This window comes from Amblyraja radiata, chromosome 10 (genome assembly GCF_010909765.2).
Source record: "Amblyraja radiata isolate CabotCenter1 chromosome 10, sAmbRad1.1.pri, whole genome shotgun sequence".
Taxonomy (NCBI): Eukaryota; Metazoa; Chordata; class Chondrichthyes; order Rajiformes; family Rajidae; genus Amblyraja; species Amblyraja radiata.
This window is the reverse complement of record NC_045965.1, coordinates 21,597,152-21,741,330: the sequence shown is the minus strand read 5'-3', so window position 1 is coordinate 21,741,330 and position 144,179 is coordinate 21,597,152. Positions and strand designations below refer to the sequence as shown.

The 144,179-nt window shown below is 43.6% G+C and overlaps 3 protein-coding genes across 6 annotated transcripts; 2 read left to right on the top strand and 1 right to left on the bottom strand.

Annotated features, from left to right (window-relative positions):
* Positions 1 to 8,809: 8,809 nt before the first annotated feature.
* kiaa0040 (KIAA0040 ortholog) lies at positions 8,810 to 20,868 on the bottom strand. 2 transcript variants are annotated; one of them, XM_033028315.1, is made up of 2 exons: positions 20,146 to 20,868; positions 8,810 to 10,478 (listed from the first exon to the last, which is right to left on the bottom strand). In XM_033028315.1, exon 2 carries the CDS (start codon positions 10,139 to 10,141, stop codon positions 9,866 to 9,868), a length of 276 nt encoding a protein of 91 aa, XP_032884206.1. In that variant the 5' UTR covers positions 10,142 to 10,478; positions 20,146 to 20,868; the 3' UTR covers positions 8,810 to 9,865. The 2 variants fall into 2 exon arrangements, with proteins under 2 accessions (XP_032884206.1, XP_032884207.1); XM_033028316.1 differs by lacking the exon at positions 20,146 to 20,868 and adding an exon at positions 19,645 to 19,898.
* Positions 20,869 to 48,799: 27,931 nt separating this feature from the next.
* Positions 48,800 to 63,712, top strand: sec22b (SEC22 homolog B, vesicle trafficking protein). 3 transcript variants are annotated; one of them, XM_033028314.1, is made up of 6 exons: positions 48,800 to 48,955; positions 48,995 to 49,113; positions 55,572 to 55,681; positions 58,907 to 59,067; positions 61,063 to 61,209; positions 63,067 to 63,712. In XM_033028314.1, exons 2-6 carry the CDS (start codon positions 49,039 to 49,041, stop codon positions 63,219 to 63,221), a joined length of 648 nt encoding a protein of 215 aa, XP_032884205.1. In that variant the 5' UTR covers positions 48,800 to 48,955; positions 48,995 to 49,038; the 3' UTR covers positions 63,222 to 63,712. The 3 variants fall into 3 exon arrangements, with proteins under 3 accessions (XP_032884205.1, XP_032884202.1, XP_032884204.1); XM_033028313.1 differs by having other exon boundaries at positions 48,806 to 48,924; positions 48,962 to 49,113; XM_033028311.1 differs by having other exon boundaries at positions 48,800 to 49,113.
* Positions 63,713 to 84,860: 21,148 nt separating this feature from the next.
* Positions 84,861 to 139,561, top strand: cop1 (COP1 E3 ubiquitin ligase). Its single transcript, XM_033028310.1, has 20 exons — positions 84,861 to 85,082; positions 89,163 to 89,222; positions 98,509 to 98,606; positions 101,240 to 101,304; positions 101,997 to 102,116; positions 104,168 to 104,236; positions 105,475 to 105,534; positions 107,286 to 107,398; positions 109,370 to 109,427; positions 112,121 to 112,232; positions 115,603 to 115,738; positions 116,046 to 116,189; positions 117,691 to 117,799; positions 122,308 to 122,389; positions 127,451 to 127,567; positions 129,435 to 129,552; positions 132,348 to 132,472; positions 133,977 to 134,137; positions 137,190 to 137,234; positions 138,303 to 139,561. Exons 1-20 carry the CDS (start codon positions 84,889 to 84,891, stop codon positions 138,318 to 138,320), a joined length of 2,004 nt encoding a protein of 667 aa, XP_032884201.1. The 5' UTR covers positions 84,861 to 84,888; the 3' UTR covers positions 138,321 to 139,561.
* The last annotated feature ends 4,618 nt before the right edge of the window (positions 139,562 to 144,179 follow it).

Genomic DNA, 144,179 nt, shown 5'->3' with positions numbered 1-144,179 from the left:
GGAGCAGTTTAGTTTGGTTTAGTTTAGAAATACAGAGCGGAAAAAGGCCCTTCGGCCCGCTGTGTCCGTGCCGACCACGATCCCCGTACACCAGCACAATCCTATATACTAGGCACAACTGAAGCTAATTAACCTACAAACCTATACGTCTTCGGAGTGTGGAAGGAAACTGGAGTACCTGGAGAAAATTCACATGGTTACAGGGAGAACGTACAAACTCTGTACAGACAGCACCTGTAGTCAAGATTGAACCCGGGTCTCTGGCACTGTAAGGCAGCAACTCTACCCCTGTGCCACTGACCTGTAGGGTCAGTGGTTAGTGGGTGGTGGGGAGGGAAGGATAGACTCTCTGTGTAAAGCTGATGGTGTATTATATCATTTTATACTGTGAACCCTGTGTGTGAGCTGAAGACCACAGCTTTGAACCGAGGAGGTGTCTCCGAGGCGCCCTCTGGAGAGTAATGCTGGAACTGCCCCTGCTGCATCTCAAGGGCACAAAGCCCACGATCGTTGGGTTGAAGATGTTCTGGTTGGGCTGCTCCAAGGCCAATCTGGCCATCTGCGAGTCGTGGCGTCAGGTGGAAGAGGGCTCTGCCCGAGCCGGCTGCCTGCGCTTTTTCCGGTTATGTCCGTGCCCGGGTGGTTTTGGAAAGGGACTGCGTGCTGTCCACGGGCGCCCTGGGGGATGTCCAGGACCACTGGGCACCGCGGGGGGTGGAATGTATCCTTGACAAGGATCGTCTCACATAGTTGTTTAATAATGAGTATATTTGATATTTAAAATTATTTGTTTTACTTTGTACTATGGTGGTGGGTTGTTGGTATTGTTTCGTATTGAACATATTATTCTTGTAAATAATTGATTAAAATAAACAATTTTTTTTTTAAATGTCCACTAATACGCTGCAGAAACACCCCTATTTTCTTCTGTTAAATCCACCCAAAACTGTTCCCAGTTTTCCAGACAATTCTCCCTTTTACTAACACAACCTATGTCCGGAAGTCCTGTTCACCAACATAGATTCCTATGGAAATCCTAATGTAGTTTTCACATTATAATCCTTGGTTTCACATCCTACCCCTCCCCCCATACCTTGCCATATGTGGCACGGGGTCAAATGTACAATCGTAGCACCTTAGAATGCGGCACAAAGGTGCCTCGCAAAAGAGTTCATTGTTGTTGCTACACTCGAGTTAATTGAAGCCCCTGGGGGAAAAAGGGAGCAGCCAGCATTATTCCAGAGGTTAGATGTCAACAATAAGCTTGATCGGAACCACCCTGCCTGAGGGCATCTGTTGTCGGCCCTGTTTTGTCCTGGTCTTTTCTTGCTTCCAGGCTCTCCCTCCCCCCACAATCAGTCTGTTCCCAACCTGAAACATCACCTGTTCATTTTCTCCAGAGATGCAGCCTGACCCACTGATTTACTCCAGCATTTTGTGTCTAACTCCAGAGGTCAATCCTGGCTGTGGGTGCCTTTATTTGTATCTTCCAACATTTCACATATGGAAAAGATCTCATGGGTTCTAGAACAGTCCTATAAATTCTAGACCAGTCCTCGGCAAATCCCGAGGGTGGCCCCAACAGGTTCCAGATGCTAGGTTTTAGAATGGCTCCAATAGGTTCAAGATCAGCTCCTCGTGGATTTGGGAACAGTCCCCATAGACATCAGGGCAGGCCCCATCGGTTCTAGAACAGCTCACGACAGCACCTGATTCTACAACAGTCCCAACAAAATCTAGAGCAGTTCCGTGCTTTCTTGGTCATTCTTGTGGATTTCAACAGATTCATTGCCCAGGAAGCAGTCCTTATAGATCAGAGAACAGCTGCCACAGATTCTAGAAGAGACCTCATTAATTCCAGAACAACCCCCATGGATTCCACAACAGTTCTACTGGATTCTGAGACCATTCAAAGAGATTCTGGAACGACTCCCAGGAACTCCAGATCTGTTCCCATGGATTCCAGAACAGTTCCTATGGATCCGAGAACAGTTTCCATAGATACCAGGTTAGCTGCTGTAAATTCTAGAGCAGATTAGGAGGTAACAAATATAAGCCGTTGTTTAAGAAAGGAGGGAGATACAAGACATGGAACACCAGATGGGGGAGCAGGGAAATGCTGGAATTTATCACTCGGTGTCCATAATTTTTCAGACAGTTGCGAGTAAATAAGACAGCACCGCAGGTGAAAGTGCTGAAATAGGGGAAGGTAAAGGGCCTGTCCCACTTGGGCCTCATTTGCCCGTCACGCAGATGGCGCACGAAGATTTTGTACATCCTAAAATCCTGGGGCGCCGCGCGTGACTGCGCGCCACTGCCTACGTCACCACTCACTATGCACGCATAATGCGCACCAACACGTGCGTGGCACAACACGCGCGTCATGGGTCGTGACGCGTAAATGATGTCACATAAATGACGCCCAAATGGGACAGGCCCTTAAGTTACAACTGTGTTAGGCAGGAACTGGGCAAACTATATTGGGAGAAACTGTTTGAGCGTGTATCCACATCTGACATGTGGAAGTATTTTTCTGTTGAACAGAGTTCAGGACCAGCATGTTCCCACAATGATGAAAGATAAGGACAGCTAGGCTCAGGGAACTTGGGTGAAAAGAGATGTCGTATGTCGATTAAAAATAAAGTATATGAAAAGCAGAAGTCAGACGAGGATATTGAGGAATATATAGGAAGCAGGAAAGTGAATACATATAGGACGCTAAAGTGGGCAGGGAATGGCCTCGCCAAATAGGATTAAGGACAATGCCAAGCCATTTTAGTGATACAGTTGGAGCAAGAGTGTAAACAAAGATCCACTCAAGGAGCAAGGAGGGAATCAATGCCTGGAGCAGGAGGAAGTTGGTGAGGTTTTCATGAATACTGCATCAGTACTCACCTAGGAGAATGACATGGATAATGGGAGCTAAGGGAAGGGTATGTTGATATTCTAAAACCTGTCAGTTTTAAGAAGGAGGAAGTGCTGTGCCTCTGGAAAAACATTAAGATGGATATATCCCCAGGTGCTGATGGGGTCTGTGGGTAGCCAGCCATGAGATTGTTTGGGCTATAATCTTCCCCAAGTTCCCTCTACTTCATATGTTTCTCTGCGGTAAAACCATGAGAAATATCAATCGAGGGCCTTGCCCATCTCCTGTGGCTCCACACATAGATGACCACTTTGCTTTTTCAGGAGCCCTATTTTTGCTGCAGTTACCATTTTCCCTTTAATTCATCCTTCCTGCTTCCAGCCTGTCAGGTATTCTAAGAACTACTTACGCTTCATGAAATGCCCTCCGTTCCTTAAAACCATTGTAAATACAGGCTTAGACAACCCAACCTTTCCTCATCTTTCTCGCCATACCAGGAATTGGTCATGGGAACCGTCAGGACACTTCCTCTGGGATGGGATAAATTGGAAATGGTGGGATAGAAGAATGGATCCAAACATGGGTGAGCTCTTTATTGGACACTCCGTGCAGCCAGCAGTGGTGGCTCTGAATGTGCACTCAGTTACCTTTGAATTCCCCATCCTACTCCCACCTGCTCTCTGTCTTCAACCTCTGACTTTGCTTCAATGAAACTCAGTGTGGGTTTGAGGAAAAGAGCCTGATTGATCTGGTTACCAACAACCCTTGGCACCTAAAATTGAAGACGTAAAGTTTTATAGGTTAATTGGCTTGATATAAGTGTAAATTGTCCATAGTGTGTAGGATAGTGTTTGTGTATGGGGATCGCTGGTCGCTGTGGATTCTGTGGGCCGAAGGGCCTGTTTCCACGCTGTATCTCTAAACTTGATATTGAATGAACTATTTTTTTCTCTTTTCAAAGACGTGGTTGATCTTTCTCTTTTATATTATTTCTATGTTTGTTTTCGGTCTTCAAAGGCAGGTTTCTAAGTAATTATTACTCTGACTTTGGTCACCACCGTATCACGGACATTCCCACTGTTCTCTCTATCCTTGCCCCTCTCTGCAGCTTCTAATATACTCCTTTCTTTACTTTTCTGGTTCTGATATATGGCCATCGACTTGCAATATTAACTCTATTTCACCTCCCCATGAATGCCGACTGACCTGACGTGCTTCCAGCATTCTGTTTTTATTTCAGTGGAAGTATTTTGGGAATAAGTGAAGATTTCAAACCTCCTGAGAAGCCCATTGCTTCAGTCAGAATCAGTTGCTTCAATATTGCTGAGATGATCCTGGATTACCTGTGTAAATCCCTTTATGATTAAAGTCAGAATAAATGCATAATTAGACACCCACACAGGGTGAGGAGATCAACACACAGGGAACTGCAGATGTTGGAATCTCGAGTAAAGATACTGGAGTAAGTCAGCAGGTCAGGCAGCATTTATGGAGAGAATGGATGGGCGACATTTCAGGTCAGGATTTTTCACCCGACTCACTAAGAAGATGTAACTTGCTGAAACTACAAACTATGCACGTGAAGTAGTGCGACTGAATGCTATAGATGGGGAGGTGTGGTCAGAGGTTGTGACTGTTAAGATGATGTCGCAGAACATCAAAAAATAATCTAAAATGCAGAATAATATTACACAAGATTACAAGAATCGGTTGTATTGTGTAATCTGAGGGCAATATATTAATCAGCATTATTCATCAGACCTCGGGGCTGAGAAGAGCTTTGGTCATAAGGCCACACTGTAGGGAAGGCTGTGATGTCTTCACTGGCCCTATTAATTAGCATATAGGTCAAGTCAGATGGAAAGACGTACCTTCAGATTTGGCAGGGAACTAGAGCACCCGGAGAGGGAGACCCACATCGTCACAGTGAGAATGTGTAAACTCCACATGGACAGTGCCCAAGGTCAGAATTGAACACAGGTTTAAGGAAAATAATTTGCAGGTATTTGTTTGCGACTCTAGACTCACTACTGCGGTTGGCTCTGTACCCAGTCTCCTGGGTTCGGGGTAATTAATGGTTTAAAACATTTGCTGTCATCACAGCAGCTGTGACATCTAAAGAAAGAGTCAATGAAAAGAATCTACTGTTCTCCCATCACATCATATCTCAGTTTAAAACATTCTCTCAGTCAGGAACACATTCCCCTTCCTATTTCTCCACCCCCAGCCGTCTGCCATGTGCATGCAGTGAGATGCTGACAATGAATCACGCCACATACCATTACTCAACATGCTCAGCATCCTTTATGACTGTGTCACTGGCTTCATTGCTGAGAAGGTTGATGTTGTATTTCATAAGTATTGTGAAATATAGGGTGAGTGGTTTAATGTATTTATAAATGGATAAATCCTCAAGCCAGGATGAAGATGGATGCCGACCCGAAAAGTCACCCGTTCCTCTCTCCAGAGATGCTGCCTGACCCGCTGAGTTGTTCCAGCATTTTGTGGCTGGATGGGATGAAAGTTGTCCCAAGCTGTGAACAGAACCATGTAGGAAGTTCTGGAGAGTAGAAACAAGGAACTGCAGATGCTGGCGAATACACAAAAGGACACAAAGTGTTGGAGTAACTCAATAGGACAGGAGAACATGCATGGGTGACATTTCGGGTCGAGACCCTTCTCCAGATGTTGGGATTGTTGCTGAGTGGGAGGGAGGATTATGTGTTCAGAGAGGGTGAGATTGGAGTGCATGATGGGATGTAGAGAAGTCGTCAGTTGATCTCACGCTGGCAGTTGGAAATGAAAAGGGCCAGGGAGTGTAAAAGGCCGGCAAGGAGGGGGGTCCAAGATGAGGAGGAATATTGTAGATGGGAGAAGAGGGTCATCACTGGGAGGTCTCCTTCCCATAGTAAAATACACGGAGGTGGAGGCAACGGAAGAAGAGAAAAAGGGCCCCAAACTCATTGAGGTGTGGGCAGAGGTATAATGGTAAGGCCTCTGTGGAGGACTGACCATTCTGCATCTGAAAGAGGGAGGTCAGGGTGGATGGAGAAAATAAGAGAGCGCCGGTGGATGGGATCAGGAAGTTCTGGAGTCTTTGACTAGTCTTCCAATCCACCCTACAACAGAGCTGCTGGAGAACTGGCAACATTCTATCGATGTTTAGAGAGGGTGGAAGGTGTGAACTGTGCGGTTACAGGTCAGTGAACTTCACTGATGTACAAATGATCAGAATCCATTCCAAAGATCATCATCATTTTTCATTCAGAAAGGCCCAGATTAAGCAGAGACAGTCATCTTGGATTTGTTAAGTGAAGGTTGTGTCTGATTAAGTTGATTGAAGAGATAATGAAGGATGTCTTTAAACTGGAAAGGGTTCAAAAAAGATTTACCAGGTTATTACTGGGACCGGAGGTTTGATTGATGAGGAAAGACTGGGTAGGCTTTTGTCCCTGGTGCATCAAGAGGTGGAGGTGTGACTATTAAGTGGCTTACTAAAGCATAAGGGGCATAGATGAGGTGAATAGCCCCAGAATTGGGAAGTCTAAAACTAGAGGTTTAAGATAATAATAATAATAATAAATTTTATTTATGGGCGCCTTTCAAGAGTCTCAAGGACACCTTACAAAAATTTAGCAGGTAGAGGAAAAACATGTAAGGGGAATGAAATAAATAGTAGAGACATGACTAGTGCACAAAGTAAAGACAGAATTCAATACAAAACACAATATGAGGCAATTAATGCACAGATGAAAAGGGAGGGGGACATGGGGCTAAGGATAGGCAGAGGTGAAGAGATGAGTCTTGAGGCGGGACTGGAAGATGGTGAGGGACACGGAATTGCGGATCAGTTGGGGGAGGGAGTTCCAGAGCCTGGGAGCTGCCCTGGAGAAGGAGAAGATGAGAGGGAAGAAAAAGACCTGAGGCGCATGTTTATCACACAGAGGGGTTATGCATATGAAACGCGCTGCCAAAGGAAGTGGCAGCCAAGAGTACAATGATGACATTTTAAAGACTTTTGGACAGGTGTATGGATAGGCATGTTGGAGGGATATGAGCCAGGCACAGTCAAGTGGGTCTATCCCAGGTGTGCAGCTTGGCCAGAATGGAAGAGTTGGACGGCAGGGCCTACCTCTGTGCTGTATAGCTCCATAACTCAATAATGCCATGACTCTATAACGAAGGGGAGGCTAAACTGGATTCAGCCAGGACAAGACAAAAGAGATAATGATCGACTTCAGGAAGTGAAGCGGTACACATACCCCAGTTTGCATTGATGGTGCCGAAGTAGAGATGGTTAAAAACTTCAAATTCCTCGGAGTCAATATCACCAACAACTTCTCCTGGACCACCCATATTGAAGCAACGACCAAGAAAGCACACCAATGTCTCTACTTCCTCAGAAGGCTTAGGAAGTTTGGCATGATTCCTACAACTCTCACCAATGTCTACAGATCCAACATAGATAGCATTTAATCAGGATGCATTTGGTTTGGGAACAGCTCCATCCAAGACTGCAAGAAATTGCAGCAAATTGTAGATGCAGCCCAGACCATCGCACAAACCAACCTCCCTTCTATTGACTTCCATACCTCACGCTGCCTCGGCAAGGCCAGCAGCATAATCAAGGACAAGTCCCTGGCTCTCTGGCCACTCCCTCTGCTCCTCTCTCCCATAGGCAAAAGGTACAGTATAAAAGTGTTAAAATGCACACCACCAAATTCGGGGACAGTTTCTTCCCAGCTGTTATCAGGCAACTAAATCATCCTACCACAACCAGAGAGCAGTGCTGAACTACTATCTAGCTCTTTGATGACCCTCAAAATATTCTTGAACGGACTTTGCTGGCTTTACCTTGCACTAAATGTTATTTCCTTATCATGTATCTACACACTGTAAATGACTTGATTGTAATCATGTAATATCTTTTACTGACTGGTTAGCACGCAACAAAAGCTTTTCACTGTTCTTCGGTACACGTGACAATAAACTAAACACAACTGAACTAAACTAAACTGGATTTAATCTCAGCTAACTGACTGGAATGTTGTGTTGTGGATGAATTTGAGTTGTTACCAGTGGAGTTCCCATAACTCATCACTCAGTCCTTGCTTTTAATCAAAACCACAAATGATTTAGATCTACTGTAAATGTAAGGGCATGATAAAGAAGCTTGCAGATAGAGTCTTAGAGTCATACAGCATTGGAACAGGCCCTTTGGCCCAACTTGCCCACACCGACTAACATGTCCCATCTATACTTGCCTGCATTTGGGCCCATATCCCTCTAAACCTATTCTATCCATGTACTCACATAATGTGATATGACTGGCTAGCACACAAACATAGTTATTCACTGCATTGTGACAATAATAATCTAATACGGCAGCACAGTGGCGCAGCGATAGAGTTGCTACCTCACAGCACCAGGTTCAATCCTGACTACCGGTGCTGTCTGAACAGAGTTTGTACGTTCTCCCTGTGACCGTGTGGGGTTTCCCCAGGTGCTCTAATTTCCTCCCTCATTCCAAAGACATACAAAAGTTTGTAGGTTAATTGGCTTTGATAAAAATAGTAAATTGTCCCTAGTGTGTAGGATAGTCCTTGTGTACGGGGATCGCTGGTCGGCACGAACTTGGTGGGCTGAAGAATCTGTTTACATGCTAAACTGAACTAAAACTAAATACCAATATTGATATTCAGAATCCCAAACCACACAGATTAAATCCCGGCCATTGTCTGAAGAATGTCACTGCATTGTTGTAGATTTAGTCACTGTGTGGGTTAAATTGTGGCTGGTTGGTCAGGCAGTATTGACGTAACAGGCCCAAATAGTTTATGAAAAAACATTTTTGTACCAACTGCATTTCTGCTGTTGAGCTGCAGCTGAATGCATGGGGTTTTATCACTTTTGTTCCAAAATGTATACTTTTCACGCAATCAATATGGATCTAAAAAAAATAGAATAATTTTTATTTACACAAAAGTAACATTGCTCTTCACTGTGTAATGTGGGGATATTGGCACAGGGTGAATTGATCCTAAATCTCCCCTCCTCCGACCGAAAATGGATGACTAGTCCTTTAGTCCTGACCTTGACAAGAGGGTGAAAGACCTGCATGGTCTCACCACTCTGACCCATGGTGGGTGCAGCATCCGGCGTTCCCAAGTGCGGACGGCTGTTTCAATGTTAGCTGGGCAGAACAAACTATTTCCACCAGGCATTCGACTACAAGCTTCAAACATACAATTAATACATCCATTAAAATAAGGGGAAAAAAATGTTAAAAATTGGGGGAAACCTGAAAAGCAATGAGTGCAGATACAGGCCCAGTGCTGCCGGTCTGTCAACAACCTTGCCCCAATTGTCTCAAAGTCAATCAGTAAACACTTCGGGCATTAACCAGCCAGTGGGGTTTTGTGGGTAGTTGGCCTGGTGGTTCTCACAAGCTTTCAAAGGATCTAAGGCACATTTTCCCAAAAGAAAAGTGTGGTCCAGTTAAACCCACAACAGAGTTGTGGGAATGTTTGGACACCAGTCTCCACCATGGGCCTGGGAGAGTACAACCAACTCGTTGTGCTGCAGTCATCTTGTAACAGACGGGCGTGTACAATTGTAAACTCTGTGCAACAATATAAAATAAATCATCTTTCAGTAACTGCGGAGGTCACAGAATCTTGCTTTCAAGCGGTGTGGAGAGATGGGGTGTGGTGCAGAGCCCAGTAGGGTGTCTCACCTCCATCCCTGCCCCGTGAGGTGCCAATGTGAAGGTGCTGGTGAGAAGGGGCTGGAGGTCCTGATGGTCCTGGACTGGCCAACCTGGCACAGCCGCCTGGATTACTGGGAAGAGGTTCAGCAGCAGAGTGGAGGCGAACCCTCCACTGGGTGTCAGTCATCATGCTTGGGGAGGTCCGTGAGTATGTTGGGCTGCAGGGAAGGCATGGTCCTGCTGTCCGAAGCGGAAGGGGTGCGTGGAGGTGACCGGAGCCCGGGGCCGTGTCACACCGACAAGGAGAGGCTTTCCATCATGATGGGCTGCGGCTGGCTGGAAATCCAGAGGTCGTCGTGTTTCTTCCTGCGGGCTCTGTCGTGCTGTTGGCGGCGGCAACTGGAGCAGCAGCAGCCCTGGCAGCAGAGGCACACGGACAGGAGCAGCAGCAGCAGCGGCAGCGCCAGCAGCACCGCCAGGCAAACAGAGTTGTACAGCCCTTCAGAGTGCTTGCTGACCAGCAGCTCCCACATCGAATGCACAAACAACGACACTTGTTCCAGCATGGCGGCTCTCTGCCTGTCCTCAACTCAGCCCAAGTCCACACTCACACGAGAAACTGCTCACACTCACTCTCACCCCTGGTCACAAACTGGCACACTGCTCACACAGCACACAAACCGGGGCACTGCTCACACTCACTTACACACACGCAACACTCCAACTGGGACACTGCTCACACTCACATGCATCCGACCAAAGTGCATGCAGACAAAACCCTCACACTCTCACACATGCACACCTGCTATCAGCTGAAGCGAGTCCAGGCAAAAGCTGCTGGCCCAACAAGATCATCTGGAGCAAGATCGAATAGCTGATTCCACTTCAGGGCTCATGTGAATCCTGCAGAAAGAAAGTGACAAATCCGGATCAGACACCGAAAGCCAAGTGTCCACCAACCGATCCCCTTCCGCGCCAATACCCCGCTCCCCCCGTACCCCCTCCCCACTGTACCCCACCCCAGGAACCCCCTCCCCACTGTACCCCACCCCAGGAACCCCCTCCCCACTGTACCCCACCCTAGGAGCCCCCTCCCCACTGTCCCCAATCTCAGGAACCACAACTCACTACATCCCAAAGCCTTAGAATCCTTACCTCACTGTCCCCCTAACCCAGGCAACTCTCTACTCATCACGACCTAAGCCTGCGGATACCCTCTCACTATATCCCTAACCCCACATACCCACCGGCTTACGATGTGGAGAATACACACTGCAAGCAAGGCTCCAGGTTCACCTTTAAGCAGTCTTTGAGCCAAGGGCATAGCATAAGGTCAATGGAGAAAACTCATAGGAAGCCAACAAATGCTCAGTTCTGGGAGGCAGGGGACTGAGATATGTAAAATGGCAAAAGCGGTGGCACCACGGTAGAGTTGCTGCCTTACAGTGCTTGCAGCACCGGAGATTCAGGTTCGATCCTGACTACGGGTGTTGTCTGTACAGAGTTTGTTCATTCTCACGTGACCGTGTGGGTTTTCTCTGACATCTTCGGTTTCCTACCACACTCCAAAGACGTACAGATGTTTAGATAAATTGGCTTGGTATAAGTGTAAATTGTCCATAGTGTGTGTAGGATAGTGTTAATGTGTGGGGTTGGTGAGAACTCGATGGGCCAAACGGCCTGTTTCCGCATTGTATTTCCAAACTAAACTAAAAAACGAAGCTATATGAATGAAACACATAAATAACTGTTGTTTTATTATTAAATTGTAGGAAATTGGACATTCAAGGATAACATGAGTACTTTGAAACCCATGGGGATAATATAGGTTAAAATTAGAATGCAGCAAATTTATTTAATGATTTTTATGATTATTTTGTGCCAATCTGTGTTGTGGGGGAATGTATATGTCATTGCAAAATAATTAGTAATGCAAGAACAATTGCAATGGCTTTGGTTGGTATAAAGAAATCAAAATAGACAAGGTAAGGGTGGGGAGACAAGGACAAACAAATCTCCAGCTTGAGAAGGCTTCCACCTCAGAGTTTTAGAGGAGGTGAAAGAGGAATGAGTTACTGCTGTTGTCTCTGGAGTTGGAAGTTGTCCTTTTACAGTTGCTCTACATCCTATGCCCCAACCAATGAACGCAAATATGACCCATACGATTCCACACATATCAGAATTGACTTCCATCAGCTACTGCCCTAACCATTTTACACGATGATCTCTAAGAAGACCTTCCTCACTGTCATACTTCATACATTCATATATAAAATATATGGTAAGTAATGAGGAACTCAACACTGGAGATAAAAGGGTCTGCAGATGCTGGAATCTTGAGTAAAAAACAAACTGCCAGAGGAACTCAACAGCTTAGTCTGAAGATTGGGGATAGACACAAAAAGCCGGAATAACTCAGCGGTTCAGGAAGTATCTCTGGAGAGAGGGAATGGGTGACATTTTGGGTCAAGACCCTTCTTCAGACTGGGTTTAAACCAGCATCTGCTGTTCCTTCTTACGTATTTAGTCTGAAGATTGGTCCTGACCTGAAACGGTGTCTGTCCATTTCCCTCCACAGATGCTGCCTGAGCTGCTGAGTTCCTCCACCAGTTTGTTTCTTCACTTGGATCCCACTACTGATCCCTGTTGTACAGCACATTGTGGCACAGCTGGAAGAGCTGCTGCTCACAACGCCAGAGATCCAGGTTCGATCCTGACCTCGTGTTGCTGTCTGTGTGGACTTTGCATGTTCTCCCAGTGACCACATGGGTTTCCTCCGAGTGCTCCAGTTTCCACCCACATCTTACAGACGTGCAAGTAGATCAATTGGGCTCTGTAAATTGCCCCTGGTGTGTAAGGAGTGGATGATAAAGTAAGATAACATAGAACGAGTGTGAACGGTTGCTTGATGATGGTCAGTGTGGGCTCAGTGGGCCGAAGAGCCTGTTTCCATGCTGGACCTCTAAAATGTAACTAAACTAAACTAATCAGAGGCTTCCAATCCCAGAGCAACCCTCTACCCGATGCTATCTGTAAGCCAATTTTAAATCCCAAATTTATGGATTCATTCGTAAATCTGAACCAAAAAAATTATGCAGACATGAAGATTAAGTTGACTAAGGTGGACTTAAAAAAACTAAATTGAGTAATATACAATGATAAATATTTAAATAAGTAATTCATAATTCATAATGAATTCCCTTCTGGAATAAAAATTGGAAAAGTGGCACAAAAATGGTGAACAAGGGAAATTAAAGATTCGATGTAAATGAAAAACTGATAATGTTGCCAAATGCCTGAAGATAGAAAGAATTGAACAATTCTGTAAATTATTGTCAAGAGCTTAATTTAGAAATAGAAAAGAATGTGGAAGTCAACTTGCAAGAAACAGAAAGAGCAAGTTTTGAGTGGAATGTCAATGTGTATGTAAATTCTCTGGCAGCACATGCAGGATAAATTATATCCATTCATGATTTGTAGTAGAGGCATGAATATGTCTGCTTTCATAGTAACAGGTGCAAAACACATTTTAAAGATCATTAGGAGGAAGAGGGTAAAGGCCCTGTCCCACTTTCCCGAGTTACTCATGAACTCTCCCGAATTTTCCCCTTGATTCGAACTCGGGGAATGTCGGGGAATGTCGGTAGCGAGCTCGTAGGAGTCCGTAGATGTTTCGTAGCGGCTCGTAATGCCAGCTGTAGGAACTCGGGGCATCAGGTAAGTCGGGATGTTTTTTCCACATGTTGAAAAATGTCCACGAGTTAAAAAAGTTGCCCCGAGTACCTACGAACGGCTATTACCGTAATTCTCCGAGTTCGAATCAAGGGGAAAATTCGGGAGAGTTCGTGAGTAACTCGGGAAAGTGGGACAGGGGCTTAAGTGAGAATGCAGAATTTGAAGTCCGTTATATTAAAGAGAACTGGAAGAAGTTATGCAATTTAAACCTGACCACTCCCTGGAGCTGAGGGCCTGATTCTAGACATCTAAAAGTGGATGCATTGAATTTGATCCTTCAGAATTCACGGTATTTTAGAACCTTTCTCTGCACTTGCCAAACGTAACCCTGATATTCAAGAAATAAGGGAGAATGAATTCACAGTAATGGGCCAGTCAGCTTGATCTCAGGAGAGGCTGCACCAATGTCTAACACTACAGATATGGTAACTGAGAACTTACTGTAGAGCATCAAAATGGATTGGGAAGAGTCAAGATGTGTTCGTTAATAGGTCCAAAACAAGTTGGTAACTTGGATCTAAAGTTGGTTTGGCAATTGGAGACAGAGGATAATGTGGAAGGTGATTTTTGGAATTGGAAGACTTTGAGCAATGGTGTAACATCATGATCGGTGTGGGAATCTTCACTGTTTACATTGATAGTGTGATGGAGGGGGTATGAGTAATTGGTTTGCAGATGATAAACAAATTAGTTGATAGTGAAGAGAGTTGTGTTAAGCCTAAGAACCATATTGATCAGTTGCTAAGATAGGTAGAACAAAGCCAGATGGGATTTAATCAGCGTGAGGTGGTACATTTTGGGAGGTGTAAAAAAAGATGAGGACATAACCAAGAATGATGGGTCCTAGGAAGCATTGTGGAAGACTTTCATTGTACCTGTACCTCACTGTACCTGTGCAGAAGACAATACACTTGAGAAAAAAGGAACTGCAGATGCTGAAATCTTAAGCAAAATTCTGGAGAACTCAGTAGCTCAAGCAGCATCAGAGGAGTGAAACCCACACGATCATAAGGAGAATATACAATTTCCACACAGACTGTGCTGGAGGTCAGGATTGAACCGAGATTGCTGACACTGTGAAGCCCTGCTCTATTAGCTGTGCTAGTGTGCTATCCTGCAAGTAGCTGGATGGACACTTAAAGCATCAAGGCGTAGAATGCTGGAAACTGGGATTAGGATTGATGAATATTGAATTCTCCCAAGCATGAACATTGAATTCTCCCAATTGTGTTAGCCTTTGCTGTCTCCTCCCCTTCCTATCTCTCCCTCAGCCCACGGGCTCCTCCTCCTCCTTTTTCCTTTCTTCTCCCCCCCCCCCCCACCCCCCATCAGTCTGAAGAAGGGTTTCGGCCCGAAACATTGCATATTTCCTTCGCTCCATAGATGCTGCTGCACCCGCTGAGTTTCTCCAGCATTTTTGTGTACCGATGAATATTGGATGGTCAGCAGAGTCATAGTAGGGCTGAAGGGCCAGTTTCTGTGCTGTATATCTTTATGAAAATTGTGTTTGATGAATCTTTGACAAAATCATTTGTGGTTGTGACTGATAGTGTCACAGGCAATGTTAAGCCTGACCGAGTCATGGAATTGTTTGAGGGATACACTGAGGATTGATTCTTGACATAAAAGGAGCAGCTTGGAAGGAAATGGTCAGTGGAGACCCTGCATCAGGCAAAATGTTTTTAGCAGTGCTCTTTTTGTGGACAAAAGAATGCTGGCACACACCTTTAATAAACCTATGTGCCACGTGGCCATAAAAGGAAATAATGATGTTTAACATTTTTGTTTATAGATACAGCTGTTTGAAACAGTCCCTTTGGCTCACCGTGTCCGCGCTGGCCAGCGATCACCCTTACACTAGTTCTACACTAGGGACAATTTCCAGGAGCCAATTAACCTACAAACCTGCACGTCTTTGGAATGTGGGAGGAAACCGGAGCACCCGGAGAAAACCCACGCAGGTCACAGGGAGAAATTACAAACTCTGCACAGGCAGCACCTGGGTTCCTGGCGTTGTAAGGCAACAGCCTGCTGATGCGCCCCCCTGCTGCCCTTTATTGGTACTGCTGCACCATACCAGCATGTACTGTCATGAAAAAATATCACTGGCTTATAGGCCTTAACATTATAGATGGTGAGAAAAAGAGAGTGGCTCTCAGTTCCCACGAAGGAATCTGGAAATGCTTTCTAACTATTCACTCTTTTTTGAAGACCACCTCTGTTGCAATGGAGGAAAAGGGGGAGCCAGTCTACATTCTGAAGAAGGATGGGGGCCTACGTGGGTGGGAAACACGGAGGCATCTGGAGAGGACCCGGCTGCGTTAGTGGAGAGATCGCGTGGACGGACGAGGCTGGACCACGTGGAAGTGAAGACACCGCTGCCAAGGGAAGGAACAAAGTAGGACGTGGCGTGGGGGGACCGCAGTAGGGAGGGGGAAGAGCAACGGGGACCCGGAAGGGGGGGGGGGGTGACATCGTGAGGGAGGGGGAGGCGGGAAAACAAAGAGGGAACTGACTTGGGGAGAATCTGTAACTTTGTAAGCCCCCTTTATGGGCGTCTATTCGATAGTCGCAAAGAATTTCACTGGGACTTGTATTTTATTTTATTCTATATCTCAGCCAGAGCTCTCTAGTTTCCCACAGTGTCCTCAGATATATCTGATCAGGCCTGGGAGATTTGTCTACCTTCATATGCATCAGGACCTTTAGCACATCTTTGACCGTAATATGGACTGCTCTCAAGACACTTCCATTGAATGCCCCAACTTCCCTAATCCCAGAGCTGCCAACTCTCACGCATTGAGCGTGAGAATCACTCATTTCACAAATTCTCACGCTGTCACACTGATCACAAATTTCTCACGCTCTGTCGTGAGAAATTTTATGATCAACGCAAATTTCAAAACTAATATCAACTGCATGGGCCGCGGGTGTTGGCGAGCCAGGGCGGAGGGAGGGATGGAGCGGCTGGGGCAGATGCGGACGGGGAGTCGGGGCTGGCGAGTGTTTGCTGGGCTGGCGAGTCGCTCGCTGCAGCTCCGGCCATGGAGCAGCCTCAGTGCAAGAGTCCCGGGCCATCTGAGGCGTCGGAAGCGTTGCGCCGCTGCCGTGAGAGTCTCTGTGCCAAATTCACCCTGGTGACTGGCATGGACCAGGCTGTGGCTCGGTGCATCCTGGAGGACAACCAATGGCTGCTGGAAGTAGGTACCAAGCACTGGGTAGAAGCGGTGGAAGATAGTTGCTTTCCAATGGGGGTGGTTGGAGAAAGCATCCTGCTTACCTGCTAGATTTTCACTTACTGTAACTGTAGGAAAAATGTTCCTGATGTTGGGGAAATTCAACAGTGAACAGCCATGATCATATCGAATGGCAGTGCTGGCCCGAAGGGTCGAATGACCTATTCCTGCACCTATTTTCTATGTTTCTATGCTTGAGTATGTGGCAATAAATCTCGACCACGATTTTGAAGCATTCATGCATGGTGGAGGTATCATGTAGTCATAGAGTGATACAGTGTGAAAAAAGGCCCTTCGACCCAACTTGCCCACACCCGCCATCATGTCCCAGCTACACTACCTGCTATTGGTCCATATCGCTCCAAACTTGTTCTATCCATGTATCAGTCTAACTGTTTCTCAAATGTTGGGATAATCCCTGCCTCAACTACCTCCTCTGGCAGCTTGTTCCATACACCCATCTCCCTTTGTGTGGAAAAAGTTACCCCTTAAAAAGTTACCTTAAAAATACTTCAAACAAAAAACATTGAAATCATACTTCTACAATCCACTAAAACATGATTTTAATATATCAAATTTCAAAAGTCCCTACCGTGGGAGGGGAGGACTCCCTCTCCCCACTCGGTCACTCCATTCCCTCGCCAAGTACCCCCAAGGCCAGTGATCAGTGATCGCTCAGCCTCCCCACTTTCAAAAACACTCCGCGGCCCCTGGTTCAGACAGGGAGCACTGCCAGATGTGAGCGGGGAACTGAGGCCAGTTGTCCGTGAAGTCTGGATCACAATGCTCAGCACTTCGTGTTTCGGAGTTGGCTAATGTTATTGAATTGTAATTAGCCTGATTTGTAATTAGTTGACAAAACCTTAATTTATTAATCCGGAATATCCAGGGGGATGGGATAAGTGTAATATTAAAATTACATGCAAGGTGTCAGGCTGTCTGTCACAACATACAGCCCCGATAACCCATTATTTCCTTCAGTTAAATATTGGGAAGGTAGCACTATCGTCATTTGCCACTCAACTATTATGTTTGTTTACCTCACTGACTATTTCTAAACCTTGCCCATCTCCTGTGGCACCACACAGAGTTGACCGCTTTGATTCCTGAGGGGTCCCACTCTCTCTCTGGTTACCCTTTTTCCCTTTATGTACTTATAAAATCTCTTGGGATTATCCGTAATGTTATCTGCCAGAGCTACAGTATATCCTGGCACTTTTTTGCCCTCCTGGTATCTTTTTTAGCTTGCTCCATAGTTCCTGAAACTCATCCAGGGGTACACTTGATCTGATTTGCATATATCTTCCCCATGCCTCCTTCTTACTCTTGACCAGAGCTTCTGTCATCCAAGCTTCCTCTCGCTTACCTGCCTTCCCCTTCTCTACGACAGGAACGTGCATGTCCTGAACTCATGTCGGAACACTTAAAAAAAAATTCCCACTTTCCTAATGTTCCTTTTCCTTTAAATAACCCACTCCAGTCAACGAGCAAGATCCTGTCTCACACCCTCAAAGTTGGCCCTGCCCCAATTTAGTGTTTTAACACGGAGCTCACATGTTACGTTTTGTGTTGCCTGAGGTCTATCTTCAAGATAAAGAACGAGGACAGCACTTTGTGTTGTAGTTCTCTTATACTAGTACAGTGTTCACAGAGGGGCCACTCTGTCCCTATCCAGAACTATCTTAAACCTGATAGAACAGTGGTCACTTGTCCCAAAAGGCTCCTCCATGAACACTTCATCCACCTGCTCTCCCAATTTCCCAAGAATAGATTAGTAATTACCATCTTCCATTTTGGGCCCTCTACATATTATCAGCAGAAACTCTCCTGAACACATTTAACAAATTTGACCCCGTCCAAACCATTCGCACTATGACATTCCCAGTCAATATTGGGAAAATTAAAATCCCCTACCACGACAACCTTATTAGGCCTACAGCTGCCTGCAATCCTCCGGCATATTTACACTCCTAATTCTCTTTGACTGTTTGGGGGCCTGTAATACACTCCCAACAAGGTGATGATCCCTTTCTTGTTCATCAGCTCCACCCATATAGTCTCACTAGACGAACTGTCCGTAATATCACCTCTGATCACTGCCGCTACATGTTCCTTATCCAATAACATAACCCCCTCCCCTTTTTTCTCCCACCTCTGTCTCTCTTGAAGCACCTGTACCCTGGAACATTGAGCTGCCAGTCTCTCTTAACCAGGTTTCCGTAATGGCCATTGAGTCCCAGTCGCACATACCTATCCATGCCCTAAGCTCATTTGCCATACTGTCAGGCCTCTTGCATTATAATACGTGCAGTTTAAACCAACATTCCTTCCTCTGTCCCTGCCTTACTCCTGCCGATTCTGTCCACTAACCTTTGTCTAATCACCCTCCATACCAACTTCTAACCTCTCACCTGCCTCGACCTTGTGTAGGATCCCACCTCACCTCCTGCCAATCTAGATTAAACCCATCCGTGAAGCGAACCTGTCTGCCAGGATATTGGTCCACCTTCAGTTAAGGTGCAACCCATCCCTCTGGTGCAGGTCACCTCTGCCCCAGAAGAGATCCCAATGATCCAGAGATCTGAATCCCTGCCCCCTGCACCAACCCCTCAGCCACACATTCATCTCCCCTATCTTCCTGTTCGTACCCTCACTAGTATTTGGCACTGGAAACAAATACAAGATCATGACCGTGGAGATCCTGCTTTTAGCCTTTGACCTAACTCCCAATATTCAGACTGCAGAACCACCTTCTGCTTCTTACCGTTATCAGTTGTGCTGACGACTTCCTCCCACATTTAAAGGTTTCCTTCCACATTCCAAAGATGTGCAGGTTTTTAGGTTAATTGGCTTCTGTAAAATTGTCCCTCGTGTGTTGGATAAAGCTAGTGTACGGGTGATCGTTGGTCGGCGCAGACTCAGTGAGCCGAAGGGCCTGTTTTCACACTATCTCTCAATTTAAATCGAAACCACCGTGGTTCAAGACTACAGCTCATCTCAAGAGCAAAGAGGGGGCTTTGCAATGATGCTTAAAGCCCAGAAACGAACAACGAAGAGAGCAGAGGGAAACAGCGAGGAATGAGACGTTGCCTACCCACCTTCTCACAAACCTCGAAACACGAGTAGGCAGCAGTCCCGGATCAGAGCAATTAGTTTCTCTTAATCAGAGTGTCTCTACGTGTCGAGCTGCTGACTCCAAGTCTGACACAGAGTCACAGGCACACACTCCACATATAGGACCAGATAGGATTGAACTCTTCGCTCATTTAGCTGTAAGCTGCACATTGACAGAGGCCGACACTGAGCCACACCTGGCCAGTGCAGTCTAAGGCAGAGCCTTTTTACCACGTTAACAGGAACTGGCACTGAGACACCCTTGGGCATTCAACGCCACAGAGGGGCAGCTCCCACACATAAAAGATGATGTATGTTCTGTACTTGACTGGGTGAAGCAGCAGAGGCAGTGATAATGATTCCTAGTTCAGTCATTCACCGCACCCTTTATGGAACAGGCCTGGACTCACCTGAGCGGGCCCAGTCTCAACTTGTCACAAAACTCAGTCTCAGCTCCAACTCCCCACTGCTTAATTAAGACTCACCTCAATGGTTCAGCTTCTACGGCAGACTGACGATATTTTCAGGGCCGGTCTGGCTGTTCGGGTTGCATTCTGATCCCTCAGTCTGTCCCGGAGTTGCAGGTAATGTCAGTGAGTCGTGGCTGTGATGGCAGGCTTGACAGCTCACTACTGCTCCCCTCCTTCTCTCTCTCTCTCTCTCACGCGTCTCCGAGCTCACTCTGTGCTCCTCACCCTAGCTGCCTGTGGTCAGCAACGTTAAAAGCTTTCACATCTGACGTCAAAGCTCCCATTTTGAGTAAAACTTCCTGTTTATTTCGCTGACTGCACAGTGAACTGTGGGCTTGTTCTAAGATAACTTTATGCACCCTGCCACGGACAGAAACTGTTTAAACTTCACTTGCAGCCTCTGACTATAATACACTAAATTTAGCTGCTGCGTGCTAACTTTAGATTGTAAGAGCTCTGACCCTAACCCACAAAGTATTCTCAAGAGACTTTCAGCATTTTTTTACAAGGTTCGTTATGAGAGAGCTGGTTTAGTGACTGCAGTATTATGGAATCTAGCTCCTGACAGGAAAGGGCTAAAGCTGGATGTGTAAATAAAAGGTTCCAATCAAATACTACAGACTCAGTCAACCCTTGGCCAACATCCAGACTAAGTTAACAATTCCTTCTTTCACAACCTGGTTGGATGATGCACGAGTGAGGAAGGAGGGGGCTGGGGAGGGGAGGAGTGGAATGGTCAGGTGTGGCCCTGGTTGGAGTCAGCTAGAGCTCGGAAAAGAAAATACAGAAAAGGAGAGAGCGAGAGATTAAAAAAAAAAGAGAGAGATAGAGAGAGGGAGAGAGGAAAACCAGAGGGGCGGGAACAGCAGAGGGAGTGACTAGAGAATGCACACAATGCACAGCTTGCAGGTTCCCCTAACACCTTCCTGACGGAAATATATCGCCTTCTCCTCGGTATCCAAGAATTTCCGCCCTCACTTCACTGTGGGGCACATTCAACACCAATAAAAGGGGGGGTGATAAAAAGCTGGATCCCCTACACCCAAAAGAAGGTGAAAGGACGTAAAAGAAGTCTAAAGAAGACCAGCAGACATCCCCAGTTGAGTTAATTGGCTTGTCTGGGGTAAGTAACAAAATAATCAAAAAGGAGGTGAGAGGAGCTCGATGGGCCGAATGGCCTACTCCTGCACCTATTCTCTATGTTTCTATGAGCATGAGAGAGAGTGGCAGAACTACAGGGAAATAAGGAAAAGGAAAACAGGACTGATGGAATTTCTCACTTTGAGCTGGCTAGTGCCAAATGGCCTCTTTCTGCGTTCTAATAATCATACGAATGGCTATAAAAGCAGCAGCAGGGAGAAACTGGAAGGTAATACGAATAAATCTGGAAAGTCACAGCAGTGAGAATCCAGTGTAGTAACTGATCCGATCCACCACATTGACCATTCATTCCCCCCACCACCAGCAGCGCACAGTGCCTGCATTGTGTGCTATCAGCAAAGTCCTCTGCAGTTATTCCAGTGGCACTTGCCAAACCTACAACCACTATTGCCAGAAGACCAAACACAGCGGGAGTATGGGAACATCACCCACTACTGAGCTTCACTGGTAGTCACACACACCATCCTGACTTTGAAATGTGTCGCTGGTCCTTTATCATCCATCGTTGAGTCTAAATTTTGGAAGACCCGACCCAATGTCATGTGAAAGCACTTTCACCTGAAGGACCACAGAGGCTCAACACCTTCTACTCAAGCATTTGGAGATTGTATAAGATTGCTGGCCTTGCTGTTGCTGCTTGCATCGTAAAAGTGAATCAATAAACCAAAGATCACCTCTGCAATGTGTAGAGCTAGGTGGTTCATAAGATTTGAAAGGAGTAATGGTCCCGGCACCAATCACCACTGATGATCAGTGTCCAAGCAGAACGCATTCTTGCACAGCGATTGCTGGTTCCCAGTCTGCAGGCAGCTCCAAACCCAACCCGGTGCTAACACGTGTAGAAAGGAACGGCAGCTGCTGCGTTTTGGCTCCTTTTGACCGAGTGCCAATAGACTCAGTTCATAAAATGTCTGCAGGGCGTTCTGGCTCACGGCTCCCTTTATCTAGTGAATGGCTCAGCTCCAGGTCGAATCTACCTTTGGAATCAAGCAGGGTGCACCCAAAATGCCCTCTTCCATGCTCTCCTCTCAGTCCCAGAGTTAGGATCTTCACAAAGTGGGGGTACACATGACTGTTTGTTACAGGATCACAGTCAGAAAATTAGAGACCAGGGTTGGGATTTAAATCTGGACTCAATGAGATTGTTGAACTTGGTTTATGATTCTCAATCTTCCTTGCATTAAATTAGACATTCACAGCAGGAGCTGGGAAAATGAACATCAATAGGTTGAGACTATCATTGAGCAGCTTGCAACTTCCTGGGCAGTTGGCAGACAACGGTACATCTTGGGGAAGGAGGAAACTTGAAGCATGTTCTTGTCTTTCAGCACATGTTCATTTGCTATCTCTATCACTCTTCCTTCCTCATTTCTCCACCTTTCTCTATATCTCCATCTGTCTTTCATTATCATTCTCTCTCATCTCTGTCGGTCTCTCTGCCAGCCTGCCTCTCTCTCTTTCTGTCCCTTTGTTCCTTTCTCTCAGTCTGTCTGTTGGAGTGGGAGATTGCAACCTTCACGTGGTCCGCCCTGTTTCAACAATTGCAATCAACCCGGTGTGCACAATCAAATAAGATCAAACAGAACAAGTTGTCCTACAACTTTAGGCTGTGCACGCCATACGCAAGAAGAAGTCTGTCTATCTGTCTGTCTGTCTCTGCCTCTTCTCTCTCTCACTCTCTCTCTCTCTCTCTCTCTCTCTCTCTGTCTCTCAGTCTCACTCTCACTGTCTGTCTCTTTCTGTCTGTCTTCCTCTGAATTTCTCATTCCCTCTCTCTCTGTTTCTCTCTGCCTCAGTATCTCTTTTCACTCTTGGTCTTTGTTTTTCTCTCCCAATATCTCTCTATTTGTCTCTCTGAACCTTTTTCTCCAGCTCTATTACTATTTCTCTCTGACTCTCTCTCTCTGCCTCTGGATCTATATCTCAATATGCCTCAGTTGATATGTCTCTCTCCCACTGTGTCAGTGCCTCTCTCGTTGCCTGACCTCTCATTCCCACACCACCTTTCTCTCTCTGCATCTCTCTCTCCCTTTTATCCGTTCTTTCACATATACACTCTGCTTGTATCTGTCCATCTCTCTCTTTCACTGTGTATCCTCCTGTCTCTCTCTATCCCTCTGTGACTCTTCCTCTTTCATTTCCTCTCTCTCTCATCTTTGGCGCCATCTCTGCCTGTGTCCTCTCTCTTTCTCTGCACCTCTCTCTTTCCTTCCCTCTCTCATCATTTCATGCTCCCTCACTCCCTCTCTCTCTCTCTCTTCCTCTCACTCTCTCTCTCTTTCTTCCTCTCACTCCCCCCCCTTCTTTCGGTTTCTTCATGCTCTCTGTCTCCATCTTCCTGTCTCTGTCTATCTCTCGCTGTTTGTCTCTGAAACTGAAAAGCCAGTTGAGTAATTCTGGTTCAGTGTAGACCTGGTGGAAAGCAAGAGTCAGTCTGCTTACTCCTTCGCCACATTAGGCAGTGAGCTTCCATTGGAGGGCTGATAGCCAGCAAAGACCTCGGAATGGTTTTGCCTTTTATCACAAGTATTTGCCGTAGAGGAGCTGCAACGAGTCAGCACTCAGGAATGTGCTGGATAAATGCTACAAATATGGGCGACTCACAGAGAGCTCAGTTCTAGAAACACTCCTCTTGGCTGCCTTATCCTACTGTCTACAACTAGGCCGCATAGGTTTAAGGCGAGAGAGGGAAAGATTTAAAAGAGTCCTGAGGTGTATGTTTTCCACACAGATGGTGGTCAGTTAATGGAACGAACTGCCAGGGTAAGTGGCTGAGGCAGGTACAATTACACCATTTAAAAGACATTTAAATGGATACATGAATATGAAAAGTTTAGAGGGATATGGGCCAGATGTAGGCAGGTGGAACTAGCTCAAGTTGGCACATTGATTGGCATGGATGAGTTGGGCCAAATGTTCTGCTGTGTGCTGTCTGACTCTTTGAGGTGTAAATCACCTCTGTAAATTGCCCCTAGTAGGGCAATTAAGGTGCAAGTGGGGAAAAAACAGAACCAGTGGTGAATGAGTGGTTGTTGGTCGGTGTGGACCTAGTGGGGTGAAGGGCCTGTTTCCATTCTGTATCTCTAAACTAAACAATCCAGCTTGAGGCTGCAAAAGAAGACGATAGCCCATGGTATTAGAGGGGAGATACTAGCGTGGATAGCAGGTTGGCTGGATGGCAGAAGGCAAAGAGTGGAAATAAAGGGGGCTTCTTCTGGTTGGCTGCCAATGGCAGGTGGTGTTCCACATGGGTTTGAGCTGGGGCCGCATCTCCTCACGTTGTTTATCTAGGTGGCTGCATGTGATTGGACATTTTATAGTCCACATACACAGACCAGTGAAAGGCAACGGGTACAGTAAGTTACCCAAGAGAGTAAATGGAGTGTTTACCATTACTTCACCCCCTGTAAATATAGGGATGTAAGTTATAATATGACTCAGATAATACTTTGGAGCAAAGGGGCTAGTGTTAAGCTCAGAGCCAGAATTGAATATGGAGTTCAGGGCTAAACTGAGACAGGGAAGATCAACCGCAGTTTAAATAAGAGGAACATCAGGCCTCGAGGGCTGAATTCCCACGATATTGTCTGCATTTGACGTGGAAATGAAAGACATGATGCCCAGAAACCTGAGAGAAGAATAGAATACTGTAGCAATTCTACGGTCACTGAGGAACTATTGATTGGAGCTTAAATCCCAAAATAAAAACAAAATGCTGGAAATACTCAGCAGGTCGGGTGGCATCTGTGAAGGAGAAACAGAGTCAACTTTTCAAGTCAAACACATTTTGCTACAATTGGGAAAGAGGAAGCAAGTTGGTTTTATTACAGAGAGGGTGGGGGACGGAAGAATAAGACAAGGAGAATATCTTCAAAATTGAAGGTAAAATTGCCCAGGTGTTCCAAATGTTTATGGAGTTGTCTGGTGAGTTTATATATATTTGGATGAACTGGTAAGGTTCTGATACAAACTGAGAATTCATTTTAGGTTATAAGGTCATAAGATCATGTGATAGGAGCAGAATTAGGCCATTCAGCCCATCAATCATGGCTGATCTATCTCTCCTAACGCCATTCTCCTGCCTTCTACCCATAACCCCTGACACCCGTACTAATCAAGAATCTATCTATCTCTGCCCTGACGTCCTCCACAGCCTTCTGTGGCAAAGTATTCCACAGATTCATCACTGAGTGAAGAAATTCCTCCTCATCTCCTTCCTAAAGGAACGTCCTGTAATTCTGAGGCTATGACCTCTAGTCCTAGACTCTCCCACTAGTGGAAACATCCCTTCCACATCCACTCTATCCAAGGCTTTCACTATTCAGTACATTTCAATGAGGTACTCCCTCATTCTTCTAAACTCCTGCCTAAACAGGCCGAGTGCCATCAAACGTTAATTGAAATTGTTGAATTTGATCTTGACTCCTGAGGGCAGTAAGATGCCCAGACGAGAGATGAGGTGCGGTTCTTTGAACTTTTTCTTGGGCCTCATTGGAACAGAACAGGAGGTCACAGACAAGCCAAAAAATGTATTGAATGGAGAATAAAGTAACAGGCAACTGGAACCTCAGAGCCATTCCCATGGACTGAGCAGAGGTGTTTTATAAAGTGGTCACCCAATCTGCGTTTGGTGTCTCCAATGTAGAGGAGATCAAGTCGTTAACTCAGTACAGTACACAGGATTGGTAAAAGAACAGGTGAAATCACTGCTTCACTGAAAGGACTGAGTCACTGGATGGTGGGAGGGATGAAGTGAGATAGTGGTTTCAGTTGAAGTTGCATGGGAGTGTTGGTAAGGATGGAAGAGCACACCAGGGAGTTGTGGTGGGACCTGACCTCACTATCCTGGAAGAGGAGTGGAGGGACCTGACCTCACTATCCTGGAAGAGGAGTGGAGGAGAAGATGTGTCTGGCGGTAGAAACTCATTGAAGTTGGCAGATATGGCCACAAGGGTGATCTGTTAAGTGCAAAGGCCAGTAGGGTTGAAGACCAGAGAAACTCTATCCTTGTTCTAGATGGGAGGAGAGGACACGAGAGTGGAGATCGCAAAAATAAAGGAGGTACAATCGAGGAATCGGTCATCTATGAAAGACGGGAAGCCAGGAAGATAGAAGCCAACACAAAGACAACTATGTGCAAAGCTTTATCATCAACTGATACAATGGAAATGGAGGAACTGGGAGAATGGAGTGGAATTCCTGCAGGAGGCAAATTGTGAGGAAGTATAGTCAAGTATGGTCAATAGAGAAACTGTGGGCTTGTAATGATTTTAGTCGCTATATACTGTACCTCCCAGCCTGCCTCCAGCCCGGTTAGAGCCTATTGTCTATCTATAATGTTTTTTCTCCCGCACAGCCACTTGTCTGATCCACTGGGCATTGTCTCCTTTAGGTTTCAGCAGCAGCTCTGCCCTACATTTCATAGCTTTAACATTTTCCATTGATATTGGTATATTATTCTCTTGTGTACTGAGATACATTGAAAAGTTTTCTTTGCGTGCTATCTAGTCAAATTATAACATACATTAGTTACAGTTATGCCATACACAAGTACAACAGGTAATGCAAAGTGAAAAATAACCAGGCTGCAGAGTATGGTGTTACAGCTACTGAGAAAATGCAGATAAAAATAAGTGCAGGAGGCACAATAAGGTAAATCGGGAGTTTGGGATTTCATCCTTGGTTTATGAGAGTTCAAGAGTTCAAGAGGAAGAAGCTGTTCCTGAATCTGGTAGTGCGCGCTTTCAAGTTTTTGTATCTTCTGCCCAACGGAAGCGGGGAGAAGTGAGAAGTTGTACTTGGTTGTGTGGCTGCTTTCCTTAGGTAGCATGGTGTAGGTGGAATCAATAGAAGAGGTTAGTTTGCATGATGATCTGGACTGTATTCACATCTCTCTGCAAATATTTTTTTTCTGAGAAAGTCTGCCTTCATTAACTGATTAACCCAACAGCTCAAAAACAAGAGAATCACTAAGGCAACCCTGGCCACACCTCATTAGAGATACTCCCCACCCTCTCTGCAGTTTAAAACAAACTTGTTTTCTCTCTTGACCTGAAAAGCCAAAGGTTTCTCTCTCCATAAATGCTGCCCGAGTGATTCTAGAATTATCTGGGTTTTCTTTTCGATTTCCAACAAGTGCTTTTGGGGGAGAGTTTAAACTATGTTGGCTGAGGCACAGGAACCTCCAAGAAAGAAGAAACCAAATGGAAACGGACCAAGAAGTTTATGAAGGAAGTCAAGAGATTATGTGTATAGATTAGTGGAAAAAATTCATTCAAGTTCTTTAAAAGGTAGATAGAAAGGAAAAGTATTTTCCCCAGAGATGCTGCCTGACCCGCTGAGTTACTCCAGTGTTTTGTGTCTATCTAGGGAAATGTCTGACAGATGAATGTAGCATCCTCACAGGCACCGGATAATTTTTGAGTTTGCATTAGTTTATTGGCACGTGTACCTAGGTAAAGTGAAAACATTTAGTTGTGTGTTAACCAGTCAGTGGATAGGCAATATATGATTACAATCGAGCCATCCACAGTGTACAGATACTGTACATGATAAGGGAAATGGCAGAGAAGTGATATAATTATTTTACATGTCTTCACAGAATAAGATACCAAAAATCTCAAGAATCGCGAGCAAAGATCCTATAGCAAGCAAGATAGATCACTCGACGAAAAGTACGGTCATGGGCAGATTCATGGGTAATTTTCGGACCCATTTCCGTAACCGGCTTTCGTCTCCGCACCAAAGATCCCATAGCGGAGCAAAGAAAACTAGTGCGGAGACGGAAGCCGGTAACGGAAACATCCTCGCAAAAATAAAAGTTCTTTGGTAAAAATCTTCTCCTCATTTTCAGAATTAAAATTTATTAACACAAACTGTTCCCACGCAATGTTGATTACACTGCGAGTCGGGTCGGGTTACTGAAATGGATGAAAAATATGCCCACGTTCCGCTCCATTGCGTACTACACGTCAGCCCATTGCATTTATAAGGAGTGGTCTATCTTGCTCCTCTATAGGATCTTTGGTCACGATAGAGTCAAGAGCAAAGATCTTATAGCAGAGTGCTTTATTGTCATATGTCCTGAAATGGAACAATGACATTCTTATTGTAGCAACAACCACAACAGATATGTAAGCATAGTACTCAGTAAACAACATAATAAACAACAAAAGGATGTTCAATTAAAAAAATCCAAGCTATATAGAGGACCAATGGTCCAGTAAGACTGAGGAACTGAAACCACTGAGCATGTCAAAATATAGTTCTAGAGAAGTTGGTGAACCGAAAACAGATAAATATCAAGCACACAATAGAGTTTACCCAGCAACCCTTGCGACCCAGTGGCACAGCGATAGAGTTGCTGCCTTACAGCACCAGAGAGCCGGGTTCAATCCTGACTACGTGCTGTGTTTTCTTGGGTTGCTCCGGTTTCCTTCCATACTCCAAAGATGTGCAGTTTTGTAGGTTAATTGGATTCTGTAAATTGTCCCTGTAGAATAGAATGAGTGTATGGGTGATCGTTGGTCGGTGCGGACTCGGTAGGCCGAAGGACCCGTTTCCACGCTGGGTGAAAACAGTTAAAGTAGAGGCCAAGGACAGGCAGACTTTACTCAGAACTGCTGTAGCTTTTGGAGCAACAGCAGCAGGAGATTAGCAAGAGATACGACTGATTGGCTCTAGCCCAAGTGGGAGGAGAGAAGTGAGTCAGTGCCGGGAAAACTGTTGAAAACTGAGGAATTTGGTTTGTAAATTGGTAAATCAGGCAATTTATCAGTCAATTTAAGCAAGACGGTTCTTAGCGAGCGGCAGTGGGTGAGCGGCCTTGTGAGGTGAGGGAAGTGCCCTGTGAGTAAAGTGTGAGTCTTTGGCTCGAGAAGCTTCGGCTGAGGAGAGGAGACGAAAGCAGGAGATGTCAGGCAAGCTGATTCAGTGCGATGCTTGCAGTATGTGGGAGGTCAAGGACACCGCTGGTGCCTCTGGCTGCTACAAATGCGAGAAGTGCATCCAGGTAGAGCTCCTGAAGAGCCGTGTTGGGGAACTGGAGAAGCAAGTGGATGACCTCCGGTTCGTCCGAGAAACGGAGTCGTTCCTCGACAAGTCCTACAGTACGATTGTTACACCTAAGGTACTGGAAGAGAGAAGGTGGGAGACAGTGAGAACGGGAGGGAAGCATGGAATGCCAACATCCCCGGGTGTTGTACCTCTTGTGAACAGGTTCACCCACTTAGAAGCTGTCGGGACAGAAGAGGTGTTTACACTGGGCGGCGGACTGATGCGAATAGGGTTGTTGAGCCAAAACCAAAAAGGCCTAAGGCAGGCAACGGCATTGTAGTGGGAGACTCCATTGTGAGAGGTACGGACAGGGGTTTTTGCGGCAACAGACGGGATGCGAGGATGGTGTGCTGCCTTCCTGGTGCCAGGATCCAGGATGTCACGGACAGAGTGCAGAAAATCCTCAAGGGCGAAGGTGAACATCCGGAAGTGGTAGTGCATGTCGGCACAAACAATGTCGGAAAGAAGGGGATGAATATTCTGCAGCGTGACTTTAGAGAGCTCGGAAAAATGCTGAAAAGCAGGACCTCCAGGGTTGTTATCTCCGGTTTGCTTCCAGTTCCTCGTGCTGGCGAGAGCAGGTACAGGGAGATACGGGACCTGAACGTGTGGCTGAGGAACTGGTGCACGGGGCAGGGATTTAGATTCTTAGATCACTGGGATCTGTTTTGGGGTAAGGGGGAACTGTACAAAAGGGACGGATTGCATCTTAACAGGTGTGGGACCAGCATTCCGGCAGGCAGGTTTGCCACTGCTACACGGGTGGTTTTAAACTGAATAAGGGCGGTGGGGTGTCGAATGGGATAGTCGAGGATGGAGTTAAAGGGAAAGGGTTTCTTAAATGTGTGAGCGTAGTGACAGAGGGGTGTAAAATGAGGGTAGAAGCAATAGGTAGCAAGGTGAAAAGTAAAAGTGGCAGGCAGACAAAACCAGGGCAAAAATCAAAAAGGGCCACTTTTCAACATAATTGTATAAGGGGTAAGAGTGTTGTAAAAACAAGCCTGAAGGCTTTGTGTCTCAATGCAAGGAGCATTTGTAATAAGGTGGATGAGTTGAATGTGCCGATAGCTATTAATGACTATGATATAGTTGGGATCACGGAGACATGGCTCCAGGGTGACCAAGGCTGGGAGCTGAACATCCAGGGATATTCAATATTCAGGAGGGATAGAGAGAAAGGAAAAGGAGGTGGGGTAGCGTTGCTGATTAGAGAGGAGATTAACGCAATGGAAAGGAAGGACATTAGTTTGGAGGATGTGGAATCGGTATGGGTAGAGCTGCGAAACACTAAGGGGCAGAAAACGCTGGTGGGTGTTGTGTACAGGCCACCTAACAGTAGTAGTGAAGTTGGAGATGGTATCAAACAGGAAATTAGAAATGCGTGCGACAAAGGCAAAACCGTTATAATGGGTGACTTCAATCTACATATAGATTGGGTGAATCAAATTGGCAGGGGTGCTGAGGAAGAGGATTTCTTGGAATGTATGCGGGATAGTTATCTAAATCAACATGTAGAGGAACCAACGAGAGAGCAGGCTATTTTAGACTGGGTATTGAGTAATGAGGAAGGGTTAGTTAGCAGTCTTGTTGTATGTGCCCCCTTGGGCAAGAGTGACCATAATATGGTTGAGTTCTTCATTAGGATGGAGAGTGACATTGTTAATTCAGAAACAATGGTTCTGAACTTAAAGAAAGGTAACTTTGAGGGTATGAGACGTGAATTGGCCAAGATTGACTGGCAATTAATTCTAAAAGGGTTGACGGTGGATATGCAATTGAAGACATTTAAAGACTGCATGGATGAACTACAAAAATTGTTCATCCCAGTTTGGCAAAAGAATAAATCAGGGAAGGTAGTACATCCGTGGATAACAAGGGAAATCAGGGATAGTATCAAAGCGAAGGATGATGCGTACAAATTAGCAGCATACCGGAGGACTGGGAGAAATTCAGAGACCAGCAGAGGAGGACAAAGGGCTGAAAGGAAAAATAGATATGAAAGAAAACTGGCAGGGAACATAAAAACTGACTGCAAAAGTTTTTATAGATATGTGAAAAGAAAGAGATTAGTTAAAACAAATGTAGGCCCCTTGCAGTCAGAAACAGGTGAGTTGATCATGGGGAACAAGGATATGGCGGACCAATTGAATAACTACTTTGGTTCCGTCTTCACTAAGGAAGACATAAATAATCTGCCGGAAATAGCAGGGGACCGCGCGGGTCAAAGGAGTTGGAGGAATTGAGTGAAATCCAGGTTAGCCGGGAAGTGGTGTTGGGTAAATTGAATGGATTAAAGGCCGATAAATCCCCAGGGCCAGATAGGCTGCATCCCAGAGTACTTAAGGAAGTAGCTCCAGAAATAGTGGGTGCATTAGTAATAATCTTTCAAAACTCTTTAGATTCTGGAGTAGTTCCTGAGGATTGGCGGGTAGCAAACGTAACCCCACTTTTTATGAAGGGAGGGAGAGAGAAAATGGGGAATTACAGACCAGTTAGTCCTAACATCGGTAGTGGGGAAACTGCTAGAGTCAGTTATTAAAGATGGGATAGCAGCACATTTGGAAAGTGGTGAAATCATTGGACAAAGTCAGCATGGATTTACAAAAGGTAAATCATGTCTGACGAATCTTATAGAATTTCTCGAGGATGTAACTAGTAGCGTGGATAGGGGAGAACCAGTGGATGTGGTGTATCTGGACTTCCAGAAGGCTTTCGACAAGGTCTCACATAAGAGATTAGTATACAAACTTAAAGCACACGGCATTGGGGGTTCAGTATTGATGTGGATAGAGAACTGGCTGGCAAACAGGAAGCAAAGAGTAGGAGTAAACGGGTCCTTTTCACAATGGCGGGCAGTGACTAGTGGGGTACCGCAAGGCTCAGTGCTGGGACCCCAGCTATCTACAATATATATTAATGATCTGGATGAGGGAATTGAAGGCAATATCTCCAAGTTTGCGGATGACACTAAGCTGGGGGGCAGTGTTAGCTGTGAGGAGGATGCTAGGAGACTGCAAGGTGACTTGGATAGGCTGGGTGAGTGGGCAAATGTTTGGCAGATGCAGTATAATGTGGATAAATGTGAGGTTATCCATTTTGGTGGCAAAAACAGGAAAGCAGACTATTATCTAAATGGTGGCCGACTAGGAAAAGGGGAGATGCAGCGAGACCTGGGTGTCATGGTACACCAGTCATTGAAAGTAGGCATGCAGGTGCAGCAGGCAGTGAAGAAAGCGAATGGTATGTTAGCTTTCATAGCAAAAGGATTTGAGTTTCGGAGCAGGGAGGTTCTACTGCAGTTGTACAGGGTCTTGGTGAGACCACAGCTGGAGTATTGCGTACAGTTTTGGTCTCCAAATCTGAGGAAGGACATTATTGCCATAGAGGGAGTGCAGAGAAGGTTCACCAGACTGATTCCTGGGATGTCAGGACTGTCTTATGAAGAAAGACTGGATAGACTTGGTTTATACTCTAGATATTAGGAGATTGAGAGGGGATCTTATAGAAACTTACAAAATTCTTAAGGGGTTGGACAGGCTAGATGCAGGAAGATTGTTCCCGATGTTGGGGAAGTCCAGGACAAGGGGTCACAGCTTAAGGATAAGGGGGAAATCCTTTAAAACCGAGATGAGAAGAACTTTTTTCACACAGAGAGTGGTGAATCTCTGGAACTCCCTGCCACAGAGGGTACTCGAGGCCAGTTCATTGGCTATATTTAAGAGGGAGTTAGATGTGGCCCTTGTGGCTAAGGGGATCAGAGGGTATGGAGAGAAGGCAGGTACGAGATACTGAGTTGGATGATCAGCCATGATCATATTGAGTGGCGGTGCAGGCTCGAAGGGCCGAATGGCCTACTCCTGCACCTAATTTCTATGTTTCTATGTTTCTATCTCTAAACTAAACTAAAATAAACTAGTCAAGAGTCAAGAGTGTTTTATTGTCATATGTCCCAGATAGAACAATGAAATTCTTACTTGCTGCAGCACAACAGAATATGTAAACTATCATCTACATCCAAGAGTTTAGAACGAGGTGGCTTCAGAAATGGTGGTTGTGGTTATCGTCTCTCCTTCTGGTATCTGGGCGTCACTAGTGAGGCATTCATTTCTCCCCCTCCCTAATTGCCCTTAGGAAGGTTGTGGTGAGCCACCTGCCTGAACTCCTGCTGTTCCTCGAGTGAGGGTTCTCCCACAGTGCTGTTGGGCACGGAGCAGTCAGAGGGAGAACGTGCAAACTCCACACACACACACACACACACAGTGCCCGAGGTCAGGATCGAACCAGAGACTCTGGCATGTGAACAGCCCCGAGGTGCCGCTGCCTCACAGCACCAGGGATACAGCTTTGATCCTGACCTTCAGTGCTGTCTGTGTAGAGTTTCCACATTCTCCCCGTGACTGCGTGCCTTTTCTCCGGGTGCTCTGGTTTCCTCCCCATCCCAAAGGTGCAAGGGTGGGCAGGTTAATTGGCAGCTACTAATTGCCCCAGGTATGTGTGCGAGTGGTAGAATCTTGTGTAGGGAAGAGTTGGGTTGATAGAATGTGAAAAAATAAAAGTGGAATAATGTCAGATTATAGTATAAATGGGTTGTTGATGGTCAGTGTGGACTTGGTGGGCTAAAAGGCATACTTCATGCTTTATGCCTTCGTGACTTAGATTCACAAGTGTCAGGGGTTGAAGGCAGGAGAATGGGGTTGAGAGGGAAAGATAGATCAGCCATTATTGAATGGTGGACTCGATGGGCCGAATGGCCTAATTCTGCTGCTAGAATTTATGAATTCACCAATAAAAGGCATTGATTTATTTCCAAGTCAGGATAGTGTGTGACATGGAAGGGAACCTGCAGACGTGATTGTGTAGGAAGAAACTGCAGATGCTGGTTTACATCGAAGATAGACACAAAATGCTGGAGTAACTCTGCGGGACAAGCCAAATCCTTTTTTCAGACCCGAAACGTCACCCATTCCTTCTGTCCAGTAATGCTGCCTGTCCTGCTGAGTTACTCCAGCATTTTGTGTCTATCTGCAGGTTATAGTTCCCCTGTGCCAGCTGCCCCCCCCCTTTGCTGTTGATGGTGGAGGTCGTGGTATAGAAGGTGAAGTCACCGTAAGCTATGTGAGTGCATTTTGTAGCTGGTAACATTACAGCCACTGTGTGACAGAGCTACAAGGAATTAATGTTTAAAGTGATTGTTCAGAAGATAGTCAAGTGGGCTGCTTTGTCAATGTTTTCAAGTATTTTGAGAGGTGTTGGAGGTGCACTCCAGCAGATGATGAGTATTCCCTCACACTCCTGACTTGTTCCCTAGAGATGGGGGAAAGACCTTGAGGTATCAGGAACTGAATTATCCATCTCAGAATATCCATCATCTGATATTTTCTTGAAGACACAGTATTTATGTGGCATGTCCAGCTGAGTTTCTAGTCTGTGGTGACCCCAGGATGTAGATGGTGTGGATTTGGTGATAGGAATCCTAATGTATATCAAGGGTTGGTGGTCAGTCTTTATTGTTAGTAATTTAAGTTGTTGGCACTTAAGTGGTGCAAATGTTACTTGTCATTCACCCAGCCCATGCCTGAATGCTGTCTAGGTCTTGGTGACAACAGAGACCTGGGCTGCTCTCTTAGCCGTGGAGTTGTGAATGCAATTGAACATTGAGCAAACTTCAAAAATGTCTTCACTTCTGACCTTCTGATGAATGGAAGCTCATCGGCGAATCAGCTGAAGCTGTTTGGATCTTGGACTCTGTCATGAGGAACTCTTGCTATGATATGCTGGGACTGGGATGCATGACCTCCAACAAGCACACCATCTTCTGTTATGTGTAGGAGGTGAACTGCATTTGCTGGTTTACACTGAAGATAGACAGAAAATGCTGGAGTAACTCAGCGGGACAGGCAGCATCTTTGGATATAAGGAATGGGTGACCTTTCGGGTCTGAAGAAAGGTCTCGACCTGAAATGTCGCCCATTCCTTCTATCCAGAGTTGCTGCCTTTCCCGCTGAGTTACTCCAGCATTTTGTGTTTACCATCTTCTGTTATGTAAGGCGTGACTCCAATCACTGCATTGATCTTTCATCAGACTAGTCTAGGCCTGCGTTCTGCGGAGTTCAGTAGAATGATTGGAGATCTAATCACAGCGCACAAAGTTGGAAACCTACAAAGGGCACAGTTGGAGAATGAGGGTAGAGTCATTGAGTCATACAGCACAGAAACAGGCCATTCAGCCCAACTCCTTCATGCTGGTCAGGTTTTATAGCTGAGCGAGTTCCATTTGCCGGCATTGGCCATATCCTTCTAAAACTTTTCCATCCATGGACAGTATTTATCCAAATGTCTATTAAATGTCATCATTAAATGTCATCTACAGCGTCTCTTCTTCCTGAGGAGACTGAAGAAGGTCCATCTGTCTCCTCAGATCCTGGTGAACTTCTACCGCTGCACCATCGAGAGCATCCTTACCAACTGCATCGCAGTATGGTATGGCAACTGCTCTGTCTCCGACCGGAAGGCATTGCAGAGGGTGGTGAAAATTGCCCAATGCATCACCGGTTCCTCGCTCCCCTCCATTGAGTCTGTCCAAAGCAAGCGTTGTCTGCGGAGGGCGCTCAGCATCGGCAAGGACTGCTCTCACCCCAACCATGGACTGTTTACCCTCCTACCATCCGGGAGGCGCTACAGGCCTCTCCGTTGCCGAACCAGCAGGTCCAGGAACAGCTTCTGCCCTGCGGCTGTCACACTACTCAACAATGTACCTCGGTGACTGCCAATCACCCCCCCCCCGGACACTTATTATTATTTATTCAAATCATTTGCTATGTCGCTCTTCCAGGGACATGCTAAATGCATTTCGTTGTCTCTGTACTGTACACTGACAATGACAATTAAAATTGAATCTGAATCTGAATCTGAATCAATGCACCCACCTCCACAGCTTTCTCTAGCAGCTCATTCAATATACAGTGCATTCAGAAAGTATTCAGACCCCTTCACGTTTTCCCCCATTTTGTTACGTTATGGCCTTATTCTAAAATGGATTAAATTCATTTTGTTTATCATCAATCTACACACAATACCCCATAATAAAAAAGCAAAAATAAGTGTTTAGAAATTTTTGCAAAGTAATTAAAAATAAATAACTGGAATATCACATTTACATAAGTATTCAGACCCTTTACTCAGTACTTTGTTGAGGCACCTTTGGCAGCGATTACAGCCTCAAGTCTTCTTGGGTATGACGCTACAAGCTTGGCACACCTGTATTTGGGTAATTTCTCCCATTCTTCTCTGCAGATCCCCTCAAGCTCTGTCAGGTTGGATGGGGAGAGTCGATGCACAGCTATTTTCAGGTCCCTCCAGAGATGTTCAATCGGGTTCAAGTTCGGGCACTGGCTGGACCACTCAAGGATATTCACAGACTTGTCACGAAGCCACTCCTGCATTGTCTTGGCTGTGTGCTTAGGGTCGTTGGAAGGTGAACCTCCGCCTCAGTCTGAGGTCCTGAATGCTCTGGAGCAGGTTTTCATCAAGGATCTCTCTGCACTTTGCTCCGTTCATCTTTCCCTCAATCCTGTCTAGTCTCCCAGTTCCTGCCGCTGAAAAACATCCCCACATCATAATGCTGCCACCACCATGCTTCACCGTAGGTATGGTATTGACCAGGTGATGAGCGATGCCTGGTTTCCTCCAGACAATTAATTGTCCTTCTGAAAGTTCTGCCCAGCTCCACAGAGGAACTCTGGAGCTCTGTCAGAGTGACTAACGGGTTCTTTGTCACCTCCCTGACCAAGGCCCTTCTCCACCGATTGCTCAGTTTGGCCGGGCGGCCAGCTCTATGAAGAGTCCAGGTGGTCCCAAAGTTCTTCCATTTAAGAATGACGGAGGCCACTGTGCTCTTCGGGACCTGCAATGCTGCAGAAATTGTTTTATACCTTTCCCCAGATCTGTGTCTCGACACAATCCTGTCTCGGAGGTCTACGGAGAATTCCATCGTCTTCATGGCTTGGTTTTTGCTCTAACATTCACTGTCAGCTGTGGGACCTTATATAGACAGGTGTGTGCCTTTTCAAATCACGTCCAATCAATTTAATTTACCACTGGTGGACTCCTATCAAGTTGTAGAAACATCTGAAGGATAATTAATGGAAACAGGATGCACCTAAGCTCAATTTTGAGTGTCACAGCAAAGGGTCTGAATACTTATGTAAATGCGATATTTCAGTTATTTCTTTTACATTACTTTGGAAAATTTTCTAAAGACCTGTTTTTTGCTTTTCATTCTGGGATATTGTGTGTAGATTGATGATAGATAGAAAATTGATGATAGATGATTAAAAAAAAAAGAATTTAATCGATTTTATAATAAGGCTGTAACGTAACAAAATGTGGAAAAAGTGAAGGGGTCTGAATACTTTCTGAATGCACTGTACCTACCAGGCTACCACCCTTTGCATGAAGAAATTGCTCTCCTCAGAACCTTTTAAATATTTTTTCACTCACCTTAAACCTATGCCCTATAGTTCTGGACTCTCCTATCGTGGAAAAAAAAACCTGTTACCACTAGCTTTATAAATGCCCCTCATTTTTTTTTATGAATAAGATCACCACTCAGCCTTCTATGTGTTTGTAGGTACCTCTATAAGGTCATCCCTTAATTCCTATGAATAGGAAAAAAAGTCCCTGTTTATTCAGCCTCCCCTTATAACTCAAGCACTCTAGTCCCAGTAGCATCCTGGTGAATCTGAACTGCACGTTTTCCAGCTTAATGACATTCTTTCAATAGCTGGGTGACTCGAACTGCATGCAATACTTCAAGTGTGGTCTCACCAATGTCTTGTGCATTCATAATGCGATGTGTCCCAACTCCTGTACTCAATACACAAACCAATGTAAACAATGATTCAATTCAGTGATACTTTATTGTCACATGTACCTCGTTACAGTTAAATCCTTTATTTTTGCATACAATACACAAAGTACACAAAGAGCTGCCACGTTTCTGGTGCCGACAAAGTTACAAAAGTACTCATTATGTAGACATAAATGCTGGAGAAACTCAGCGGGTGTAGCAGCATCTATGGAGTGGATGAAAGAGGCGACGTTTCGGGTCGAGACCTTTCTTCGGACTGATGTGAGGGTGGGGGGGAGGGGGGCGGGAAGAATTTAATCCATTTTAAAATAAGGCTGTAACGTAACAAAACGTTACCTTCTTCCCCCCCACCCTCACATAATTCTGAAGAAGGGTCTCGACCTGAAACGTCACCTATTTCCTTCGCTCCATAGATGCTGCCTCACCCGCTGAGTTTCTCCAGCATTTTGTCTACCTTCGATTTTCCAGCATCTGCAGTTCCTTCTTAAACAAAGTACTCATTAGAGTCATTTTGGTCCCTCGTCATTCTCGGCAAGCAAGTGTGCCAAGAACTTCTTCATCATCCATGATTAAATCATCCTCTGGTGAACCTTTGTAATTCTCAGCCTCAATGGCAGACATTGAGTTCATTCAGAACTGAAATCGATAGATTTCTGGATATTACCGGAGTCATGGGATATGAGCAAGTAAATGTTGCTGAATTGGAAGACCAGCCATGATCCTGATCAATGGTGGAACCGGTTTGCCGGCCAGATACCTACTCTTATTTCATACATTTGTGTTCTGAAATACTAAAACAATTCTTACTGTTGTTTCATGCCTCAGAAAGTGTCACTAAGCAGCATCTCCCAGGGGCTGTACACCACCCAAATGTTCCATTCAGTACAGGCTCAGTTACTAATCTCACCTTTCTCTTCTCAGAGCCCTTTATTAACTTCCTAAATTCAAAACAGGTGCCGCTGTGCGAAGGGGAAGGGCAATGAGCCATGGGGTTCTGGCCCAGTGCACCAGATAACAGAAAATCCCCTGTTGAGTTCCCCATCACAGTGCAGTCACTCCAAACGCAATACATATAGAACAACACCATTGTGTTTCTTACCAGTGAAGAAAACTAAGGCACAAGACGTGGACTTAGCTTATAGACTCATACCCAGATGGATCCTGACCTTAGAATCCTCTGAAGCTGACCCCAACCCCTGATCTTTAATCCCATTGACTGCCAGACTTTCAGACCCTCAGGCCAGGTTAATTCCAAGTCCCACCACCATGTGCACCGTGCCATCAGGAAAGATATTAGGAATTCCCCTTGGAATTCTTTGAGGAAGTGAATCCTGTTGGAATTCTTTGCGGAAGTAAATAGCAGGATAGACAAAGGAGAGTCAGTGGATGCTGTTTACCTGGAGTTTGATCATGTGTTGACAATGTGCCACATGTGAGGCTGCTAAAGAAGATGAGAACCAATGAGGGAAGATACTAGCATGGATAGCAGGTTGGCTGGATCGCAGAAGACAAAGACTGCAATAAAAGGGGCCTTTTCTGGTTGACGGAAGTCCGTGCTGGGACCGCTATTACCAAGTTTGCAGATGATACGAAGATAGGTGGAGGCACAGGTAGTGTAGAGCAAGTAGGGACTCTGCCGAAGGACTTGGACAGGTTGGGAGAGTGGGCAAAAAAGTGGCAGATGGAATATAGCGTAGCAAGGTGTGGGGTCATGCATTTTGGTAGTAGGAATAAAGGTGTAGACTATTTTCTAAATGGGGAGAGAATTTAGAAATCGGAGATGCAAAGGGACTAGGGAGTGCTGGTACAGGATTCCCAAAAGGTTAATTTGCAAGTCAAATCGGTGGTAAGGAAGGCAAATGCAATGCTACCATTTATTTCAAGAGGACTAGAATATAAAAACAGGGGTGTAAAGCTGAGGCTTTATAAAGTACTGGTCTGACTGCATTTGTAGTATTGTGAGCAGTTTTGGGCCTCATATCTGAGGAAGAATGTACTGCCGTTGGAGAGGGTCCAGAGGAGGTTTATGAGAATGATCCCGGGGATGACTGGGTTAATGTATGATGAGCATATTATGGCACTGGGCCTGTACTTGCTGGAGTTTAGAAGGATGAGGGGAGACCTCATTGAAACTTACCAAATAGGGAAAGGCCTGGATAGAGTGGCCATGGAGAGGATGTTTCCACAAGTGGGAGAAACTTGGACCAGAGGCCATAACCTCAGAATAAAAGGAAGTACCTTTAGAAAGATGAGGAATTTCTTCTGCCAGAGGGTGGTGAATCTGTGGAATTCATTGCCACAGTCGGCTGTGGAGGCCAAGACAATGGATATTTCCATTCAGTGAGATCTCCTTTTATTCTTATAAACTCTGGAGAATAGAGGCCCAGTCGCCAAAGGCAAACTGCTGCATGAACTCAGCATGTCAAAGCACCATCTGTGGAAGGAGATGGACAGACGTATCGGGTTGGGACCCTTCTTCAGATAGATGAGGGAATAGCTGGTAGACAGGACGTATCAGAGGAGGACTACCAGCTACATTCTACTAGTTATCTACCCACTACTCCATCAGTCTGAATAAAGGTCCCAGCCCAAAACTTCATCTGTCCATTTCACTCCACAGTTGCTGCCTGACACACTGAGTTCTTCCATAAGTTTGTTTATTGCTCAGGATTCCAGCATCTGTACGGGTGTCAGGGGTTATGGGGAGAAGGCAGGAGAATGGGGTTAGAAGGGAGGGATAGATCAGCCATGATTGAATGGCTGAGTAAACTTGATGGGCTGAATGGCCTAATTCTGCTCCTATCACTTATGACCTTATGATCTGTAGAAACCTCACTTCATTCTATCCATGGGAAATAATTTCCCTCGTGAGTAAAGAGACTAAAATTGAGCACGATCCTCCAGGTGTGGTCTCACCACGGAACTGTGTAATTCTATGAAGACAGGCGACCATTGTAGTGGTGCAGCTGCTGCCTCAGAGCTATAGATAGACTCAAAATGCTGGAGTAACTCAGCAGGACAGGCAGCATTTACGGAGAAAAGGATTGGGTTTAACATGGGTTTAATATTGATCTCTAGAGCTTTCTGTGTGGAGTTTGCAAGCCCCCCCCCTCTGACCCAAGGCTTCTTGTGGGTGTTGCCACATTCGAAGGTAGTAGGTCGATTGGCTGCGAGTGTCGTTGGCAGGTGGGAGTGTTGATGGGGAGTCAATAGGCATGTGAGAAAGAATGGGTTACAGGAGAATAAGTAGGGGAATGGGATAGACTTGAACTGAATAACCTTGTTCTTTATTTTAAGAAACAACATGAGCTTCATGCTGAGTACATCGGAAGCTGCCAGACTCAACACTGAATTTAATCCCTTCAGGCCTATTCTTTGCATTTCCACCATTCAGTACTTTTCTCTCATCTCTTGGTGTATCGGATTTCGTGCTATTCATAATTCCCCGAGAAACATTTGGTTATTGAGTTTAGTTTATTGTCACGAGTACCGAAGTACAGTGAGAAGCTTTTGTTGCCTGCGAACCAGTCAGCGGAAAGACAATCTGTCTAAACATAACTAAACTCTGATCTTGTTATCTTCCGGTTTGGCGGTCATTCTATCTGCTCAAAAACGGTTGGCGATAACGCTATAATTTTTTGCCAGTTCACTCGCTGTTCTCCTGTGCTGCGAGTCCAAGTTTCTTTCCAATCGGTTGAATGTCGTAAAAATTAGCGAGGTTTAAAAATCTTAAAAAACGCACGTGCGCATATCGATCTCTTCTCCTGCCAGTCAGCGCTGCACGGATTAATCTCTTCCCCTGTCACTCCCCGGGATGGTCTGCCCTTCCTGCGCCATCGCGTCTTTACTGGAGCTGAGGATGGCTGGCGGAGGTTTGCAACCGGACTTTCGGAGGGACCCGAAGCAGCCCCGCCCCGCCCTGCCCCACCCAAGCAGCAACCTTGCCCCAAGCAGTAGCCCAGCCACAAGCAGCAGCCCAGCCCCAAGCAGCAACCCAGCGTCGGATACCCGACCCAGCCCAGCGTGGGAGACCCAGCCCAGCCCGGAGTCGGAGATGTTGCCAAACGGAAAACGGTGACTCTAATCCCGGCGGAGGAGAACTACCAGCGACCAGCCCCCGCTGTGAGTCCCCATCACACCGCCAATTCCAGCCACTACCCCTCTGGTCCCCCTCACTGGCTCCTCCCCCCTTCCCCCTCCCCCGTGATGCCCCGTTCTCTCCCATGGCACTTCCCCCATCTTTCCTCTTCCCCCCCGCCCACACAATCCTCTCCCCCACAAGTCCCCCTTGCAAACACACCCCTCTCCCCCCACACAACAGCCCCCTCGCCCACACACCCCCCCCTCGCCCACACACACCCACCCCCCCCCCACACACACACCCACCCCCCCACAACCCCAGCCCACACACACGGTTGCATCGTGGCTTGGTTCGGCAACTTGAGCGCCCTGGAGAGGAAAAGACTACAAAAAGTAGTAAACAATGCCCAGTCCATCATCGGCTCTGACCTTCCTTCCATCAAGGGGATTTATCGCAGTCGCTGCCACAAAAAGGCTGGCAGTATCATCAAAGACCCACACCATCCTGGCCACACACTCATCTCCCTGCTACCTTCAGGTAGAAGGTACAGGAACCTGAAGACTGCAACAAACAGGTTCAGGAATAGCTACTTCCCCACAGCCATCAGGCTATTAAACCTGGCTCGGACAACACTCTGATTATTAATAACCACTTTCTGCTATTTGCACTTTATCAGTTTATTTATTCATGTGTGTATATATTTATATCATGGTATATGGACACACTTATCTGTTTTGTAGTAAATGCCTACTATGTTCTGTGTGCTTAAGCAAAGCAAGAATGTCATTGTCCTATACAGGGACACATGACAATAAACTCACTTGAACTTGGAGTCAATGGAAGGGAGGTGGGTTTGTGTGATGGTCTGGGCTGCATCTACAATTCTCTGCAATTTCTTGCGGTCTTTAATGTAGCTGTTCTGAAACTGTACTGTGATATTTCCCGATAAAATGCTTTCTACGGTGCATCTGTAGAAGTTGGTGTGAGTTGTTGGGGATATGCTGTACCTCCTAGGCCTTCTAAGGAAGTAGAGGCATTGGTGTGCTTTCTTGGCCATTGCTTCAATATGGGTGGTCCAGGAGATGTTGTTGGTGATATTTACTCCTAGGAATTTGAAGCTTTCAACCATCTCTACTTCAGCACCTTCAATGCAAACCGGGGTATGGGTACCGCTCCGCTTCCTGAAGTCGATCACTATCTCCTTTGTCTTGCTGACATTAAGAGAAAGGTTGTTGTCTCAAAACCAGGTCACGAGGTTCTCAATCTCCTTCCTGCACTCTGTCTCATCATTATTTGATATCCGGCTCTCAACGGTGGTGCCGTCTGCGAATTTGTAAATTGAATTGGATTTGTAAATGGCTGCATCACCATCCTTCACTGAATTATAATTTGGCACTCGTTTGCATCATTCAGTCTCTCCTGATCACATCATCGCAGATCTCTTCTTAAATTCTCTTGTCCCTTCCCACTTTCTCTGCAATGTAAAGGTTTATTTTCCCAGTTCTTATGAAAACTCCTTAACCTGAGACGTATACTCCATTGTTTCCAGCATTTATGTTTTTATTATATAAGATGTCATAGGCTGTTTAACCTCACCTGGAGCATATCACAATGTAAGATAACATTCATTTAACACATGATAAACTAAAACCCCCATAAAAAAGCCAATGAAGAATATAATGGAAAGACACAAAATCAGTGGGTCATGCAGCATCTCTGGAGAACATGGATAAGTGAGGTTTTAGGTTGTGATCCTCCTTCCTAGATACCAGGAGGAGATGTTGCAGTGGAGCAGTGAAAATGAGAAACAAGGAACTGTAGATATTGGTTTACCAAGGAAAGACAGAAAATGCTGGAGTCACTCAGCAGGTCGGGCAGCTTCTCTGGAGCACAAAATGATGGATTGCTGGAGGAAGAAAGGTCCCAGCCGGAAACGCCACCTATCCATACTTTCCAGAGATGCTGCCTGAACCACTGAGTTACTCCAGCATTTTGTGCCTTTCCTTGGTAAACCAACATCTGCAGTTCCTTGTTTTATCAAGGATAAAATGGAGATATTTAAACCATCACACAATTTACAGGCCAGCATTGAATGCCACTGGCATACTTCAATCTGTGATTAACATTGAACAAATGAAGTAGAGCAGCAGCTGGAGAAGAAAAAAACGGTGCACACTCTGAGGCAGAGAGTTCATAAGTTAATACTTCCTGTAAACAACCAACTTTAGATGTAACCAGCACTATCTCACTGCCACAATGAACAGTTCAGAGGTTGCAGGTGTTGCATTCTGCAGAGTGTGTCGGTGTCAAGGCCTGCCTCAGAAACAGGGCCAGCACCACAGCTCATGACAGCGAGCCTGAGGATAATGTGCTGATGCAACACACAGCCATCACCACAGTATAGTGACACTGAAATCTGCCACACACCAGCACTGTGTGAATTCCTTTTTGACCTGCACTGCAGCAATACGTGTTGAGAGGCCAACTGTGTCAAAGCAACGGATATGAGTACAACTTTCAGTGGTTATTGAGGCACATCATCTTGCTCTTCCTGGGCACCAGTTTATGGTGGCTCAGCACTTCAACACTGAGCCACCGGTGGCTCAGCACTTCAACTCCCCCTCCCATTCCGTATCCGACCTCTCTGTCCTGGGTCTCCTCCATGGCCAGAGCGAGCAGCACCGGAAATTGGAGGAGCAGCACCTCATATTCCGCTTGGGGAGTCTGCATCCTGGGGGCATGAACATTGAATTCTCCCAATTTTGTTGGCCCTTGCTGTCTCCTCTCCTTCCTATCTCTCCCTCAGCCCTCGGGCTCCTCCTCCTCATTTTTCATTTCTTCTCCCCCCCCCCCCCCCCCCCCCCCACCTCCCATCAGTCTGAAGAAGGGTTTCGGGCCGAAACGTTGCCTATTTCCTTCGCTCCATAGATGCTGCTGCTCCCGCTGAGTTTCTCCAGTATTTTTGTGTACCACCGGTTTATGGATGTCCTTTTAAAGCAGGTTAGGACCTTGGATCGTAGTAATGAGTGGTTACAAATGTCCTTGAATACTCCAATGAGTTGTTCTGTGCAGGTTTTGACATTATGACCAAATACAGCATCAAGGCTGGAGTCTTTCCAAGGGTTAACCCTTAGGAAGGATCTTCCGATGTCGGCCTCAGAGACTGAGATGATAGAATTACCGGGGGAGGCTGTGGGGGTCCATGAAGGTGAATCATAGTTCTCTCTTTCGAAGTGAGCATAGAAAGCACTGGGCTCGTCCAGGAATGATACATTGCTGTCATTTGATCTACTCGGTCTCACCTTGCAGGAAGTGATAGCATGTAAGTCATACCACAATTGCAAAGAACCTCCAATTAAATCCAGAAGTGTCACTTTGTGTTCTCAATAGAACAAAGGAGAGTAGGTGACACTAGGGGAGATGGAGAGAGTGAGAGATGGTGAGAACTGGGTTTAAAGAAGTCTCTCGCATGTTTCAAGGTGACCATTTTTTAGACTCTTGTTATCTTCATTTAGGACAAAGTACTTGTGTTGATGTATTGGCTAGTGTTTAGATTTTATGACTGAAATTCTCAATCTCTGAAACACATAAGAATTTAAAATTAATTTGATGGGAAACCCAAACTGAAATGGAACCCCTTCACACAACAAGGGATACCTCATATGAAATTACTGAATTCATTGATGTGCCTTCTTGTTTACTTTGGGCTTTGATGAAACAGTGAAGATCAGAAAAGAGGAATTAGAGTGGGAATGGGCAGATAATTTGAGTGAGAAGATTTACAAACAGAACAGAGGTGTTCCTCGAAATAATCTGGGTTTGGTTTCTCCAAGGTCCAGAGGACCACATTGTGAACGCTGGATGAAGTACATGAGATTGAAATAAGTGCAGATGAATTTCTGCTTCATTTGGATACCAGAAAAAGAGGAGGTAAAAGGGATAACGACTCACCAAGACTGTAATGGGCTTGTCTATGTCTATGTAATGGGCTTTGAATGTTGTCTATAAAATAATTTTAGGACATAATTTGGGATATTATGATTCATACCCATTGATACAAAGTAGATATGTAGGATAGTACTTTACAACACACTGGCACATTGCATCCAATACTATTCACTGAACTTAGAAAGGGTATAAAGCAAAGATCCTATAGCGGAGCAAGATAGACCACTCCTGCTAAATGCAATGGGCTGACGTGTAGTACGCAACGGAGCGGAACGTGGGCCTTTTTTTCATCCATTTCTGTAACCTGACCCGACTCGCAGTGTAATCAACGTTGCGTGGGAACAGTTTGTGTTAATAAATTAGAATTCTGAAAATGAGAAGATTTTTACCAAAGAACTTTTATTTTTACGAGGATGTTTTCATAACCAGCTTCGTCTCCGCACTAGTATCTTTGCTCCGCTATGGGATCTTTGGTGTGGAGACGGAAGCCGGTTACGGAAAAGGGGCCGAAAATTACCCATGAATCTGCCCATGACCATACTATGTCTTTTTCGTCGAGTGATCTATCTTGCTTGCTATAGGATCTTTGGTATAAAGGCCCCAGAATGGGTTTAGTAACATTTTATTACATTGGTCGCTGGTAAGAGGGATTTTAGCCACAAGGTCAGACTGGAGAATCTAAGCTTGTTCTCCTTGGAGCAAAGAAATTTGGGTGAGTTATAACAAGGTGGACAAGACTGCAGCTGAGTGGGCGGAGCAGATACCGAGAAGGACAGGCAGCTGGAAGCACAATCAGTCAGTCTCTCCAAAAGAGGATGAGGACTTGAGAAAGAATAATGGGGGGCCTGATGGGATTATGGTAATCTGTGGAGCTGATGAAGGCTCGGTGGGATGAAGAATCACCTTCTGATCCATTACAATTACACATTTCTCCGACTACATCCAGATGACACGATGTCAGGTGAAGTCAAGTTGGTACAGATATAATTTTAAAAATCGATCGAAGCAATATCACAGGCACATAGTCAATACAGAAAAACATAATTATTCATAAATTCTGCAAGATAGTAAAAAAAACAGACTGCAATAAACAAGACATTTATGTAAAACATAATTAGAAAACAAGTCCAATGCTCCATAGTGTTCCATTGCCGAGGTAGAATTAGGGTTGTGTAGTACAGTTTAAGAACCAAATTGTTGTGGGAAGGTAGATGTTCCTGGAGCTTATTTAATTTTATTATTGTCATGTAGGTGCAGTGAAAAGTTTGTTTTCATGCTATTCTATAAGATCAGATAATACTATACATAAGTGACAATCACGTCAAATTCAAGTCTAATAGCTGGAAGTTGGAGAAGGTACCTGGGAAGCGAAAAGCTGAGGTGGACCTCAGATGGACTGCACCCTAGGGATCCCAAAGAGGTGGCTTCAGAGATTGTGTAGCTGATCTCTGAAGCCTCCCGTATTGATTATTGTGACTCTCTCCTCTCTGGTTTACCCCACAAGTCCATCCATAAACTCCAATTGGTCCAGAACTCAGCTGCCCGCATTACCACCAGAACCCCATCCACCGAACACATCACTCCCATCCTCAAATAACTGCACCGGCTCCCTGTCCAATACCGCATTGATTTTAAGATTCTCCTCCTCACTTTCAAAGCCCTTCACAATCTCGCTCCCCCATACCTCTCTGAACACCTCCAGCCTTACACTCCATCCCGACTCTCCGATCCTCTTCTTCCTCCCTGCTCTCCACTCCATCTGCCCGCCTGTCCACGATGGGGTTCAGAGCCTTCAGCCGTTCTGCCCCTAGCCTCTGGAACTCTCTCCCTCTATCCATCTGTACCATAGAGTCTCTCCCCACCTTTAAAACCTTCCTCAAAACTCACCTATTCAGACTGGCCTATCCCACGTAACTCCACTTTCTATCAAATTCATGGATATGTTCTTTATGTTTCATTTTATTTATATATTTGTAATTTGCTTGTTTTAACTGTAATGTGTCCTTGAGTGTTCTGAAAGGCGTCCATAAATAAAATGCATTATTATTATTATTATTATTAAAAGTGGATCCCAGCATATCTCCCTCGAGGATACGGCTGATCTAACCCCGGGTTTCAGTCTAATGTTACCCCGAGATCCTGGATGATTTTACCCTGGGATTCGGTCTAATGTTACCCTGGGATTCTGGATGCTTTTACCCCGGGATCCAGTCTAATCTAACCCTGGGATCCAGTCTAATGTTACCCCGAGATCCTGGATGATTTTACCCCGGGATTCGGTCTAATGTTACCCTGGGATTCTGGATGCTTTTACCCCAGGATCCAGTCTAATCTAACCCTGGGATCCAGTCTAATGTTACCCCGAGATCCTGGATGATTTTACCCCGGGATCCAGTCCAATCTTATCCAGGGATTCAGTCTAATGTTACGCCGGGATCCTGGATGCTTTAACCCCGGGATCCTGGATGCTTTAACCCCGGGATTCGGTGTAATCTAACCCCGGGATCCTGGATGCTTCGCCCCCCCGGCTGAGCTCATACTCCGCCCCGTCGCCGCCATCCCGCCGCCGGCCGGGAGTCGGAGCTCGAGTCCGGGGTCAGTCGGCGGGCGCGGGTTACTCCGCCCGGTCCCGCCCCGCAACCACAACTTGAGCCGGCGACGGGAGCAGCGCCTGAGCGACCACAGGCTTGAGCCCAGGACAGGCCGAGGCCCCGGTGGAGGACAGGCCGAGCCCGAGCCCGAGGGCAGGAGAGGCCGAGGCTGCGGCCCACTCGGTCGGTCGGCCGGCCTGAGGATGGTGCTGCTGACGATGATCGCACGGGTGGCCGACGGTCTCCCACTCGCCGCCTCCATGCAAGAGGACGAGCAGGTGAGAGCTGGCGCCGGTGGAGAGGGGCCCGGGACCTGGGGGCGGCGGCGGCGGGAGCCCGGAGCCCGGGCCTGGACCCACCGCCCTCCCCGGGAGCAGCTGGGTCGCCCCGCAGACACCCGGGCCCCGCAACCCCGCCGGAGAAAACCACGGGGGCCGGCGATAAGATGGTGGTCATGGACTCTGCCCCGGGATAGGGGAGTCTAAAACTCATAGGCATAGGTTAACAATGTATTTTACATGGGGGAGATATATGGAACGAGTTGCCAGAGTAGGTGGTAGAAGTGGGTTCATGAATCGGATAGGTTTGGAGTGATATGGGCTAAACGCAGGGACTAGTATTGGTGGTCGTCTGAGATAAATCGTCCTGTTTAAAGGGTGTGCAACTCAATATCTCTGCCAGAGAAAAATTACTCGGCTTCAATCCAATCTGGATCATTCGTGTCTTTCTACTGGGGGAAGTGGCTCCTCCAGCCCCCAGTTCTCCTCAATCAATACCCCATCAAGATCACCACCTCATTTGTGCAAATAACCTGGTCTCTGTTAATCTCCACCTGTCATCCTCCAGTCCTGTCAACATCCTTGTACATTTCCTTGCACCCTGCCAGATTCTGTCACTTCCTGGTGCGTTGTAACCTGACATTCGTCATCCTGCTCTGTGAACTCTGTCTTTTCCACGTGTACATTTATCTTCAGTGATTTCTTAGGTGTTTTACCATTTTTTGTCCAATACCATACCATATCTATTCGCCTCGCACTTCTCCAGGCTGAGTTACAGTTTGAGTCATCGAGTGGTGATACAGTGTGGAAACAGGCCCCTCGGCCCAACTTGCCCACACCGGCCAACAATGTCCCAGCTACACTAATCCCACTTGCCTGCGCTTGGTCCATATCCCTCCAAGCCTGTCCTATCCATGTACCTGTCTAACTGTTTCTTAAACGGTGGGATAGTCCTAGCTTCAACTACCTCCTCTGGCAACTTGTTCCATACACCCACCGCCCAGTTTGTGTGGAAAAAGTTTCCCCTCGGATTCTTATTAAATCTTTTCCCCCTCACCTTGAATTTATGTCTTCTGGTCCTCGATTCCCCAACTTTGTACAAGAGATTCTGTGCTTCTACCCGATCTATTCCGCTCATGATTTTGTACACCTCTATAAGATCATCCCCCCCCCCCCCCCCCATCCTCCTGCGATCCATGGAATAGAGACCCAGCCTACTCAACCTCTCCCTATAGCTCGCACCCTCTAGTCCTGGCAACATCCTCGTAAATCTTTTCTGAACCCTTTCAAGCTTGACAATATCTTTCCTATAACATGGTGCCCAGAACTGAACCTACAATATTCTAGATGCGGTCTCACCAACGTCTTATACAACTGCAACATGGCCTCCCAATTTCTATACTCAATACTCTGACTGATGAAGGCCAAAGTGCAAAAGCTTTTTTGACCACCTTATCTACATGCGACTCAACTTTCAAGGAACCATGCACCTGTACTCCTAGATCCCTCTGCTCTACAACACTACCCAGAGGCCGACCATTTACTGTGTAGGTTCTGCCCTTGATCGACATCCCAAAATTCCACACCTCACACTTCTCTGTATTAAATTCCATCAACTATTCCTCTGCCCACTTGGCCAATCCATCTAGATCTTTCTGCAATCTTACAGCCCAAATAGCCTCACTAGACGAACCGCCCGTAATGTCACCTCTGATCACAACCTTGACATCCTCCTTAACCAACAATGCAACCCTCCCTCCTCTTTTTCCCTCACCCCTGTCTCTCCTGAAGCTCCTGTACCCTGGAACATTGAGCTGCCAGTCCTGCCCCTCCCTTAACCAGGTTTTAGTCATGGGTACAGAGTCCCAGTCACTGCCTTACCCGTCAGGCTCCTTGCACTAAAATACGTGCAGTTTAAACCAACCCTCCTTCCTCACTCTCCGCCTTTCACCTGCCTGTTCTGTCCACTAACCTTTCCCACACCATCCTCCATACCAACCTCTAGCCTTGCAAGTGCCTCTGTCCTGTACGAGATCCCACCCCCCTGCCAATTTAGTTTAAACCCTCCAGTGTAGCATTAGCAAACCTGCCCACTAGGGTGTTCGTCCCCCTCCAGTTTAGGTGCAACCCGTCCCTTTGTACAGCCCCCCCCTGCCCCAGAAGAGATCCCAATGAGCCAGAAATCTAAATCCCTGCCCCCTGCACCAACTCCTCAGCCACTCATTCATTCCCCCTATCTTCCTATTCTTACGTTCACTAGCATGAGGTACTGGAAGCAATCCTGAGATCACTACCCTGCAGGTCCGACTTTTCAGTCTTTTACCCAATTCTGTAAACTCGTGTTGCAGAACTTCCTTCCTCTGCCTACCTATATTGTTTATGCCAACATGCACAACAACCTCCAGCTGCTCCCCATCACTCTTGAGGATGCCGTTATTGACAATTGTTCTATTATTGTTACGAGTACTAAAGTACAGTGGTACTTTGTACAGTACTATGTTCCCTGCAATCCAGTCATATCATACTATACATAAGTGTAATCTAGCCATACACGTCCAATAGGTAGTGCAAGGGGTAAAATACAAGAATGCAGAATATAATGTTACAGCTTTATAGTGTTAAAGTCTATGTATCTGTATGTCTATGTATGAGTCTGAAGAAGGGTCATTGCCCAAAACATCACCCATTCCTTCTCTCCAGAGATGCTGCCTGTTACTCCAAAATTTTGTCTACCCGGATTAAACCAGCATCTGCAGTTCCTGCCTACTCATGTAACCTGAAAATGTCTAAGTGGCAGGAAGCAGGGGGTGATGCTGGCCAGGTGTTTCTGTGATTGAAAGACTATGAAAGGAGGAGCTACACTGAGTACACAATTCTTTCCCTTGTTTTTTTTAATTTAGGCTTTAATACAGAGTGCATGATAAAGTTTTTGCAGATGATACAAATATATGTATATTTTGCCCACAAATCCAATTTGCCCCCATTAGGTCATATAACTTGCTTATTCCAATGCAGCTTTAAATGTCGCTTAAATGCAGTGATTATACTTGATCCCGCCACTACTTATGACAGCAAGTTTGCGACATCAACCACCCTGTGTTAAAAAAAAATGTTCTTCTCAGATCCCCTTGAATGTCTTCCCCTATCTGTGTTTACAAAATGTATCACCTTGCACATCATGATCAGGATAAAGTTGTCCATCTGCCAACACTCTACCCAACTTTCTACATGTCTATATCCTGCCTTAGACAAACTTTTTGGCTGACCACATTTTTTGTGTCATCCTCAGACTTATTAATCGTACCCCCCACACTCATATCCGAATCATTAACCCTTATATCCTTATATAACTATAAAACTCTGATCTTGGATGTGTGTGTCTATGTATTTATTTGTTTGTGTGTGATCATATCTACTCAAAGAAATGACGCGCTACATATTCCGGTAGAGATTTACCCCCGGAGTCCAAAATCGGCTTACTTGAAAATTTCCTGCTTTATTTCTTGAGTTATTAATAAAAATCTTCACAAATCCGATCAAAATTTGAATTCAAAACGCCTGTTTTTTTCGCTGATGACGTGACAAAGGATCTGCCTGCCTGCCGTGCCGTCTGCTCGCACTGCGACTGACGTCACCTCCCACCCCTCCCTCCTCCCGTTGTTCGAAAGTCGCCCCGTCGACTGAACACCGAAGATCATCGGTGAATACTGCGGCACGCGCTGCGAGTGAAGAACGAGCAAGTCGGGCCCTGTAATAGAGCTCTCAGGTCCGTCTCGGCCGAAAAACATTTGAAAAAAACCCAGCTGTCCAAAGATCATAGAGCTTTGTCTTCTTGCTCGCGCTGCGAGTGACGTCACCCCCCCCCCCCCCCCGTTCTCGGGCCCTGCCTGCAGCCTGGAACCGGGAGCGAGATTCGGGAACCAGCCCTCCCCTCTGACGACGCTCCCCCCCCTGTGTTCCTCTCTCTCTCTACCCCCCTCCCTCTCTAGCTGCACCTGCGAGTTGGGGGCTCTACGTGAGTGGATAGGCTAGGGGATGGGGTAAAAGGAGTGAATGAATAACATTAATATAATATCAATGGGGGTGGTTAGTGTGTGTGTGTGTGTGTGTGGGGTGGTTAGTGTGTGTGTGTGAGGGGTTGGTTAGTGTGTGTGTGATGCCGCAGGCCGGCCCCTTCCCCCGCAACCACGCGTTGAGGGGACGGGACCCAACGGGTCCCACTTGGTCTAGTATATATTAAAAACAACAAAGGTCCTTTCCCTGATCCCTGTGGATCAGATTGGTTACAGACTTCTCATCACAAAAACATGCTTAGACCACCATCTTCTACCCCCTATCATCAAGTTAATTTGGGATCCAATTTGCCAGCTTGCCTTAGATCCCATGTGCCTTAACCTCTTGGACCAGCTTATCAATTGGGACTTGATTGGCCATGTGGTTGAAAGCAAAGAGAAAAGCTGTCGACTGCAGGAAAATACTATTATTGCAATCCCTTATCGTCACTGAATCCAAATCCAAAGAACTTTAGACTTTAGAGATATAGCGCAAAAACAGGCTCTTCGGCCCACTAAGTCCTCGTTGACCAGCAATCATCCTGTACATGTACACTATCCTACACACTAGGGACAATTTACAATTTTACCAAAGCCAATCAACCTACAAACCTGTACATCTTTGGAGTGTGGGAGGAAACCAGAGCCCCTGGAGAAATCCCACGCGGTCGCAGGGAGAACGTACAAACTGCACACAGACAGCACCCGTAATCAGGTTCCAACCCGGGTCTCTGTCGCTGTAAGGCAGCAACTCTACCACTGCCGCCCAATAATGATAGAGAAACAAGGAACTGTAGATACTGGTTAAAACACATAAGGAACACAAAGTGCTGGGGTAACACAGTAGGCCATGCAGCATCTCTGAAGAACATGGATATGTGATGTTTCGGGTTGATACTCTTCTTTGGACTGATTGTGGGGAGGGGTGAGAGTTGGGGGAAAAAAGCAAGATTAGAGGGGAGGCAGGACATTGTATGGCAGGTTAGAGGTTGACGTGGGGGGGGGGGGGGGGGGGGGTTGATAGGCAGATGGTTGGAATAAAGACCAGAGATATAAACATAAGGTGTGAGACAGGGTTGAAAAGTTGCGAAAGGCAAAGCTAGAGGGAGCTACATAACAGGAGAGTAGCCTGGACCTCTGGGCCTGGTCCTCCTCCCCTGCTCCTCACCTTCCACCCCACCAGCATCCACATCCAACACATCATCCTACGATATTTCCGTCACCTGCAATGCAATCCCACCACCAGTCCCAACTCCACCCATTTCCGCCTTCCACGGAGATGGCTCCCTCTGCAACTCCTTGGTTTACTCATCCCTTCCTGCCCAAACCACCAGCAACTTTCCCCAGCAACAGTAGGAGATGTAATACCTGACCCTATATCTCCTCCCTTCCCTCCATCCAGGAATCTAAGCAGTGCTTCGAGTTGAGACAGCGGTTCATGTGCACCTCCTCTAACCTTATCTGCATCAGATGTTCCCGATGTAGCCTCCTGCTTATCGGTGAAACTAAGTCTCGACTCGGCGACTGTTTCGCTGCACTGGTCCGCCATGGCCTACTGGATTTCCTATTTGCTAACTATTTTAACTACCATTCCCATACTGACCTTTCAGTCCTGGTACAACCCTACGGTATGAATATTGAATTCTCAAATTTTAGGTAACCTCCAACTAAACCCCACCACATCAACCCCTCCCCCTTTTTTTTTGCTTGCACCCCTCTCCTCCCTTGCACCTCACCTGGACCACATATTTCTCACCTCCCCTCCTGCCACTTTTCTCCCTCAAACTTTTCAATTTGCAACTCTTCAACCCCATTTCACACCTTCTGTTTTTATCTCTGACCTTTGTTCCAGCCATCTTGCCTATGCCAACCTATTACCTGTCACACTTTGTCCTGCCTCTCCCCAGTCCCCCCACCCTCCCGCCAATCAGTTTGAAGAAGTTTCTCGACCTAAAAAGTCACTTATCCATGTTCTTCAGAGATGCTACCTGACCGGCTGTTACTCCAGCACTTTGTGTCCCTTTGTGTTTTTATTCCTATAGTGATTCTGCAGAAACAATACCTTAACTACAAAGATTGTTGTGGTTTAGGAAGGTGACTCACCACCATATTGAATGCAATTAGAGATGTACAATAAATATTGGCCAAGCCAGCAAAACCTATATCCTGGATAAGAATGGAAAAGAGAATGAGAGACTTTAGTAAATATCATTAGTATGAAGACTGGTTAATGATAAAAAAAATATGCCATAGGTGCAGGGAGTGAATCATTTGCGAGCATCTGCAAAACGCGAGTGGGAGGAACGTTAAGGTGGTGCTGCCACCATATGGAGTTGGTATTGGTACAGTTTGAATTAATTCTTCCTTATCCCGCCTTTGCTCAATACATTATTTCATTTCTTTCAGTCTGGACGAGATCTGCAACTCTATCAGAGCCAGGCCAAGCAGTTGTTCCGCAAGCTTAATGAACAGTCACCCACTCGATGCACATTGCAAGCGGGATCCATGTCCTTCCAGTAAGTGCTACACTTGCAGAATCTCCAGCCCATTTTGACCCCTCTTTCTAACATGGCTCAAAGATTCATTGAGTCATACAACACCAAACAGGCCCTTTGCTGTTGGGTATGAGAAATGCGCGATATGGAGTATGGAGAGATGTGCAATGAGTAGATGGAGGTGGTGGAGGAGAGGAAAGGAACTGGGAAATGCAGGCAGGTGGAATAGAAAGAAAAATATGCATGGAGGGTGGTGGAGGCAAAGCTGAGTATATCACAGGTGTATTCACCTGAAGTTGGAGAACTGAATGTTCATGTCATAGTGTTGTAGGCCACCGAGCAGAATGTGAGGTTTTGTTCTTCCAGTTTGCGTGCGGCCTCACCCTGGCAGGAGGCCGAGGACAGACAAGTTGGTATAGGCATTGGAAGGGAGATTTAAAATGGCCAGCAACCAGGAGCTTCAGCTGGCCCTGGTGAATAGAGCACGTCCAACAAAGCAGTCGCTTACCCTACCCTTGGTCACACTGATGTACAGGAGGGCACTGAATGCATTAGAACGAGGTTGGTTGGAGGAGGTCATGGAGACATAGAGTTATACAGCATGGAAACAGACGTAGAAACATAGAAAATAGGTGCAGGAGTAGGCATTCGGCCCTTCGAGCCTGCAGCGCCATTCAATATGATCATGGCTGATCATTCAACTCAGTATCCTGTACCTGCTTTCTCTCCATACCCCCTGACACCTTTAGCCACAAGGGCCACATCTAACTCCCTCTTAAATATAGCCAATGAACTGCCCTCAACTACCTTCTGTGGCAGAGAATTCCAGAGATTCACCACTGTGTGAAAAATGTTTTTCTCATCTCGGTCCTAAAAGATATTCCCCTTATCCTTAAACTGTGACCCCTTGTTCTGGACTTCCCCAACATCGGGAACAATCTTCCTGCATCTAGCCTGTCCAACCCCTTAAGAATTTTGTAAGACCCTTCAGTCCACCTTGTCCATGTCAACTAAGTTGGCAAATCGGGCCAGTCTCTTTTTCCAGCTCTCGGCCCATATCCCTCTAAACCGTCCCTGTCCATGTATCTGTCGAATTGTCTTTTAAATGTTGCTAATGTATCTGCCTCAAATACTTCCTCTGGCAGCTCATTCTATATTTTCACCACCATCTGTGTGACAAAGTTGCCCCTCAGAGTTCTATTAAATTTTCCCTTCTCATCTAAATCTACACCCTGTAGTTCTTATCATGAGAAAAAGACTATGTGCATTCTCCCTATCTGTGCCCCTCATTACTTTTTGCACCTCTATTAGATCACCCCTCATTCTCCTGCACTCCAAGAAATAAAGCACTAATCTGTTTAACCACTCCCTATCGCTCTGGGCCAAGAGTCTTGGCAACATCCTCATAAATCTTCTCTGCACTCTCTCCATTGTCAGACTACTAAATAGCCCTCTCATGTTACGGGTGTTGTCCTGATCTTGCAACCTATCTCATTATGACTTGCACTTTTTAAGCTGCACTTTCTCTGAAATTGTATCAATGTAACTATATATTCTGCATGTTTTGTGCATGATTTAATTCTGTCTGTGTGTAATATGATTAGATTGGATAGCATGCAAATAAAGCATAACATCTTTATAACAACTTGCATTTATCTGTGTCCAATTTCATCGACCAATTGTTGCACAGCCAGTATTTTTCCTCTAGGAGTCCATTACGCTCTTTCATACAGTTCACTATATCTCCACGTTCTCTTGTCAATTGCAGATTTGGAAATTGTGCCAGTATATCCATGTCTAAGTCAATAATATGTAGCAGGGAAAGTAGTGGTCCTTCTACTAACCTTGAGGTATGCCCATGTCATCATCTTCTCTTATGGAAAAATAAAACTGCTGAAGCTGGAAATTGGAGATAAAAACATAATGCTGTCAACACCCAGCAGAACAGACAGTGTCTGGAGAGAGAACCAGTTAGCGATTCAAGTCAGAAATGTTATGCTGAAATCATAACTCTGCTTCTCTTTCTACAGATGCCGCCATCCTTGATAAATGTTGCTGGCATTCTTTGCTTATTTCTGTCAGAATGCTTACACATATTCAGCAGTTGTTCTCTTCCAACAGTTTAGGGTCATAGAATCATACAGCCTGGAAACAGGCACTGAGGCAGAACTCGCCCACGCCGACCAAGATGCCCCAACTACAGGAGAAGATAGTAGTCCCCCATCTCCCTGCGTTTGGTCCATATACTTCGAAACCTTTTCCTATCCATGTAAGAGAGTGATACAGTGTGGAAACAGGCCCTTCGGCCCAACTGCCCACACCGGTCCACTTGCCCACACCATGTACTTGTCCAAATGTATTTTAAATGTTTTTATAGTACCTGCCTAATTTATTTGTGTCTTTTAAGTGTTTTTAAAGTACCGACCAAATGTAAAAGACTCTACTATTACCCTATCTATTCTCTTCATGATCTTATATACATGTCTACAAGATCCCCCTCATCGTCCTGTGCTTCAATAAAGAGGCCTGCTCAACCTCTCCCTATAGCTCAGGCCCTCGAATCCCGGCAACGTCCTCATAAATCTTCCCTGCACCCTTTCCAGCTTAACAACATCTTTCCTATAACAGGGTGACCAAAACTGAACACGGTACTCCAAATGTGGCCTCACCAATGTCCCGACGACAATTCAGAAATACGAACAGAATATGGTGGAAGTAACCATTAGGGCAAACCACCATGGAAAAAAGCAGAATTAACATTTTCAGGTTCATCAGGAGAATGTGGAATTTCCAATTAAATATTTGCCACATTGTATACATAAGTTAAAAAACAAATTACATTGTTTATTATTTTCAGGAGCAGAATTAGGCCATTCAGCCCATGAAGTCTACTCTGCCATTCAATCATGGCTGATCTATCTTCCCCTCTCAACCCCATTCTTCTGCCTTCTCCCCATAACTCCTGACACCGTATGAAGAGGGGTCCCGATCTGAAATGTCACCTATCCATGTCCTCCAGAGATGCTTCCTGATCCACTGAGTTACTGCAGCATTTTGTGTTTTACATAAGATTCCAGCATTCACGCCTACTCTCTAATCTGGATACCTTTATCTTCTGGTTCAAGTGCGATTGGTGATTGGACAGTTCCATCAGGGAAAAAAAGTGGCAGGTCTACTACCTTTTGTGAGCAGGGAACTATTGCATAAACAAGTTATTCTTATAACACGATGTCTTCTTTTTTACAGTTATGTGATAGAGAAAGGGGTCTGCTATCTGGTTTTATGTGAGGCAACATATTCCAAAAAATTGGCATTTTCATATCTTGAAGACCTACAGGCAGAATTTGATGAGCATCATGGAAAGAAGGTCCAAACAGTCTCTCGCCCTTACTCCTTCATTGAATTTGGTGAGTGATAGATTCTCTGATCTCGTCTTTGTTTGTAATTGCCCCTCGCATCCAGTTGCCTTCCAATATTAAGACAGTGTACATGACGATCTAAGATAGGTCTGCAGAGTGTGTACTTAAACACAGGAAATGTGTTTAAGGTTGTCAGGCTGCAGATGCATTGAATAAGCAGAGATTTTTAGCAGGGAATTCCAGAACTTAAGATAACCCCAAAATGTTGACGTCCCAGCAATATTAGTGCCATTTAACGTAATGACTAGGTGGTTAGACATTGAAGTTAATCATTGCCTGGCACTTGTGCAGTGGGAATTTTTGACTGATGCCTGCAAGATGTCCCGCAGCATACAGGGGGACTTGATCATTGGTTAATTTTCTGTAGAGTTGCAAATAGAATTGAACATTGTGTAAGCATCAACAAACTTCCCCACTCCTGACTCCCCAGTGCAACATTATACATTTTAAGATAGTTATAAGTAAGGAAAAATCTGGATCTTTTGGGAAATCTAAATTGGGGTAAGGCAGATTGTAGCATTATTAGCTAGGAGCTGGAGAGTAAATTGAGAACAGCTGTTGTTGGGTAGGTCCACATCAGACACGTCACCCATGGGCGGAAATCGCTTTTAAAACATGGGGATGACACAATGAGACCTAACATCTAGGACAGGGGTCGGCAACCACAGGCTGGATCCGGCCCTTAACCCAAAATCATCCGGCCCGCAGGCGTATTTTTTTTCAATTAGTTTTCGCAACCTGGAAACTGCAGCCAGTCCTGGGGCTCGCAGGCAACCAGGGCTCTACAGCCAGTCCCGGGGCAGGCGAGCTGACCTGGGCTTCCCAGGCGGTTTTGCTGCAACTTGTTTCACAAAACATGGAGGGGATTGCCCCCCACCCCCTAAATTTCCGCCCATGCTGACACGTGCCTGTTGTTTCAAGACCAGCTGATTAGAGTTTAGGACCAGCGTGTTGCAGTAAGGAGGAGAGATAAGGATGGCAAGGTAAGGGATCCTTAGACACCCAAAAAAGAAAAAGGAAACATACGTCAGGTTGAGGAAGATGAAGGGCCTTTTAGGGATATAGTAATAAAGCAAACAAGAAAGAAGTCAACCAGGCAATTAGAAGGGCACAAAGGGGCAATATAATGTCATTAGCAAGTTGGGTTCAATAAAATCCCATGGGATTTTACATGTACATTAAAACAAGGTTTCTTGTATTTGTGGCTCCACACAAAGACTGCTATGTTGAACCTCAAGGGAATCTATTCTTTCTCTAGCCACCATTTACTCTTAATATACCTGTAGAATCTCTTAGGATATTTCTTAACCTTACCTGCCACCATCATTTCAAGGTTCAATTTGCCTTCCTGATCGTCTTCTGAAGCGCCCTCTTACAGATGGATTTGCTTGATCTGACTGCCTAAATGTGACATATGAAGGGAATGGATGGATGTGGATCACTTGCGGACAAATTAATTTTAATTTGGTATCATGTTCGGTACAGGCATTGTGGCACAAAGGCTCTGTTCTTGTTCCGTACTGTTCTATGTTCTCTGTTCTATTACTGATGAAGTAGCTGGAGGTAGTTGCATCTAGGACGCTGTCCTGAGAATCTCCTGCAGTGATATCCTGGGGCTGGGATGATTGACCTCTGATGACTGTAATCTTGTGCCAGTTACAATTCCAACCCAGTGAAGTATTTTCTTCTTGATGTTCATTTACTTCTGATTTACCAGGGTTTTTAAGGTTACAATCAGTTAATGCTGTAATGATTTCATGGACAGGGAGACTTGCATCAGCCCACATGTACTGTTAAGCTGAGAGGTTCTGTTAGATCCAAGCTGAGCATTATTGAGGGGGTTACTAGAGCTTTAGTGCCCCAGGACACCATCCATTGCTCTGCTGACAATTAAGAGAAGGCTGGGCTGGGTGGTAAAAATCTAGATTATATAGAGTGGTGACTATGAGGTGTAACCAAGTTTGTGTTTGCTTTCTCTTCCAGACACATACATTCAAAAAACAAAGAAATCTTACATCGATAGTAGAGCACGGAGAAACCTTGGCTCCATAAACACGGAACTGCAGGATGTGCAGAGAATAATGGTGGCGAATATTGAAGAGGTGTTACAGCGTGGAGAAGCGCTCTCAGGTAAAGTTTCTGTGCCTGAGCAACAGCAATTTAAGATTATAGTTATGGTTTATTTTATTATGTGTACTGAGGTACAGTGAAAAGCTATTGTGCTATACAGTCAAAGAAAAAAGTATACATCATTACATTCAGCCATCCACAGTGTATATATAAAGCGTACACCATTTAGTGCAAGATAAAGTCAAAATAAGGATAGTTCAAAGGTCTCCTTTGAGGTAGATGAGAGGTTAGGGCCGCACTCTAGTTGGTGAGAGGGCTGTTTTTGCCTGATAACAACTGGGGAAAACTATCCCTGAATCTGGTCATATGCATTGTGATGTGAGAGGGGAGAAGAGGGAGTGACTGGCGTGAGACTGGTCCTTGATTATGCTGGTGACCTTGCTGAGGCAGCGTGAGGTGTAGATGGAGTGAGTGGAAGGGAGATTGGTTTGCATGATGGTCTGGGCTATGTCCACAACTTTGTGCAATTTCTTGCAGTCTGGAATGGAGCTGTTCTCAAACCATGCTGTGATGCATGGCGATAAAATGCTTTCTATGGAGCATCTATAGAAGTTGGTGAGAGTTGTTGGGGGATGCCAAACTTCCCAAACTTTCTATAAGGAAGTAGAGGCATTGATGTTCTTTCTTGGCCATAGCCTTGCTGTGGCTGGTCCACGACAAATTGATGGTGATATTCATTCCTAAGAACTTGAAGCAGTTTCCACTGTTCGAGATACATATCCCTTTATCCAGCCTGTTGAGCCTTGTAAGAATACAAGTTGAGTCTGTTGTGATTGTCTTCCTCTGGAGCATTGGAGGCTGTGAGGAAAGATACAGATAGCGTAGTCTGCCCATCCTTTTTCCCCAGAATTGAAATGTCAAAGACTAGAGGGCATAGCTTTAAGATTAGAGGGAGAAAGTTTAAAGGTGATGTGTTGGCAAGTTTTCTTTTACACAGAGGGTGGTGAGTGCCTGGAACTGAGGTAGTGGTAGAAGCAGATATGTGGTATTTAAGAGATTTTTGGATAGGCATATGGATATGTAGTGAATGGAGGAATATGGATCATATGAAGACTGATAAGATTTTTTTAACTTGCCAACATGCCCGAAACATTCATTGTGGGCCAAAGTGCTAGTTCCTGTGCTGTACTGTTTTGTGTTACTTCTGTTGAAAGCAGATGTAAATCTGAAATAAAAGCACTCAACAGGTCAGGTCAGGCAGGTTTGGAAACAGACTGTAAATTACTGCACTCTTCCCTGTTTTATTTTGAAACTGTCATGCTGCTTTTTCACGGTGGGGGCATGTTGATAAAGATAAATATATGGCTCGAAATAAAGAATGAATTACACATCATCTCGACAAAACTTAACCGACATGTAGAGTTACCAGTGATTACTGGGACCAAGGAGATGTTAACAGATGTAACTGTACCTGCTTAGTTCCTCCAGCAGTTAGTTTTCTAGTCTGAGATATTAACAGTACTAAGTCACTTGGCACTTTAATATTTGAGATTTTGCAGGAATTGCAGAGAATTCATGGAGCTTTTGGTGGCATTATTAAATAGTTGGGTATAATGTATGTGGACTGTGAAAGGAGATTAAATGAGAGCCTGCATACTATTGTGTGAGATTAAATTTCAGGGTAAAGTCAATGAAATAATACATAGTGTCTGACAACATTGGATTGGCCATGGGATCTGAGTGGCTGAAGCCTAGTGTTGTATTTAGCAGTATTGGTGGTTCATGTCTCCGCTTTTCCTTAGTCCACTGTTCCCAGATTGCTACATTCCGACTGAAATGTTTGGAATAATTCTCATTCTTTGTCATTCTAATTCATTCTCATTCAAAGAATTCAATAATTCTCACTCTTTCTTATAGCTTTGGACAGCAAGGCCAGTGGTCTCTCCAGCCTGTCGAAGAAGTACCGACAAGATGCCAAGTACTTGAACATGCGTTCGACATATGCCAAGCTGGCAGCCGTTGGCGTCTTTGCAGTCATGCTGATCGTTTACGTGCGGTTCTGGTGGTTCTGAAGCTGGCTGAACGTAGTGTGTGGCGTGTTGATTCATGTTCCTTGCACACGGATTCTGTCAGTTCCTGGTGTGCTATATCCATGAATACCCACAATTTTACTGAAGATATAGCTCCTTCCCATTTCTGTTGTAGTCAATGTGGTCTGATGGGCCTTTAGTATACAGCACCATTAAACTACATTTACCAATTAATGTTGAATTGAATAAACCATCTTTTCACTCCTTTAGAATGTGCATTCTAACATCTCAAATTCTAAAAAAATAATAATAAATGTTAATTTTATTTTTGGAATTGCTATGAAGAGTGGAAGTATTGAAACATGCTGTTGCAAAATCCACTGAAGAGCAAATGACCTCTGTGACCTGTCTGTCCATTTTGTTTCTTTGTGTGGACCTGGGCACTACAGCTGTGAAAGATAACATGCTTTGATGTAACTGTGTAGAAATTGATCTCACTTGTACATTGATTGAATAAAATCACGTAATCATAAGAGTGGCTTTTATCAGTCCCAGGGATATGCACTGCTTTTCATCATTTCTTGGTTGCTGGTACAGGGAGATCAAGTTTCCCTGCATTCTAGTCATGGAACTTGGGGATCATCACTGTATCTTCTGCATCGGTATCTCTTTATACGGTAGGCATGCCCACGAGTTGCTAAAAGAATATCTGCAAACATCTGTGTCAGGGGTAATGGGGAGAAGGCAGGAGAATGGGGTTAGGAGGGAGAGATAGATTAGCCATGATTGAATGGCGGAGTAGATGATGGACCGAATAGCCTGATTCTGCTCATCACTGTTTAAAAAATTTATTTTATTAGAAGCAATTGTACAGGGATAAGACGATCGACATAAGTTATATAATTATTGTACAGCTTCATTTTTAACATTGTAACCTAAATCAAAAAAAAGGGAAAAAAAGAGAGAGAAAAGAAGAGAATGAAGAAAAAGCAAAGTAAGAGAGCAAGAAAACGACCCCTAAGCTACCAAAGAAGTGCAAGAGACAAGAAAAGAAATAAGAAAAGACAAGATGGAGATATACCTCCCCCCCCCCCACCCATCCCTGGCATCGGGTTTAAATTTGTTTTTAACCATTCTGTTGTTGCAGAAATTCAGTAAAAGGCAACCATGTCTTAAGAAATTGATCTGCTTTTTCCGCCAAGACAAGCCTAATGTTTTCCAAAAATAGTATCTCCGACATATCCGTAATCCAAATATCTGTTTCCAAAATTTGAGTATTAATTTTTTTTGCCGTTATTAGGCTGTAATTGAGGAAATGTCTTTGAAATATCGTTAGCTTAGAGCAGGCCTCTGACATGCCTAATGTGATCAGTTTTATATCTAGTTCCAATTTAATTTTAAGTATTTTGGAGAAGATATCAAATATTCCCCTCCAGAAGTATTGTAACTTTATACAGGAAGCGAAGGAATGGGATATAGTCGCCTCTCGGAGGAGGCATTTATCACAAATAGGAGAGACGTTTGGGAAGATCTTGTTCAATTTGGTCTTCGAATAATAGAGTATGCATTGAGAGAGCAGTGGTGTATGTATAGAAGGCTTTCCTCCCAGTTATCCTTTGAAATTAATAAACCCAATTCGTCTTCCCATGCTCGCCTATGCATCTCAAAAGATGGGATTTGTGCAATTAAAAGAGTGTTGTAAATGTAGGATATTAACTTGCTTGTATCAGCCTGTCTATTCATGCATTCATCTAGTATATCTGGACCCATAAAGTAACAGTCTTGTGTATATGTTTTCACATAGTCTCGGATTTGAAGACTGCTCATCACTTATAACCTTATTTAAACACACAAGACAACGGTAGTTTCAGGAATTAATTGTTTTTTTTCATTGGTCATCAGAGGAAATAGCTGACAATTTCCATGATGATGATTCAGACAATTTTCATTCAGCAAATGTGTTCCCCGTCATATTTTTCAGTTGAGTGAAAGAGCGAGAGACCCTAAGGAGCCCCTAGGATCAGTGGGACCTGGGTGCACCTGTCCAAGGATTCCTGAAGGTGGCATCGCAGGATAGATTCAGCTCTCAAGCAGTCAGCTCAGCATACAATACAAGAGCAGGGTAGATACAAAAAACTGGAGTAACTCAGCGGATCAGGAAGCATCTCTGGAGAAAAGGAAAAGGTGATGTTTCGGGTCGAGACCTTTAGGGAACAGGGGTTCCACTCTTCTACCATAGATGAGGCCCTCATCATGTCTCCTCAGTACCCCGCAGCTCTGCTCTTGCTCCCCCTCCACTCAGTCGCAACAGAGGCAGAGTCCGCCTAGTCCTCACCTTCCACCCCATCAGCCGTCGCATACAACACACAATCCTCCGATATTTTCGCGACCTCCCACGACTGGTCACATCTTCCCATCTCCACCACTTTCCGCAGTTCCCTTTGCAACTCCCTTGTCAACTCATCCCTTCCCACCCAAACTACCCTGTAATGGCAATTTCAAACTTTTCCAATGTCCAACTTTTTATTGCCTTTACTACACAGGCAGGGAGGAGTAGAACTTATGTAGACAATAACAAAAAAAAATCCTCCAGTCGTTCTTTCCAGTTTATTTGATTCTTTATTGAAGTAGTTGTACAGACAAAGAAGTAAACATACCAGATCCTCTTTGTTCTTATACAAATTGTAGCTTTCCGTTCTTACTATCAGATCTGGTAAAAACTGTATTGTTTCCCCCGTGCCTGCTCCAGTCTGATCTGACCACTCCCTGTGACTACGCTATATGTAACGTTCATCTACGTATCAAAAGCTCACCTCCAAGCGTTCAAAATACTGCTACTAGAAATATCTAGACAAAACAATAAAATATGCTAACAGTAACTAGCCTAAGCATGAATGGCTCTTACACACCGGCCCTTAATTGTTCTATGTATATAATGAGCCAATTACCAATAACATTAAAAGGAGCTATAAAAGCTTAACATATTATCAAAAGCAAAAGCTATGCACTATGTGTTGGCATTCAAACTTATTTAGTGATTCATCAATCTTTGTTGGCTTCTTGGAGCAGACATATCTTAGTTATCGGTCTTACCAAGATGTTGTTCTTAGTTTGAAGTTTTACTGTAGCCACAAGACCTTGTGCATCTGGTATGATCTCCAATATTCTGCCCATTAGCCAGGAGCCTCGTGGTGCAGTTGAATCAACCACCAAAACGATGTCACCTGGAATAAAGTTGCTTCTTACCTTTGACCATCGTTGTTCTTGGATTAGAGGCAAGTATTCTTGTGTCCACCGTTTTCGAAAAAGGTCTGCCTTATATTGTACCTGTCTCCATCTGTGTTTAATGTACAATTCTTCCTTCACAAAGAGTCCAGGTGGTAGTATTGGTTTGGTCTTCAACAGAAGATGGTTTGGTGTAAGTGCTTCCAGGTCCCCTGGATCATCAGAACTCTTGGTAATGGGTCGATCATTTAAAATTGCTTCAATTTCACAAAATAAAGTTTGCAATCCTTCATCGTCCAGAACTTATTGTTTAAGAACAGAGCGCAGCACATTACGAACCATGCGAATCAATCGTTCCCAAACACCGCCATGATGGGATCCTGCTGGGGGATTAAAGTTCCACCTTATCCCTCGCTGAAGCATATTCTGGATCTTATTCTGATTTAAACCATCCAGTGCTTCTCTCAATTCTCTTTCCGCTCTGATAAAATTTGTGCCATTGTCTGATCTTAAAGATGAAACTTGACCTCGTCGACAGATGAATCTTCGTAAAGCATGAATGCAGGAGTCTGTCAAGTGTAAATGCAACTTCAAGATGTACTGCCCTGCTTGCCATGCAGGTGAAGATTGCACCATATCTTTTAACTAGACTTCGTCCTCTCTTGATCACTACCGGACCGAACTAGTCTACTCCTACATCTGTAAATGGAGGCTTGTCAGGTAAAATCCTCTCCAGGGGCAAGTCTGCCATTTTTTGTTCTCCCAACAGTACACTGCTGTCATCTACACACAACACAGTCTGTTATGACCTTCCTTGCAGCATATAATTTCTTCCTCCATGTCCGAGCTGTTCATGGATATGTTGTAACAGTAGTGTTGATATGTGAAGGTCCTTCGAGAGAATAATAGGATGTTTAGCCTCTAGGCATCGCTCGTCTATTCAGGCGACCACCCACTATCAGAAGTCCATTCTCCAGCAACGGATCTAGCTTGTACAAATGACTGCTTCTTTTGACACCATGTTTACCAGCTTCTCTTTATCAACCTTTTCCTTTAGTTTGCCAGGATCTTTTTCAAATCTACCTATAGCAATCTCCTTTCTTTATCGAGTCTGCTGCAAGAGTATTGTCCTTACTTTAAGAAACCAAGATTCCGCAGTCTTCAGCTTACTCCATGATGAGAAATAGGTAATTAAATAATTTGTTGAGTCCAATGGATCCTTGACAATGAGGTTCACTGTGATGCCTTGCTTGATTTCCGGATCATTAGCAGAGATTGCAGTATCCAGGTTAAGGGCCTGTCCCACATCGGCGACTTTTCAGCGGACTGCCTGCGGCTTTCACTGGCCTGAAAAACCGCGAACTGGACCGGCTGGACCTGTTCAAGTGGCAGAGTTTTTTCTAAAATCAATAAACAGAACAACAGGAAGTGGTCAATAAGTGATACGGAAAGTACTTTAAAAGAGGGGGGGGGGGGGGGGGGGAGAAGTAGTGGAGACACTTTTAAGAAGCCAGACAACTTTTAATAAGCCAGAGATACATAGCTGTGAAGTTTAGCGGGCATTTAACATTACCGGTCGGTTTTCCTTGGTTCTGAAAACTCGTGCTTACGTTTTTTTCCCCCCAATGAGCCAATGAAAATGCCCCGTCAACAAAGGAGATTAACTAAAACTACCTCGACTACCTACAACGACATTGCGACCCCACTACCACTGCACCTACGACTACAGGATTGTCGATTTTCTCCAAGGCGACCAAATTTTCAACATGTTGAAAAATTTGCTGCGACCATACTGAGGCCGCGACTAGTTCCCAGAATGCGGGAACTCCTCGCGACCATGAAGGAGACTCACCAGAGACCACCAGCGAACATGTGGCGACCATGTGGCGATCATGAGACGAGCGCAGAGTCTCCTGCACTCGCCTAAAAAGTCGCCTAAGTGGGACAGGCCCTTTAAGCTTTGGCCACTCTCTGTGTGACTTACAGAGAAACTCTGGTCCCTTGATCCATTTCTTACTGCTTAAGAAGCAGTCTGCTGTTAGTCCTCTAGAGCAGTGCTTCTTAAACTATTTCAGTGTCATTCACCCTTGAGTCTTTATCACAAAATTTCATTCACCCTCGACTAGATTTTCTTGTTTTTGGTAATTTTCATCTTATTCTCCCTTCATAAATAACTTAATATATAATTTACTTTGTCACATGAGCAAAAAACATAAATTAACTCATTTCTTAAGTGTTTATTTTATTCAACTTTTTGAACATCCTAAAAATATTTGAAGAAAACTAGGAGTGAAAAGAAAAAGTTTAATTACCATTGGAGTTGGAAAATCATTCTATTAGTTTGATAAAAAAACATTCCAATGTCTAAACACGGGGCTTCAGCATCCTACCCTTTCGGGCTTTGATTACTGCAGTTTTTTCTTGGAAAACTAGCTAAAAAAACCACGGAGTATGTGATTTAATATATTCGTATCCAACTAATATCTATATTACTAAAAGTCTGATATTGACCACTTCCTGTTGTTCGGTTTATTGATTTTAGAAAAAAACACTGCCACTTACGGCTGTGATGTTTGGCCATCTTACTGTGAGTGGTTTTACTGACCTCTCAGTGCCCTTCATGAGGTTTGGAAATATGGTTTGGAAATGCTAAAGCTGTGTTGCCTGTGGTTTGGAAATGCTAAAGCTGTGTTGCCTTTGGTTTGGAAATGCTAAAGCTGTGTTGCCTTTGGTTTGGAAATGCTAAAGCTGTGTTGCCTTTGGTTTGGAAATGCTAAAGCTGTGTTGCCTCTGGTTTGGAAATGCTAAAGTTGCCTTGCATAATTAAAGTTGCCTTGCATAATTAAAGTTGCCTTGCCTAATTAAAGTTGCCTTGCCTAATTAAAGTCGACTTGCCTAATTAAAGTCATCTTGCCTAATTAAAGTTGCCTTGCCTTCTATATAATTAATAGTCTAATCTTGACCACTTCCTGTTTGTGCTGTATATTGATTTTAGCAGAAACGTTACCACGTATGGCTGTGATTTTTGGCCATTTTACTCAGAGTCCGCCTCATCAGGCACCGAGGATTTTTCCCATCGATGAAAAATAAAAGAGTTAGTGTTGAAAAAATGTTGAGATTCTCTCTCTTGTCAATCATGACATGAAGGCCACCTTCTGGTGGGAGGGACTATAAAACCCAGAAGTGTGAGCGTGGCTCAGTCTCTGCAAGATGGAGGAGGGAGAGGTCACGACTCGCTGTCTTTAGTGGCCTTGCACCCTGCATGAAATGGTATGAAACTACACTTGAATTTGGTGGCCTTGCACCCTGCTTGAAATGGAATTTCAAGGAATAACCGTGTCAACTGCCAGCCCACCAGCCGTGAGTGAGTGAGCTGCCAGCACAACAGGCTTGAGTGACTGAGCCGCCAGCCCAAGAATCTATTCGGCCCACAATGTCCATACTAGCCCCCTTGAAACCAGTCCCTTCAGCCCACAACACCCATACTAGCACTCCAGAAAGCTCCCCCCCACCCCACTGGCCACCAATATTGGAATTGGTGGAGAGGTGGAATATTGTGTTGGGGGACCAGCCCTCCCGTGTGATGCTGGGACCCAGCGGGTCCAACTTAGTCTAGTAACTTTCTATAACTCTCCCCAACGAAAGTTCACAATACCACCAAATATCAACTTTGGTAGCTGAAGTTACAGTTCAACATTTGCCTACGGTGATCCTCCAGTGTTACCATTTATACATTTATGATCCCACCAGCCTGTCTGTTCTTCCCTAAAAGTTTATATTACAGTAAATTTGGGAAATATCCTGCTACTTTTAAATTAGGAAACCATAGGTAGAGAGAAAAAAACATATCAAATTTCCAGCCCCACTGCTATTAAAGCTAATAAGAGCTTACTAACGACTTTAATGGTAATGCCTTTTTTAAGTATAGAAAAAAGTATATAAATATCTGAATAAATTAAGTCATTCACCTTTCATTCACCCCTCTTGTTTCATTCACCTCAAAATAATTTCATTCGCCCTTGGGTGAACCATTCACCAGTTTAAGAAACACTGCTCTAGAGGCTTCATCTGCAGGATTTTCCTTTGTGCCAACATATCTCCACTGTGATATATAAGTAGCATCCCGTACCAGGGAGATCCTGTTTGCTACAAATGTTTGAAAGCATTTGTTTTCGTTGTTGATGTACTTAAGCACTGTTGTGCTATCGGTCCAGAAGATGGATTTGTCCATTAGAAGCTGTAATTCCTTTTGCAGCATTATGTCAACTCTGACAGCTAGAACTGCAGCTGTAAGCTCCATTCTGGGAATCATCATTTGCTCCAATGTTGCCACTCTGGATTTTCCCATTATGAATGCAACATGCACTTCTTTGTTATCATCTTCCAGTCTTAGATATGAAACAATACCGTAGCCACTTTTGCTTGCGTCTGAATAGTGGTGCAACTGTGCCAATCTGATTTGACCAGTTAGCGGGCTTCGTGCGCCGACCGACTTTAAATTACAACATATTGAAATCTGCTAACCATCCTGTCCATCGCTGAGAGAAGATTTATGTTATGTTCTCATCCCATCTATGTCTTTCCTTACAGAGCTCCTGCATAATCAGCTTGGCTGGCAGAGTAAATGGTGCAGGAAATCCTAAAGTATCGTATATAGAGCCAACGACGGATAAGATGCCCCGTCGGTTATATGGTCGTTCCTGTACCACAATTCTGAATTTAAACACATCTGCCTCAACGCACCAGTGCAATCCCAGTGCCCTTTCCATAGGCAAATTGCCTTTGTCCAAGTCCAACTCCCTGGTCTCCTTGGCTCTGTTTTCTTGTGGAATGGATACCAATACAGCACTGCTGTTGCTGATCCACTTTGTCGGCATGAATCCTTCCATTTGGCAGAGGGAAGTCAGGTGTGCTGCCATTTGAATTGCTTCCTGTTCCGAAGGCATGGACTTTAAACAATCATCTACATAGAAGTTGTTTTTTACTGTGTATGTCTCCTCTGCTGGGAATTAAGTTTTGTTGTCCTCAGCAGTCTTCCTTAATGCAATTTTGCACAACTTGGTGACGACACTGCTCCAAAAAGATGTACCTTCATCCGGTATTCAACAAGATTTGCTGTGCATCACCCTCAGGCCACCACAGGAATCGCAAATAATCATTATGCTTTTCTGATACCTTGGCTTGATGAAACATTGCTTTGATATCAGCCATCAAAGCAACCGGTTCTTGTCTGAATCTGATGAGAACTCTATGAGTGAGTTGGTAAGGTCTGGACCCTGCAGCAGTTGGTAGTTGTGATGTTCCTTTGAAGACTGCCCCACAGTCAAAAACCACCCTCAAAGTCCCTTTCCTTGAGTGATACACCTCGTGGTGTGGGATATACCAGAGCTCTCCATCACTTCGATTCAGCTGGTCCAATGGTACCATTTCAGCATAACCATTATCAATCATTTCTGCGAGGAAAGATGTATATTCATCATGAAATTTCTTATTCTTGCCAAACCAGTGTTTTAGGCTCCAGATGTGCTGCTCTGCACTCTTATTCAGCAAACTCACGCTTTCTTGTTTGAAAGGTAAGTCTAGACAATAGTGTCCATCTATCATCTTTTCTGAGTGGTTCATAATATCCAAGAACTATACCACTCCTCTGGACATTTCTTCTGCTTCCTTGCTGGTTCTTTCACTGAAGTCATGATTGTATTGGTTGACCAGTAGTTTACAGTGGATATTTGATTGACCGCAGCAGCAGCAGGGGAGCCATTTTCACCCCTGCTTTCGTTGTCTCAGTAGGGCCCTCATGGCGAATGGTCCTTCCCCTTGGCTGTTGACCAGCTCCCAAGGTTCCAATGCCTTCGAAGCATTTGTTCCAGTGAGTAGGTCGATACCAGAGTTTTTTGGATACTTGATATCCTTCAAGTAAGGCCATTGTTTTAGGTCTTCCTGACTGGGAATGTTTAAATGAGAAACAGGTGTGGTCTTATGTGTGAACACATCAGATAGTTGTATAAAATCGTCTTTGTCCAGACTAGATATTTCCAAACCTGAGATATGACGACTGAACACAGGCTTCTCTTCATTCATGGTATGTAAGAGAATCTCAGTCTTTTGCCCTGTAATGCTCAGCCGTCAAGCTTTCTGTGCAAAATGTAGTTGAACTTCCATGATCCAAAAAGCGTATGTTTGCAACACCGTGTCCTCCTTGCGGCTCTTTACCTGTACTGGTAAAATGGAGAAGATACAGGTTTCTTCACCGGCCCCAATATGCGCACACATCTTAGAAGAGGAAACAACATCACTCACAGTTGGCTTCTCATTCTGTTCTGTATGCTCCAGCTTCTTCTCTGTGTTCTTCTGTTCAGTGTGAAGTATTTCAGGATGATCTAGTTTGCACACGTCACGAGTCATACGATTCTTGCAGTCCTTGGCCATGTGTCCTTTCTTCAAACTCACAAAGCAGACTCCCTTCTCCTTTAAGAAGTCTGTTTTATCTGAGCCCCTTGGTCCCGATCTGTTGTCTCCATCCCAATGTGCGCTGAATTCTTCTTGATATCTTGGCCTCAAGTATACTGATCCATGCATTGACTGCTGCCAGGTCCATCTCTAGTTCCTGCTGTTCCATCTCTCTTTTCAATTGCTCTTTTTGTCTTTTCAATTGTTCTTGTGCCTCGTTCAAGCTTTTTGTTCTTGGCGGCAGCCCATTCCAAGAGAGTAGCCACTTCTGTCAGAACTTATTATATGAGCAGAGACCATTGAAGATGCACATGATGAAGAACTAGATTTGTGGCTTGATCTTCTTTTTGAGACATTTGAAACACTATCTTCAGGTCCAATTTCTTCTGTGGCTACAACAATTTGTTGTATAATAATAATAATAATAATAATAATAAATCTTATTTTCGGGCGCCTTTCAAATCTCAAGGACACCTTACAAAGATTAACAGAAGAGAAAAAAACATATAGTCGAAGAAAAATAAATAATAAGGACATCATCAATATACAAATTAAAGATAGAAATCGCTCCAAAGACACAAAATCAAAAAACACAATGTGAAGAGAGAGCAGCGGCAGCTAAAGCGCGCCAGCGTCCACTCTCCCTTCCGACATCTTGGACATAGACTAACATAGTAACTACATACACAAAAATCATCCCCCCACAGTGGTTACCACTGTGGGGGAAGGCACAGAGTCCAGTCCCCAACCCCAGTTCTCCCAAAAGTCAGGCCTATTGAGGCCACCGCTGTTGCCTCTACGGAGGCCCGATGTTCCTGGCCGTTCTGGCCGGGTGGAGTTGCCCCGACGTCGGGAGAGTCCTCACAGTGGCTGGGCCACTGGAACGGCCGCTTCCTAGCAGGGGATTGTCGGCTTCCGAAGCCGACAGGGACGCACCGGGTTGGAGCTCCCAGGCTCCCGATGTTAAAGTCGGCACCGCCCGCTCCGCTCCGCAGACCCGCAGCCCGGAGGTGTTGAACACGGCAGTCACAGCTCACCGGAGCTCCAGCGCGTCGATCCAGCGCGGCGACCCAGGCAAGGCATCGCCCGCTCTGCTCCACGATAGCGCTCCAGCGCTGTGCCGCCAACGAAGCCGAGGTGCTGGGCGGTCCCCGCCAGGAAACGGCGCTCCAAGCCCGCTGGTAGGCCACGAGGACAGGTCGACGGGCAGCCCGGAGAAAAAGCTGCCTCACCGACCAGGTAGGGACCTAGAAGTAAGTATAGCACTTCCAACTATAGAGTGCATAGTTTGTTGTCCAATTTCAAATAACCACCGATCTACATCTTGTATAAAACCATTAAAAGGTTCCATTCTTTTTTGAAACCACTGATCTCGCCTTTCAAGCTCTTTTTAGAATAGAATAGAATAGAATGCCTTTTATTGTCATTCAAACAACTAGGCTTGAACGAAATTGCATTTTCTACAGTTTTACTTTACAAAAAAACCCAAGACCCACACTTAACACAGTTTACATAAACCTCCATCACAGTGGATCTCCAACATCTCCTCACTGTGATGGAAAGCGCATCTTATCTCTTCCCTTTGTTCTTCTCCCGTGGTCCAGCAGTCCAACTGCAGCATCGAGGCAAACTGGGGCTCCGATGTTAAAGCCCCCGTTGCGGATGATGGCAAGTCCTGCGGCCGTTTAAGCCACGCCGGGCGATGTTAGGCCCCACTCCGAGTCCTTTAAACCCCGCGATTCCAGCGGGAGAAGTTGCCGTTGTGGGAGCTACGAAAAGCGGTCTCTCACCAGGGACCTGCGAGCTCCAGATGTTCCTGTCCACCAGGCCCGCGGCTGGAGCCTCCGAAGCTCCGAAGTCGGGTCGCAGCCGCGCACCACCACAGCTCCCCCCACTCCAAAGTCGTCCAGCTCCGCGATGTCAAGTCTGCAGGCTCCGCGGCTGAAGCTTTCAGGTTTGCCCTGGCTGGAGGCCGCCGTCGGCTCGATGGTAGGCCCAACGATATCGGAGACCCGACAGGGAAAAAGTTGGGTCCCCGTACAGGGAAGAGATTAACATTTTCCCCCACAGCCCCCCCACCCCCCACATATACACAGCTAAAAAAATAAAATAAAAACTAGACTCAAGACATACAATTTTAAGACAAAAATACAAGACAAAAAATTAAAAAAAGACAGACGGACTGTAGTCGAGCCGCCACAGAGCTCAGTTAATAGAACCAGGTTAGATTGTACTTCAATCACATTTTCATCTAATTTCATGAGCTCCTTCAGCTTTTCAATGAACTTGTCAGCTTGTTTACATAACGTATTTCTTGACTTCTGGTACCGTTCCATAAACAATACCTGGCTCTTGTTGGTGAGTTTAATGGTTCTTTCTTTTCCAGAATCCTGTTCCATTTCGCCCTCTTGTAGCTGAGCTTTAGACATACTGGCTCACTATTCCTTTAAGACGTGTTGACGTAATGCCGTATGCTTCCAAGCTGGAATTCAAAACAATCTGAGCGGGAATTCAAAAACAACAGATAGCGTTGAGATTCTCACGGTCACTGTTCATGTCTCCAGAGTAACAGTCATTTCCAATACAGCTTATCGCAGCCGTTCCAATAAAGCTTCTTAGCTTTTCCAATACAGCCTTCTTGGCTGTTCCAATACAGCTTTTCTTATAGCTGTACGTTTATTCACAATTCCCTGCGCGTTGGCTTTCGAAGTTTCCAATCTTTGTTATTCAGCTTAACGCAGGTGGCGACCTTGTCCAATTGATGGCGTCAGGCAAATCCTTTGTTCCAGGTTTCCAATCTTCAGTTTCACTCATAGAGAACAGTATTTACTTTACTGTTATGGCAATTTCTAACTTTTCCAATGTCCAACTTTTTATTGCCATTACTACACAGGCATGGAGGAGTAGAACTTATGCAGACAATAACAAAAACAAATCCTCCAGTCATTCTTTGCAGTTTAGTTGATTCTTTATTGAAGTAGTTGTACAGACAAAGAAGTAAACATACCAGATCCTCTTTATTCTTATACAAATTGTATCTTTCGGCTCTTATTATCTGATCCGGTAAAAACGGTATTCTTTCCCCCATGGCCACTCCCTGTGACTACGCTATATGTAACGTTCATCCACGTATCAAAAACCCACCTCCAAGCATTCAAAATAATACTACTAGAAATATCTAGACAAAACAATAAAAAATGGTAACAGTAACTAGTAACTAGCCGAAGCATGAATGGCTCCTACACACCCCCTCCACAGGTACCTTCCCCTGCAAGCGCAGGAGATGCAACACCTATCCCTATACCTCTTTCCTCGACCTTATCCAGGGACCCAACAATCCTTTCAGGTGAGCCAGTGATTCACTTGCACCTCCAACCTCATCGACTGTATCTGTTGTTCCAGATGTGGACTCCCATATATTGGCGAGGCCAAGCGTAGACAGAACGATCGTTTCACTGAACACCTTCGATCAGTCTGCCTTGGCCTATGCAATATCTCGGTTACCACACACTTTAACCCCCCTTCCCATTGCTACACTGACCTTTCTGCCCTGGGCCTTCTCCATTGTCAGAGTGAGGCCAAATGCAAATTGGAGGAACAGCACATATTTTGCTTGGGCAGCTCACAACGCAGCTATGAATATTGATTTCTCTAACCAAGTAACCCTTGCACCCATTTCTTCTCCCCATGCCATAGTACTAGTTTTACTGTTGTCTTGTTGAGTTGAACACTCTCGCCGGCCATGCCACCGCATGGGTGCAGACCTGCGTCTCGTCCCTAACCATCCACCGCTGGGCCGTCCCCGTCCCCGCCCCAGATGTCCCCGGCCGACCCTGGACGGGAGCGGCGGAGCGCACTGGGGGGGGGGGGGCACCGGCTCCAGCTCAACTCAGCCCGTCGCGGCGGCGGCCCAGGCCAGCAGGCGGTGCAGAAAAGAAGCACCAACTCCACCTCAATCCCGCCCATCCCACCGGAGTCGAGCTGGGGTCGGCTCTTCCCCTCCGCTCTGGCTGCGGGCCTGGGCCGACACTTGGCCCTGGCCTCCAGATAGAAGACCCTCCTTCTGACATCCTACACGTTAGACTTTTGCTCCATGGTTGGGATGGATGGGAGCGGGGATTTCCGCGGGCGCAAGGACTAAATGACCTAAAGTTTGCGTTGAGTGAACTGAGTGTTCTTAACGTCCTTGTCGTACACCGGCGCTTTGTGAGAGTGGTTGGATACCATTTTCAGCTCAGTCAACTTCGCTCACAATATCCAGACAGGCGGCGGGGTTCAGGAGCTGATGTGAGGCATCGACGATGCTCTGGAATCCTAGTCGGTCGCCGCCGAGCAGCGGGGTCGAGGAGGCAACGCCCGACCCGGGTAATAGAGGTGTCAGCTCTTCCAGTGGCTTACGGAGAGGCACCAGCTACTGCGGGCCACTCACCTGTCGGGTGCTGACTCCTCAATCCCGCTGCTCGGCGGCGGCCGACTAGGATTCCAGAGCATCGCCGATGCCTCATATCAGCTCCTGATCCCTCGCCGCCTGTCCGGATAATGTGACCGACGTTGGCTGGGCTGAAAATGGGATCCAACCACTCCCACAAAACGCTGATGTATGACGAGGACGATAAGAACACACAGTTCATCAATGCAAACTTTAGGTCATTTGTTCCTTGCACCCGCGGAAAGCTCCAGCACGGTCGAGACGAGGGCGTTCTGAAGTTGCATTCTCTCAATTGAGGATATTTTCTCGACTCTCCTAGAAGTAACGAGCCATGGCTTTACCAGTGATTGTCTGTCTAACTGAAACCTCTCTCTTGTCTCCCCACGCATGACTTTCACCCCTCTTCTCTCCCCCCCACCTCTCACCATCTCTCTGCCGGTCCAGTCTCTCCCCATGTCTCCCACTCGCATCTGCCCCCTCTCTCTCGCTGTTACACCCCACTATCCCCCGTTACCGAGCAACCCGCTCGCTTTTTAAATTCTCGAATGACCTTTGACAAATCCCATGATTCCTTGCGTTTTTCGGAATACCGAACTCGCTTATTGTCTATAACTCGTTATTACCTGGCCCACAGCCAACACGGACCATCTCCTTGATCATCGTTACTTGTTTGCATCTTTTATTCATTTATTCCCTATATCACCGTCTATATCTCTTGTTTCCTTTCTCCTGACGCTCAGTCTGAAGGAGTAGGTATGTTGCAAAACCTACCTACAAGCGTCGCTGAAGATCTGTCCCAGCCCGTGTGTGCGATTATGGTGCCGTTTAGAGGGGGGCGGGTTTAAAACGCGATTTTCCCTAGGCTATTCAAATCGAGCTTGTTCAGCCTACTAAGTTCCTGACGAAAAATCGCTTCGAGTTTCGCTCGCTGGAGCTATTTTTACATTTTACGGGTTTATTTAATTATTATAGTAAGTTAAAAATTAACCTCTAAACCCGCGACCGCCGACAACGGGCCGGATCTCATACAGCGGACAATGGTAGGTTGTTTATTTTTACATTAAAAAGGGCTTCTTAAGATCCCTTTATACAAAGTTTTATGTTGCGAGTAACTAATATGGGGCCCCATTAAATCCCGCAGTATTTTTCTGGGCATTTGGGGCACAAATCTACCGCAATGTGAACGTTCTAAACCAGCGCGTTCCACAGGATCCCACTCAAAAGCTGATTTAAATGGCCATTAATTTACAGCAATTGAACACCAAATTCCTTCCATTTGGCCTATAAATTAATGTAAATGAGATTTAAAAATCATGTTTTATTGTGAATTCTTTGTGAATGTTATTTGTACACTTAGACTATTTAAAAATGTTAATTTTTCTTATGCAATCTTCTTCTTTCGTGTGGCATGCACAGCTTAAAGTTGTAGGACAACTTGTTCTATTTGATCTTCTGTTTGTGCAAGTCTAGTTGATTGCATTAGTCGAAACAGGGCGGACCACGTGAAGGTTGCAATCTTCCACCCCTCTTAAGCAATGGATAGATGTTTAGATCTAGTAATTGGAGTTTGGCTGTCGATTGAGTGCAGCTGCAGGGAGCGACCGCGCCGGTCCGGAGGTTGGGAGAGAGAGAGAGGAGACACTGAGTAGTAATAGTAGGGAGATATTGTATTGGGGTATCGGCCGACGGCCTGTATAGGTCCGGTAAACGGTGCTCTGGCAATATTCCCTGCTGTTACAAAATGACAGGAGAGAGTGGGTCTAGTGGTATGGAAGCCAGTGGAGGAGAGGATAATGAAGGAAATGTTGAGAAGGAGTGGGAAACCGTGGGAACACGGGGTAGCCCCAGGAAGAGCAGCCGTAAAAGAAGGAAAAGCAATATTGGTGGATCGGAGAGTGAAGACAAGGAACCAGAAAAGGAACCAGAAAAGGAAATTTCGTTAAATGTAGTGGTGAGGTTTGAAGGAGGAGTAAAGAAGATAGAGCCAATGAAGCTGACAAAAATAATCAGAGCCCAGGTTGGGGAAGTAAAGTATGCAAGAGTGCTGGAAGATGGAAACATGCTAATAGGGTGCAACAGTGAGGCTCAAGTTGAAAAGGCAATGAAAATGAACAAGATTGACAAAATCAAAATAATCAAAGTAGTGAGAGTGGGAGAACGGAGGAGGGCAGGGTGTAAAGGGGTTATCTATGGAATCCCTCTCAAAGTCAATATGAGTGAACTGGTTCAGGAACTCAGAAAGAAATGTGAATTAATTATGAATGCCAAAAGAATGACCAAAGGAGCAAAGAAAGAGGAAACTGAGTCAGTCCTGCTTGAATTCAAGACAGAATCCCTTCCAAAAGTGGTCCATTTTGGATTCATGCAATATAGTGTAAGAGAGTACATACCCAAACCAATGAGGTGCTTCAAATGTCAGAAATTTGGGCATATAGCTAAAATGTGCAAGGGGGCGAGGAAATGCGCAAGGTGTAGTGGGGACCATGAATATGGTCAGTGTGGGGAGGGGGTCAGACCAAAGTGCTGTAATTGTGGAGGAGAGCATAGCGTGGCTTACTGGGGCTGTGAGGTGATGAAACGTGAAGCTGAAGTACAAAACATAAGAGTGAAGGAAAAGGTCTCCTATGCAGAGGCAGCAAAAAAGGCTGACCCTACAAAACAGATGAATGAAAGAAGGATCAGGAGGGAGCAAGATATGGGCATAATGGAAACAATAAAAGAAAAAGAAAAGAGTATATGGAAAGAAAAGAAAAACCTGGTTATATTTATAGCAGGAGTAATAAATGCGACAGCAGAAGTAAAATCCAAAACAGAAAGGATCCAAATCATTGTAAAGGCTGCAGTCCACCACTTGGGCATGGCAGGATTGAAGTGGGAGGAAATACATGATGGTCTCAGTATCCAGGCGAGCCAAGAGTCAACATGTGTGGGTTAATAATATTAATGTTAATCCTACAATGGAATGCAAGAAGCTTGTTAGCCAATGGGCAAGACTTTAAGCAATTCATAGACAGTAGGAAGGAAAAACCAGATGTCGTATGTATCCAGGAAACCTGGTTGAAACCAAGTTTAGATTTTGTTCTATATGATTATGTTGCAGTGAGATGTGATGGGGGAAATGGGGGAGGAGGGGGTTGTGCCACTTTCATTAAAAAAGGGATACCATACAAGGTATTAGGAATTGGGCAGGAACAGGAATATGTGGTAATAGAAGTGTGGTCTGAGAGGAGGAAAATAGTGGTAATAAATTACTATAATCCATGTAAGCGATTAGAGGTCAATAAGTTACAGGAAGTAGAAGGCCAGAGTAAATCTAATGTTATTTGGTGTGGGGACTTTAACGCACATAATACATTATGGGGCAGTGGAAAGTCAGATAATAATGGACAGGTAATTGAGGAATTATTAAATGATGGTAATCTAGTATGTCTAAATGATGGAAAGAAGACCAGGGTAGATGTTAGGACAGGGAAGGAGTCTGTGTTGGACCTTACACTTGTTTCTAATAGGATTGCTGCTAAATGTAACTGGGAAGTATATGAAAAGGGTACCATAGGAAGTGATCATCATCCTGTGCTATGCAAAATAAATATTACTTTAACTATGAGTAAAGAAAACAGAAGTGGACGATGGGTGTTTGGAAAGGCTAATTGGGAGAAATTTAAGGAGGAAAGTGATAGATATGTAAAACCGATACAAGAAGAGACAGATATAGAAAACTTTGAGAATAAATTGTCAGAAGGTATCAAAAGAGCAGCATTAGTTTCCATACCTAAAAGTAAAGGAAGATCAAAAAGGAAAGCTGTGCCATGGTGGGACAATAAATGTAAAGAGGCAGTGGTGAATAGAAACAGAGCATTCAGATTATTAAAAAGAACTCATAACTACCAACACATGATTAATTACAAACAGGCTCAGGCAATTGTAAGGAGGACTATAAGACAAACAAAAAGAGCATATTGGAGGAAGTATTGTGATTCAATTGGAAACACAACACAGGTAGGGGAGATATGGGGGATGATTAAAAAAATGGAAGGTGATAAAAGGGAGTGGAGTTATCCTATCCTAACAAATGGAGATCAAACTGTAGTCTCAAATAAAGACAAAGCAGAACTAATGGTTAACACTTTTAGTAGGGTTCACAGCTCCCACAACTTATCAGATGAAGGAAGAAGAGGTAGGGAAAGAACAAGAGAGGAAAATGTTGAGGCCTTACAAAGGAAAGGTATCACAGAGGACAAGTACAATATTCCATTTAATTTGGGGAAGCTAAAGAGAGCTCTGGCCAAGTGTAAGAACTCAGCCCCAGGGAAGGATGATATTTGCTACATAATGATAAAGCATCTAAGTGAGGAGGGACGCCAAAAGATACTTGCACTATATAACAAGGTGTGGGAAGAAGGGCGAATACCGGAGAGGTGGAAGGAAGCAATCATTGTGCCTATTAGGAAACCAGGGAAAGATGCAAGTAATCCAGTAAATTATAGACCTATAGCTTTAACAGCACACATGTGTAAACTGATGGAAAGAATGGTAAATGAAAGATTAATACATCTAATGGAAGAAAACGGTATAGTGGCTAATTATCAGAGTGGCTTTAGAAAAGGGAGAGGTACTAATGATCCAGTTCTGTGCTTGGTAGATGATATAAGGAAAGCACAAGTTAAAAAATAATCTGTAGTTACTGTATTTTTTGATGTAGAGAAGGCTTATGATATGTTGTGGAGAGAAGGTCTTCTAATAAAGCTGCATTTAATGGGAGTAGGAGGAAATATTTTTAACTGGATAATGGATTTTCTTAACGGTAGAAGTATCCAAGTTAAAATAGGGTCAGACATCTCTAGTAAATGTGTAGTCGAGAATGGAACTCCCCAAGGAAGTGCGATAAGCCCGATCCTATTCTCAATCATGATCAATGATATATTTGCAAACATTCAACCAGAGATGGGGCGATCGCTCTTTGCAGATGATGGCAGCCTATGGAGAAAGGGGAAGAATATAGATTTTATCGTGGGAAAAATGCAGCAGGTGGAAGTGGGGAGTGAAATGGGGTTTTAAATTCTCTATAGAGAAGACAAAGACAATGGTTTTCACAAGGAAGGAAATTAAAGAGGATGTCCAGTTAAAACTATACGGCAACAATTTGGAAAGAGTAAAAAATTTCCGTTTCCTGGGAGTCCATTTTGACTCCAGATTAACATGGAGGGTCCACATTACAAAAATAATTGGAAAATGCAAAAAAGCCATCAATGTAATGAGATGCTTAGCAGGTTTAGAGTGGGGAGCAGATATATTATCTCTTAAACATATCTATGTATCACTGATCAGATCCAGACTAGAGTATGGCAGTATAGCTTATGGATCAGCATCTAAGTCAGTGTTGTCCGAGTTGGACAAAGTCCAAGCGGAAGCTCTAAGAATCTGTATAGGTGTGCGGACGTCACCTGTATGTGCACTACAGGTGGAAACTGGGGAGATGCCGTTGAGACTGCGCCGCAGACAACTAATGGCTAATTACTGGCTAAGCCTTAAGGGTCATGGAGAGAACCACCCAACAAAACAGATAGTACAGGAGTGCTGGGAGAGAGGGGTGGCTCAGTCTGGAAGCTTCGGCTGGGTTGGAGGAGGTGTGGCAAGGGACATGGAAGTAGAGGACAAAGAGTTCTGCCCTGCAGTATTGTGGCCATCTGTCCCAATATGGTTACTAAACATCCCAAAAGTTGATCTGGAGATATGGGAGGCAAAAAGGAGGGAAAAAAATTCGGACCTAAAAACAGAATACCATAACCATATATATAATAGATACAGGGAACACCTCTTAATCTTCACAGATGGATCAAAGGACCCAGTAGCTGAAACAACAGGGGCAGCTGTGGTAGTGCAAGGGATGAATGTTGAGATTTGCAAAAGAACAAATAACTATTTGGCAGTGTATACAGTGGAACTGTACGCTATTTTGATGGCAGTTCGGTGGATAGAACAGGTGCAACCATGCAAAGTATTAATATGTAGCGACTCATTGTCTGCAATCCAGAGTATTGGGTCTGGTGCATCCCATAGGCGGCCTGACCTAGTGTATGAAATTCTACTACTATTAAGCCAAGTAACAAGGAAGGGCAGTGACGTGACTTTGTTGTGGGTCCCAGCACACATTGGTGTGCTAGGAAATGAAAAAGTGGATAAATTAGCAAAAGAGGCTGTTAAAAAAGAGAACATAGAGGTAAACTTACAATTATCCAAATCTGAAGGAAAACACATTGTGTGGAAGAAAATAAATCAGGAATGGCAACAATACTGGGAACAGGAGACAAAGGGGAGACACCTCTATTCGCTACAAAATAGAGTGGGCATTACAGCAAGAAGAGGGGGGAACAGGAGAGAACAGGTAGTATTAGCAAGATTGAGGATAGGACACACTCACCTGAACAGCACATTAAAAATGTTGGGAAAACACCCTACTGGGCTGTGTGAGGAATGCCATCAGCCGGAAACAGTTCAGCATGCTCTAGTTGCATGTAGAAGATATGAAACAGAAAGAAGAGTTTTGATCAGTGACATGAAGAAAATTGGAATGACAGATATATCAGAAAAGAACATTCTAGAGTATGGAGGGGAAGGAAAAGGAGTAAAGGTGTTGTTTAATTTCTTGAGGGCCTCTGGCCTTATAAAAAGGATATAATGTAAAGACATGAGGACTGTGGAGTGAAGCCAGAAGGTGGCAGCAATGCAACTTTGTGGATGCCGGCTGCCGTAAAACTCCAAAGAAGAAGAAGAAGAAGATCTAGTAATTGAAGTTTGGAATTAGCTACAATTGGGTAACTAACTAATTATATGCTTTAGTTTCAGGTCATCTAAGTAAGATTGTTTTATATTTGTTTCAGAATGCTTCAATCTATGATAACTGAAAATTTCATTCAGTTCTCTTAATTTTTAAGAAAGTTATGGGCTTTTGACTGTCCACGATCACAGCTTTTTTGTTATGTCCATAGAAAATCAATAGGGAACAAGATACTAATTTCCGAGTATGAAAATGGCCATAACTTTTTTAATACTTGAGATATGAAAGTGAATTAGGTGTCAAATTAAACTTCTTTTTATGCTTTATCTGATGGGATAAATTGCAGACTTGATTTTTAAAATCTCAAAATTTTGCAACATTGCTAGAAGGAGGGTCTCGACCAGAAACGTCACCTATTTCTTTTCTCTTGAGATGCTGCCTGACCAGTTGAGTTACTCCAGCTTTTTGTGTCTATCTTCGGCGTAAAACATCCAGCGTCTGCAGTTTCTTCCAACACATTATAGTGAAGATTGTGACTCTGTCTGAATGAGTTCCTCCAGCAGTTTGCTCAAAATTGCATAATCTGCGGTCTCCTTTAGTCCCAAAGTCCTGAGACGAGACCAGCCGTGTTGAGGTCCCTCACGACCCACCTGCTCTGCCCCCAGCTCCCTTCCCTTCGCGTCCGCTGCTCTGCTCCGCTCCTGGTCCTGGTCCCGGTCCCGGTCCCGTCCACTTCCGCACTCCTACTGGACTACGACTCCCAGGATGCGGCGGGGCTGCCCTTCCGGCGGCTGACGGCGCTGCGCGAGCTGTTGCCGAGGCCGAACATGGCGAGTAACCGCCACAGCTCGAGCCCGCAGCCTGGGCCTGCGAGCGGCGCCCCGTCCTCCGCCCCGGGCGGCAGCGGCAGCAGCAGCAGTAGCCGCGGGCCCGGCAAAGCGCCCGCCAGCGGCAACAAGAAGCGCCCGCTTCTCAACGGCCTGGTCAATTCGTACGAGGACAAGAGTAGCGACTTCGTGTGGTGAGTGAGGCCGGCAGAACGAGGCGGGGTCCGGCCCCGCTCCCTGACAACAACTCGCTGCTCTCCCGGCAGCCGACCCCTGGCACCCCGCCGCTCGGCCTGGGACGCCGGCCTCACGCCCACAGTTGCGCCGGGAAGCCCGGCGGCCCAGGTCTGATCCCTGGCGTAATCGCCACCCGGAGAGCCGATGGATGGAGGTTCTGGCCCCGACCTCGGTGTCGCGCATGCCGCTGTCACCGAGCGGTGTGGAGACGGCGGCGGCCGGCCTTTGGTGCAGATTGTCGGCGCGGTGGAGGGGGTTTGTGTGGATCAGCGGCGGGGTTGCGTACAGAGAACGGCCCGGGCGCTGTCCAAGTGTAGACAGTGGCCTGGACGCTGTCTGGGTGCAGACATGGGAACTAAACCGGCTCGGCGCTCAGGCTGGGACGACAGCAACAAGGGGGGTTGGCAAGGATATTTAGGAAAAAATGGGGAAACGTGGCCCTGAGAGGGGGCACCTTTGAGATGGGCCAGTGAATTTTCCAAGGCATGTTGAGCCGTTGGGTCTGTCACTATGTTGTACACCTGCAAACTGGTAAATGAAGATGGATCTCTTCTCCCTTGCTCCTCTGTGGAGAAAGTGACCAGTGACACTGAGCCTAGGGTAGTGGACAAAGGTCACGGTTCTTAAAGTTCCCTTTGCTCAGCTCATGCATAGTAACACTGACAGGTTCCTTGCAGCAGTACTTTTTACATTGAAAGACACAAAGTGCTGGAGTAACTCAGTGGGTCAGGCAGCATCCCTGATGAACATGGACAGATGACGGTCGCTACAGTGGGCATTGGCGATGACCCCTTCTTGGCTGTGTTGTGAACATTGTTCAGTGAATGTCACGACATCTGTGTAGATGTGTTTACACAATGGTCAGTGCTGCCATCTGTTTCATGTCCTGATAGTGAAAGAGTGACAGTACTAATTATTTAAGGCACTGTAACACTCAACATAATGAAGGGCAATTTATACCCTTAGGAACATTGATGTACCAATGGAGCTTGGGGTGCAAGTCCATAAGCTCTCTGAAAGTTGCAATGCAAGTGGATAGGGTGGAAATGAATATGTATGGAATTCTTCCTTTTGTTGATTGAGGGATTGAGTATAAATGCTGCTAAATTATGTTGTAGTTGTAGACAACTTTGGATAGGCCTCATTTGGAGTATTGTGTGCCGTTTTGGTCAACACATTGTACCAAGGATGTGGAGGCTTTGATTAAGGTGCAGGAGAATTTCATTAGTATGTTGCATGTTTTCTCAGGAGATTTGGATTGTCTAATATTACAGGACATAATTTTAAGATGAGAAGTGGTAAAGTTTAAAGGGGAATTGTGAGGCACGTTTCTTTTTCATAAGGTAATTAATTGCCTGGAATAAAATACTACTTTAAATGGCAACACTTAAGAAGCATTTTACCAGACACGTGAATGGGCAGGTGATGGAGGGATATAGGCCATGTGCAGACAGATTGGATTAGATTAGATTGCCATCATGGTTGTTGCAGATATTGTGGTCCAAATGGCCTGTTCCTGCGCTGTGCGCTATGTTCTAGTCCACCAACCAAGTACATTTCAATAATAATCTTACTTGATCTGTAGTCTTTTAGGCCTTGGTGATTCAAGTTTGTCCAGATATTTTTAAAGGTTGTGTTCGGATAGTTTACAGTCTTGCTTTAGAATGGTCCTATGCTTAGTAAAGACTCTTGCTTTAGAATGGTCCTATGCTGAGACGGTGGGCAGTAAAACTTTTTCTCATAACCCTGGAGTCATATAGTGAACGGCGCCCAATAGATTTATTATTGATCCAAATAAGATAGTAGATTGTGAGCTGGACCTCTTCCTGAGAGCCCATTTTAATAGCAAGGGTCTTGACCAGAAACATCACCCATTTCTTCTCTCCCGCGATGCTGCCTGTCCCGCTGAGTTATTCCAGCATTGTGTCTACACTGTAATTTGTGATTTGTTCAGTATTACCTTGTAACAGTTATAACTGATTGTTTTCTTATGGCGCGGTTGTGAATTGATGGTGAACAATGACTTTTACCTCAGCCGTTTTTATGTTCTTGTAAAATATTGGAATCGTACAGGTCAGGAATGGTCTCTTTCACACCATCCCATCCATTGCCAACTGTAATGCCTATCTACTATAATCCCACATACCCACACGAGGCAAAATATAATAGGGTGATTGAAAATCTGATTGAATGGTGCCTGAACATCAATCTTACTCTCAACATCAGCAAGACCAATGAGCTACTGTATGACTATAGAAGGGTAAATCCAGGGATCCACGCACCTATCTTCATCGACAGGTTGGCAATGTCAGCGAGAGAGTCAGCAACTTCCTAGGCACGCATTTCTGTGTAGATCTTTCCTGGGCCGAGCTGTCTGATACATCCATTAAAAAAAGCCCATCAAAGCTTTTACTGAGAAGATTTAGTACTTTGTTGAATATTCACGGTGTATGGTAGAGAGAATATTAATTGGTTGCATCACAACCTGGTTTGACAACCTGAACACCCAGAAACTAAGGAGATTATAGAGAATGGTAGCCTCAGCCCCGACCAGCACAAGTACTGACCTTTGTACCATCGAAAGGATCTATAGGAGGTGTTGCCTCAAAAAGGTAGCCAATATCAACAAAGACCCAAATCATATCGTCAGGATGTAAGCATGGGTATCTGAAAACCGTGACCACCAGGTTCAAGAATTGCTTCTTCCCAATAACCATTAGCCTCTTGAACATGCTGCACTTACCTTAACTATGAGCTTCTATGCACTTTTAGTTGCACTAAGGGCAAAGGTTTTTTTTCTTGCATGAGTATTGTTATTAATTTATTACATTTTTGTCTATTATTTGATATCTACGTGACCTATGTTTCCAGGCCTATTATGCTGCTGTAAGTAAGAATTTTGTTGTTCTATTGTCGGTATATATGATGATTAAACACTGTCAACTCTTGAGCTATTTCTCAAAAAGATCACTCGCTGGTACCTATGTAGAAGGTGGCTGACCCTTGTGTGCTGGTCATTATCACTTGCTACTTTGCTAATGTTGTAGGTTACTGTGCTAGAATTCAATAGGAAGATGGTAAGGAGACATCCTGGTATGATTTGTCTTGTTTGGTTTTTAGTTCAATTTCAAGTTCAAGTGAGTTTATTGTCTTGTGTCCCTGATAGGACAATGAAATTCTTGCTTTGCTTAAGCAGACAGAACATAGTAGGCATTTACTACAAAACAGATCAGTGTGTCCATATACCATTATATAAATATATACACACATGAATAAATAAACTGATAAAGTGCAAACAACAGATAATGGGTTATTAATGATCAGAGTTTTGTCCGAGCCAGGTTTAATAGCCTGATGGCTGTGAGGTAGTAGCTATTCCTGAACCTGGTCGTTGCAGTCTTCAGGCTCCTGTACCTTCTACCTGAAGGAAGCGGGGAGATGAGTGTGTGGCCAGGATGGTGTGGGTCTTTGATGATACTGCCAGCCTTTTTGTGGCAGCGACTGCGATAAATCCCCTCGATGGAAGGAAGGTCAGAGCCAATGATGGACTGGGCATTGTTTACTACTTTTTGTAGTCTTTTCCTCTCCAGGGCGCTCAAGTTGCCGAACCAAGCCACGATGCAACCGGTCAGCATGCTCTCTACTGTGCACCTGTAGCAGTTAGAGAGAGTCTTCCTTAACAAACCGGCTCTCCGTAATCTTCTCAGGAAGGAGAGGCGCTGATGTTTATGCTTATATGCTAGTCATTCAGTGTTGCATTTAAGCATCATAGATTTAAGAATCAGAGAGTGTTTCCATGTAAGTTTGCACTGTTAATAGTGGACAGTGACCATTGGTGCTGTGTGGAGAAGCTTGACAATGACAAAATAACCAGCAATGATACTTGCCATTTCATCCCTTGCCTATATTTAGAGAATGGGTTGTACCACTAACCATTATTTGGGTCTCGCTTCTCGTAGTGAATAATTACATAAACTGTCAGCCCATGGTCCTGTTGTGATAATGGATGTTCACAGATTCCATTTGGTCTTTTACAGTCCCATCTGTTTTGAGATGATTGAAGAGGCACACATGACAAAATGTGGTCACAGCTTTTGGTAAGTATTTTTCAAAACATGTTGTGGATAATCATCTTTTATCATTTTTTAAAACGTAGATATGAAATGAAGTAGGAAATTCATTGGAAGAAAAACCCCTCTAAATCTGCTGCAGTTGGAGTTAATAAATTCAAAGGAATTACCAAGAAGCGAAATAACTCTTTGCAGCTATTGAGATATCACGAGCATGACATTTATGTGTTTAACAGCAAATTTGCAGTTAATCTCCTTTGCAGGGGCCTGAATTTATTATTGTTGCTGTCAAATGATAAACGGTTCGTTATGCTATGCAAAATAAGTGTTCTATTAAAACGGGACTGAATTGTGCATGAACCAACTTTTGACAACACTTAATCTTTAAAAGCTAAACAATATTTTTACTTTGCACATTGTTGCTTCAATCTCTCTATATGAATCTAGCATTTCTGATTTACCACAGTGATTTGAATGTAAAGGTCCATGTATCGTTGCATGCAGAATTTGCCCCTTTTGAACCAATTGAACATCATGTCCAGAGATATGCTTGTTGATTCAAAGGGATAATGTGCATAGACAATAATTCTATTTCCAGTCTTGCCAATGGGAAGGCAACAGTTAGAAACTGGAGAACTCTTTCCATAAAATTAGCAAATTCCTTTTGCTCAAGTTCCAGGAACTTATTGGACTTCACTGAAATGGGGTCTCAAGTATCAAATCACCTCCATGACTTGGCTGAAGCTGCTCATTCGACTGTTTTATCAATGACTTATCAAAAGGTTAGAAGTAGAGTTGATTGCTGATAATTAAATGATATTCAACTCTATTTGAAATTGTTCAGAAAATGAAGCAGAGTATACATGTGTGCAACAAGATTTAGACAGTGTAGCAAGATTTGCGCAATAAGTGACAAGTAGAATTAACATCACATGAGAGATTCTAACCAACTGTCTTTGACATTCAATAGCATGACGATCTGAGATCAATATTGACAATGACAAAATAACCAGCAATGATACTTGCCAGTATTGTAGGAGTCGCCGTTGACCAGAATCTCAGCTGGATTACCCATATAATGGCAAAAAGAGAAGGTCAGAGGCTGAGTATCGTATGGTAATTCACTCTCCACCCGATTGCCCAAAACTTTCCATGAGCCACGCTTAAGAAGTTTGCTATCATCACATTCAAGCAGCCCTGTTGATTGGCACCCCATCCATTCTGAACATTCATTCCCTACACTAACACCAATGGCTTTTGTGTGTATTATCTGCAAAATGCACCGCAGTTCTAGGTTGCTCTTAGTATTTTCCAAGTCCACAGCCTCTATTAGGCAAGGATGGCAAGCTTAGGGATTCACCACCATCTGCAGATTAGCAATTTATATACCATTCTAAACTAGAGATGTATTATCATTCCCTCTTTACCTCTGTTTAAATCTTGGAAATTGCTATTCAATAGCACTATGGAAGCATCTTCACCAGATGTAACTGTAGCGATTCAAGCGGGGAACTTACCACCACCTTCTCAAGGACTATTAGGGATGAACAATAAATGGTGGTCTTCTCATCAAAGCCCCTTTAAAATCTAGCATTTTGATGGGTCTTTTAAAGGAGTGAAGAAACACTATAGCAAGTGTGTTTAATAATAATTATATGCTACTGTCCTCTACAAGAGCAGCAATTTCAACTGCTTTTTCATTCTGTCTCATGCCAACCCAATTTGACATGCTCAGAATTGAAGTGGACCCCACAAGCGAATAATCCATCATTATCTTCCTTCCCACTTCCTTAATATTTTTGTTCACATGAGCAAATCTCTTTATATACATATTGTGGCTAATTGCATCAATGTTATGTCCTGACATAAACCTAGATAATGTTTGAAAATGGCTTCCCTTTAAAAGAAACTTGCGCCTTTTGTATATCCCACCACTTTCCCCACCACATTGTCCTGGTTGTGATGAGACTTGTAGCAATCAATTATATAGTGGTTCCTTCCCCTACTCTTATGATACTTCTTCCTCCTCATTTAAAATTCAAGTTATTGAACACCTGCTAAAGTATCATAATTTTCTCAATGAGATACTTTCACTGGTCTTTGCAGCAGATTACTTCTCATTTTCAGTAATAGAAAACCTCATCTCAGTTTATTTTGCCATCTTTTGGGAGATAATGTTGCAGTTATATAAGACGTTGGTGAGGCTGTATTTAGAATATTGTTCAGTTCTGGGCACTATGTTATAGGAGAAATGTTGTCAAGCTGGAGAGGATACAGAGAAGATTTATAAGGATGTTGCCAGGACTGGAGGGTCTGAGCTATAGGGAGAGGTTAAGCAGGCTGGGACTCTATTTTTCTTGGAGCACAAGAGGACGAGGGGTGATCTTATAGATGTGTATAAAATCATGAGAGGAATAGATTGGGTAGATGCACAGTCTCTTGCCCAGAGTAGGTGAATCGAGGACCAGAGGACATGGGTTCAAGGTGAAGGGGAAAAGATTTAATAAGAATCTGAGAGGTTACTTTTTCACACAAAGGGTGGTGGGTGTATGGAATGAGGTAGAGGAGGTAGTTGAGGCAGCGACTATCGCAACTTTAAGAAACAGATAGGTACATGGATAGGACAGGTTTGGAGGGATGTGGCCAAAGGTAGGCAGGTGTGACTAATGTAGCTGGGACACGTTGGCCGGTGTGGGCAAGTTGAACCAAAGTGCCTGTTTCCACGCTGTATCACTCTATGACTATTTTTAATTTTATGCTCTCGGCTTCCTGAAACCATATTCTTGGCTGTTTACTGGATATTTGTGTTCCCATTGCATCTGTCACAGACAATGAATCCACTGATCACTGTCTTGCATTGGTCTCAACCAATACTTTCCTTCATCTCAATGTTCTTTCTGTATATATCTCGGAAAATATTCTCTATTCTCTCACAAGAGAAATGCCAAAAAATTTACCTTTGCGACTCTTTTTAAGCTACCCATGTGCCGAATTCCTCTCTATACTCATCCTTGTATTCCCTTGACCTTTTTAAGATCATTACAGTCTCTTATTTTGGAATTTCTCCGTCAAGGCCCTTACCCCCAATTTCCTTGCATCTGACAAAGTACACAAGCTTGACCTCTAAAGATAGACGAATGGTTCAGCCATTCAGTGCCCAATCTGAGCATTTACTGCCAGAACTGATCATTATTGTGGGAATATCCTGGAGTAAACATAGAAACAGAAACATAGAAAATAGGTGCAGGAGTAGGCCATTCGGCCCATCGAGCCTGCACCGCCATTCGATATGATCATGGCTGATCATCCAACTCAGTATCCCATCCCTGCCTTCTCTCCATACCCCCTGATCCCTTTAGCCACAAGGGCCACATCTAACTCCCTCTTAAATATAGCCAATGAACTGGCCTCAACTACCTTCTGTGGCAGAGAATTCCACAGATTCACCACTCTCTGTGTAAAAAATGATTTTCTCATCTCGGTCCTAAAAGACTTACCTCTTATCCTTAAACTATGACCCCTAGTTCTGGACTTCCCCAACATTGGGAATAATCTTCCTGCATCTAGCCTGTCCAACCCCTTAAGGAGTACAAGCATAACTCCTAGGCTCGTTTACTTAGGTAAATAATTTTCTAAAAACCCTTATGTGATGAACTCAAGGATCACACTGTCAAAAGGATTACCATCTTAGATGTTTCCCCTTCTGCAAGCTCATTAGCCCAATCTTCATTCGTTTCCTCCTCGTCCTAGTCCAGAATTTGTTGGTTTCTCTTAAATAAAGAAAGCCCATCAATGTCTTACTTCCTTAGTAGATTGAAGAGATTCAGTATGTTACTGAATACTCTCTTGAACTTCTACAGGTATACGGTAGAGGCAATATTAGCTGGTTGCATCACCGCCTGGTTCAGCAACTTGAAAGCTCAGAACGAAAGAGATTACAAAAAGTGGTGAACACTGCCCAGTCCATTACAGGCACTGACCTCCCTACCATTGCAAGGATCTACAGGAGGTTCTGCCTCAAAAAGGCAACCTGCACCATCAAGGACCCACACCACCCTAGCCACACTCTCATTTTACTTTTGTCATCCGGAAGAGGGTATAGGAACCTGAAAACTAACATCTAGATTCAGAAACAACTTCTTCTCAACAATCGTCAGGTTATTGAATGCCAGGCCCGTCAATCAAGTCCCTCCATGGCTTCACATCCACACCCTACTGTAATCTCTTCCATTGCTGCAGCCCTCATGTTGTATCTTCTAATTCCGATCTTTTTAATATTCTGCAGTGAACTTATCCATTGGCTGTGCTAGCTGCCAAGACTGAAATTTGCCCCAAAACCATTAAATCTTAACATCTCTTCCTTTTTCCCCTTAAGATGCTCAAATTCTGATCCGTTTACTTTTTATAGCCAATCCTAGATATGTTGTGACTGGTGACCACGTTTTATTTGCTGAGTATTTCCAGGATTTTCTGTTTTTTATTTTAAATTAGCAGCTTTTGTGGTTTTCTTGATATTCGTTTAATTGCAAGCCATCCAATGAAGTGCTTTGAGACACTTAACTTTGAACATGCTCTTTTTAATACAGTCATTGGAGAGAGGTAAAACAATAGGTTGAATGTATTTAAAAAAAATATTTACCTTTCACGATACGGGCATCGCTTGGCAAGGCTGGTATTGCCAATTGGCCTTGAGGAAATGGAGCTCGTGCTCTCCTTCAATCCTCCTGAAGAAGTTCTACTGAGTAGAGTAGAGTTCCAGAATATTCTGTATTTTCCACAACATAAAGTTGGGGGAGGGTGGGGGGCGGTGTATTAAGACCATAGAGTTCTGCTGGCATTAATCTGATTCCTCAAATTATTTCCCAGTAACCTGTTCTCTCTCACATGCTGTTCAAGAAGGAACTGCAGATGCTGGAAGATCGAAGGTACACAAAAATGCTGGAGAAACTCAGCGTTTGCAGCAGCATCTATGGAGCGAAGGAAACAGGCGACGTTTCGGGCCGAAACCCTTCTTCAGACTGAAGAAGGGTTTTGGCCCGAAACGTCGCCTATTTCCTTCGCTCCATAGATGCTGCTGCACCCGCTGAGTTTCTCCAGCATTTTTGTGAACCCTCTCTCACATGCTTCTTGATTTCCCGTGATTTGCCTGCCACCCACTGAAACTAGAAGACATTTATTAAAGTAGTCCATTAGAGTTTCTTTGGCATGTGAGATGAAACCAGACAGAGCACATGGGGGGCAACCTGTGGCCACGGAGAAAATCATGCAAATACCACAGCACCTGACAGCCCCTGAGGTCAGGATTGAACCAGGAGCACTGGATCTGTGAGGCAGCATTGCTAACTACTGCACTACACAGGAGTGTAAGTGCACTGTATTTTATTGTCACTATATGGGGCAGTCACTGTTCACTAGAGGTGATTAGAATGAATGTTTCAAGTGGTAGGTGGGGGGTGGGTGCTCAATTAGACAGTTGTTTTCTCCTATATTGGGGCTTCAGGGCTCCCATGTTAAATGGTTAATGTACTGGAGATTAATCTCCATACATAGCAATAGAAGGTGGTGAGGGGTCAAACAAGGAATAAGCTGAGAGACTACTGTCATATGGGCTAATTATTTGAATTATGGTAACAATTTAATGAATGATTTAGATTTGAATACAAAATAATTTCTAACTTCACAAATGACATAGTCATACACCATGGAAATGGGCCCTTTGACCCACTTTGTTCATACCAACCATCCAGGTTTTTACCAATCCCAATCACCAGCCCTTGATACATAGTCTTCTATGCCTTGATGATACATGCCCTTCTACAGTGCCCTCCATAATGTTTGGGACAAAGACCCATCATTTATTTACTTTCCTCCGTACTCCACGATTTAAGATTTGTAATTTAAAAAAATCACAACTTTGTAGTTAAAGTGCACATTGTCAGATTTTAATAAAGGCCATTTTTATACATTTTGGTTTCACCATGTAGAAATTTCTGCTATGTTTATGCATAGTTCCCCTATTTCAAGGCACCATAATGTTTGGGACACGGCAATGTCTTGTAAATGAAAGTAGTCATGTTTAGTATTTTGTTGTATATCCTTTGCATACAATGACTGCTTGAAGTCTGCGATTCATGGACATTACCAGTTGCTGGGTGTCTTCTCTAATGATGCTCTACCAGGCCTGTATTGCAGCCATCTTTAGCTTATGCTTGTTTTAGGGCTAGTCCCCTTCATTTTGCTCTTCAGCATATAAAAGGTATGCTCAATTGGGTTCAGATCGGGTGATTGACTTGGCCACAAGAATTGACCATTTTTAGCTTTGAAATACTCCTTTGTTGCTTTAGCAGTATGTTTGGGATCATTGTCTTGCTGTAGAATGAACCGCCGGCCAATGAGTTTTGAGGCATTTGTTTGATCTTGAACTGATAGGATGTGTCTATACACTTCAGAATTCATTATTCCACTACCATCAGCAGTTGTATCATCAATGAAGATAAGTGAGCCGGTACCTTCAGCAGCCATACATGCCCAGACCATAACACCCCCACCACCGTGTTTCACAGATGATGTGGTATGCTTTGGATCTTGGGCAGTTTCTCCATACTTTGCTCTTGCCATCTCTCTGATATAAGTTAATCTTTGTCTCATCTGTCCACAAGACCTTTTTCCAGAACTGTGGTTGCTCTTTTAAATACTTCTCGGCAAACTGTAACCTGTCATCCTATTTTTGCGACTAACCAGTGGTTTGCATCTTGCAGTGTAGCCTCTGTATTTCTGTTCATGAAGTCTTCTGCGGACAGTGGTCAGTGACAAATCCACACCTGACTCATGAAGAGTGTTTCTGATCTGTCGGACAGGTGTTTGGGGTTTTTTCTTTATTATAGAGAGAATTCTTCTGTCATCAGCTGTGGAGGTCTTCCTTGGCCTGCCAGTCCCTTTGCGATTAGTAAGCTCACCAGTGCTCTCTTTCTTCTTAATGATGTTCCATGCAGTTGATTTTGGTAAGCCTAAGATTTGGCTGATGTCTCTAACAGCTTTATTCTTGTTTCTCAGTCTCATTATGGCTTCTTTGACTTTCATTGGCACAACTTTGGTCCTCATGTTGATAAACAGCAATAAAAGTTTCCAAAGGTGATGGAAAGACTGGACGAAAGACTAGGTGCTGAGAACTCTTATACCTGCAATTAGGAGGCAATTAAATACAGCTGAGTAGTTACAAACACCCGTGAAGCCATGTCTCCCAAACATTATGGTGCCCTGAAATGTGGGTGGGGGCTATGTATAAACACAGCTTGTAATTTCTATATGGTGAAACCAAAATGTATAAAAATACCCTTTAATAAAATCTGACAATGTGCACTTTAACCACATGTTTTTTTTTCTATTACAAATCTCAAATTGTAGAGTATAGAGGCAAATAAATAAATGAATGATGGGTCTGTCCCAAACATTATGGAGGGCACTGTAGATGCTACTTAAATGTTGTGGCAGTACCTACCTCTTCCACCAACTTGGATAATGTATTCCAGATTCTAGCTAATCTGTGGGTGAAAAGGTTCCCCCTCAACCTCATCTGCTCAGATGAAAACACGCCCACCCGATCCAGTGCTTCTTACACCTGAAACTCTTCAGTAATGCCAACATCCTGGTGAATCTCCCTTGTATCGTCTCATGTCCAACCACATCCTTCTTATAGTGTGTCACATTGAATGGTACCCCAGCTGTGACCTTGCTAATGTTTTTCAGCATTGCAGCATAACCTCCCTGCTCTTGTATTCTTTGCGCAGCTATTCAAAGCAAATATCCCCGATATCTTAACACCTTATCCACCTGCATTGCCATCTTGGATGTTCAGGTTTTTCAGTCCCTCACTGTTCCCTAAGGCCCAGTCATTCATGATGTATGTCCAACCCTTATTAGTCCTCCCAAAATGCATGACTTCAATTATCAGGGTTAGATTCCATCTGCCATTTACTCATTTTATCAACTGGTCATTATTATCCTACAGTCGACGTGTCCTCACTTTCAAAAATACCATTGATTTTTCATGTCAACTGCAATTTACAGATTATACCTCTTATTTTGTATCGAAATTATGAATGTATATAACCAAAATATTTTGTTACCGCTCTGAAATGTTCAATGAGTTTGCTCAAATGGGATCTGCCTCTACAAAACAATTCTGATTTAGCTCTGTGTTTCCAAGTGTACTAATCCTATGCCTCAGGATTTTTACCAATAACTTCCCTACCACTGATGTTAGACTCACATTTCTGTAATTACCTGGCTTATCCCGGCTGCTCTTTTTAGATGATGGTACCACATTTACTGTCTTCTAGTCATTGATAAATTACTTGCAGGTAGTGATGATTTAAAAATCTCTTTTGGGGCCTATTTTGCCTTTGTCCCTTCCTTGCTTTCCATAGCTACCTGGGATATATTTCATTGGACTCTGAAGATTTGTCCACCTTTATTCAATTCCTCCTTTATAATGATAGTAAGTACCAGAATTTCACTCCTGGAATTATCCATGCACAATGCTCTTCTCCTTAGCGAATATAGATGGAAGTGTTTCTTTAAGACCTGACATGTATTTGTGGCTTCATTCACAACTTTTAGTTCCTAGAGAATCCTACTTTTCCTGGTTCCCCTTCAAATATTTTTAATTGCTTTGGCATTTTCCTTACTCTTGCCTGCCAGTGTAATTTCAGTCCCCTCTTTGCCATGCTAATTTTCTTAAGTGCCAACTCCTCTGCTTTTTATGTTCCTGAATGACCTCTGATTTTAGTTCCCTAAACTTGTCACACGTTTCCTTTTGCCCAGACTCCTAAATCCCTTGTCATCTCGAGTTCCTTGGACTTTGCACCTTTCACCCTTGTCAGAACATATTTTTCCTGGAGGTCTCATTACTTTACTTTTGAATAAAACTACTTGTCAGATGGAGATCTGTCCGCTCCAAACCTACATTTTCCGGGTCTTGCCTTACAATGGATTTTAAGTTCTCTTTCTGGACCATCCATGTCAGTCTCCTTACCCACCTTGAAGTTTAGGGTTATGTTCACTATGCCAAAAATACTCCCCCTTGATACTTCAATCATTTACCCAACTACATTTCTTAAATTAGGTCCACTACTGTCCCTTCTACAGTAGGACAATCTAGGTCCTGTTTGGAGGAATAGTCAGATTAGACGATGTGCTTAATAACAAACAAAAGAGCACTTCAGTGAATGTTTAATAATAAATGGAGTAAGATGAAATATGCTTATTTAGGTCAAGAATAAATATTCTAACTTGCTGCCTGGTCTTTCCACAGCTATAAATGTATTCGACAGAGCCTTGAAGTCAGTAACCGATGCCCAAAGTGTAACTATGTGATTGATAATGTTGATCAGCTATACCCTAACTTTCTAGGTAAGTTCCCAGTTGTAAGCTAAAATTGGTATAGTATCATTGAAGCTGATCCTTCTGGTCAATAAAATGATATTTGTTTATCATCCAAGCACAGTATACAGGGAATGCAGACACTCCTCGATTTACGTAAGGGTTGCGTTTCGTAAACCCTTGTGTAAGTCAGATTTACGCAAGTCGGAATCACCTTAAAACTGGGTAGAGACAAAGAACTGTAGATGCCGACTAATACACAAAACAACTGAATCTGTCTAAAGAAGGGTCCCGATCCGAAAGGTCGCATCCATGTTCTCCAAAGATGCTGCCTGACCTACTGAGTTACTCCAGCAATTTGTGTCATTTCACCTTAAAACTAGGCGCCAATGGCGCTGGTCTGCACCAGTGAACCGTTCCTCACCCACCAGTTGCTGCACCGTCAGGCAGATGTGGCTGTTTTTACGGGGAGTTGCTCACCACCATTGCCCTTGCTCTCTGTTGCCCTCCTGGTGTCGCAACGACAATGGCTGAAAACTGGAAGGGCGGCCTGCCTGGGCAACGCTTTTATATCTATGAAGTAGGCGGGAGCCCCTCGCCATCCTCCTGTTTGCAATTATGTAAACAATTCACAATGAATGGTCCTGTTTCGTGAATTATTGTGAATTGTTTACGTAATGGCGAGTTTACGTAAGTCACCTATTACGAACGTCAGGGAGTGCCTGTATTGCAGGTACTAGGCATCTTGGAAAGATTTGGCCAACATGAGATGGCTGCAAGGATTCTTCATCAAATTGATTCTGAATAATTGTAGAAGCCAAGGTGTAATGGCATTCAAAATCTGTGGGATACATTTGACAATCCTGAATTTATATCAGTATGATCGTTTATTCTGACCATTCTAAAGAACGTGAAGTCTGCTGGAGTCTCGTCCTATCTTTCCTCTAAAATTAAGTATATCTCTTTATTCCTTTCTTTATGATTATCCAGACTCTCTTTAAATGCACCCATATCATTTGCTTCAACAACTTATGGTAATGAGTTCCACATTTCCGCCACTCTTTGAAAATAAATTTCCTCTGTATTCTATCTTGGATTTCAAAAGGTTGAGCAAATATTGAACTGTAACCTAAACATAAAGTTATATGAAATACTAATAATCTTCAGTTTGATCTATGCCACGTTCCACTAGGAATTTTTGATCACCAGAGGGAGCTTCAGTCTGCATTCAATCTACACTGCACATTTTAGTAATAGAAAATGTATAATAGAGGATGTCATTTGACCCGGTGTGCCTTTGCCAATTGATCTGATCAAGAGCTGCCCAATCAGACCTGCACCTTCCAGCACTGAGTCCATTAGTCTTGCAGGCCATGGCTCCTCAAAAATGCATTCAGGTTTTGTTTAAATATGGAGCAAGAAATACAACGTTGGAAGAACTCAGTGAGTTAAGCAAGTTGTGTGGAGGCAGAGGAATGGTCATACCCCCCCCCCCCCCCTCCATCAAGACTGAGAGTGCAGAGAGGATATTGCCAATATAAGTGGCAAGGGAGAAAGAGGCTGGTAGGGAATTGATGAGAGCACATGGGAGAGAGAGAGATTAAACACATGGAGCTGTGTGGGGAAAGGAAGTTGATGGTGGAACCAGATAAGGGAAGGATGATGAACAGATAGAAACTGGTGGGGAGGTAGAAAAGGTAAATAAAGAGAAAATAAACCCTGATATACATGTGTGTGGGTGATGGGCAGGTGCTGTTTAAATATGATGGTGTTTCTATCTCCACTATGTATTCAGGCAGTGAGTTCAATTCCCCACCACCTCTAGGAAACTTGCCTCATCTGCTCTCTAATCTTTCTTCCAATTAGTTTAAATCCATAGCCTCGGCTCTGCTGAAGGGCATAGGTGATATATGTTTAAATAAAACTGCAGTTGTTTGAAATGTTAAATAAAAATCAAAAATGCTGGAAGCACTTAGCAGGTCAGGCAGCATCTACGAAAAATAGGATGGAGTTAATGTTTTGGGTCAGAGACACGTTTTCAGAACTCTTCCTTCCAGTTAATTCTATCTTAGCTCCTTATAATATACTCAGCCTTAGTTCAAAGGAAAACAGTTATATCTTCTCCATTTACAACGGACTTTTGTCTGGTGTTAAAGATTGCAACCAGTCTTTTCAGGAGTGAAATTACAAAATTCTGCATGAAAAGAATGGTGATATTTGGCAAACTTTCACGAACTAAAATCAACACTAGATTAGTGATTATTTAGTTAATAGTGATTTTTGTTAATTGATGAATTTGGGGCAATAGTGGTATCAAGCAGCCAAATTCTCGCGGAATGGCAGGACAGGCTGGAGGAGCTAAATGGGCTACTCTTATTTCTGTGTTCCAATTGTGATACAGTGGATAGGCAGGAGAAATGGAGTAACGCCAAGGGATGTTTTCTTCTTTCCTGGTGGATTTGTATACTGGCGTACTAAGAAAAGTATGGAGCACAGGATTCCTGAATCATGTGAGGAGCTGTGCTACATTGCTGAAAACTATAAAAAATCATTAAGCTGTCCATTGTCCAGCTCACCAATTGTAAGGTGAAGTTAGAGCAATGAATTTTCTTTGTTAATAATATTTAATTACTGCTTAGGTAATTATTTCCCTCCACTTATAGTTAATGAACTAATCCTGAAACAGAAGCAAAGGTTTGAAGAAAAGCGATTAAAACTGGAACATCCAGTAAGTACTGATGGATATTACAACTAGTGCCTGAGCTGTGCCGAGTGTGCTGCAATCTGTCTAGTGTGACCTTATTTAATGATTAAGATGCAACATTAACATTTCATGCCGACGAATAGAGCGGGTATAGATTGATTGGGTGGCAGAATTGTTTGAAAGATGTCTACAAAAACTAAAACCAGAGTGGATACATCAAAGGATGTTAATCATTCAGATTCCCAGATTTTGTGAAGTGGCATTCCTAGTAATCTTGTGAAAGGAATTGCTGTTTACCTGGAATCCGAGCTTGGAAAATGATGGGACATACTCAAGTGGTGGAGACATTTCTAGATTGCAATGGCATGCACTGGGAGGGTGAGATAGGGCGATAATGCTGCACTGTGTTATATGCTGGAGTAGGAATTGAAATGAGAATGTATTGTTAGGAACGCATAGTCAGAGTGACTTGGTCTTCGGGGATTAGTGATGTGGGGCAGTATGATGAAGGTGGTGGAGCACGATTAGATGACAGTGGGGATGGGGTGCTGGAATAGGAAAGCAATAATATGTATGGGGTGATGCAGCGGTGGCTTAGGTGGGGCAGGGACAGATGAAGGGTGGTTATGTGGCTGATGGAATTTGTTTTGGGGGGTTCTAAATGCTGGCTAGAGAGAGAATATTGATGTATTTTTGTTACTTGTTTTCCTTTTTAGAATGGTCACAGGTGGCAGGCGATACAAGATGTTTTAATCACAGACCAGGACAATTTGGATCTTGCTAATGTGAACCTCATGCTGGAGCTTATAATACAGAAGAAACAGCAGCTGGAAGCTGTGAGTATTCTACGTTCTGCCCGAGGATAACATGATTGAGAGTTGGTTGATGATGATTGTGGCAGGGGAGGGAGGAGAGACCAGGGCAAGCGTCAATAGCAAAAAGAGGGGTAGATATAAAGCTGATGGTTTTGAGATTATTTGGGCTTAATGGTCTCTCTTCAGTCTGATACTGGCACAGTCAAATTCATTTGCAGTAAAAAAAATTCATGTAATTTTAGTTCCCTCTTTCCCCTCTCACCTAATATTTTGACATGTGTGTAAGGAAAAACTCAACTTTTACAGCTACAGCGCATTCAGACCCCTTCACTTTTTCCACATTTTGTTACGTTACAGTCTTATTACAAAATGGATTAATTTTTTTAATGATCAATCTACACACAACCATAATAAAAAAGCGAAACGGGTGTAATTAAAAAAATAACTGAAATATCACATTTACACAAGTATTCAGACCATTTACTCAGTACTTTGTTAAGACACCTTTGGCAGCGATTACAGCCTCAAGTCTTCTTGGGTATGACGCTACAAGCTTGGCACTCCTGTATTTGAGTAATTTCTCCCGTTCTTCTCTACAGATCCTTCAAGCTCTGTCAGGTTGGATGGGGATCATCAATGCACAGCTATTTTCAGGTCCCTCGAGATGTTCGATCGGGTTCATGTCCGGGCTCTTGCTGGGCCACTTAAGGACATTCACATACTTGTCACAAAGCCACTCCTGCATTGTCTTGGCTGTGTGCTTATTGTCTTGGCTGTGTGCTTAGGGTCGTTGTCCTGTTGGAAGGTGAACCTCCACCTCAGTCTGAGGTCCAGAACGCTCTGGAGCAGGTTTTCATCAAGGATCTCTCTGTACTTTGCTCCGTTCATCTTTCCCTGGCTAGCCTTCCAGTTCCTGCCGGTGAAAAACATCCCCAGAGCATGATGCTGACACCACCATGCTTCACCCTGGTATGGTATTGGCCAGGTGAGCGATGGGATGCCTGGTTTCCTCCAGACGTGACGCTTGGCATTCAGGCCAGAGTTCAATCTTGGTTTCATCAGACCAGAGGATCTTGTTTCTCATGCCTTTTGGCAAACTCCCAAGCGGGCTGTCATATGCCTTTTACTGAGGAGTGGCTTCTGTCTGGCCACTCTACCATAAGGCCTGATAGGTGGAGTGCTGCAGATATAGTTGTCCTTCTGGAAGGTTCTTCCATTTCCACAGAGGAACTATGGAGCTCCCTCAGAGTGACCTTCGGGTTCTTGGTCACCTCCCTGACCAAGGCCCTTCTCCTCCGATTGCTCAGTTTGGCCAGGCAGCCAGCTCTATGAAGAGTCCTGGTGGTTCCAAAGTTTTTCCATTTAATGAATGAATGCTCTTTGGGACCTGCAATGCTGCAGAAGTTGTTTTATACCCTTCCCCAGATCTGTGTTGACACAATCCTGTCTCGGAGGTCGACGGACAATTCCTTCGTCTTCATGGCTTGGTTTTTGCTCTGAGATACACTGTCAACTGTGGGACCTTATATAGACAGGTGTGTGCCTTTCCAAATCATGTTCAATCAATTTAATGCACCACTGGTGGACTCCAATCAAACATCTCAAGGATAACCAATGCAAACAGGATGAACCTAAGCTCAATTTTGAGTGTCATAGCAAAGGGTCTGAATGCTTATGTAAATGTGATATTTCACTTATTTATCTTTAATTACCTTGCAAAAATTTCTAAACACCTGTTTTCGCTTCTTCATGATGATAAAAAAAGAAAAGAATTTAATCCATTTTAAAATAAGGCTGAAACGTAACAAAATGAGGAAAAAATGAAGGGGTCTGAATACTTTCTGAATGCTTCCACTCTAATCCCTCTCCTAACTTTCAATATTGTTAATGATGTGATAGGGCAGCGCAGTATTCAGAGGCTTTTTGATCCACAATTGTTCCTATTGTTGTATCAAGAAGCCTTTCATTGACCAGTCAGCATTATAATCTCTCTCAGCTCATGCATTGACAGAGCCAAGATTATATGTGAGGTGGTGTTTTACCTTTATAATCATGACCACTTTTTTGCACAGGAGTCACAGGCAGCTCAGCTGCATATCCTCATGGAGTTTCTTCAGGAGGCAAAAAGGAATAAGAAGGAGGTTAGTTTGCCTTTTATTTTGTTGTATGTTTTCCCATTAGCTTTCTCGGTTGAAAGTCAGGTTGAGTTAATCTGGAAACCGTTATTGCTGTATATAACACCTGTTTTTTTTTGTGCGGGAAAGATAGCCTTGAAGTGCAACTCGAATGCCACACCAATAGTGCTTCATTGCCTTTCCTGAAATTAACATGTGGAGGGGGTGTTGTACTACTGACCAGGGAGACCATTATGGCAGTACTCAAGATGGAGGGAGGTACACACAATTGCTGGGGAAACTCAGCGGGTGCAGGGTCTGAAGAAGGGTTTCGGCCCGAAATGTCGCCTATTTCCTTCGCTCCATAGATGCTGCTGCACCCGCTGAGTTTCCCCAGCAATTGTGTGTACCTTCGATATTCCAGCATCTGCAGTTCCCTTTTGAACTCAAGATGGAGGGACTGTATGGGTAGAATTTAAGAAAAAGGGACGGTCTCTTTAATGGGGTTATAATATAGGCCTCCCAGTAGTCAGCAAAAGTTAGAACAGAAATGTAGGCAATTTTCCAAAGTATAAAATGCAGCAAGGTTGTAGTAATGAGGGGATTTTAATTTTCAAATAGTGACTGGATTGCCTTAATGTAAAAAGCTGGGATAAGGAAGAATTTGTAACGTGCATCCAAGAGGGTTTTCTGAAGCAGCATGTAGGGAGTTCCACTGGACAGGGGCCTGTACCTGACTTGGAAATTAGAGAGTTGAGGGAGGGACACACTGATATTATGAGTATTTTTGTAGGAAGGAACTGCAGATGCTGGTTTAAACCGAAGATAGACACAAAACGCTGGACAGGCAGCATCTCTGGATAGAAGGAATGGATGATGTTTCGGGTCAAGACCCTTCTTCAGCAGTATGTCAGTGTTGGGAAGAAGGAAGTGCTGGAAAAATTAGTCCTGGCCAATATTTGTTTTTTAACACTTTGGGCTTTGTAGGTTCTTGCTGTACTTTGTAGGCTCTTGATGCATTTGTAGGTACTTTGTCTCTAATGTGCTTTAAGGTGTGCTGAAATCAGGAAAGGTGTAAAAGTGCTATTTTCAATTCAGTGTGTGACCATATGAGAAAGGTGACGCTGTAGGGTGTAGAAGTGATTGCAGCTTGTGTGGTGGGAAGATTTCCCCTCTTATTAGGTGGTGGGTTGGATTAGATTTATGACAGAATTTGTATCCTCTAAGTTTTCTGGTAAAGTTAACTCTCAGATTTCCCTCCACAGCAATTGGAACAGTTACAGAAGGAGCTGAATGTTCTTGAGGAGGACATCAAACGAGTAGAGGTTTGTAAAATTATATTATTTACAATATTGTTTATTTTTGACAAAGTAACAGGGAAATTTAGCCATGCTTCTGAAGCTCCAGAAGAGATGATCTGAAAACTAAACTTAGTTCTCTAGCAATTGGCCAATAAACCCAGATGTTAGGTATTGTTTGTTATAAATCTAGGTATTACACATCTGTGTTTGCCTCGAGGTCCAGCAGTTGCCCAAGCATGGCAGTCTGTGGACTGCTCTTAATTATGCTTGCAATTGAAGTCAGCTGGGATATTCATACTCAAACTTTGAAGCTTATGTGGCAAATGACATCACTGCAGGTCATCATGATAATAAGAATTACATCCCAATTTTTCTGGTGGTGGTCATCCCATGGTTTTGAATGTGTAGGCAGAGAATGGATGGTTGGCTGCTGGATGAACAATGAGGACCAGGGCAAGTAGCACACTGCAATTCACTGTGAAGTACAGCCAGTGCCAAATCCACACCACTGTGGGAATTCAATTTTACAGGGATTGTTGGTTTGGTAGAGATGTGCGGGGCAATTTATTTTGTGATGGGTGCCTGCCAGGGGTGATGGTGGTCCAGATATGGTGGTGGCATTTAAGAGGCTTTAAGGTAGGCTCATTAATATGCAGGGAATGGAGAGATATAGATCACAGTCAGGTAGAGGAGATTAATTTAACTTTCCATCATGTTTGGCATAGATATTGTGGACTGAAAGACCTGTGCTGTTTTCTGTTCTGTGTGTGCTAAATCTGAGACATTCTCTCCTCCCTAGGGTCCTTTATTGCAGAATTTACATTGAAATATAGTCACTAGTAAAAGTAGAAGTCAATAACTGCAGTCTTCATCCTTATTTTTCTTTTGAAGAAGTGTATGACATTTGCAATCCTTTGGGTGTATTTGCTCAATAATTAAGTTACTTGATTTTTATCCAGGAGCCTGATGGCAGCTGCTGACTGCCTGTTAGTAACTAGGTCCACAAAATGAGTTTGGCCATTAAATTCCATCTGAAGTGGCTCAAATGGATTTTTAAGTCAGAGTTGTACTGCAAAGAAACTGCCCTTCCACCTACCTCTGTCGACACTAACCCAATTTTGGGTCTATACTAACCCAATTTTTCAGCATTAATCCACATCTCTATGTTCTGCTCCTTCCTGTCCAGATGCCTCTAAAATGTTGCAGCTGTTCCTGTCTGTATCACCTCTTCTGGAAACTCATTCCTGATATCAAGGATTCGTTGTGTGAAAAATGTACTCTTCAAATCCCATTTAAACCTCGCTCTCGCCTTCAACCTATACCCTCTAGTTTAGACACTGCTTCTTTTGGGGGTGGATATGTGGGCATTGGAGACAAATACGTTTGGCCAATAAATGTTTGCCTTACTAATGAAGTCCACAATGATAATTTACCTGGAGAGTTAAACTAACTCATTGAAACAACATCCCTTTTACATCAGCACTTAAACATTTAAGTTTTCCTGACCTTCAAATATAACCAGACTAAACTTAGTTCCATTTGGATGATCTTGCCTAAAGACAGCATAAGAAATAGAATCCTATGGATAGATGCCTGAGGGCCTCAAAGGACAACCTATGCTATTATTATTATTATCGTTGCTATCACAATGTTTGAAGCAGAAGCTTTTTGGTTGTGGAAGGATTTTGAGGTATGGCATGGAGGAAGAAAGATGACGGAGCAACACTATCAACTTTAATGAGAATGATACACACTAATGCAAAGATTTCTTTCAGGGGCTGATATTTAATGAGCCAACGGGTCTGTATTCTCCTATGAATGAATTGACTCGTGTGCCAAACCTGGATAGCACAGTTCCGCAGTTTGAAGCACCATCCCCGTCACACAGGTATTTGTCACCATTTTCAGTTTGTATTTGTAAGTATTTTTTTTAAATGTGCATTCAATTTAATTAAGAAATAAGAAAGCATTGATTTTCTAATAACAACATCCACGTTTTAAATCTCAGAATTATCCAATCCTTGCAAGCAATGGGGTCCCACAAGGCTGCTCATCTGTAGAATTCTCACTATTCCTTGCGAGCATCAAACAATCCAGAGGCATTCCAGACTTGCAGGTTTAAGTTCCATCAGGGCAATTAGGATATTTAAATTCAAATAATTAAATAATTCAGTAATAATCATTATGAAATTACTAGACTGACTTAAAATCACATTTGGTTTATTAATATACTTTGGGGAACAAATCTAGCTTTATTCATCTGGCCTATCTGGGCTGCAGCAGCATGGTAGTGTCCTTACCAGGAATGTTCACGAGCTGTGAATTAAAATAAAATCTTCCAATGTACCTCCGCTGATCTTTTCTAATAGAGTTCCCTCTATTCATCTAAAGTAATCTACCACCCACTCAGCTAGCAGGATCCTTGTTATAATTGTCATCTTCACTGCTTTAAATTTAACAGAATTAGTGCCACTTTGCATCTAAATGCTCCATACTAAGATAACCTAAATTGTCCTATGATCACTTCCGTAACACTTCCTAAATTTCTGTGTACATTTGCTCCTCTGGCCTTTCCCACAGAATAAAATATAACTGCAGTTGAACCCTGTTTTTTGTAGAATTTTATCCGTACAGATTTATCCCTTTTCATCTACGATCCCCAGCACCATACTGTTTTGCTTTATCAATACTGTTGTTTTCTTTCCTTTTCGTTCTAATTCCTTTGTACATAGAAATATTCAGTGCCATATCCTGATATTTTTTTAGCCAATTTTTAATTATTACTATCCCATAGAGAAGGCGGCATACTGGCACAGCGATAGAGTTGCTGCCTTAGAGTGCCATCGACCCAGGTTCAATCCTGATTATGGGTGCTGTCAGTACAGAGTTTGTATGTTCTCCCTGTGACCGCATGGGTTATCTCCTCCAGTTTCCTCCCACATTCCAAAGACATGCAGTTCTGTGTTAAGTGGCTTCTATAAATTGTCCCTAGTGTGTAGGATAGATCTAGTGTATGGGTGATTGTTTGTCAGTGTGGACTCGGTGGGCCAAAGGGCATGTTTCCATGCCTGTAAACTAAACGAAAAATGTGGTTATTTGTGCATGTACACTGTAAAACCTTTTCAGAGGTATAGACCTTTGCCTTGGTCAGATCTCACTGATAGTTTACTTTTTCTTGCATAAATATCTGTATTTTCTCATTGTTTCTCCACCATCTTCCCACTGCTGCATCTCCATATCATTCCCCTCTACCAAATTAATTAAAAGATGACAGATTTCTGTGGAATTTAGGTTATCCATTTAAGAAGAATATATTTTAGTAGTGTGACAGTCTCTTTGGGTGTAAAAAGTATTTACCCTATGTAGCTGATACTGAGTTATTTAGTAAATTTAAGATTTTTGGATTTTGGAGTGAATGGGAACATCAGATCAGAGATTAAATCATATCAGATGAATGGTGAGCTGGCTTAAAGGGCAGTATGGCTTACCCCTGACATCTCCTATCTTGTGTTGAATTCTGAAGAAAAAAATATATTATTTTGGAGCTTGTTTTAATCATACAAGCTTTGTCTCATTGTGGTTACAAGTTGTAGATCTGCCATGGTGGTTCTTAACTTCTCCAAATATCTTTCATTTATAATGATAACTAATATGATCCCAGCCATGTTATAAATAGAGGACATTGGATAAACACATGGAAATTGCAAGGTTGTGAAGAAGGAGGTACAGTGTGGATCTGGTGAATTGCGTCAGTACAGAGCCCAGCACGGGTTTAATGGGCTGATCGGGAGCCTCCTATACTGTAACTATTCTGTAATAACATTCCTAATTGTTGTTCTTGTTCTTGTATCATTTTCAGTAGTATTATGGATTCTCCTGAATATTCCCAGCATCCAGGTTTCAGTGGAAATTCACAGGTGAGATAATGTTTTATTTACAACCATTGTCAATATGTATTTAGATGCATAGCATAGAGATTCTTTATTGTTTGGTTTTCAACCCTAGAGTCTATTTTTAATGGAATATTTTGGCTTGTCCAGGGTTTGGATCCACTGGAGCCATTGTTACTCATTTAGAAATTTGGTTTCATTGGGCTTATGATGCACTCCAGGAATTAGAACTATTGGACCCATGGTAATACTTCAAGCTTTTATTCACCTGCCCTGTTGTTCTGGCCCACAGATTGCATCCAAAAGGCAGGATAGATCGGGAGTTTGATTTATTGATCTAATGGTTGAAGCATGGGATATTATTTTGTTTGTACTGTCCCAAATCTTCCTTTATGACGATGCTCAACTCAGTTTGTTGCTCCTCTGAAGCATCTTGTGATATTGTACTATGTTTAATGTGGAGTAAAAATTTAAATTATTTATCCAGGCATATCAAAAATGAGTTAAGGGCCTGTCCCACTTGGGCGACTGCGGAGCGTCATTGACTGACGCCCGTAAAACCGTCAAGTTGCACAACATTCACGCTGACATATACTGTCATGCGGGTGACGCCAGGTTAGGGTTGAGGCTGTAAAATATTCTTCCTTCAATGCATGAATTTTAAACATTAATATATTAAAATTAATACAATAAAATCAATTGTGCAAATGAAAAGATGTCTGAGTCGTTCAGTTTTTATAAATGTATTGGTCCGCTTCCAGATTAGATCACCGTCTCTAAAGGGATGGATTCAGTGAGTGTAGACTGAACTCCCCTCTTTCCCCCCCCCCCACCCCCCCCCCCCCCCCGCCCCCATCCCCCCTTTTACCTCCCCTCTACCCTTCTCCCTTCCCCCCTCTTCCTCCCTTCTCCCCGCTCCACTCATCTCCCCCTTATCCACTGCCCCCTTCACTCGCATCCCCTTCTCCCCCTCTCCCTCCCTTCTCCCATTCTTCACCCCTCCCCTCACTTTCCCCGACGCCACCCCCTTTTTGGATCCAGCCTGCGACCAGCGATCCCCCGCACACTATCTCCCACACGCAGGGGACAATTTATACAAACCTGTGCGCCTTTGGAGTGCAGGAGGAAACCCTAGCCCTAACCGTAATCCTAACCCTATCTCTAGGTTTATTTATTTAGCGAATGCAAAGTCCTTTAGCCAAGCAGTTGCCTCTTGATCTGCTGTATGAAGGGTGACAAGTCCTCCTTTGAGTCTTTGTTGAGGGCATGCTTCAATGATGTGTTGCATTGTTTGCTGCTCTCCACAAGCACACCGTGGGGTTGGACTGCTGCCCTATTTGTGAAGGCTGGCCAAGCAGGGGCCATGTCCAGTCCTGAATCTATTCAGCGTCGTTCAGTAGTCCTTGTTCCACCTGGCAGAGCTTGGCATCTCTAGGTTGATGGGCTTGGTATAAGTATAAATTGTCCCTAGCGTGAGGGGGATCGCTGGTCGGTGCGGACTCGGTGGGCTGAAGGGCACTATATTTCTGAACTAAATGTAACACAGGGGCCCCAGGAGTTGGACTCAAACCCCCAATGTCCTGCCTGCTCCTCATGGGAACTAAACTGTTGGGGGGGGTGGGGGGGGTGTTGATCCCAAAGTCTGCATTTATCCCATAGTCAATGTTACTAAAACAGATGATGTGGCCTTTGTGCAGTAGTGGATAAGGGGGAGAAGAGTGGAGAAAACCTGTGACAGCTAGATCCCACTAACAACTCATGGCCAACAGTTTAGTTCCCATGAGGAGCGGGCAGAAGATAAGGTTAGGGCTAGGGTTAGGGTTCGGGTTTGGGCTTCCTCCCGCACTGCAAAGGCGCACAGGTTTGTATAAATTGTCCCTAGCGTGTGTGGGATAATGAGCGCGGGATCGCTGGTCGCAGGCTGGGTCCACAAATGGGGGGACGTTGGGAAAAGTGAGAGGGGGGGAGAGGGAGAATGGGAGAAGGGAGGGAAAGGGGGAGAAAGGGATGTGAGTGAAGGGGGTAGTGAATAAGGGGGAGAAGAGTGGAGCGGGGAGAAGGGTGGAAGAGAGTTGAAGGGGGGAGACGTGAGAGGAGAAGTGGGGAGGGGAGAAGGAGGGATGGGGGCGGGAGGGGGGGAAAAGGGCAGAGGGGAGTTCAGTCTACAGTCACTGAATCCATCCCTTTAGAGACGGTGAGCGGATCTGGAAGCGGACCAATACTTCCATAAATAAAACTGAATGACTCACATCTTTTCATTTGCACAATTGATTTTATTGTATTAATTTTAATTTTAATGTTTAAAATCCATGCATTGAAGGAAGAATATTTTACAGCCCATCTGTGGTCCCTAACCCCAACCCTAACCCTAACCCTAATCGGGCATCACCCGCAGGACAGCATACGTCAGCGTGTGACAGGGCACACGACATGATGAGACACCCAGATGTCGCCCCAGGATTTTGAACATTCCAAAATCCTGGGGCGACAGGGAAGCACTGCGCGTCACTGCATGCGTCACCATGCCTCACCGCGTGTCTCGCCCGCGTCACAACGCGTAACCTCTTTTTAGGCTGTCGCCCAAGTGGGACAGGCCTGTTAGGAGAGCTGCGGTTGAGGCAGTTTCAAGATTGCTCAAAAGCTAGATAATCAAATAACTGTTAAATCTGTTGTATTTTTCCAACGTAAGGTCTTTGACAGATTCTTCATTGTGTCTGCAGGGAAAGCGACAAACGTACAACAACACATTGGCCTCTCGGCGCAAGCGATTAACTGCTCATTTTGAGGATCTCGAGCAGTGTTACTTCTCGACCAGGTTATCACGATTATCAGGTAAAATTATTTCTTGTCTAGAATTAAACAACATAGAAACAGGCCATTGGGCCCACCTTGTCCATTCCAGCCTTCTTTGACCATCTACACTAATCCCATTTGCCCTCATTAAGGATAGTATCTTGTACAATGATTTTGTTCAATAGGCTCTTTGGTCCACGATGTCGGTGTTGACCACAATGCCAAATTAAACGAATGTCATCTGCCTGCATGGGAACTATATTCCTCCATTCCATGCCTGTTTGTTTGCCAATCTATATGATTATTAAACATTGCTTTCATATCTGTTTCCATGCATCTGTGCATTAACGTACCTACGCCACTCTGTGCTTTGAAAAAAAGCTTCATCAATCTACTTTAAATTTTCTCTCTCTTGCCTTAAACCTTTGCCCTTTAGTATTTACTATTTCAACCCAGGGCAAAGGACTCCGATTACCTATCCTATCTATGCCTCTCATAATTTTATATACGTCTCCAATGCTGCAGAGAAACAATCCAATCTCTCATTATTGCGTCCCCTCCAAAACTTCCACATTCTTCCAATAATGTGCAAGCAGAATTACACACTACTCTAAAACTGGCCTAACAAGTGTTTTAGACAGCTGTAACATGCATGGGCGGAAATCCCGAGGGGGGTGGGGGGGCACGTCCTGTCCCCCCCGGGATTTTGGGAGGTTTTGAGAAATGGGGGACAATCCCTCCCCCCCCCCCCCCCCCCATGTTCTGTAATCTGGACCTCTGTTTTACGCGAGATAGTTGGGGTGGGACTGATGATCGAGGGTGCCGATTGGATGAGAGAGACATCGATCAGCAGGCAATGGGGGGGGGACGACCATGATGATTCAACGAGATGATTGGAGGAGGGAGGTGTCGGTCAGAGGCGGAAGTAGGGGGGTGGGACTGAGGATAGGGCGTGGTGATTGGAGGAGGGAGACGTCCTGGTAGAGCAAAGATCATAGAGCGGAGCTTGAATCGACCCGTTCGTGGGGCCTGTAATTGTCTGGCGCGCCTTAAAATCGGCCGCGGGATCTTCCACCGCCCTGCGGTCAAATTGCTGCGTCGAGGCGATCAAGGCTCCCGATGTTGTAGCTGCCGCCGGGCGATGAAAGGCCCCGCGAACGGGCTGATTGAAGCCCCACGAATCGGGGTGGACAAAGGTGCTGTTGCTGGAGTTCGGAGTTGGTCACCAACCAGGTCAGCTCCTGATGTTACCGTCCACAGGGCCCACGGCTGAATTCTTCAAAGCCTCGCGCGCATGTGTGTGTGTGCGCGTGTGTGTGTGTTCGTGCGCATGCGCGTGTGGTACTAAGATATTGTGTCCCCCCCATGTTTTGATAGCGATTTCCACCCATGGTAATATGACTTCCCAGCTTTTATACTCAGTGCCCCAGCCAACTAAGCATACACCACGCCCCTCTTTATCCTTTGGAGGTGCCACTGTCAGCGAACTATAAACTTGCACCTCAAGATCCTTTTGTACATCAATGCTCTATAGACTGATCTATCTCCTTCTGTATCATTTAACAGCGTTTGTTACTATCCCCAACTGTCAATCTTTTAGTTATCTGCCAACTTTCTAATAAGCCCACCTACACTTTAAAAGAGACCAACTTTTTCATGCAGAGTAGTCATATTTGGAATGAGCTGCCAGAAGCTACAGAAGCAGATTCAAGTACAACTTCCAAAAAACATTGCTGACAATGTTTAGTTTTGTTTTGGTCACTACTATTAGAAAGATGCCGTTAAGCTGGAAAGATCGCACAAAGGATTTATAAGGATTTGCTAGTACCTAAGGGGCTGAGCTATAAGGAAAGATAGAGCATGCTAGGACTTGGAGCACAGGAGGCTGAGGGATGATCTGATAGAGTTGTATAAAAGCATGAGAATGGATCCGACGAATGCACATGAGGGATAGAGAAATCAAGACCTAGAGGTCAGATATTAGATGAGAGGGGAAAGATTTAATAGGAAATCGAGGATGGTGAGTATATGGAACGAAGTGCCTGGGAAAGTAGCTGAGGCAGGTACTTGAGAAAGATATTTAAATAGATATATCAATGGGAAAGGTTTAGAGGGATGTCCCAAACGCAGGTAAATGAGTCTAACTTAGATGGGGATCTTGGTCAGCATGAACGTGTTGGGCCGAAAAGCCTTTGTCCTTACTGTACAGCTCTATGACTCTCGGACTACTGAGTGCAGAAGCTTAGATGGGCAGAATTTCAGGATAAGTCTGAAGACATGGATAAGTCTGGACTTGGAGAGAGGAGGTGGTGTTGGGGGCGGGGGGCCGACGGGCGAGGTGAGAATTTGGAGAATGCTATGTAGGTTTCCTCTGTATGCTCCGGTTTCCTCCCACAGCCCAAAGACACGTGGATTTGTAGGTTAAACGACTTCTAAAATTGCCCCTAATGTGTAGGGAGTGGAAAAGAAAGTGGGATAACATAAAACTGCCATGGACCCGGTATGCCAAAATAGCCTGCTTTCACCCCCCCTCCTCCCCCAACAATATCCAGTCAAATACATGTTTGTGAGGGGTACATCCACAGGAGACTGCACTTTCTGCCTGCCCTCTGGTAGTCACCCATCTATCTGGAAAGATATGGTCTCTAATCTTGTCATCTTTGCCCATCCTTACTGGAACATGCTGACCCTGAGCTCTTGCTAACTTTTTTATAAGATTCACACTTGTCAGATGCTGTTTTACCTGCAAGTATCTGCTTCGCAAGTTGTGTTTTGCACTATTGAAATCAGCCTTCCCCCATTTTAAGATCTTACCTTGAGGACCAACCTTATTCCTTTCCGTCACTATCTTAAACCTACAGAATTGTGGTCACGGTTTCTGAAGCATTCCCGCACCAATATTTCCACCATTGATCAGCCTGGTTTCATTTCCAAAGATGAGCTGAAGCAAATCCCTTCTCTGGGAGGATATCTACATATTATCTCAAAGTCATCTTGGGCATGCTTAACAAATTTCACCATCATCCCCTTGACAATGTAAATTTAAGTTGAATATGTGTTGTATCCCTCAGATTCTGTTTAAATGTTCCATCCTGACGGCAGTTGAAATGGCCTTGCAGGTTAACTTGCTGGTGTTTGTTGGTGGTCAAATGGGATTTTCATCTGCTTTCAATGCTTTGCAGTATCAAACAATTCCTTTCAATGTCATCTCATTCATTTTCAAATTGCTTTCTTGATGTGCTATGCAAAGATTAACAATTTATTTGTTGCATTGTGATTTTTCAGAAGCTGGGGGTCAGCTCACTGTCTGAGTTCACCTGTCCCAGTATTGTACAGATTCATTGAGATTACAGGTATGAAACATATCCGAAATAGTGGTAGGATTGACTCTTTCTATTACATACTACAGATGAAACCAGATCGGTAAATCAGCTGGAAGAATTTCAGGAGTGTCTTTCAAAGTTTACGCGGTACAGCTCGGTAAGGCCCCTTGCCACCCTCTCCTATGCCAACGACTTGTACAATGGCTCAAGTATTGTTTCTAGGTGAGTTGTGCGAATAGATTGTATCTGGATTGGGCCTGAAAAGTGGGGAGCACGGGTGGAGTTGGTGGGAGAGATTGTAACCAGTTAGGATCTGCGGAAGAGAAATGGTTGGGGCCTATGACATAGAAACATGACAAAGCATCTTAGTAGGGATTGTTGGTTATGGGAAATGTGACATACTTAAACTCCCTCATGATATCTGGCTATCATTTTCAATGCCTGTTTCAGGCAGAATATGGATATGCTCTGCTATCCTTTCACTTAATCTCTAACAATTTCTTTGAAATTCATGCTTTCTGCCTTGTAGCATTGAATTTGATCGAGACTGTGATTTTTTTGCCATTGCTGGTGTGACAAAGCGGATCAAGGTGTTTGAATATGGCACAGTGATCCAGGATGCTGTTGACATTCATTATCCAGTCAATGAAATGACCTGCAATTCTAAAATCAGGTAAGCACTCTTATTGCAATCACTGGAATCTGTGTTCATGTTTCAGCAGAATTAATTTCCAGTGTTGAAGAGCTCCCTCTATATTGCCCTTTCAGACATTGCCAAGTACATACAGTATAATGTAATTTTCATAATACACTGTCCAAACAAAACAGACGTGAAAGACTTTGGCAAAAAAAATTGTGAGGATCTGCCAAAGCTGATCATATAATAATTGGCAAAGCTATGCTTTTTATCTCTAATAGAGATGGGTAAAGTTATTCAAAATGATGAAGATGATTGATTTAGTAAATTACTGTCCTTGCACCAAGGTTCCTTTGGCAGAAGCCCATTGACCGTTGCACTCAAAGCATTTTGCCCTTAATTCCAATGGGGGGTAATTGAATGTATTCATGAAAAGTCTTGTGTTTAAGGTTTATGGTATAAATTTGATAGCATTTTCAAATAATTATGAACAACCATATGACCTACGTTTGGGTTTCATCGTTATTTGATTTGAAATCTGAATTTGGGGAAATGCTTAGTTTCCATGAGGGAGAAGAAAACACTTGGACAGGTACAGATTTTTAAAATAAATTATTGGAATGCTGGTCTTGATCATGATGACTGGATTGCAAACTGCTGTAGAGTGTGCATCAACAGTTCACAGTAGTATAGAGCCTTGGCCAGTTCTCCTCTGTAGATATATTCTATCGTAAACAACACACCTGAGGTGGGATTTGTTAGATTTACAAGACTCACTAGAGCATGACATCATTTGGAAAGTATTTGATTTTGTTTTATTCCTTCAAGTTCCAAAGATTTACGGGGATATAATTTAAATGTAGAAATAATTACGGGAGCTACCGAGAAAGGTTGCAGGGTCCAGAACAAGAGTGGATAATTAACATGTGTGCTATCAGATTCAGATTCAGATTCAACTTTAATTGTCATTGTCAGTGTACAGTACAGAGACAACGAAATGCAGTATCCCCTTCATGGGTGTGAGCAGGAATCAAGGAAATCTGGAAATGAATACTCCAAGAGCTGTTGAAGTTGCACGCTTTCAATGCGATGCTTTTAATTGAGCAAGGATAACGAGTATGGTAAACCCTTGTTTTAACAGACCTCGTTATAACGGATTTTGTTTATAGTGGTTATAGTTTTGTTTATAGTATATAATCCAGCATTTTGTGTCCTTTTGGGTATTAACAAGCAGTTGTTTGTTACTACTACTTATACAATAATAATACCGTACTCGGTTATAGCGAACAATCAGCAATAATGGACACCATTTCCCCCCACCCCATGGTCCATTGTAACATAGGCTTGCTGTACATGTAGTAAAGGCAGGAAAGCAGATGCGGTACAAATTAACTGTTATCTGAATCACAGAATGGGTCAAGCGGCTGAATGGCCTCCTTTTAGTTGATTGTAGCTGTATGTTGTTAGTCTGCAGAAACATTCTGAGCAGTTGTTATACTTGAGATTTTTAATGAATGTTTTGCTGATTTGATTGCAGCTGTATCAGCTGGAGCAGTTATCACAAGAATTTGTTAGCAAGCAGTGACTATGAAGGGACAGTGATTCTGTGGGATGGATTCACGGGGCAGAGATCAAAGGTCTACCAGGTATAGTAACAACTATCATGTATTAATAAGATTTTCCCTCTGCCATTTCTTTCCTGCTGAGCTGCAAACTATGGTTACATTTCAGAACTTTAGGTTTTGCTCATCAATATTGTTTTAACGTTATGTATAGTCTTTCATCAAGAGGGGTATATTAGATGCCATAATGGCCTCCTTTTGGTTGATTGTAGCTGTATGCTGTTAGTCTGGTGCACAATAACTAGTACGAACCAGCCTATTCTTTACGGTTGACCAACTACCATTTTTAATGAATTATGCAATGGAAGAGCAATGAAGAGATGGTTAAATTACTTGGCGAAACACTGAAAGGAGGAGTAAGTCGTACGAGCTCTTGAGCCTGCTGCACTCAATTAATGAGCAAATGGCTGTATTTTGAACATCTCCTTAACCTGCGCGTATCCAAATCCCTTAATATTCAGATAAACCTTAGATATAAAATGTCCATTTATAGAAAAGTTTAAAACTTCTCTCCCGAATGACCTGGCTCTGATTTTGAGACAATGCCCCTAAATCCCAGAATTGAAAGTCGGGGGAAGTAGTTGCCACATATGCAACCTGTTCCCGTTCAAGACCTGGATGATTTTGAACGAAGCACCCCATACCTTTGAAATTCCAGGAAATACAAAATTTAGTTTGTGCAGCTATCTTCATAACTTAACCCTTGGAGTTCGGGTATCATCTATTTTTTACTTTTAGGACTCGCCTTTAGGCTCAGTTCACGCTTGTTGCCCATAATGGGCTTTGCTCTTTTTCTGATTGTTCCTTTACCCTCAATGTACTTAGAAAATGTCTTTGCAATTACTTTAATCTTGTCCATTATTGTTATTTTGTGATCCCTCTTTGCCTTCCTGATTTTCCTTCTACACTCTTCCCTATGTTTTTGTACTCTTTAAAGGGCCTTCCCTGTGTTTAGTTCTCATCAATATCGTTTGAACGTTAGTATTTGGGGTAGGGTACTGACATGGATAGAAAATTGGTTGGCAGACAGGAAACAAAGAGTAGAGATAAACAGGTCCCTTTCAGAATGAAAGGCTCGGTGCTGGGACTGCAGCTATTTACAATATACATTAATGATTTAGATGACGAGATTAAAAGTAACATGAGCAAATTTGCAGATGACACAAAGCTGGGTGGCAGTGTGCACTGTGAGGAGGATGCTATGAGGATGCAGGGTGACTTGGACAGGTTGGGTGAGTGGGCCGATGCATGGTAGATGCAGTTTAATGTGGATAAATGTGAGGTTATCCACTTTGGTGGCAAAAACAGGAAGGCAGATTATTATCTGAATGGTGTCGTTGGGAAAAGGGAAAGTACAATGAGTTCTGGGGGTCCTTGTTCATAATTCACTGAAAGTAAGCATGTAGGTGCAGCAGGCAGTGAAGAAAGCAAATGGCATGTTGGCCTTCATAACAAGAGGAGTTGAGTAAAGGAGCAAAGAGGTCCTTCTGCAGCTGTGCAGGGTGCTAGTGAGACTACCCTGGAGTATTGTGTACAGTTTTGGTCGACAAATTTGAGGAAGGACATTCTTGCTCTTGAGGGAGTGCAGCGTAGGTTCACAAGGTTAATTTCTAGGATGACAGGACTGTCATATGTTGATAGAATGGAGCGGCTGGGCTTTGTATACTCTGGAATTTAGATGGATGAGACGGGATCTTATTGAAACATATACGATTATTAAAGGTTTGGACACGCTAGAGGCAGGAAACATATTTCCGATGTTGGGGGAGTCAAGAACCAGGGGGTCACAGTTTAAGAAAAAGGGGTAAGCCATTTAGAATGGAGATGAGAAAAAACATTTTCACACAGAGGGATGTGAATCTGTGGAATTCTCTGCCTCAGAATGTAGTGGAGGCCAATTCTCTGGATGCTTTCAAGAGAGAGTTAGATAGAGCTCTTAAAGATAGCGGGGTCAGGTGATATAGCGAGAAGGCAGGAACGGGGTACTGATTGTGGATGATCAGCCATGATCATATTGAATGGCAGTGCTGTCTCGAAGGGCTGAATGGCCTACTCCTGCACCTATTGTCTATTGTCTATACCTGTCACATGCTTCCTTTTGTCTGTTTATTCAACCCTATATCCTTCGACATCTAGGATTTCCTGTATTTATTACCATTGGCTTTCAGTCCCACAGGAACATGTTGACCCTGAACTCTTGTCATTTTTTATGAATATTTCCCACTGTGCAATTGTATCTGCAGATGCTCCCAGTCAACCTTTGCTGTCTCCAGTCTTATTTTAATGATATTTAGTGGCTTCCTGCATTTGAAGACCTTTTACTCCTGTCCCTTCCCTATCTTTTTTAATAATAAAAATGGAAAATGCAGCCTATCCCAATGGGTATTTCTATTATTTTCTATTTTATTTCAGATTTCCAGCATTTGTAGTTTCTTTTGATTGTGCACCTACCTTTTTCTCATAACTGAAAAATACAGTGATATGGTCGTTATCTTCAAAACACTCCTTCACTGATTCATGCAATTGACTGGCTATATTCCCCAAGATGAGATCCAGTGATATTCCGTCTCTTGTTCGTCTAACCTGACACTTTGATAAAAAGTTCTTCTAGACACCTCAAGAATGTTGGCCCTTCTGAGCCTTTTATGCAAAGAAATTCATGATTAATATTTAGGAAAGATAAATCCCTAACTATGATAACCCTATTTTTATTATGTGTGCCGGCTGTTGGCATACTTTTCTGTTTTTCTCTCTCCTTTTGACTGCCCAAATATCTTCTTAGACGAGCACATGAGAAGTTTGAGAAGCTATCCAGGATCCCTCGGTGCTGGAATAATGCATTCATGACTTACAGTGCATTGCAGCCGCCTCTTTAACATTCTCTTTGTCTTGCCCGAAAAAAACTATACCTCAGGATACTGAGTTGCCTGTCTTGCCCATTTTTCAACTTTTGTCTCAGAGATGCTAACATTAACATTATCCCAGGTATTAATTAAAGCTTTAATTTTGTCAACCTACTAGTTGGATTCCTTATTTTTAAATAATTTATCTTTGATTTCATTAACCTACATGTCTTGCCAACTAGACTTATTAATTTGTTTTCCTCTGTGTGACTGTATCTTCCTATTTGAGCATCTATTACATTTCCACAGATACCATCTTCCTCAGAAATGGTTCTAATGATCCAGGCACCTAAAACTCAACCCCCTGCCCCATCCCTTCAGTCGAGCATTCATCGATCTGTCCTATTCTTACACTTACGCTCATTGCACTGGAAGCAATCCAGAGGTTACAACCTAGGAGGTCCTGCTCTTTAAACAACTACCTCAATTCCTCAATTTGCTGTGGGTCTCATCCCTTCTACCTGTATCATCAGTACCAATATGTGCCATGACTGCTGGCTTATACCTTCTCCTTGCATCTGCTCCAAGACTTCCTTGTCCCTAGCATCAGGGAGTTAATAAACCATTCTGCAGTTTTGCTTATGGCCACAGAAAAGCCTATCTGCCCAATTTACAATAGAATCCCCTTACAATAGAATCCCCTAATCCTGTTCTGTACAGCAAAGCCTTCCATTGTACCATGAACTGGGAAGTTGCTGCTTCAGGCCCTCCCCAACAATATCCTACACAATATCCAACACAGTAGACATGTTTGAAAGCTGAATGACTGAAAGGGAGTCCTGCATGATCTACATGCTCTTACTATCCTTCCGAAGAGAAGGAATGGGTGACATTTCGGGTGGAGACCCTTCTTCAGAATGAAGAAGAGACGCGATCCGAAACGTCACCCATCCTCTCCAGAGATGCTGCCTGTCCAGCTGAATTACTCCAGCATATTGTGTCTACCTTTGATTTAACCAGCATCTGCAGTTCTTTCCCACACCCGCTGTCCTTCCTATTGGCTTCCCATGTACTCATCTGTACCTGCCTCATGACCATCTAGCTAAACATATAATTTTCCATATTTTCCAAATCCCAGATACTCTATTGCAAGTTCATTCGAAGTTCCAATCTCTCTATGTGATCTGACGGGACCTGTAACTGGGCATGTTTCTCGCTATTATAGTCACCAGTGATGATGAAAGGTGTTAGCATATTATTATTTATAAAAAACGCACAAAGTGTAGGAGTGCTGCCTAACTCTGTGGGTCAGGCAGCATCTAGGGAGGACATAAATAGGTAACATGTCGGATCTGGATCCTTTTCCCTTTTCCGCCCATCTGCCAATTAAAAACTTTCCTCACCAATATCCATCTGTCACTTGCCAAGCTTTGTCCTGCCCTCGCCTTTTATCTAGCTACTCCCCTCCCCTCCCATCATCCCCCACCCCCTCACTGCAATCAGTCTGAAGAAGGGTCCCGGCCAAAAGCGACATCTATCCATGTTCTTGTGAATTGCTGCCTGACACTCTGAGTTGTTCCAGCACTTTGTGTTGTATTTTGTATAGGAGTTTCTGCAATTCCTTGTTTCTCCTGTTTTATTCTGAAATTGAACTTATTTTTACTTGGCTGTTGTGCATTTCCATCACAGGAACATGAAAAGCGATGTTGGAGTGTGGATTTTAATCTAATGGATCCCAAGCTCCTTGCTTCAGGTTCCGATGATGCTAAAGGTAATCTCCCATGCTCAGTGAGCCTACACTCAACCACAGTATCTCCTGTACTTCACATATTTGCATAAAGCTAACTTTCAACTTAATCCTATCTAAATTATGTTCCAATCAACCTGCCCAGTAAATCAGCAATACACATTGTGATAAACTATTAGTTGTATTTGGCCATTTGGCTGCTTACACCAATTTAATTGTTGAATGAGATCATGACCTTTTACCCCAGCATCACTACTCTGCAGTAATCCATGTCCATTGGGAAGAGAATTCCAAAAATTCAGCACACATGTGGCTTGAGACACTGACCCAGGGAAACACCTCCACTGCATCCATCCTGCTAAGAATGTTGTGCATTTTGATGAGGAGCATAGGACGAATTCTGCATATTTTCATTACTTGAAATCATTGTTATTTGTACTACAAGAACATTGTTCAGCAAGTTATAGATCTCAAAATAAACACAAAGCCACAGATAATTGCAGTGCCTGATGATATGCAGACCATCCTAAAGGGATAGGGTAATGGATCAAAAGCACTGATCCACATTATTGCACTGCGGGAATGAGGTCCACCAGGTAGAGGTGAGGGGACTGATGAAGAGCAGGGTTTTCAAAATTCATAATCACAGGATTACATCAACAACTAGCAAGTACAAAAGGGAAAGGTAGACCAAATTAACCTGTGGCTTGAGAGAGTGTGCGGGTGGGTGGGCTTTAGTTTACAAGACATTGGGCAGCACAGTGGCACACCTGATTTGACTTGCAGCTTCAGCAACCCGGGTTCAATCTAGATTTTTGGTGCTGCATTTATGCATAGGATATGGGCTCTTTGGCCCAACTCATCTTTGCCAATCAAGAAACTCCATCTAAGCTCTCCCATTTGTCTACATTTGGTGCATATTCTTCTAAACTTCATGATATTATAGTCTGTAAGGTCATCCCTCAACCGCCACTCCAGGGAAAACAAATCCTGCCTCTGTCTCCCATGCTCCAAGAAATAAAGTCTTAGCCTGCCCAACATCTCCCTACAATGTAGGCCCTCTAGTCCTGGCAACAACATATATCTTCTCTGCACTCTTTTCACATTAATTGCATCTTTGCTATGACAAGAAGTCCAAAACTGAAGACAATCCAAGTGCGCCCTCACCAACATCTTGCACAACTGTAACATAATGTCTCAACTTCAAAACAAGTTCCATGACTGATGAAGGCCAGTGTGCTAAAAACTGCCTTTACCACATGTGAGCCAGTGCAAAATAGGACTTGTAAGGAAGGATCTTGGTTCAATGAATCATGGCATTGAATTCGAATGAGTTTGGACGTAGTTGAAAAGCAGCCAGAAGCATAAGACATTGGTAGTATTTGTTCTAGATCTCCACGTAACAAATCTCACCAATGTATAAAAGTGGAAATTATATAAATTGCATATAGGGAGAAATTAGGGGTGCATGTAACAAATAAAACCCAGTAATCTAAGTAGCACTGACAAAGTGGTGGATAGAATTTTGTAATGTATTCAAGCTGGATTTCCACATCTATACTAGAAGCTATACAAGTTATCAGTGGACCACATTTAAAGTAGTATATGGAATTCTGATCGAATAGCTATAGGTCAGAGGGTGTCATTAGGTTGGAAAGGGTGCAGAGAGAATTACCAGTATATCACCTGGGCTTCTGGCAACCATTTTCATTCAGTGCATAGTCTGTATCTGAAATGAGCTGCCTGAGGAATCTATATAAGATAGAGTTATGACTTTCAAAAGACATTTGGATAGGTGAATTGACAGGACGGGTTTGGAGGACTATGAGCCAAATGCAGGCAAATGGTATTGGGCAACTTGGTTGGCATGGTCAAGGTAGGCTGAAGGGTCTGTTACTGTGCTGCACAGCTCTGACTATCAGTATATTGAGGAATCAATTAGGAAACAGGCTGTTTTAGATCTCGTATTATGCAAACTGAAGGGGTTAATTCATGTTGTTGCAAAGAGCCCCTGAGGAAATCATAAAATGAAGGAATTTTAGATCAAGTTTTAAAGTGATGCAGTTCAATTCAAACAGAAAATTATGGCAGAATGAGGAATTAATTAACTATAGTTGTAATTGCATTAGAGTGTATGGCAGACATGATGAGTGAGAAGTTGGAAATGTTATTATCAAAGCCGCCATGGTATTCTTGTACAAGTAATTGAAAGCAAAATTCAGATGCAGCAGGCAATGAAGATTGCCTTTAATACAAGAGTAAAGATGTTTTATTGCTATTATGTAGGGTCTTAACTAGACATCATCTGGTGTATTGTGCACAATACACACTTGGTCTGCTTGCCTAATAAAAAATGTACTTGTTTTTGATGGAGTGCAGTGAAAATTAACCAGTTGCGTTCCTGGGAGGGCAGGCCCATTATATGAAGAAAGATGAGTAGGCAAGGCCTCTAGAATTTAAAAGAATGAGAGATGATCCTCATGGAAACATGCAATGTTCTTGACGGGCTCAACCAGGGGGTTGGATGGGTGGTGGGGAAGCAATAAGGAATGCTCTCCCTTTCTGAGGTGTTCTAAAAATAGAGCTTGCCGTCTTAGGACTAAAATGAGGGGGGGGTGAATTGTTGGAATTCTCTGCCCCGGAGTATGGTGGAGGCTGAGTCATTGATTTCATTCAAAGTTGAGGTGGATTTTTGTATATTAGAAAATCAAAGGAAAAAGGGGGATAAGGCAAGAAAATGGTGTTGAAGTGGAATGTCAGCCACGATTATATTGAATGGCAAGTCATGCTCTTCAGTTCATTGAGTTCTTGCATCTAGATAAGTTGCTGTTTATAAAGTAAAATATCACTTGAAAGAGGGTAAATGCCTGATTCTGCCAGCATGTCTTGCATATATTTTCAAATCCATACATCATAGTATGGTGGTTTTATTACTATTAATCTCGATGCCTGGATTATTAATGTCTCATTAATGATATCTGAAAATTTCAGACTGTTCAAAAACATTTGATTCACTAAACAATAGCATCCTTATCAGGTACCCATATGAGACTATTGATCTTTTTGAAACTTGTTAAGGAATGCTGTTGACCTTTAATTGCCCTTTAAATGATTTAGCAAATCGATTAATACAAGGCCAATTAGAACAGATAACAAAATTGATTGAAGTCCTCAATGTTACATTGAATAGACTTTTCAGTTCTTTGAGGCTACTCTGTTCAACAGTTTTCCTGTCTGTCCTTTTGAATGCTTTATTATCCTACTATACAAAAATCAATCTTGCTGAACTTGAATGTATTCCATTTGCCCTCCATGTCTCTCTGGGCAGAGTATTCCAAAGATTTACCCGTGTAATGAGTTGAGGCAAGCACATATCAAGATACAACACATGTTTATTAAATCTACTTACAGCATCGATCTGCAGGACATTACAGTTCCTAGCAACTACTCATACTGGGGTACACATAAAAGCTGGAGAAACTCAGCGGGTGCAGCAGCATCTATGGAGCGAAGGAAATAGGCAACGTTTCGGCCTGAAACGTTGCCTATTTTCTTCGCTCCATAGATGCTGCTGCACCCGCTGAGTTTCTCCAGCTTTTTTGTGTACCTTCGATTTTCCAGCATCTGCAGTTCCTTCTTAAAAGCTACTCATACTGAATGGCATAGGCAAGCTCTTGTTTATATAAAACGCATATCAGGCGGAGCCACTACTAACAAGAATTACACTTGGCTAGCTGCAATTTTGACATCGATCAGCAGATCCTCTCTAATGCCAGGCAGGAGAGGGCTGGGAATGGCTGTTACGAGAGGAGGTGTCTGTAAGATTGACACTTACTGCGAAAGCTGACCGGAGGGCACAGACTTGGTGTGAGAAGATGTTATCTCCGTAATCCGACAAGCGTGCTCTGCTTGATTAAGGGTTAGATCAGTGTTACGAAGCAGTTCATCCCTTAACTTGCTATATCAAGCATACCTCCATCAATCTTGTCACGGATGAGTTCATCGCACAGATCACGAAACTGGCAGCGTGCAGCCATGTGTTTCAAGCCGCTGATAAAACTTTCAATCGGTTCATCAATCTGTTGCATACGAGCATAAAACTTGGTTTGTTCAATAATGTGGTTCGAGGGCAGGTCACACAACTGTCTGAACTTTACAAGCAAGACGGCAGGGTCAGCAATCATCTCTGCAGGCACGAGGACCTGTCCATTAGCATCCTAAACGGCAGGCTCAAATGTGAAATTGTCGGCACGATTCATTGCCTCTGGGGCCCACAAAGTTGAGTAATACAGAAGCACGCCCATCAAGGAGGTCGTGGCGATGAACGATGCGAACATAGTGAGTGTAATCATGCTTGAAAAGACGCCAGCGTTCAGCAATATCAGAGTCAAAAATCAGAGGACTAAGACGGCGAGACGAGCTTGCCATGATAGAGATAACTGGCACATAAACTAATTAAAAAAACAATACCCGATAAACGTGAACGGAGTATGTAAGACTCGTTCTCTGACACCATGTAATGAGTTGAGTCAAACACATCTCAGGATACAACACATGTTTATTAAATCTACTTACAACACATTTTTGTCCTATTTTTACATTGACCAATGCAGTCAGCCTTCTCAGAACGGCCTCCAATGCAATTATATCCCTCTTTAGTGAGATTTCTAACTAATAGTGCACCTGTGAGCTGTGGATGGACAAAATCCTTAGGGCATTCATATAAATATAACTGATTGAGTTGGGACTGTCAGAACACCCGTTCTAAAGAAGTAAGGGTGTTTACAGACCTCCAAACTTTTGCAGAAGATATCAGATTTTAGAGAGGATCAAAGTAGAATTAAAGAGATGAAATCTCCAAAATGACGTGGGAAGACAAGTGGATCCTTTGTTATTGAAGCTGTCCTGATCTGTCAAAGCTAGCAGGCAGCAAATGGACTATTGCATTTAGGGAAGCTAAATATCCCTGCTAGTCAAGGCTGGGACGTTTGTGTCATCATAATTTTCCTATTGGCAAATATCCCTATTAATATATAGTTGACTGACGTGATGATTGTTTTATTGATTCCTTTTGTTTAATTTCAGTGAAATTGTGGTCCACGAACTTGGATAACTCTGTGGCAAGCATTGAGGCAAAGGCGAATGTTTGTTGCGTTAAGTTCAGCCCAACCTCCAGGTACCACTTGGCTTTCGGATGTGCAGGTAACATCCTCTGAAATATGTTGATCTGTCTATTACTAGATCATTAGTGTTCTCTTGTACAGATTTTTGGAATTCTCTTGGTTTATGAAGTGCCAATTGTAAAACATGCAAAAAGATCCACAGGAAGTGCTGAAAGTAGTCATTTCAATTTTCATGCTGCAGAGATGGGGATCATTGTGGTTGCCACAGCAATATCTATTCCACCTTTTATGTTGTGACAAGTGAACTTGAGCTGAAAAAGAATCACAATCTCATTTGAGGGACATTGGTGCCTTTGCCATTTGGTGCTTCCACACTAGCTGTCTGGAGAGCAGTCTAGTCAGTCCCTCTCTCCTGCTCCGTATCTGCAGTCCTGCAAGTTCATTTCCATCAATTATCTATCCAAAGTCCTTCTAAAATCAATGATCATATCCACAGGCAGCGAGTTCTGGGTTTTTATTACTATATTTTTTTTAAATAGTTTTTTCTCCCACCCTCTTCTGAGAATTGCCTCAATTATTGTGCCTTCAGCTAGTGGGAATAACTTTTCTTTATCTGCTCTTATCTTAACCTATTGATTGAAGTGCCTCTATTTAATTCCCCTCAGATTCATTTTGAACCAAGAACAATCCCAGCATATTTCATTTTATTTTACTGCTGCAATCCCTCAATCCTGGAATCACTCTCCTCTGCATCCTGTCAGACCTTCCCATCATTCCTATAGTATGCCAATAGAAGTGGACACATTATGCTAGCAAAAACTAAACCAGAGCCTAATTCTGTGCAATTTCATGAGCTTGAAGCCACACAGCATAACATGGGCTAGGTTCAGGGCTACAACATAAAAGGGGACACAAGAAACTGCAGATGCCTGAATCTTGAACAAAAACAAAGTATTGAAGAAACACAAATTATTGAAGAAACACAGGAATCATCTGTAGAGAGAATGAACAGACGATGTTAAAGGTCAGGACAATTTATCAGACTGATGGAATAGGGGGAGAAAAGCTGGAAGGGAGAAGTGGGATGAGTCAAAGCCTGTCAAGTGATGGGTGGATACAGATGAGTGGGTGATTGGCAGATGAGTGGAGTAAATAACAAAAGAGAAAAACGGTTTCAGATTGAGGAGGTGAAATGTAAAGCCTGAGAGAGAGGTGGGTGAGAAGGGAAAGAAGGAAGATTAAAGGGAAATATGAGATTCTAGGATGGGAGATGAGCGAATGGAGGAGGCAAAAGGACCAGGTTGACAACAGTGGTAGGTGAAATATGTACTCTAGGGTGGGGGCAGGGAAGGGGGTGGGGGGGTTCTTCCTGTGCACCCTTGAACTGAATAGAGCCCCGCTCCTCCCTGGAACTGATTCGGGCCCTGCTCCGCCCCAGAGCTGATTCAGGCCCCACTTCCCCCCTGGAACTGACTCGATTCCAGACCCCCCCTGGAACTGACTCAATTCCAGACTCCCCTGGAACTGACTCGGGTCCAGGCTCCCCCCCCGGAACTGACTTGGGTCCAGGCTTCCCCCTGGAACTGACTCGGGTCCAGACTCCCCCCTAGAAAGTGGTCAGCATGGATATGTTGGGCTGAAGGGTCTATTTCTGAGCTGTGACCCTCGGGCACAGATCAATTGTTTTTTTGTCAAATTCAGAGATATGAAATAGTGAGGGAAGTTGGTCTTGCGTGAGAAGATGAAGATTATTGGAAGGTCCAGATTATTTACAGATTATTTACAGATTATTTCCTTCAGTTTGTATGTGTGTTTATAGACCTCTTGCTTTGCATATTGATGTGGGTTACTCTTTCTCTACAAGTACTTGCACTTGGTCTAGTAGATATTAAAACAGTACTGTTGACTGGATCTTGCAAAATGTGTCAAATATTTTGTTTTCACAGATCATTGTGTCCACTATTATGATTTGCGGAATACAAAACAGCCTATCATGGTCTTTAAAGGACATCGCAAGGCAGTATCATATGCCAAGTTTGTAATAGGAGAAGAAATAGTTTCAGCGTAAGTTCTGTTTTGATTCATGAGCTTTTTGTCTCCTATGCAAATTTAAGAATGTCCTGTTGTGACATGTGTGGGTCAGTTGCACAATCCAATCACTTTTTATGGAGGATGCATTTGGAGCAGGGGTGTCTGTGGTTCACATAAGTCTTCGGTATCACATATTTCAAATCTCAGTTTACCAAACAGCAGGGTAAGGAAAACTGAGGGATTTTGTTATTAGTCTAATTCAAAAAGTGATAAATGGAAACAGAACCTAAAAATGGCTGGATGTGCAATGGAATGTATAAATTGACGGAAACATGGCCATTTTCATTAATTTAAAACATATTTTTTCCTGCAATGTCACAACTGCTGGCTCTTTTGAACTATCGCTCAAGTGACATTATCTTGATTGCCAATTAGCAGACTGTCCTCCCATATGGGACTGCTGCCACTCTTATGACCACTTTCATCCCTGTTTTTACAGTTTCTCCCTAATCTCCCATGGAGTTAGAGTTTTACAACACAGAAACAGAACCTTCAGCAAACTGATGAAAAAGTTTTGCCCACTAATACTATTTGCCTGCATTTGGTCTATGTCCTTTAGTGCCTTTCTATTTGGGTGTCGTATTTGACTGTCTCTTAAATGTAGTATCTGTATTTGATTCTACCACCATCTATTCTGGTAACATATTCCAGATATCTACTTTGTAAAATACTTATCCCTCAGATCTGCTTTAAAATTCCTTCCCCATACCTTATACCTATGACCTCTTGATTTTGTTCCCCATGTTATGAGCACAATATTCTAACTATTTGTCCTATCTGCACGTCTTAAATTTCCTCCTCCTTTGATTATTGATACTCCTAGCTTAAAAGATAGAACATTGTTAGTTGTTCAAGACATTAGTGAGACTGCGCTTGAAGCATTGTATTTAGTTTTAGTCACCCTTCCATCGGAGAGATGCCATGAAGCTGGAAAGAGTGCAAAGATATACAGTGCCCTCCATAATATTTGGGACAAAGACCCATCATTTATTTATTTGCCTTTGTACTCCACAATTTGAGATTTGTAATAGAAAAAAAATCACATGTGGTTAAAGTGCACAAATAAAAGTCAGATTTTATTAAAGGTCATTTTTAAACATTTTGGTTTTGCCATGTAGAAATTACAACTGTGTTTATACATAGTCTACTCATTTCAGGGCACCATAATGTTTGGGACACATGGCTTCACAGGTGTTTGTAATAGCTCAGGTGTGTTTAATTGCCTCCTTAATACAGGTATAAGATAATTCTCAGCACCTAGTCTTTCCTCCAGTCTTTCCATCACCTTTGGAAACTTTTATTGCTGTTTATCAACACGAGGACCAAAGTTTTGCCAAGGAAAGTCAAAGAAGCCATTATGAGACTGAGAAACAAGAATAAAACTGTTAGAGACATCAGCCAAACCTTAGGCTTACCAAAATTAACCATTTGGAACATCATTAAGAAGAAAGAGCACTGGTGAGCTTACTAATCGCAACGGGACTGGCAGGCCAAGGAAGACCTCCACAGCTGATGACAGAAGAATTCTCTCTATAATAAAGAAAAATAGACGACGACGACTAAGTATAAACACTGCTGTAATTTCTACATGGTGAAACCAAATGTGTAAAAATGGCCTTTATTAAAATCTAACAATGTGCACTTTACCACATGTGATTTTTTCTATTACAAATCTCAAATTGTGGAGTAGAGAGGCAAATAAATAAATGATGGGTCTTTGTCCCAAACATTATGTAGGGCATTGTATGAGTATGTTACCAGGACTCTGGGCCTGAGCTACAGGGAGAGACAAGGCAGGCGACGGCTTTATTCCTTGGAGCACAGGAGGCTGATGGGCGATCTTTTACAGTTGCATAAAATGTAGAAGTGTATAGAAATCTTGATGGGAATAGACAGGGTGAATTAATTATTTTTAGAACTAGAAGACGTAGGTTTAAGGTGAAAGGGGAAAGAGTTATAAGAACCTGAGGAGCAACTTTCTCATGTTGGGTGTGTGAAATGAGCTGCCAGTGGAAGTGGTAGAGGCAGGTAAAATAACAAAATTTAAAAAAAAATTTGGACAGTTACATGGATAGGAAAGCTTTAGAGAGAATGGATCCAATACCAAATACGAGCAAATGGGATTAGGTTAGATGAGGCATCTTAGTCACCATAGTTGGGCAGAAAGGCCTGTTTCCACACTGTGTGACTCCATGACTCTTAATGTGTGATTGATGGTCATCACAGACTTGGTGGGACAAAAACATTCTGTGTGTTGTATGTCTCTATGACTCCAATGAGAAGGTATCTTAGTGAAATTACAGACTAGATGCAGGGAACGTGTTCCTAAAGTGTAGAAGTCCTCGCCTTTGAGTTGTACCGTGAATGTGTAGGATAAACATTTTTGGACTGAGGTAAGAATTATGTTCGCTCAATGCATAGTGAACCAGTGTGATTCTCTTCTACTGAAGGCCATTGAGACAAAATCAATAAATATATATAGTAGTAGTTTAATACAGTTGTTATGGTTAAAGAGATCAAGGGATAAGGAAAGAAACCTAGAACTAGAGACTGAGAATTTTGATCATCACCTTTGATTGCATGAAGTGATGGACAGGCTCCGAGTTAGTTGGCCTGCTTCTTTTTTTCTGTTTTGTTTCCCTTCCTCCCCATCCCACTTTTTTGTTTCGAATGTACAGGTCAATTCACAGTAGGTGGGACCCATCGTGATCCTTGCAAGATGATCGTACTCTCTTACACTGTAGTATTGACATGGAGTTTGTTTGCAGGTCGACAGATAGTCAATTGAAGCTGTGGAATGTGAACAGACCACACTGCCTGCGATCCTTTAAAGGGCACATCAATGAAAAGAACTTTGTGGGGTTAGCATCTAATGGAGATTATATCGCCTGTGGTGAGTGACTGACTTTAGTACCGAGTGTAGAGGTCTGAGTTGGAATAACTTGCATCAGTTCTCAGTGAGAGAGATTGTTTTGTATGAGCCCTCAACACCAGTTCTCCGCAGAAAACAGCATTGATGCAAGCAAAGTGGCAGCTGCAGCAAGTAAATTGCTGTTGTGACTATTTTTCTTGTAAATATGAAGATTTCATGTCATGTATTTTAATCATCATTGGGGAAGATCATAATTTATTGATCATCTTAAACATCAACAAAATGTTTCTATTGAAGGAAATTGTAGAATTGACCGCAGCAACTGAAATTGAATCTAATAATTTGAATCTGTCTGAAGTTGAAAAAAATAGTTGAGAAAAAATTATTGCTGGGGCAAATGTGGGTGAGGATTATACCAAAGAGACGGTGCGTCCTTCATTGACCAAATCACGGTGTAAAGTTCTCTAATTAGGATGAAAAGTTAGCATACATTGGTGAAAATATCCTGAGGAAATCCACTGAAGCAAAGTATGATTTTAAAATTGATACCAAGCAAGGGAGGAGGTTAAAAGAAAAGAGATTTGCCTGAGGCTGATTTTTAAGGATAATTTTCAAGGCTGAGATTAAGTGAGAGAATTCCAGGACTTTTACGAGGAATGTCAGTGTCGTATTCATACACCAGTTAGTGCTACCTTCAGGGACCTGGATTCAAACCTGATCCTGTCAGTATGGAATCTGCATGTTCCTCCTTGTGACCATGTAAGTCTCCCCACTGACTGTCGGTAAGTGGCAAAAGAATGAAAGGAGAGTTATGTATCTGTGAGAAAGAGACCAATTAAAGGGTTACTGGCAATTGAGAAATGGGGAATAGAACTGATGGAAATGCTCTCCTTCGAGTTGGCCAGTGGGCTAATTCATAAATTCCTACAGCATTGAAACAGGCCTTTCGGCCCTACTTGCCCAGGTTGACCAACCTGCCTCAATTACCTTCTCTGGCAGCTCATTTCATATACCTACCGCCCTTTGTGTGTAAAAAAAAAAGTTGACCCTTGGGTTCTTATTAATTCTTCTCCCCCCCCCCCCTCACCTTAAACCTATATCATCTGGTTCCGTTCCCTGCTCTGGGTAAAATACTTTTGCATTTACCCTATCTATTCCTTTCATGATCTAATACATCTCTATAAGATCACTCCTCATCTTCCTGCACTCCAAGGAATAAAGTCCTAGCCTGCTCAACCTCTTCCTATAACACAGGCCCTCGTAGTCCTGGCAACATCCTTGTAAATCCTTTGTGCCATAATAAATAATATGCTGCACCATATATACTCTCTGCCTTGCACTCATTGCCATCTTATCACGTTGAGCAATCTTACCACTTTTTATGCAAGATGTCATACTCTTTACACTATTATTTCTGGTCTGCTGTGAATTTGTTCCCATTGTGAAATCTGGAGAGATGTTAATGATATACTGAGTTAAATAATGAATTTTGTGAGTGTGGCTTTAATTCTATTTCTCATTCCAGGAAGTGAAAACAATTCTCTCTACCTCTACTATAAGGGGCTCTCAAAAACACTGCTCACGTTTAAATTTGACACAGTTAAAAGTGTTTTGGACAAAGACAAAAAGGAGGATGACACCAATGAATTTGTCAGTGCTGTGTGTTGGAGAGCATTACCAGATGGGGTAAGTGATGGTGTATTCAGTGTGTTAGTAAAATAACACAGCCAGCATAATGGTAAATTTGTGTGTGTGTGTGACATATCAACAATACCATCTTTCAACACACTATATATATATATATATATATATATATATATATATATATATATATATAAAACAAAAAAATAATGCAGATGATGCAAATCAGCATGTCTGACCCAAATTATTGTCTGCTTATCAACAATAACATCTTTATATAGATAGATAGAGAGAGCGAGAGAGAGAGTTAAAAGATGTTATTGTTGCCTTGATTGGCCCAATATGTCTCTTTAGTATCCACTTTTGGTTACATGTATATTGAAGAACTTTGGTTCCCTTTTATGGCAACTGTTTTTTATTATGTGTGATAATCAAAAGTAATTGCGATTGTGGGATATCTAAAGTAGAAACAGAAAATGCTGGAAATACACACCCCATCAGGCCACATCTGTGGGAAAAGAAATGGGTAACATTTCAAGTTTAAGATCCTGTGTCAATTTCAGTGTCTCTTCCCAAAGATGCAGAGTAATTACAGCATTTCTGCTTTTATTTCATTCAATGTATTTTATTCACTTTTTCTATTTTACTTTCCCTCTGAACTTTTTTGTTGTTCTCTAGAATTATTTGAGTCGTACACCCTTAAGTTTCAAGGTTGTTATGGAACAGGATAAAGTTGATGCTCTAGTACAGGTCCTAAGTTGGCAGAATTTGTGATTTCCACTAGAGAGAGAGAGAGGACCCTGCAAAGGTTGATTGAGAGTAGATCAATATCTGACAAGTGGGAGTCTTTTAGAAGAGAATTAGCAAGAGTTTAGGTCCTGGCACATTCTGGTAAGTGTAAAAGGAAAATATGACAAGATTAGGGAACAGATGTCAAAGAATATTAAACGTTTTAATCAGAAAAACAAGGAAGCATATGATTAGTGCAGGAAGAATACTAAAGAAGGAAATTAGGACAAAAAGACTGTAAAATATAACACAAGATAAAAGTGAATCGTAAATTATTCTAAAAATATATCAGGATCAAGAGGGCAGCTAGGAAAAGAGGGGGTCCTCTCTGGGACAAAAAAAGGATAGTCTATATGTTGAACCAGGGGATGTGTGAGATGCTAAATTAATATTATTCATCTGTATTCACCAAAGAGAAGGGCGTGGAAGATCGAGAGTTCATGAAGGATATGTTAATTGTCTAGAACATAAGTATGAAGATGATGGTAATGTTAGATGATTTGGAACACAAGCGTGGATAAATTCCCACTGTAGGGGCATCAAAAACAAACTAGCTTGCGGATGATACAAAGCTGGGTGGCAGTGTGAGCTGCGATGAGGATGCAGGGTGACTTGGATAGGTTGGGTGAGTGGGCAGATGCAGTTTAATGTTGATAAATGTGAGGTTATCCACTTTGGTGGCAAGAACAGGAAGGCAGATTATTATCTGAATGGTGTCAGATTAGGAAAAGTGGAGGTGCAATGAGACCTGGGTGTGCTTGTACATCAGTCACTGAAAGTAAGCATGCAGGTACAGCAGGCAGTGAAGAAAGCTAATGGCATGTTGGCCTTCATTGCGAGAGGATTTGAGTTTAGGAGCAAGGAGGCCCTATTGCAGTTGTAGAGGGCCCTAGTGAGACCGCACCTGTATATTGTGTGCAATTTTGGTCTCCTAATTTGAGGAAGAACATTATTGCTATCGAGTGAGTGTAGCGTAGGTTCACCAGGATAGCGGGACTGATATATGATGAAAGAATGGGTCGACTGGGCTTGTATTCACTGGAATTTAAAAGCATGAGAGGGGATCTTATAGAAACATATAAACTTCTTAAAGGATTGCACAGGGTAGATGCAGGAAAAATGTTCCCAATGTTGGGGGAGAATACTAAGTGAGAATACAGTTAGTTAATATTGGAAACATATCACCCAATCTTCTGTTCATGTTGCCTATCTTTGAATCATGGAAAAGTGTAGCACATAAACGGGCCTTTCAGACCATCTCATCCCTCTCAACTGTAGTGCCTATCCACACTAATTCTATGTGACAAAATTAGGCCTACCCGTCTCTGAGGGCCTTTCCTATCCAATACATTTTCCAAAGCCTTTTTAAATGTTGTAATTTTATCTGCCACATTCTATGGCGAGGCTTTCCAGATATTCACCGTCCTGTACGAAAAGCTTATCCTTCTGATCTCCAATGTAGCCCTTGTTTGTGCTTTATCCTGGACATCAATTCTCACTCCTTTGAAGTTATTCCTCCTTCAGTTAAAAAATTCTACTTCATATATAATGATTGTTGGTACACAAAATTGCTGGGGAAACTCAGCGGGTGCAGCAGCATCTATGGAGCGAAGGAAATAGGCGACGTTTCGGGCCGAAACCCTTCTTCAGACGGCCCGAAACGTCGCCTATTTCCTTCGCTCCATAGATGCTGCTGCACCCGCTGAGTTTCCTCAGCAATTTTGTGTACCTTCAATATTCCAGCATCTGCAGTTCCCTTTTGAACAATATAATGATTGTTGTTGCCCAGTGTTCTCCCATTGACACTTTGTTCACTTAGTCCAACTCATTCCCCAACACAAGATCCAGCAAACTTATCCTGAGCTATTTCAGTTACGTCCACTGCATCATATTATCATATCACTTTTTTTTTAACCTACAACACATCATATAAACATCCAAGTGCATGGAGCATATGCATTCTGAACGTATCTGTTTTTTGTAGCCTGCTTCCTTTTACTCTATTCGCAACATTTGTTTTAGAACTCGCGGAATTGGCTTTGGCTAAGGGGAAATCATATTTGATTCATTCATTTTTTCTCAATCCCTGGGTTTTGTTACCAGTCAGATAGCGAGACTGCATATATTTCTGCATTTAGAATAGAGTCCTCGATGCACTAAGAGGATGTTCTGTGAGCTCAACTATTGCAATGAATGTGTAGCTTGGAGTTTTGTCAGAGCACTGTTATGTTTTGTGATTATATGTAGATTCAGATTCCTTACAATATTCTTTGTTTCTGTTGTTGAAGCATATTTTTTTTATCACCAGGAATCAAATGTCTTAATAGCTGCTAACAGCCAAGGCACAATAAAGGTGAGCAAAGAATGATGTGTAAAAATAACGTCAAACTTGCAGTTATTTAAAACGGACAACCCATGGTGCTTTCCTCACAATTAAGTCCACTTAGAACAAGACATTGCATTTAAAAGTAGTAATGTATTATTGCTGAGGACTGCAGTTATAGTGAATTAGGTGGGATTATCTCTCATTTTAGTTGAGGATGCGAGGTCTTTAAACTTTAGAGATACAGCGCGGAAACAGGCCCTTCGGCCCACTGAGTCCACGCTGACAAGTTAACTCCCATACATTAGTTCTATCCTACACACTAGGGACCCAATTTACAATTTTACTGAAGCCAATTAACCTACAAGCCTGTATGTCTTTGGAGTGTGGGAGGAAACCGGAGTACCCGGAGAAAACGCGCAGGGAGAACGTACAAACTCTGCACAGACAACGCCCGTAATCAGGATCGAACTCGGGTGTCTAGCGCGTTAAGGTAGCAACTCTACCACTGTGTCACCTCTTTTTCTTGGAGGTTATTGTATCTTGTGCTTATCGAAGAGCTTAATAAACACCACTATTGTATCTACCTGACAGTACGATCCTGGCACCTTCAGACGCCCTGCATATCTCCTTTAAATTTTGGAATACTGTATGCAATTTGTAGGTTAACATTTCTTCTCTGTTATTTTTGATGAAAAGATTTCTGATTTTGAGAACTCAATATTTGTTTCAGATTTCAAAGGACACATGGTGCTCACCCCCATAGGTTATGTAATGTACCATTTTGATGAATAGAATAAGCATACATCTCAATGTAGAATGTACTGAATACTTATTTTAGTGGCAGATGAAAATTAGCTCGGCAGTTCAGCACCAACTATTTATTGGTTAGTTACTAAATCACCATTATTTAATCACCAATTCGTTATTTAGTATGGGGAACGGGAGGCTTTTCTCATGATTAAAACCACAAGGTAGTTATGACTGGGTTTATTACTGAGGATTGCAGTTATGGTGAATGTGGTGGGATTATCTCTCATTTTAGTCCAGGTTGTGAGCGGATACAGTCATGCAGTGACCCTATAACATTGTTTTCAGGTGTTGGAACTGGTATGAATGGAGATGGCATTGGTGGTATCTTCCCAATCAGTTGTTGCCATGAAGTCAAGTTCCTTGGGATTGATGAAAACCTTTGGCGGACAACCCAGCATCCTTTTCATGATTCTTCACCACCAGCAACAGTTGCAAGTGCCAGGACTGTGTAACTGTAAATGCTCCTCATTGGTCAGAAGAATGTGATGTGAGGTTGAAGTAATCCTGATCAATATTTTCATAAACCGAAATCTCTGAAGAATAAGGGACTCGTACTTTCAATGGACTTGTGGTCCACATGTAACTGTAATGATTTAAATTCTGTCTTGTGTTTCACAGAGATTATTACATAAACAGAGTACAGTTGGCTTACCAAGAGCAGGACTAGAGAGAAGAAACTAGGCCATTCTTTTTCAGTTGATATAAACTCTACTGAGGTAACCTTACTCAATTTTTGTCTGGGGTCTCCAAACTGGGGTAAATGGGTTTAAAGGCATTATTTTTAACCTGATGTAATTTTGCCTTGGGCAGTTATCAAACAGTGCTTTCTTTAAATTGACTAAGCTTTCTTGTGTTGGATGAATCCATTCGTACTGATATGAGCTATAATGAGGGAGAAAATGAAAGTATTTCAAGAGATTATGATTTTGGGGACACCCATCACGTGTCTCTTCGAGTGCTTTATATGACCGAGTTACAATCAGAATATTATAGAGATTGCTCTATTCTGTGCCAGGATGGCCACGCATTAAATTCATGGAGCCAAGATTGGTTGGGAGCTGTTTGTGCAGCATTAGGGAGTGGGGGAGAGGTGGAGAGATGCAACTGGGGACATTTTTACAGGGAGCGGCGATTGGATGGTGGCATAAAATTTACTCTTAGAGTTATGGACAGCATTTAGATTGCGTTGATCTGTGACTTGTAAGTTACCATTTTAACTAGTAATTGTTACCTCATTCAGGGTATGGATTGGCCTGGTATTCAGGCTTAATTGATATTCAGGTTAAAATATTGACCTTTTTGAACCATTATCAAGTTTACCTACACTTGCGCACAAATGTTGTCACAGTCCGTTGTTTGATTTTTAAATTCTCCTTTGAGTTTCAGTTCATACTTATCAAACAGTAGTTGTCTGTGATGGAGTATTGAGGATATTTTCATCTATCAATTCAAACACTATAATTCAATCACAACCCTTTTGTACATTTTCCACTCGTATTTGGTTTCTAATCATCTAACCATCATTAAAAGATTTTTTGAAGGTGTTGTTTGGAAGTTGGATTTCTCGTTCTGATTTTAAACTAGAACTGCACTTGAAGCAAGTGCTGACGCACAGCCTTGTAAGAACCAAGCTTACTATCTGATGAATTTGTGTTGTTTGAATCTATCACAAACAAACTCTAATTTCACTCTCCAAATAACATCTAAACACTAACACTTCCTTTCCAGCTTGGTATTTTCAGTAATGTTCTGGTGTCCGCTCTAAGTAAGTATTGGCGTATTCATCCATACCCATGAATGGAAGGTATCATAATTGAATCTAATTCTGACTTGGAACTGCAACCCTGCTTATTGCTTTCTCACCCGGTGGCCTTGAATTGGTTGGCATCCACATTATTTGACAGCCCACTCGGCTTTTAGCCGCTTGAGCCTTTTCCACCATGGAATTAGATTGTGGTAAATCTGTATCTCAACTGTATGGCGGAACTGTAAAGCTATAATCCATTTCCTCATTTCTCATCCATATTTGAAATTCACTGTGCAGCCCTTTTGAAATTCACTGTGCAGTCTGTTGGTTTACGATACGTATAGCAAAAACATGATTACGTGTGGCAAAGCTTTCCCACAAAACATTATTTAGCAATTAATATCATCTCAAAGGGTCAAGAAAGTTCATCAAATCAACAAGGATTGTATTACTGTGAACATGAATTGAAGACATTGCTGAGACATTTACCTTATGGGCCTGTCCCACTTAGGCGATTTTTCAGCGTACTGCTGGCAACTGTCAAGTTATCCAACAGTGGGCAATTATCAAACAGTGCTTTCTTTAAATTGACTAAGCTTTCTTGCGTTGGATGAATCCATTTGTACTGATATGAGCTGTAATGAGGGAGAAAAGGAAAGTATATATGAACAGGAAGGTTAAAACAGTTAGCACTGTGTACAGTAAGTCCTTTATAATATGGGGGGAGGGGGAGGGGGAAGAAGGAGTGGAGACAACATTTAAGAAGCCGGACAACTTTTAAGAAGCCAGAAATACACAGCTGTGAAGTTCAGCGGACATTTAACATTATCATGACTTTTAACAAAACTACTTACGTGTTTTTCCCCAATGAGCCAATGAAAATTACCGGTCAGCAAAGGCGATTAATTAAAACTACCTCGACTATCTACAACTACATGGCGACCCCATTACAACTGCACCTACAACTACAGGATTATCGTTTATCCCCATGGCGACCAATTTTTGGTCGCAGAAATATTTTCAACATGTTGAAAAATTTGCGGCGACCATACTGAGGCCGCGACTAGTTCCCAGAATGCAGGAACTCCTCGCGACTCTCCAGAGACCACCAGCGAACATGTGGCGAGTGCGGAGTCTCCTGCACTCGTTTAAAAAGTCACCTAAGTGGGACAGGCCCATAAGTGTGCAGGGATCCAGGGAGTGCAATTTGAAGAAATGTGATAAAAACTGACCATGAAACTAAATGAACATGCTTTAAAAAGCTATTTCTGCAAAGCTTATAGGATAATCTTTCAGAGCAGTTGATTTCAATTAAATGTGAAAATAGTGGTGAGAGGAGTAGAGTTGGGTTGTAAATGTGTAGAGGTGGACAAATCAAGATTGAGAAGTTAATTTGCCATAATCCAAAATATTATACGGAGGGATAAATCTTCGAATTATGAAAATGGAGCAGAAACTGACATGTGGAAAATGTATTCTTTAATTTTAAACAATTTGGCTTCATCTTTATTTGATACTAGACTAAGTGCAGATGGGTCAGCTCCCACAACGCAATATTCCACCACTCACCCATAGCCCCCAACTGCGCAGATCCGGCTCGTTTCCTCTCATCTCCTAGCACCCCCTCCTCTTCTCCCTCCCTCACCTCTCCCTCTCCTTTCCCTTACCTTCAGTCACTCCCTCCCTCCGTAACTCCTCTCCACTCCCTACTGCCCTTCTATCCCCCCCCCACTCCTTACCTCCCCTCCTCTCCCTCTATTCCCACTCTCCCATCTCACCCCCCCCCCCCACTCTCCCTCCCCACCCCCTCAACCCCCCACTCCCTCCTCACCTCCCCAGGATCTTTCACTCTTCCTCCCCTCCCCAACCCCTCCCTCACCTCGCCCTCCTCCTTTCCCCTACCCTCAGTCACTACCTCCTTCCATAACTCCTCTGCCCACCCTATCCCTCTCTCCGTCCTCACCATGTCCACTGCCCTCCACCTCTATTTCCCCCTCTTCCTCCTCACCCCCCGCCCCTCATTTTCCCTCCCTACCTCTTCCTAAATCCGTCCACTCTCCTTCCTCACCTCCCAAGGATCTCGAGGGTGCCGCTCATTTCCCTGCTAGCGTGCCCGGAGGCAGCAGCGCTGCCGCCTTCAGAGACAGGCTCAGTGCCCAGGCCTAGGATCCTCGGCGTGGCTTCAGCTTCCCTCCCACTGATGTGAGACTCACTGGCCTATAATTCCATGGATTCTTTCAACTTCCCTTCTTAAATAAAGGAACAACATAAGCTACTCTCCAGCATTCCGAAACCTTGCCTGTGGTTAACCAAGATGCAAAATCTTCGATAATCCCATGATAACTCCTCTCTCTTGCCTTTCTCTAATGTGAGATTGATCCTCTCGGGCTCTGGGGATTTATCTACCTTATTGCTGTTCAAGAGTCCTTACACCACTTCCTCCTTAATCTCAAAATGCTCTTGCATATTAGTATTCTCCATACTGATCTCACTGTCATTCATTTTCTACTTGGTGCAAACAGATGCAAAGTACACCTCCATTTCCTGACTTAATGATTAATTAATGTACGGTAGATATAAATGTGGGATTTTCATTAATCCAACTCGCCAAAGTCATTTTTGGACCTTTGTTGAGCCCTCTAATCACCCGCTTGAGTTTGTTCCTGCTTGCTGTATATTCTTCAACACCCCTGTCTGATTTCATATTTTTTCTTTTTGGCCAAATTTACAACACCTTTGGTCATTCAAAGTTCCTTTACTTTGCCATCCCTATCCCTCCCACTTACTGGAACATGCTAGTCCTGAACTTTGATCAACATTGCTTTGCTTCGAATATCACTAAAATGTTCATGTCCAATCCCTCAGATTCCTTTAGTATCCAGAAATCTATTAATTTTTGTTCTGAATGCTGGGTAGAGAATTCCAGACTTGGTACCCTCTGAATAGAGAAATTTCTCATTCTCACTCTATAAGGTCTGGCCCTTTAGGCTGTGAGCTCTAATTATGTAGGCGTAATCAGGGGATTCTCTCCATATCTATTTTGCCGAGCCCTCTAAACTTGTGAATGTTTCAATGAAGTCACTCTAAATTCTTCTAAATTTAGGCTCAACCTCTCCTACAACAAATCCTGAGGACCAATCTGATGAATCTTCATTGTGTTCTCTCGATAACAAATACATCCTTAAGTAAAGATCAAACTTGTAAATATGATTTTAGATCTGGTCTCAAGTCCCTAAATAATTGTAGTAAGACATCCTTGTACTCAAATCCTAGTATAAGCAACAAATTACAATTTGCTTCCTAATTACCTGCTGCACCAGCATGTGAACTTTCCGTGAATTATGTACAAGCCATCTATGTGTCTCGAGTCGCATTTTCCAATCTATAATATAAAAAAGGTAGGACTGGTGAAATGTGATAACCAGAACATTGGGTTATATGATGGAATGAAGGGAAGAATCTACCCTTGCCACTTTGAAACTTTTTCATTGTCATTGACCCAATTGGAAAATGTCAAAGATCCAGTTTCAATTGTGCTCCAGACACAGATGGAACTGTGTAGATGATTGGTAATGATTCAAAAGGAACATCCTGAGAGTATTTTCTCCTATTAGTCATCAAAGCGCTGAAGAAACCAATGAAAACTGCTGGCTTCCCATTTACCATTCCTGAATATTCTGATTCATATTTGAGAGATTTTCCTTCCTTAATTTTAAATCTCTCTCTTATTAAAGAAATTTTAATCTGACTGATGGAGAATAGTCTTGGGTCCAAAATGTATATGGAATGCAAGGTAGGTTGCACCATACTGGATCCAAAATCAGGAGAGAACGTTTTGATGGAGGATTGCTTTTTTGAGTGGGAGACTAGCATAAGTGGTGTGCCACAGGGGTCTGTACTGGAACCCAACTTTTTTTTATACACATATCACTAAGTTGTGAATGTAGGAGGTATGATTGGTAAGTTTTCAGATTATGGCAAACTGCTGTTGATGGTGAGAAAGATAGTCATAGGCTACAGAATGTTATTGATCAGCTGGTTAAATTGGGCAGATGATGGCAAATGGAAACCATGATTGATGGGGTCAAAACCTGGGTGGTTCTCTTGAATTGTTTGATTAAAACATGGTCCAATCAACAGTCTTCTGTTGTTCTCAAGGTTTATGAGTCCTGATGCTGCTGTTCATACTTGTGGATCTGTTGTAAAATTTCTGTGTATCTTCTGCCTTAAAAATATTCAGATTCTGTTTTCATAGTTCTGTGAGAAAGAGGACCAAGGACATTGATCCTTTGAGAAGAAAAGTGTTTGCGTCATCTGTCTTGACTGGACAGCCCCTTATAGTAATCTAGTGCCCCCCTAGTTAAGGCTTCTTTCACAAGAGGAAATATCCACTCCACATTCGCTCTATCAATTTA

Bases quoted from the DNA above. Each gene is read 5' to 3' on its own strand.
- kiaa0040 (XM_033028315.1), bottom strand. From the start codon at position 10,141: ATGCTGGAACAAGTGTCGTTGTTTGTGCATTCGATGTGGGAGCTGCTG.
- sec22b (XM_033028314.1), top strand. From the start codon at position 49,039: ATGGTGCTGCTGACGATGATCGCACGGGTGGCCGACGGTCTCCCACTC. The intron at 59,068-61,062 runs GTGAGTGATAGA...TTTCTCTTCCAG, and splicing joins TTACTCCTTCATTGAATTTG to ACACATACATTCAAAAAACA. The intron at 61,210-63,066 runs GTAAAGTTTCTG...TCTTTCTTATAG, and splicing joins GCGTGGAGAAGCGCTCTCAG to CTTTGGACAGCAAGGCCAGT.
- cop1 (XM_033028310.1), top strand. From the start codon at position 84,889: ATGGCGAGTAACCGCCACAGCTCGAGCCCGCAGCCTGGGCCTGCGAGC. The intron at 85,083-89,162 runs GTGAGTGAGGCC...GGTCTTTTACAG, and splicing joins AAGAGTAGCGACTTCGTGTG to TCCCATCTGTTTTGAGATGA. The intron at 115,739-116,045 runs GTGAGTTGTGCG...TCTGCCTTGTAG, and splicing joins GGCTCAAGTATTGTTTCTAG to CATTGAATTTGATCGAGACT.